The sequence below is a fragment of the Geotrypetes seraphini genome, chromosome 5 (genome assembly GCF_902459505.1).
Source record: "Geotrypetes seraphini chromosome 5, aGeoSer1.1, whole genome shotgun sequence".
Lineage (NCBI taxonomy): Eukaryota > Metazoa > Chordata > Amphibia > Gymnophiona > Dermophiidae > Geotrypetes > Geotrypetes seraphini.
The window spans coordinates 51,783,874-51,899,479 of NC_047088.1; the positions used below are offsets into that span (position 1 = coordinate 51,783,874).

At 45.3% G+C, this 115,606-nt stretch overlaps 1 protein-coding gene across 1 annotated transcript; it reads left to right on the forward strand.

Annotated features, from left to right (window-relative positions):
* Positions 1–25,118: 25,118 nt before the first annotated feature.
* Positions 25,119–95,147, forward strand: SH3BGRL (SH3 domain binding glutamate rich protein like). Its single transcript, XM_033946464.1, has 4 exons — positions 25,119–25,455; positions 78,749–78,934; positions 88,568–88,648; positions 92,716–95,147. Exons 1-4 carry the CDS (start codon positions 25,411–25,413, stop codon positions 92,740–92,742), a joined length of 339 nt encoding a protein of 112 aa, XP_033802355.1. The 5' UTR covers positions 25,119–25,410; the 3' UTR covers positions 92,743–95,147.
* Positions 95,148–115,606: the final 20,459 nt, after the last annotated feature.

Sequence of the window (115,606 nt, forward strand, 5' to 3'; positions counted from 1 at the left end):
AACAGAAGTAGTTAAATAAGAACATAAGAAGTTACCTCCGCTGGATCAGACCAGAGGTCCATCGTGCCCAGCAGTCCGCACCCGCGGCGGCCCATCAGGTCCATGACCTGTTAGGTGGTCCCTTGCTTTTCCTATAACCTATCTCTACTTCTATCTGTACCCCTCAATCCCCTTATCCTTCAGGAATTTATCTAATCCTTCCTTGAACCTCCGTAGCGTGCTCTGCCCTATCACAACCTCCGGGAGCATGTTCCATGTGTCTACCACCCTCTGAGTAAAGAAGAACTTCCTAGCATTTGTTCTAAACCTGTCCCCTTTCAATTTCTCCGAGTGCCCCCTTGTACTTATGGTTCCCCTGAAGAATCTGTCCCTGTCTACCTTCTCTATGCCTTTCAGGATTTTGAAGGTTTCTATCATGTCTCCTCTAAGTCTCCGCTTTTCCAGGGAGAATAGCCCCAGCTTTTCCAACCTGTCAGCGTACAAAAAGTTTTCCATACCTCTTACTAATTTTAGTTGCTCTTCTCTGGACTCCCTCAAGTATCTCCATGTCCTTTATGAGGTACGGCGACCAGTACTGGATGCAGTACTCCAGATGCGGGCGCACCATTGTACGATACAGCAGCATGATGACTTCCTTCGTCCTGGTCGTGATACCCTTTTTGATGATACCCAATCTTCTAGCTTACTACTTTGGAAATATCTTCTGCTGATTTAGTGGTAGCAGCTTCAAGTCTCTAGTCTTGAATATATTCTCCAATACTGCCGCTGAGGAATCGAATGCATGGTTCCTCCTAGAGATATCAACTCAACAGCCCAGTCAGCGTGTTGACCCCCCTCCATGTTGGGACGCCATGCTGATCAAGCTTTCGGCGCTCCCACGTCGTGCGCTGTCCTGCGTTGGATTCCGCAATAATTGAGCTGTTGGGGGGATAATGATGTCTCAAGGCCCAAGGCTCCGGTGGCTCCTTCCAGCAGTGCAACAGTAGGTGAAACTCCCCCTCCTTCAATAACCTGGGAACTTGTTAGAAACCGGTCCATCAGCGATTGTCCGGGGGTGGAGAGGTCCCCCCGAATAATGCCTTTGCATTTCATGTGGGGCATGATCAAAATCACGCCTAAGAAAAACTTCCAGCCCGAAGGTAAGACGGACTCCGGCTCTAACAACTCTCACGCTGCCGCCATCTTGTCTTTGAAAGTTCCTCCTAAGCTCAACAACAGGGTCTCAAACACTGGCCCGTTGGAGAGAAACATGCTGGTTTTTCCTTCTATAGCAGGGGGAGGGGGAGAAAATCACCAGACAACAAAGGTAAGAATGATTTTATTTTAAACAATTGAATAGAAGTTCTGAGAGGCTTGGTTTGGTCCAGGTAATAAGCAAGAGGATCTTTTACAAAGCCATGGTAGCAATTCCTATTATGGCAAATGTGACAAAACGCATAAAAATTGAATGGGCTTTACATTTGCTGCATGGGAATTGCTACTGCAGTTTTGTAAAAGGAGCCCTAAATGTCTTAGCCTGAAATCTTTTAGTGGCTCTCGGAGCTTTCTTTGTGATCACTGTGGCTGTTTATGTGAAAAAGGTTGAAGAACATGGCCTATTTTTATACTCTGGGTTGTTGTATCTAGTTTTTATTTGTTGCTTTTGTGAGGGGCAGAAGGTTCTGTCCACCTATGTTACAGGTAAAAGGGCATGAAACTAAAATAAACCAAGAAATAAATAGCAAGGAAAACATAATGTAATACTTCATTACTTTACTATTTTGTAGTCCAAATGAAAATTAAGTTAATGCATTTGGTTTATTCAGTCAGAAATGAGAACCCATCTTTAGCTCTGAAAAGTATGACATCCTTTATTATTCAATAGGAAATAAAATAATATATTTTCACTGTGCCACTAGAAGGAGCTATTGTTGCAAACAAATTGCCCAAAGCTTCAATCCCTTCATGAGCAAAGCAAATGTGCTGAGAAAATGTTACTTGGTTTATATAATTATTAAAAAATAATGCAATAATATTCAGGGGAGCAAACCTCGCATATATAAACTACTGTACAAAAAATAGCTTGCTGACTTTAGGAAAGAATGCTAATGCAACCACTACTTAATTTATAATTTAAACAACTAAAACCTCATAGGTATGCCATTAAATCACATTAATCCTATATATATATATATATATGGAGACACAATTATTATCCCAGGACAAACAGGCAGTATATTCTCACATGTGGGTGACGTCATCCATGGACCCTGGTATGAACAGTGTAAAAGTGTACTGTCACTTTAAACTCTTCAAAGTCTCAAGACTGCTCATACCACACATGCACCAGTACCTTCATGCCCAACGTTGGCTTGTGGGACTATAAGTTCTTAGTCTTCCACAGAGCTAAGAAGCTGTGTTATTTGAAATAGAGAATGACATGGGGACTGTTTACTGTGGTCACTGCAGTAAATCCTCAGGAATGGAGACATTTGCAACTGGTTTACCGCAGAAATGGGGACAAGACCTTTCACCACCCCGTGGGAGCGGTGAAGTCTTGCTCCTGTGGTAAAAAAATTGCGCCTGTTTCACTCGGCATCTCCCCAGCTCCTCATGCGCCTATTTTATCTTCAGGAGCCAGCCATGCCACAATGAGGACAGAAGGAACCCAAAACCAAAGCCTGAGACCAATGTGATTTGAAGAATAAAATTACCAGACAACAAAAGGTAGAAAAAAAATAAATTTATTTTATATTTTGTGATTAGAATATTTCAGATTTGAAATATGTATCCTACTAGAGCTGGTATTAGACATAATTGGAGATCACAAAGCCCAGGCTGTGCTTCTTTAGCTTCTAGATGGCTTAGGGCTCTTTCTCTGACCAGGGGGCAGTTGCCCTAGTTGCACTCCCCTAACACTATTCCTGCCATGTGTGACTAAAGTATTCTGTTAGCTTGATTTTTCTATATAGCATTCTGTAGTAATTTGGTTTGTTCAGTTTTCACAATAGTGGAGGGGATATCTGTGAAAGGGTGAGGAGACAGAGGTTTTTTGTTGATCCTTGCTTTGTATTATTTGTGGTTATAAAATGACAATTGTACAGAATATTTTTTATTTTTATACTTTAATTAAATAAGTTCAGTATAAAATAACTATTCAAGGCTTGTGCAGATGGGATCTGACAGTTTGCAGGGCAGGGATGGGGACTGAGCTCGCGAGGATGGAGCAGGGACGGGGACTGAGCTTTCAGGGACGGTGATGAGCTCATGGGGACGGGGCGGGAACGGTGATAATTTTTTTCCCCGTGTCATTCTCGAATTTAAAGTTCTTCCAAAGCACCTCAAACTTATATTTATCCCAGGACAAGCAGGCAGGTATTCTCACTAGTGGGTGATGTCATCCGACAGAGCCCCGATACGGACATCTTGCAAGCATGTCTTGCTTGAAGAAACTCAGAAGTTTCGAGATGCCTGCACCGCGCATGCGCCAGTGCCTTCCCGCCCGATGGTCCAGGCGTGTCTCCTCAGTTCATTTTCTTCCGCGGAGCTGAGAAGTCTATCTTCAATTTCGCGCCCATTGAATCTCGTTTTTTGCCTTCTGTTTTGCCGCGGGTTGAGTTCTTTTGGCTCTCCTGTGCATTTGTTTCTTTCTTTGTTTTCATTAAAAAAAAAAAAATAATAAATTTTTTTCTTCCGACACCAGGTCGGCCGCGTGGCTGAGGCCCCACGCCTTCGACCTTGTGGTGGAACTTTTCAGCCTATGTCCCGGCCGATTACCGGTTTTAAAAAGTGTAGCAAGTGCCAGCGCGCGATTTCGCTCACGGACCCTCATCGACGCTGCTTACAGTGTCTGGGACCGGATCACTTCCCGAAATCGTGCCGGTCTTGCTCCACTTTGATGGCGAGAGCGTTTAAGCGCCGCTGTCTGCTGTGGGAGTCCATGTTCAAGATGGAAGCTTCGTTGGATCCTTCGACATCGACATCGACTGGTGCTTCGACTCCATCGGCGAAGCCCGCTGCCTCCCCGGCTGCTTCGGGCCTCCTGAAACCGGCATCGTTCACACCGGTTTCGGCCTCGACTTCGGCGCCGGTGCCTTCCTCCGTCTCCTCGGAGCAGGTATCGACCCCTACAGTTCCACCGGTGGTGCTTAAAGTGCCGAAGGCTGGCAAGCAGAAGCATGCGACACCGAAAGAGCGCGGAGACCATGCGGAAGGGCCCCCTTTTGGTGCGGATCCCTCCATATCGGCTTCGTTGAAGTCCCTTCTGGAGGCACAGTTTGTGGAACTCATGCACACCATGGGACCCCGGCTGATTGCCTCGATCCAGGGTGACCTCCCGGTTCCGGTTCCGAGGGGCGGACCGCCCCCTCCTCCTCCGCCGCGCCGCACGACCTCGTTGCTCGGCGAGGAGGAGCGGCGTGCGGTGTCCGGGTCCTCGAGGAGGTCCTCGGTTGGTGCTATGCCTCCTTTGGAACCGATTCCCTCGAGGAAGGCCTCCCTTAGTGATATGCCTCCTTTGGAGCCTATTCCCTCGAGGAAAGCTTCGCTTAGCGACTTGCCTCCCTTGGAACCTATTACCCCGCCCCATGACACAGTGTGGCGTCCACCTTCGAGGCCTCCCAGTCCTGGAGGAAGCAGGACGAGTTCTTCCGAACCCCCTATCAAGCTTGGGGCGGCGTCGGGGGAGGCTTCGACTCTTCCGCCTCTGCGATCGACGGCATCGAGTCCGATCTGCTCCTTGGAGGCGTCTGACCAGGTTTCTCACAGATGGGCTCGATCCCCTTCCAGGCATCGAGAGGGGCATCGATCCAGACACTCTTCGAGGCATTCCTCTCGACACTCGACTGTCTCTCCTCAGAAGAAGTTGCCTCGGATGGGGTATGCTGCTTCGGCTGGGTCTCCGCCTCCGGATCCGGAGCTCAAGGACCCCGAGGTTTTCTACTCGCCCTGTTGCTCATAAGCCTCTGTGGAGCCCGAAGCCTCGTCTTCTTCCAGTCCTTCTCGTAAAGCGGCGACGGCGGACCAACTGTCTTTTTCCTCATTCCTCAGACAGATGGCGGATGACATGGACATTACCCTCGATGCTGGGTCTCGATACTCCAAGAAGTACCTCGATACCATGCACTTGCCTCATCCTCCGGCCGAGTCCTTGCGCCTTCCTCTGCACAAGCTCCTCGACCAAACTTTCATGAGGTGCTTCGAGTCTCCTTACTCTATCCCTGCGGTCCCTGGAAAATTGGATGCTCGGTACCGCACAGTGCATCATAAGGGCTTCGAGGGTCCTCAGCTTTCTCACCAGTCCCTCCTGGTCGAATCCTCGCTCAAGCGGTCTCATCCTGGCCAGGTCTATGCTTCAGTGCCTCCGGGCCGCGAGGGCAGAACCATGGATAAGTTTGGTCGACGCATCTATCAGAATTCTATGATGACGTCCCGAGTCCTGAATTACAATTTCCACTTTGCAGCCTACTTGGAATTTTTTCTGCCTGTGCTTTGGAAATTCACACCATACATCGAGACCCAGGCTCGGTTTGAGTTTGAGGAAGTGGTTGCTTCGCTGTCCCAACTTCGACATCAGTTGATGCAATCTGCCTATGATGCGTTCGAGCTCTCTGCCCGAGCGGCGGCCTGCTCGGTGGCGATGCGTCGGTTGGCCTGGTTGCGGACCATTGACATGGACCCCAATCTTCAGGACCGCCTGGCGAACGTCCCGTGTGCTGGGGCGGATCTTTTTGACCAATCCATCGAGACTGTCACGAAGAAATTGTCTGATCATGAAAAGTCCTTCCAGTCTATTCTTAGGCCGAAGCCGAAGCCTCAACAGTCTCGACCCTCTCGTCCACCGTTGATTTATCAGCGGCGTTATCAACCGAGGCAAACTCCACCTGCGAGGCAACCGGCGAAGCGACAGCCTCCTCAGAAGGGTCAGCCGAAGTCTCAGTCGCCTGCTGTCCCTAAGGCCACTCAGCCTTTTTGACTGTTTCGTCGAGGGCATAACCAACCTCGTTCTGCCTCCCCCTGTTTTTCCCATCGGAGGGCGCCTCCATCATTTTTATCATCGCTGGGAGGCCATAACATCCGACCTTTGGGTCCTTACTATCGTCAGGGAAGGATACTCTCTCCATTTCCATCGGGTCCCTCTGGACCACCCTCCAAGAGAGTATCCTTCCAACTTGACTCAGACAGCCCTTCTTCTTCAGGAAGCTCAGGCTTTGCTCCGGCTTCGTGCCGTAGAGCCGATCCCGACGGACCAATTGAACCAGGGGTTTTACTCCTGGTACTTCCTTGTTCCGAAGAAGACGGGCGACCTGCGACCCATTTTGGACCTCAGGGTCCTCAACAAATTCCTAGTCAAAGAGAGGTTTCGCATGCTGACACTTGCTTCTCTCTACCCCCTCCTCGAGCAGAACGACTGGTTATGCTCTCTGGATCTCAAGGAGGCCTACACTCACATTCCCATTCATCCGGCCTCTCGCAAGTTCCTCAGATTTCGGGTGGGACATCTCCATCTACAGTATCGAGTGCTTCCATTCGGCCTGTCTTCATCCCCCAGAGTCTTCACGAAGTGTCTGGTGGTGGTGGCCGCAGCACTCAGCTGATCAAGGCTCCCTCGGCCTCAGGGGTCATCTCGGCGACCCTGTCCACAATTCTGTTCCTGCAGAGTTTGGGATTCGAGATCAACTTTCCCAAATCTCATCAACCTACCCAGTCTCTCCCCTTCATCGGGGCGGTCCTGGATACCGTTCGCCTCAGAGCGTTCCTTCCTCCTCAGCGCATGGATGCTCTTCTTTGTCTCTGCCAGTCTGTGTCTTCTCGCCAGTCCATCTCAGCGAGACACATGATGATCCTCCTGGGCCACATGGCCTCTACAGTTCATGTGACGCCGTTTGCCAGACTCCATCTCAGAATTCCTCAGTGGACCCTGGTATCTCAGTGGACTCAGGTGTCGGATCCGTTGACTCGACACATTATCGTCACTCCTGCTCTTCGGCAGTCTCTACGTTGGTGGATGACCTCTTCGAATCTATCCAGAGGTTTGCTGTTTCACTCTCTTCCCCACCAGAAGGTCCTCACAACCGATTCCTCGACCTATGCCTGGGGAAGCGCATCTGGATGGGCTTCGCACTCAGGGATTCTGGACCAGTGCGGACCGACTCCATCAAATCAATCTTCCGGAGCTCAGAGCCATCTTCAATGCTCTTCAGGCATTTCAACATCTGCTTCACGACATGGTGGTCCTGATTCGCACAGACAATCAGGTGGCCATGTATTATGTCAACAAGCAGGGGGGCACGGGATCGGCCTCCCTCTGCCAGGAAGCTCTCAGAGTCTGGGATTGGGCGGTTCGCCACAACGCCTTCCTCAAAGCTGTCTACATTCAGGGGAAGGACAATGTCTTGGCGGACAACTTGAGTCGTCTACTCCAGCCTCACGAATGGACGCTCCATTCCACGCCCCTTCATCAGATCTTTGCTCAGTGGGGGATGCCTCAGATAGACCTCTTTGCGGCTCCCCACAATTTCAAGCTGCCTCAATTTTGTTCCAGGATCTACACTCCTCATCGCCTCGAGGCAGATGCTTTCCTGCTGGATTGGGGGAATCGCTTTCTGTATGCGTTTCCTCCTTTTCCTCTCATTCAAAAGACTCTGGTCAAGCTGAAGTCCGACCGTGCCACCATGATTCTGATAGCCCCTCGGTGGCCCAGACAACCTTGGTTCTCCCTTCTACTTCAACTCAGCAACAGGGAGCCCTTTCTCCTTCCGGTGTTTCCTTCACTGCTTACTCAGCATCAGGGATCGCTACTTCATCCCAACCTGCAGTCTCTCCACCTGACAGCTTGGTTCCTCTCAACGTAACTCCTCACCAGTTTTCCCAGGCGGTGAGGGATGTCTTGGAGGCTTCCAGGAAGCTTGCTACTCGTCAATGCTACTCCCAAAAATGGACTAGATTTACTTCCTGGTGTATATCCAATTCTAAGGAGCCTCAGCGAGCCTCCCTCTCCTCTGTGTTGGACTATCTTCTACACCTGTCTCAGTCTGGTCTCAAGTCGACCTCTATTCGAGTCCACCTGAGCGCTATTGCGGCTTTCCATCAGCCTCTGCAAGGGAAACCTCTCTCTGCTCATCCTATGGTTTCCAGATTTATGAAAGGACTTTTTCATGTCAATCCTCCTCTCAAACCGCCTCCAGTGGTTTAGGATCTCAATGTTGTCCTTTCTCAGCTTATGAAACCTCCTTTTGAGCCTCTGAGAAAGGCTCCACTAAAGTTTCTCACTTGAAAAGTGGTTTTTCTAGTGGCCCTCACATCTGCTCGCAGGGTCAGTGAGCTTCAGGCCTTGGTGGCGGACCCACCTTTCACAGTATTCCATCATGACAAGGTGGTCCTCCGCACTCATCCAAAATTCCTACCTAAAGTAGTCTCTGAATTTCATCTCAACCAATCCATTGTGCTTCCAGTGTTTTTTCCAAAGCCTCATTCTCATCCTGGAGAATCAGCTCTACACACTCTGGACTGTAAACGTGCTTTGGCTTTCTACTTGGATCGCAACAAACCACACAGACCGGTGAGTCTGACCTCAGTTCCGGGGAAAATGGTGGAAGCGCTGATAAAAGACAGCATTGATGAGCATTGATGCTCCTCAACTTTTTGTCTCCTTTGATCCAAACAAGTTGGGACGACCTGTATCGAAGCGCACCATCTCCAACTGGATGGCAGCTTGTATCTCTTTCTGCTATGCCCAGGCTGGATTACCCCTTCCCTGTAGGGTCACAGCCCATAGGGTCAGAGCAATGGCAGCCTCTGTAGCCTTCCTCAGATCGACACCGATTGAGGAGATTTGTAAGGCTGCCATTTGGTCCTCGGTTCATACATTCACCTCTCATTATTGTCTGGATACTTTCTCCAGAAGGGATGGACAGTTTGGCCAAACAGTGTTACAAAATTTATTCTCCTAAGTTGCCAACTCTCCCACCATCCCATTGAGGTTAGCTTGGAGGTCACCCACTAGTGAGAATACCTGCCTGCTTGTCCTGGGATAAAGCAATGTTACTTACCGTAACAGTTGTTATCCAGGGACAGTAGGCAGCTATTCTCACGTCCCACCCACCTCCCCTGGGTTGGCTTCTCTGCTAGCTACCTGAACTGAGGAGACACGCCCGGACCATCGGGCGGGAAGGCACTGGCGCATGCGCGGTGCGGGCATCTCGAAACTTCTGAGTTTCTTCAAGCAAGACATGCTTGCAAGATGTCCGTATCGGGGCTCTGTCGGACTGACATCACCCACTAGTGAGAATAGCTGCCTGCTGTCCCTGGATAACAACTGTTATGGTAAGTAACATTGCTTTTTCTGCCTTCCCAATTTATTTTTTGTCCTAGTTTACCCTTTTATTTCATTTCTAATCTTTTTTTATTTAAAAAATTTCATTTTTTTGATCTGTTTTTCAATCCCATAACCCCAGCTTTGCCCCTTTTTGTCTAGTAATGTGGAGGGGCATAATAAAAAAAATACGTCTGTCTGTTTTGGGCCTAAGTTGCTAGTTGTCCAAAGATGGACATGTCCAAAGTCGATTCTCAAAAAATACGTCCAAAATATTTTCTTTTATCGAGAATCGTCTACTTGTATGTCCAGCCGTTTGATTGTCCAAACCGCTAAGTCTATCTTTATACCCCATTCTCGTCCAAAAATTAGTCCAAGTCAGAAACGTCTAGAACAAGACCTTTTGGGCGTGAGAGGGGCCAGTATAGTGATGGACTGGCCACCCAGACATGGCAACAGAGTAGTTGGGCACCTTACAGGGCACTGCTGTGAACTTCACAAAAAGGGTGCCACATAAATATCTCACCACAACTCCCTTATAGGTCATGGTGAGCCCTCCAAAACACACCCAAAATGTACTAGACCTACCTGCCTACCACCCTAGTAGCCCTTATGACTATAGGTGCCACCTATATAGCAGTAGAATAGGGTTTTGGGGGGTTTGGGTGGGTGCACATGTTTCACCATGAATGCAGTGGTTAGAGTGGCTTATAGGCCTGGGTCCTCCTCTCTATGGTTCACTAGCCCCCTCCCCCCCCGAATACTTAAGTCACCTCTGTGCAGCTCTACTGGGCTTTCCTATGCCAGGTGCTAATGTTCTGGAGGCAGGTATGTATGTTTTTATTCCAATTTTTATGGCAGTGGGTGGGGGAGGGGTCAGTGATCACTGGGGGAGTATGTGGGGGTTTGTACTTTGTGTATGCAGTGGTTATCTGATCACTTTGGATACCTGGGCATTTAGACCTGATTTTAGATCGCCTAAGTCACTGCGTATAAATTCTGTCTAGGCAGTCTTGTTAAATGTTCGGTTATACTTGCAGTATGACTAAGTCTAGGTCAGCCAAAATCCCGCCCTCAGCATTCCTCCTAAAACACCCCTTTCAGCTCTAGACGCACAGCAGCACTGAAAAGGCATAAGCTGTTTTTAGATACGTCTAAAACCTGTTTCAATTACTGGCACTTGGACAGCCTGTCTTTAAGGTCATCCAAGTGCTGAGATTTTAGACGTATTTCTGTTTCGATTATGAGCCCTATAAGCTCTGTATAGGATTTTATATTGGAGTTCTTGGAAGTCAACAGATTTAGAGAAGGTGTAAGAACATAAGAAGTGCCTCTGCGGGGTCAGACCAGAGGTCCATTGTGCCCAGCAGTCCGCTCTTGCGGCGACCCAACAGGTCCAGGACCTATGTAGTAGTCCTCTATCTGTACCCCTCTATCCCCTTTTCCTTCAGAAAATTGTCCAATCCCTTCTTAAACCCTAATACCGTACTCTGTCCTATCATGCCCTCTGGAAGTGCATTCCAGGTGTCCACCACCCGTTGGGTGAAGAAAAACTTCCTAGCATTGGTTTTAAATCTGTCCCCTTTCAACTTTTCCGAATGCCCTCTCATTCTTGTAGTTTTCGAAAGTTTGAAGAATCTGTCCCTCTCCACTTTCTCTATGCCCTTCATGATCTTGTAAGTCTCTATCATATCTCCTCTAATTCTCCTCTTCTCCAGGGAAAAGAGCCCCAGTTTCTCCAGTCTCTTAGTGTATGAAAGGTTTTCCATACCTTTTATCAAACGTGTCGTTCTCCTCTGAACCCTCTCGAATATCGCCATATCCATCTTCAGGTACGGTGACCAATATTGGACGCAGTACTCCAGATGCGGATGCACCATCGCCCGATACAACGGCAGGATAATTTCTTTCGTTCTGGTTGTAATACTCTTCTTGATTATACCTAGCATTCTATTTGCTCTCTTAGCGGCCGCTGCACATTGTGCCAACGGCTTCATTGTCTTATCCACTATTACCCCCAAGTCCCTTTCTTGGGTACTTTCACTCAATAACATCCCTCCCATTGTAACTATTCAATGTACCTCGGGTTTTTGCTTCCTACATGTGATACTTTACATTTCTCTACATTGAACTTCATCTGCCATCTCGTCGCCTACGTCCCTAGCTTGTTCAGGTCCCTTTGTAATTCTTTGCAGTCCTCTTTAGTCCGAGCACCACTAAATAGTTTGGTGTCGTCTGCAAATTTTATTATTTTGCACTTCATCCCTGTTTCTATATCATTTCATCCGTTTGTTAATTCCTTCGAAGAAGTGTAGTAAGTTCGTTAGGCATGATCTCCCCTTGCAGCAGCCATGTTGGCTTGTGATTAGAAGTTTATTTCTTTCAAAATGCTCATCAATGCTGTCTTTTATCAGCGCTTCCACCATTTTCCCCGGAACTGAGGTCAGACTCACCGGTCTGTAATTCCCCGGGTCACCTCTTGATCCCTTTTTAAAGATAGGCTTAACATTGGCTATCTTCCAATCCTCTGGGATCAATCCTGTTTTCAGGGATAGATTGCAAACTTGCTGTAGTAGTTCCGCTATTTCCTCCTTTAATTCTTTCAGTACCCTAGTGTGAATTCCGTTCGGGTCCGGCGATTTGTCGGTTTTTAATTTTTCTAATTTCCTACGTACGTCTTCAAGGCTTACTTCCATGGATGTTAATTTATTTGTTTGGTCTCCTTTGAAGATTTGCTCAGGTTCCGGTATATTGGATGTGTCCTCTTTTGTAAATACAGACGAAAAGAACATGTTTAGTCTTTCCGCCACTTCTCTCTCCTCCTTCACAACTCCCTTCCTGTCTCTGTCATCCAGCGGTCCCACCTCCTCCCTAGCCGGTTTGAAAGAACGGTTTGAAATTTCGTGCTTCCTTGGCTAGCCTTTCTTCATATTCTTTTTTGGCTTTTCTAACCACACTGTGACGTTCTTTTTGATACTTCCTGTGCTCTTTCCAGTTCTCCTCAGTTTTGCCTTTTTTCCATTTCCTGAATGAATTCTTCTTATCACCTATCGCTTTCTTCACTTCTTTGGTTATCCACGCCGGGTCTTTTGTTCGATTCTTTTTGCACCCTTTTCTGAATCTTGGGATATGCAGATTTTGCGCCTTGATCACCGTGTCCTTGAATAAAAACCAGGCTTGCTCTACAGACTGCCATTTCTTTGAGGTGTTCCTAAGTTTCTTCCTTACCATTACTCTCATCGCTTTGTAGTCTTCTTTCTTGAAGTTAAAAGTTGTCGCTTTGGTTCTTTTTCCCTTCAGTATTCCTACTTCAACTTTGAACTTGATCATATTATGATCACTGTTTCCCAACGGTCCCACTACTTCCACTTCCTTCTCAGGTCCTCCTAGCCCATTTAGGATTAGGTCCAGAGTACCATTCCGTCTCGTTGGTTCTCTAACAAGTTGATCCATGAAGCAATCCTGTATAGTCTCCAGGAATTAGGTCTCTCTGGCGCATTTTGAGCTTCCAAGACTCCAATCTATCCCGGGATAGTTGAAGTCTCCCATAATAATCGTGTTACCGCTTTTGCATTCTCGCTTCATCTCGGCTTCCATTTCTTCATCGATAGCTTCGGTTTGCCAAGGTGATCCTAAAACACTCCAAAAACTGTTGTTCCGAGAAACTTTGACCAAGTTCTCCCTGCCATGCTCTCTCAATTTGCTAATTCCTAGAGGGTTGGATATTTTCAGTGCTTTATACCAATGGGACAATTTGTTAAGGGAAACAGGGGTAGCTGAGAAAATCTTATCCAACGTCCCTTTGACCCACTCCCAATAATGTTGGATTTGGAAATAGGAAAACAGATACCGATGTGGAATGTCCCACTTTCTTTGCACCTGTTGGAAGGAGGGGAAAGAGTCAGTGGAAAGCTCCATCAGTTGTTCCATAGATTTGCAGCCACAAGCTTCCCAGTCCTAAAATACTGAATGACCCCAGCCTAGTACAAAATGAGTTACCCTCAAATCTCAAATATGGGGAAACCTCGGGGCTTAGTCCCTGTCTACGCCAGTGGCGTACCAAGAGGGGGGTGGTAGGGGCAAACCACCCCAAGTGCACAGCCAGCACACCAGATCCAGGACCATCCACCTTAATCTGCCACTGCTGTTTTCCTGAACCAGCAGCAGCAAAAGTAAATTTTAAATGCAGTCATCACGGGACCTTCATGCACATCCCCAAGGCTGCCGGTCCACCCCCTCTGACCTCACTTCCTTGGTCGGAGCAGCAGCTGTGGAGAGGTGACGGTAGGTCCCGCGATGACTGAATTTAAGTTTACAGCCACTGCTACTGGGGTGCACAGCCAGCATACCGGATCCGGAACCTCCCACCGAGCTCTGCCGCTGCTGCTTTCCTGAACCAACAGCAGTAAACTTTAAATTCAGTCATCACGGGACCTTCCTGCACCACTCTGTTGCTGCTGGTCCACCCCTTCCGACATCACTTCCTTGTTCCAGAGCAGAACCAGCAGCCACGGGGAGGTGCAGCAAGGTCTCGCAATGATTTCATTTAAGTTTACAGCCACTGCTTCTGGTTTGAGAAGCATACAGTAGCAGTGGGGAGGTGAGAGGGGGCAAGATACTGGATCACATTGGAGTGGAGGGAGAGAAGGGCAGATGCTGATGGAACTGGTGTGCAGGGAGAGAGAGAAAAGAGGGAAGGATACTGGATGGAATTGGGTTAGAGGGAGAGAAAGGGGGAAGATGCTGATAGAAGTGGCATGAATGGAGAGAGAAGGGGCAGTTGCTGATGGAAGAGGGGTGGATAAAGAGAAAGGGCAGACATTGGATGTTAGTGGGGAGGAGAGAGGGAGAGCCTATGCTGGATGGAAGAGAGATCCTATTTTGAAGCCCTAATAGTCAGATCTCTGGTTCAGTCTTTAATTTTGAGTCAACTCAATTACTGCAACATAGTATATATTGCAGGAACTAAGAAAAACATCCTAAGAATGCGAATTATTCAGAACATGGCAATTAAACTTATATACAGTAAAACTTTGGATTGCAAGTAACTTGGTTTGCAAGTGTTTTGCAAGACAAGCAAAACATTTTATTAAATTTTAACTTGATATACAAGCAATATCTTGCAATACAAGTACATACAGTATACACACATCACAACTGAACTGATGGTTCTTCTCTTTCTGACACGGCAAGAATGTAGTGACTGTTCTAAACAAGCAAAGTCTTGAAATACAAGTACATACAGTATACACGCGTCACATTATCACAACTGAGCCGATAGTTCTCTCTCCGACGCTGCAGGATTGTAGTGACTGTTTTAAATGAGCGAGGTCTTGCAATACAAGTACGTATAGTATTTTGTATTAAAGTTTTTGGGTTGTAGAACGAATCGTCTGAGTTTCCATTATTTCCTATGGGGCAATTTGCTTTGATATACGAGTGCTTTGGATTACAAGCATGCTTCTGGAATGAATTATGCTTGCAAACCAAGGTTTTACTGTATAATCAAAGGAAGTTGGACTATGTTACTCCACTGTAGCGAGAGCTGCATTGGCTTCCAGTGGAGGTGAGTATTGTATTTAAGCTGAGCTGTTTCTATTATAAAGTTGCTATTGGTCAAGCCCTACAATATTTGACCAATTCATTTGTCTGTTCAACTCAGAAAAATCCAAGAAAAACTCAATCTTTATTTGTTTTCCCTTCAGTTAGTGGATGCAAGTACAAAAATTTCATGAGCGACAACTTTCTTTTCAAGGTGCATTGCATGATAGTGACTTTAAATATCTGTTCCTAAGTTACCTCCTACTGTTATCTTCAATTTAGAAAACAGTTGAATACTCATCTTTTCAAAAAATTTATAGGCAACTAATTCTTTAACTATTTCATCCTGTACATATTACTAATCTTTTGTAAACCGCATTGAAGTACCTGATTATGCGGTCTAGAAATTGATTTATTGTATTGTATTGGGAGCAGATGCAGGTAGAAAGTGGAGAGAAGAGGGGAGCAGACCTAGGATGGAAGTGGACAGAAGGGGCAGACTAGGATGGAAATGAAAGGACAGAGAGAGGAGAAGATGCTGGATGGAAGGGGAAGAGAAAGAGGGCACATGATGGAAGGAAGGGATAAAAGGGCACATACTGGATGGGGGGAAGAGGATAGAGTAAGTGAAATACTGGAGGGGTGAGGGAAAGAGGAGGCAAGCTGTAGGTAGACACAGTGAAAAGGGAAATTGAGGACTGGATAGTAAGAATTTAATCTAAATAGATGCAGAAAATAATTTGAGAAGGGAGAGGAAAGAGAAATGCCAGATGATGGGGGTGGGGTGTGAAGAGGAAAGGAAAGAGTGAAATGCCAGACCATGGGGGTGTGGGAAAGAGAGGAGAGAGATGCCAGACCATTGGTGGAGGGAAGGGAAGAAGATGGATGCCAGACCAAAGGGGGAGGAAGGAGGGAGAGATGGAATGGGGAGGCAGTCAGTTTCTGGAAGGGGCATAGGAGAGAAGATGCCATATAAAAGGGGCAGAGAGAGAGGGCAGACAGTGGATGAAAGGAAGAGAGTGATGAGAAGATGAGGAAAGCAGAAACCAGAAAAGACAAAAGTAGAAAAAAAATTATATTTTTTTGCTTTAGGATAAAGTAGTATTGTAACTGTGTTGATAAATAGAAAATGGAAATAAGGTGATCCTTTTATTGGATTAATTGTAATACATTTTTGACTAATTCAGAGACCAAAACCCCCTTCCTTAGGTTAGGACAATAGCAGTATACTTTACTGACCTGGGAAAAGAGAGTCTTGGCCTTTAAAAGCTCATTGAAAAAATGCATTAGTCCAATAAAATGGTATTATCTTATTTTCCATTTTTCTTTTATTCCCCCCTTTTTTTGGCCCCCTTTTATAAAGCAACATTAGGCTTTTTATCTCCAGCCATGTCGATATTAGCTCCGACACTCATAGGAATTATATGAGTGCTGGAGCTTTTACTGCTATGGCTGGTGATAAAAAAGCCTAATGCAGCTTCATAAAAGGAGAAATTTATGAAGCCATTAGGGTTTTTTTATCGCCGGCCACAGTGCTAAAAGCTCTGATGCTCAAAGAATTCGCATGAGTGTTGGAGCTTTTATTGCCACAGCCTCCAATAAAAAAACCCTAACACAGCTTCATAAAAAGGGGGGAGATGGGGGATATTTAGCCATGCCAATTCTGGGGGCCTTTAATTTCCATATAAACCATGATAAAATAGTTTTAAACTGAAGCTCACCCTTACAAAAGAGCCATATTGGCATAGTTTGTAGGGGATATAGCAGTTTGGGTACCAGAACCATTTTAACAAGAGCTACTTGCCCCAACAGGCCCAGAAGGAGCTCCTGCCATGCTTGGCACAATTTTCCAATGGCTTCAATGGGACGGAGGATGTTAGAAGCCTAAAGTGTGGTTTTATTCATGCTCAGGTATATTCCCAAATATCTAATTAGCTTAATTGAGGGAGGGATGGGCAAAAGGGCATTCCACAGCTCCGCTGGGCCTCTTGAAAGTAACAAAGTTCTGATTTGCTACAATTAACCTGTAAGCCCAATAGGGCCCCAAAGTCCTGTATGACTACCAGCTCTCTCCAAGTGGATAGGGGCTTGATCCAGATAAAGCAGAATACCATCAGCAAATAGACTAATTTTGCACTCCTGACTCCCTACCAGCATCCCCCCCCCCAATAGAATCTGTATGCCTAATTTTAAGAGTTAGAGGCTCTATGGCGAGAAGGAAGAGCAGGAGTGATAATGGACATCCATACATAGTTCCCCTCTGTAGCTCAAAGACTTCTGTAAGACCCCCATTAATCATCAGGCAAGCCCTGGGGTTAGTATATAAAGCTTTCACCCACTCCAGGAAGAAACCCCATAACTCATAACACTCCAGTGCCCAAAATAAGTATTCCCAGGAAATACTGTTGAACGCCTTTTCCATGTCCAACCCTGCTATGGCAGACTGGCCACCACTACCTACATGTTCATGAAGTGCCCCCAGGACTTTCATCAAGTTCCTTGAGGGATATCTTCCAGATACGAAACCCACTTCATTGGGGTGTACAATGCCAGGTAAAAAACAAGGTGGTGGACTAAAGCTGTAGTCAGCAATTTAATATCCTGATCCAGTAGGGAAATAGATTTAAAGGAGCTTACTAACTCAGGATCCATTCCTGGTTTAAGTATCAACACTATATAGGCCAAATTGTACGGAAAAGTACCCTCAGCATTGCACATAACACTCGGTGGTGAGGCTACCAAGTCCTGAAGAATCCTATAGTATTCCAGGCTGAAACCGTCAGGGCCAGGTGCCTTTGCCAAAGTGGGTGATTTAATAATACCCAGCATTTCTGCTGCTGTAATTGGGGCATTCAAAAAAGCAACTTGGTCCTCAGTTAAGTTGGGTAAGCCGAGCCCCTGGAAGAAACTGGCTAGGTCATCCCTATTTAAAGATTTTTTTTCCCCCCAGAGTCTTATAGTAGTGAACAAACTGTTTAGCTATCTGCTGCTCTCGATCATATTTTATCCCTCGGGCATCTCTAATAATGTTTATGCCTTATCTCTTTTTTGATGGGTGAACTAGATTGACCAGGAGTTTCCCAGTCTTACTCCCCCAGCGGTAAAACTTAAAACGTTAGTAGTACAAAGACTGCTCTATTCGCTTGTTAAGCAGCTCTTCTATTTTATGTCTAATGGCCTTATATTCTAGTCTGTCAGTCTCCAACAGGATATGAATATGAGCTTGTCCAAGTGTATGGAATCTCTGAGTCAATTGCAGCAACTCCTGATCCCTCTTTTTGCAGGCAGTATACACAATGATGTGGCTTCTCAGCACCACCTTCGATGCATACCAAAAGGTCATAGGCCCCACCTCAGGTGTATCATTAGTAACCTGATAGTTTACCCACTTCACCCTTAGGAAGACCCGAAAGGCAGATGAGGGCACAGTTTCCAAGATGGAGTTTTCCACATAGGCGCTGCAGTTAGAGAAAGCCCCACTGGAGCATGATCGGAAACTAGCTTCATAGATCTTCGATTTAGTGGCCATGGAGAACAGTCACTTATCAATAAGAATATAATCCAGCCTAGCATACACCTGGTGTGAGTGCGAGTAAAATGTAAAGTCATTATCAAAGGGGTGCAAAGTACGCCATACATCTAACTCTAGGTACTGAGAGAGAAAGCCCACCCCTCTTGCATCATGGTCTCTAGTTTTGGCCCTGGATGGTTTGCAGTCCACATCCGGATCCGAAGGATATTAAAAATCACTCCCCTTGACCTGTTGATACTCTGGGAATCCAGAAAGATGCAAGAGAATAGAGGAGAAAAATTTGTGACAATAGACATTCGGGCATAAAGATTACAGATCATTAGTTTCAACCCCCATAGCTCTCTCAATACTATAACAAACCATTCTTCCCTATCTTGAATTTGTTTGTATAAGTGGAAAGGCAGATTTCTGTTCAGCACTATTGCTCCTTCCCTTTACCTCCCTTTGAATGTAGATGAAAACACCTCCCCCACCCAACTTCATTTAAGCTTAGAATGTTTAATCCAAAATTAAAGTATCATGGGATAGGTGGCAAAGTTCAGTTGTGGATTAGGAATTGGTTATCGGATAGAAAACAGGGGTAGAGTTAAATGGTCATTTTTCTCAATGGAGGAGAGTAAACAGTGGAGTGCCGCAGGGATTTGTATTGGGAGTGGTGCTATTTAACTTATTTATAAATGATCTGGAAATTGGAATGATGAGTGAGGTGATTAAATTTGCAGATGACACTGTTCAAAGTTGTTGAAACGCATGTGGCTTGTGAAAAATTGCAGGCAGACCTATGGAAATTGGAAGACTGGGCGTTCAAGTGGCAGATGAAATTTAATATGGACAAATGCAAAGTGATGCACATTGGGAAGAATAACCTGAATCACAGTTACCATATGCTAGGGTCCACCTTGGGGGTTAGTGCCCAAGAAAAGGATCTGGTTGTCATCGTAGACAATACAATGAAATCTTCCACCCAATGTGCACTGGCGGCCAAAAAAAGCAAACAGGCTACTAGGAATTATTAAAAAAGGAATGGTTAACAAGACTAAAGATATTATAATGCCCCTGTATCGCTCCATGGTGTGACCTCATCTAGAGTATTGCGTTCAATTCTGGTCTTATCTTAAGAAAGATATAACGGCACTAGAAAAGGTTCAAAGAAGAGCGACCAAGATGATATGGGGATGAAACTCTTCTCGAATGAGGAAAGACTAAAAGGGTTAGGGCTCTTCAGCTTGGAAAAGAGACAGCTGAGGGGAGATATGATTGAAGTCTACAAAATCCTGAGTGGAGTAGAATGGATACAAGTGGATCAATTTTTCACTTCGTCAAAAATTACAAAGACTAGGGGACATTCGATGAAGTTACAGGGAAATACTTTTAAAACCAATAAGAGGACATTTTTTCACTCAGAGAATAGTTAAGCTCTGAAATGCATTGCCAGAGGTTGTGGTAAGAGCAGATAGCATAGCTGGTTTTAATTAAGGTTTGGACAATTTTCTGGAGGAAAAGTCCATAATCTGTTATTGAGAAAGACAAGGGGGAAGCCACTGCTCGCTGTGGATTGGTAGTATAGAATGTTGCTACTCCTTGGGTTTTGGCCATGTACTGGGAACCTGGATTGGCCACCTTGAAAACAGGCTACTGGGCTTGATGGACCATTGGTCTGACTCAGTAAGGCTATTCTTATGTTCTTATGTTTTTGCAGCTTTTATGTTCATGCCAATAGCTTGTCTGAGCCCCAAACTATGCTTATCAAGTCAGGGGTCCCTTTCACTTTGTGTATTTAGAAGTGCTAGATGGAGTTCATTACATTACATTAGTGATTTCTATTCCGCCATTACCTTGCGGTTCAAGGCGGATTACATCCAAACTAAAACAAAAATTACATTCAAAATTTGAAGGAATAGAATAAGCGATGAGAAAAAATTTTAAGGTAATAACAATGTCGGGTAAAAATAGTTATCAACGGGAAGTAGAAATTTATAGGAGATAGGAATAGGGTGAATTAAGGGTTTTAGTTCAGAGGGAATAAAGTAAATTTTGCAGATTTTTCTGGGGTGAGGATAGAGCTCCTCCCACGTCTACTCAGGTAGGCTGCATCACCCCCCCCCCCCAGCTCCTTTCTAATCCCCTTCTGCTCTTCCTCCATTGTCCACTATTTCTCTCTACTCCTATAGTCCTCCTGCTGCTGGACCTTGGGGGAAGGACAGGTGGAAGATACCAAATCACATACCCAGTGAAATTGCAGTGGCAAAGGGGTGACAAGCCATATTTTGGAGTGACACTCACTACTCTGTAACTGTCAGAGAGGGTTATCATGCCGCTGTACTGGGCCATGGTGCGCCCTCACCTGGAGTATTGCATCCAGCACTGGTCGCCGTACACGAAGAAGGACACGGTACTACTCAAAAGGGTCCAGAGAAGAGCGACTAAAATGTTTAAGGGGCTGGAGGAGTTGCCATACAGTAAGAGATTGGAGAAACTGGGCCTCTTCTCCCTTGAAAAGAGGAGACTGAGAGGGGACTTGAAACGTTCAAAATACTGAACGGAATAGACTTAGTAGATAAAAACAGACTGTTCACCTTCTCCAAGGTAGGGAGAATGAGAGGGCACTCTCTAAAGTTGAAAGGGGATAGATTCCGTACAAATGTAAGGAAATTCTTCTTCACCTAGAGAACTGAAATGCTCTTCCGGAGTCTGTTATAGGGGAAAACATGAGGAAGGACGCTGTAAATTAGCGCCTCCATGAACCCTTGAGAAAGCCTTTTGGGCCAAACGGGTCCCGTCGGGGCATGCTAGAGACACTGCATTAAAATGATAAGTAAAATTTATTTTCTGTTTACTAGTCTTTATTTTTGGATGAAATGATACAGAAGTATTCTGACAAGTTACATCATATTAGGAGACAATGAGAAGAACTTTATCCCGACTTTTTATGTTGGGTGTATGAACTTTGTTGATTCTGGAAACCTACATTGCTATCCTGCCATTGAATCCAAAGTGAGGATATTGGTTGCTGTGGCTGTTCCCATAGAGGCCTCACCTTTACATCTTCCATACTGGTTTAAGGAACGGGATCCTCTTTGTCAGGAAGCTCAAAAGGTGTGGAACTGGGCGATCCATCACAACACCTTCCTGAAAACAGTCTACATTCAAGGAGAGAAAAATTGTCTGGCGGACAATTGTGTCGTCTAATGCAACCTCACGAATAGACACTCAATTCCTCACCTCTACATCACATTTTTTCTTAGTGGGGAACTCCTCAAATAGATCTCTTTGCGTCTTCCCACAACCACAAACTGCTTCCAGGATATACTTTCCTCATCACCTCGAGGCAGATGCTTTCCTTCTGGAATGGACAAATCTCTTCCTCTATGCGTTCCTTCCATTCCCTCTCATTCTCAAGACTCTTGTCAAGCTCAAGAACGATCATGCCACCACGATTCTAATAGCTCCTCGGCAACACTGGTTCTCCCTTCTACTTCAGCTCAGCAGCAGGGAGTCATACCTTCTACCAGTTTTTCCATCTCTGCTTACACAGAGTCAAGAATCTCTTCTTCATCCCAACCTGCAGTCTCTACACCTGACAGCTTGGTACCTCTCAACATAATTCCTCTTCAGTTTTCGCAACTTGTTTGGGACATTTGAGAGGCTTCCAGAAAGCCTGCCAATAGACCAGGGCTGCCCAAGTCCAGTCCTTGAGATCTACTGACAGACCAGGTTTTCAGGATATCTACAATGAATATGCATATGAGAGATTTGCATACCAAGAAGGCAGTGCAGGCAAATCTCTCTCATGCATATTCATTGTGGATATCCTGAAAACTTGGCCTGCCAGTATATCTCGAGGACTGGACTTGGGCAGCCCTGCACTAGACAATGCTATCACCAAAAATGGACTAGATTTTCTACGTGGTGCAACTCTCATGACAAGGAGCTTTGAGATACCTCCTTGTCTTCAGTCTTGGATTATCTTCTGCACTTATCTACTTCTGGCCTCAAGTCTGCATCCATTCGAGTCCATCTTAGTGCAATTGCTGCTTTCCATCAGCCTATCGAAGAGAAACCCCTTTCTGCTCATCCTGTGGTTTCCAGATTTATGAAAGGACTTTTCAATGTCACCTCCTCTCAAACCGCTTCCAGTGGTTTGGGATCTTACTGTTGTTCTTGCTCAATTGATGAAGCCTCCTTTTGAACCAATGGATACGGTTCATCTGAAATATCTCACTTGGAAAGTGGTGTTTCTCATTGCCCTCACATCTGCTCGAAGAGTCAGTGAGCTGCAAACTTTAGTTGCTGATCCACCTTTCACAGTTTTCCATCATGACAAGGTGGTCCTCGGTACTCATCCTAAATTCTTACCTAAAGTGGTTTCAGAATTTCATCTCAATCAATCCATTGTACTTTCAGTGTTTTTTCCAAGGCCTCATTCTGATCCTGGAGAATCAGCTCTTCATACCCTGGACTGTAAACGTGCTTTGGCCTTCTACTTAGAACACACCGATCTGCTCATCAACTTTTTGTCTCCTTCGATCCGAACAAGCTGGGACATCCGATTTCTAAGTGAACCATCTCCAACTGGATGGCTGCTTGTATATCTTTCTGCTATGCTCAGGCTGGACTGCATCTACAGAGTTGAGTTATAGCCCACAAAGTAAGAGCCATGGCAGCTTCAGTAGCTTTCCTCAAATCCACTCCTATTGAGGAAATTTGCAAAGCTGCCACCTGGTCCTCGGTTCACACTTTCACCTCTCATTATTGTCTGGATGTTTTCTCCAGACGGGATGGCCATTTTGGCCAGAGAGTATTACAAAATTTATTCTCCTAAATTGCCAACACTCCCACTATCCCATTCTGGTTAGCTTGGAGATCACCCACATATGAGAATAGGCTTCCTGCTTGTCCTGGGATAAACACAGTTACTTACCATAACAGGTGTTATCCAGGAACAGTAGGCAGCTATTCTCACAACACACCCACCTCCCCTGGTTGGCTTCTCTGCTAGCTATCTGAACTGAGGAGATGTGCCCTGTGCTGGGCGGGAAGGCACTCGCACATGCGCGGTGCGGCAGATTCGAAACTTCTGATTTTCTTCAAGAAAGTCTGCTTGCGAGGCTGTCTGCATCCGGGCTCTGTGGATGATGTCACCCACATGTGAGAATAGCTGCCTGCTGTCCCTGGATAACACCTGTTACAGTAAGTAACTGCTTTCTAGTTAATGAGGGGGTTAAATTAATTTTTGCTTCTATGCTACTACTACAGAAGAAGCAAAATAAGTTAGCAGTAACTAAGGGCCCCATGTATAAGACGGATCGCTGGGGTCCCCCTGAAGTGCTTTTTAAAAATGTCCTGGTTTGTAGTGCGGGTTGGTTGACTAGCTGCGGCACTGCATTGTACAGGAATATCCAAGCACTCTTCCTCAGTATTAGGCTGATTCGTATAAACCTGCCAAACATCTGGTAATGACAATAATAAGAGACTGACTAATGGTGATAAATACCAGTGAGGAGAAAGTGGCTGACACTGAAAAAAATGCTCAGAAAAGTAAAACTCTGAAGAGGGGGTGAAAACCTCCTCTTAAGGAAAGAGTTTACCGTCCAGTCATTGCATTGATACATGAAAATTCACTTTCTGACCACTGGTAAAAATGTTGAATTGTTTTTGCAAGCTCAACACGAAATGTTCAAAAATCTCTTATGCAAAAATATCTCTCAATGGAAGAATAATGCAATGCACACCTATCTCAAAAATCTTAAAGCTCTCAGGGGTCCCAACGCGGCCCCGTTTCGAGATCTGCTTCAGGAGACCCAAACTCTCATTTTAAACCCTCTGTGCAGTCATGGTGCTTTTCCAAGAGAAAATCTGAAAAATAATAATTTGATATCAGAAACCACACACTGTGGCAGGCTGCTCTAACATGCTACGATGAGGGAAATTATACCATCTTATGGGCAAGGATAAGAGGGAAGGAAGCACTGAATACTCACATACCGTACACTGAATTCGAACATTCCAAACCACGGGGACCACTACCCTCCTCACCCGATTTATACCTTCAGGTGAGGAGGGTAGCGGTCCCCGTGGTTTGGAATGTACGAATTCAGTGTACGGTATGTGAGTATTCAGTGCTTCCTTCCCTCTTATCCTTGCCCATAAGATGGTATAATTTCCCTCATCGTAGCATGTTAGAGCAGCCTGCCACGGTGTGTGGTTTCTGATATCAAATTATTATTTTTCAGATTTTCTCTTGGAAAAGCACCATGACTGCACAGAGGGTTTAAAATGAGAGTTTGGGTCTCCTGAAGCAGATCTCGAAACGGGGCTGCGTTGGGACCCCTGAGAGCTTTAAGATTTTTGAGATAGGTGTGCATTGCATTATTCTTCCATTGAGAGATATTTTTGCATAAGAGATTTTTGAACATTTCGTGTTGAGCTTGCAAAAACAATTCAACATTTTTACCAGTGGTCAGAAAGTGAATTTTCACGTATCAATGCAATGACTGGACGGTAAACTCTTTCCTTAAGAGGAGGTTTTCACCCCCTCTTCAGAGTTTCACTTTTCTGAGCATTTTTTTCAGAGTGTCAGCCACTTTCTCCTCACTGGTATTTATCACCATTAGTCAGTCTCTTATTATTGTCATAGCCATTTTTCTGACTAGTATTGATACATTAGTCCCTGTAATTTCTTAAACATCTGGTGATGGGCAGGAAATATTCGGCGGGTGGGAACGTAGGAAGCTAAGTTTTCCTTATCTGCAATTTTGCATGTGGGGAAGCTGAACGAGCCTCGCCTTTGCAGCTCGCAAGCGATTTTCAGTGGGGATTCTCTTTTGTTCAGGGCAGTGCTTGTCTCTTGAGCACTTTCAAACTGACTGCATTACAGTATTTGTACTGAACCTAGCAAGAGAGGGAGTACGGAGACGAGGCGGAGGCTGGACAGGCTTTTGTTTGATCCTCCCCGTTGCCTGCAAGTCTTGGCTGTGCCCCCTTTCAGAAGCAATCCCCCAGAAAGAGAAAGCGGAGAAGAGACGCTCCTTCCGAGTCGATCAACATGGTGATCAACGTGTACATCGCCACCTCCTCAGGCTCCACTTCGGTAAGGGAAGCATTCTTTGAAACTGTTGCAGAGGAGACTTTCGTATCGGTGTGTGCAAGCTGAGAAGGCTGGCGCTGAGCTGCTGCACAATAGTTAGGGTGTACGCGACGTTGAATTTTTTTTTTTTTTTTTTTGGGGGGGGGGGGTTAGTTGTGCTCTGTTAAGAGTCGTTCATACTCGCTGAACGGATGACGCTAAGGAATCGCGGGGGGTGAAAATGTTAAGTTCTAAACTGCAACAGCTTTTCCTGTATTTGCTCTTGCTACAAGAGATTGTAATGCTTGCTAGTCGGATAAGGTAGTTTGTTAAGGATAAAGGGCTGTTACTGATACATATAAGCTTGTAATGCATTCCTTTGGTTTATACTGCATTAGATGGAATTACAAGTCCGGATCTAGAGGTGGAACGAATCATAGCAATATTTTCAAGGCAGCATTATTAACCTTTTGGGTGTGTCCTAGGCATAAAATTGTTTTGTTCCCTCTGCCCATTGTTAAAAAAAAAATATATATATATATATAACTCACGAATGGGATTCATGTGGTTTTGAGGAGGAAGCAAGTTAAGAGAGGAGGACTGACTCTGTGTATTTCGCCCCCGACTGACGGATAAAAAAAAGTCTGTGCCTAGAGAGCAAAACCAGTGTAAGGGAGTAGATGTGTTCTAGGCAAACCTTCAGCTTTATCCCTCTTCTCCTCCTCTTAACTTTCAGGCTTCCCCAAGATTTTGATAAGTAAACAATCAGGATCACCAGGTAAAGCTTCCTCTAAAAATGTAGATTAAAGTGTATATTGCTAGATTTTGAGTTTGTTTGTGGCTTTTGGGACCTATTGTTTTGTTTTGACTGCAGGTGCTCCCTGCTGCTCTAGGTGACTGCCTAATCAGGCTTAAAGTTGGGCCAGGCCCACTTTGGGAGCCATTGAAGCAGTACATCTGAGAGGACCCTAGGCATGTACTTAATTTGCCTATACTTTTTAATCCTCAGAAGTTTTAGGATAGTGGAGATCTATATGGTTCCCATATGTGGTGCAGTTCAATATACTAAATGCCTCTCCCCCATACATCTCTGGTAGATTTGCTGATTCAGAAAAGTATAAATGCAAGCCTTTGTAACAGAAATCTTTCATATGTGTTCATAGTTCAATAGCCTGTGTGCAACTAGGTTTGTAATCTTGTAGGATAAGCTGTTAGAAATTTTCTCTTGTTCACTTCTGGGCCAGTGCACTTTTTTTTCCATCTGGCTTATAACTGTAGTGTTGTCTTTTAGCTGCTGTTGGCAGTGTAGAAATACTTGTCCACATCTGAGCTCCTATATATTGAGTGTCTACCAGCAATAAATGATCATTTAAACAGCTTAACTATGCTGAAAGTTGCATTGATTATTAATACATAAGGGAGGTAGCAAAGCAACAGAGAAGTTGACATACAGTTTGCTAAAAGACATTCAATAATAAAACTGCTTATGTAGAAAAACTGAAAGTTTGTGTTCTTAAGTAATTTCAATTTCCTTTACTTTCTTAGGTTTCTTTGGGGTTTTTTTGGGGAGAATTGCTACAGCGGCTTTGCAAAAGGGGCCTTGGGTGTGCTTGTGTGCAATTATAGAATACTAGAACATAAGAGTTGCCGCTGCTGGGTCAGACCAGTGGTCCATCGTGTTCAACAGTCCGCTCACTCGGCGGCCCTTAGGTCAAAGACTAGTGCTCTAAATGAGTCCAGCCTCACCTGCGTACGTTCCAGTTTAGCAGGAACTTGTCCAACTTTGTCTTGAATCCCTGAAGGTATGCAGGTTTAACAAAAGTGTCTTTCAATCCTTATAGTAGGATTGAAAGACTTGCTAGATCAGCATACCTTTTTTATATGTTGCATATGCATTATTTTATTCATGTACAGTCAAACCTTGGTTTGCGAGTAATGCAATTTGCGAGTATTTTGCAAGACGAGCAAAACACTTGAGCAAACTTTAAGTCGTAAAACGAGTGTTGACTCGATAACGAGCGTGGCCCACCCCCAAACCCTTACCTCCAGTGGACACCACCACCTTGCCCATGCCGCACCCAGCGCCCTTTTATTGATGACCCCTATGGGTAATTTTGTAGTCATTTTTGCATATATGTGACTTCTTATCAATTTTGCCTGGAATAAAAGCATGCACATTTGATGAGATTGTATGTACCTTACCACTAGGTATGTGCAGGGGTGGAGGTTGGGTGGAGCATGAGCGGCATTCAGAAATGCACGTGTAGATTACAAATTACATAATATGCGCTTGAACTGTTAACACCTGTTCTTGAGTAGATGAGCCGTTTGTTCCTGTTGATGGCAATTTCTTCAAGTAGGTTAATTTTGCACATGCCATGAATGGGAATGAACCTCACTCCTAAGCCAGGGCCTCTGGGCTATCATCTAGGACTCTCAAATTTACTGCTTATGCACAGTGGCCTAGTAAGGGAGTGCGCGGACCGCTCCACCCCTTCCTCTTCCCACTCCTCCCCTCACCCTTCCCTGTACCTCTAGTTGTTCACCGAGCAAGAACTTTTAACATGCTCCTCACGACCATGTCATCTCTCCTGCTGATGTCACTTCCGGGCGCTGTGCATAAGAAGTGATGTCATTGGGAGAGACGATGGGGTCGCAAGGAGCACTTTGAAGTTCTTATTGCTTGTGGTGGTGAACAACTAGAGGTACAGGGGTAGGGAAGGGGGCATGCTTTTAGCAGAGGGGTGGAGATGAGGGGCGCCACTGTCCTGGATGCCTCTCACCCTCACTACGCCACTGCTTATGCACGCTGTATTACTTCCATTGTGCCAAAGGAGCTTTGAAACGAACAAGATTGTTTCTTGGTCCCGAAATCGTCCTGCAAACATTATATAATCTATTTCAGATGTCTGGAGGCAATTTCCTTAGGCAAGAAGGATTCACAGAAGGCCCAAAGAAATTACCTGTTTTATTTTCAGAATACCTTCAGTTATATATCCTTTCACATGGGTCAGTGGTAACCATCACAGGAAAAGGGGGATGGACAAGAGAGGGGAGGGGGTGCGTGAGCAGGATATGTACATGGCAGGGGGTTTGAGCCTGTATTGTCTTAACGACGAAACTTCATTAACATGATTAAATGACTTCTTCCCAAACCATCGAGAAAGTAAATACGAACATTCTACATTTGATTACCTCCAGCACAGGCAGGAACAAAAGACATCCTTTTAGACAGAGACAGAAAACTTATCCATTAAAATGTGTCCTTTCAATCCCCTCTTACGTCATGAAAATGACGTCATAAATGCACAGCATAAGCGTGGAGGGAGAGATATTCTAGATATGTCTCTTGAGGAGGGGTTTTAGGGGCTGTAATATGAGTCAAACAGCGCAGGAACAGTCTAAAAATTACATAAGCAACAAGAGTGCAGATAATAATAAAGATTATAACAATAAGAAGGTCTTTCACCCACCCCTGCATTCAATTAAAATACAGATCCCAAGGATTAGATAAACCAGAATTACGTTTAAGTTCAGCAGAGAGGTCTTCTAATTTTTTAATGGCCATAGTAACCTTACCCGTGGGACCTGCATTGTCAGGAATAAAGGTGCAACAGGATAAAGTATTGGGGAGAATTTTACAGACACCCAACAAAGCGTTGCTGATTATAATAAATGTAATTAATCCAATCAACATTCTTATTGATAGTAATAAGGGACTCAAACCTAGCCTTAACCTGGTCTCGGGCCTTGAATTCATCTGGGACCCCTCTTGGGACCCCTATCTCATAGCTAAAGGGCACTGGCCTATCTACTGGCTGGGTAGTTTAACACGGAGCCGGAGGTCTCCACAGAGCCAGTAAATATCACCTAAAGCAAAATCTAATGCGGCAACAGTGAAGCATACCTATAATTTCCAAAAAAGAATACTAGGCTGTAGTTAAATTTCCAGTATGTCTCGGACAATAGTTTCTGATTAATACATTAACACATTTTAGCTAATCATGATTTAATCAGGACTACTTGAAACCGTCTTCTTGCCCTCAGGGTCTATCTGCATCCCCATGCCAGAGTCAGATTGATACAATTTCCCATAGGCCTTGGCTGGCACCAGCTATGCCAACCAAAATGCTGAACGCCTGCAACAGCTATGCTGACATCTTCCATATTCTTTGAAATGAAAGCAAACTTGTGGTACCCTTAGCCAGCTTGCCTCGCTTATGTCTTGCCAATCTCTAACAGTATATCAGCACGTCCCCTGTCCTCCAAGCTATGAAGATGAACAGTTCCCATTATGAGTTCAAACCTCTGTCTTAGGTTGCATAGGTCGTATCTATATCTTACCCGTCGTTGAGCGAATGAACGGTGCATAAGGGATGCAGGAAACTTTCTCAGGAGGCCCAGGCAAAAAGGCACAAAGATGTCATAAGAGAGTATGTAAGTATGGGATATGGGATAATATTATCTCTGACCCTGGTAATGGTAATGCAATAGGCCATACCAAATTAGAACCAAATTAGCAAGTGTCAGAGAAGATACTGGAAATTCATGTATAACTGCCTTAAAAGCTAGAAGGAACCTTGTGAGAAAAGAAATGTACACGTGTTTCACTCTACAGCAAAGGAGAATCATAACAATACATAGCAAAATTTGTAGAATAGTTAAGATAGGGTGAATTAAAACATTAAATACATGGTTTGCAGTGGGCGAATACTCAAAGAAAAGTTCCCAAGCTTGAGACATGAGCATCTCGGAGCAAATTTTGTGCAATCTGTCCATTTTCAAAAGTGATAGTATGATTCACTTCTTTGGAGGTTTTCTTAAGTTGTTCAATAAAGTTCAGTAGCTTATGAAATGTCTCATTGCCCATACCAAGAGGTAGTAGATGTACAGCATATGAAATAAAGTCTGGAATGTCCGTAGAATAGGTTAAATAGGTGGAATTGTACAGCAAAGCGTTCTTAGGAAGGTGGCTATATCCGATGAACAGGAAACATTGTGTAAAAGTCTTTGCAGTCAGGGTACAGGAAGATGAATTACAGTCTCTTTAAGCTGGTGAGATGCACGCTTGGGATGAAATGTGCACAGGATCTGTGTTCACCCTTGAGATGAAATGATGTCTGTGCATACAGGGAGGGATTTGAAAAGAGTCCCGATATCATTCAGCAGCTGTACTTCAGTGTGATCCAAATAAGAGATAGAAAACGGTAGAGAAACCATGTTGCCTGTACTGAATGGAGAGAGAGAGAGAGACCAGGTTGCCTGTACTGAATGTGGCAACATGTGACAATATTAATACATTTACTTGTTATAGTTATGGCAAAAGAGAGACAATATTCAAGTACTTAAGGTTCTTAATCAGACATTCCAAAAAGATATGTTTTTGTGTGCTGCATATAACTATTATGGTAATTCAGAGAGACCATAATTCTGTACTGAATGTATTTAAAAAATTATGTCAGAAATGTGTACTGAATGGTTCATATCTAGTGAGCACCATAGAATAAACACTGTATAGATATAGAATAAAACCTTTTCTTAAAAATATAACCCCTAACTAAGCTACATTTAGCATATGCAAATTATAAGGAAAAAAGAACATTGCGCATTTGGGCTAGTAAAAAGTGGGAAAAGAGCTAGCTCTAGAAACGGCCAATATTATGTATCCTGGGGTACCCCTCAAACCAAAACAAGTAGAAAAAACACAGACCACATGGCACAGACAAAACACAAAACACATAACTCTAGGCTTCAAACTATTCTTCCATCGGTCAAGTGTTCAGAGCTGAACTTATCTCTGGAAATAAACACATTGTTATAGAAAAACAAAACAGAGATGAACACATGAGTAAAGTATATGGACAAATAATGCATAGCATAACCATCTCATATTTAGAAAAGTGAATGTCTCTTTGGATCGTCTTTATCTCTGCAGTGACAAAGAGGATCCCTGGAAAACACCAGAAATATCCTAGTGCCAAAACTGGGATGGGCATGCATATATCTAAGAAAAAGGGCTGCTAAGAAAAAGAAAAGAAAAACACATTTTAATTTTGCAACATCCTAATTTCAGCTAAAACAATAGGAAGGAATTTTTTTCCATTCACAAATGTGCCAGCTGTGGCTTTCCAGATTTTATCTTTAATAGTCCTGTTCATGCGTTCGACAATACCGGAACTCTGTGGGTGATATGGGAGATGAAATTTCCACTCAGTGTGGAGTGCGATAGCTAAATCTTTGCATACTCTGGCAGTGAAAGCAGGACCATTATCTGAGTTGATGTGTGTGGGACATCCCCACCTAGGGATGATTTTCGCGAAGTAAAATGTTCACCATAGTCTGAGCAGTTTCATTTGTAGTGGGAAAAAACTTCAGGTTATCGGAAGAACATGTCAACAATAACAAGGGCAGCTGGTATACAGGGTTTCCCCTCTTTGCACCAAAGTCCGTCCGAAGGGCGGCTTTGGGCACCGGCCAGATGGGCATTGATTAAACCAGTGACCAGGGTCTCCGTAATTAAAACATCCAGTACTTCTGGATGGATTATTACCACCTTGATCGGAGGCAGGGGCCTGCCCCCTACGAAACCCGTGACCCCCTCTTCCGCGAGGAGCGGACAGGCGCGGTCCCCAGGTAGGTAGCTGGCCCTGATAATGCAGGATTTCCCGAGGCTTAGAGATCTCAAAGCGTAGGAGAGGAGTGGTGGTTAGCGCTACAGCCTAAGGAACCTGAGGTTTGGGGGTTCAAACCCCGCACTGCTCCTTTTTCCAATCTGAAATTATGCACGAGAACTAGTGGGCCATTCTGAAATCATTTGTTTGACCAGAATCTGCAAAGGAGAACGGAGGTTAGAAAGGAAAGTCTGAATAAGTAGGGAATCCATATTTGCATGGGCACTAAGACCTGCCTCTTGGGTCCAGGTTTCATTAAACCTCTTCCACACCTATCAAGCTCTGTCTGCAATCCTGATCGAATCACATTGGATTCCTGTTATTCATCGCATTACCTTTAAAATCCTACTTTTAGTTTTTTAAAACACTGTCTTTGAACGAACCCCAATTCATTAATAACTATTTATTCCCCATAGTATATCACGTTCTTTAAGATCCATTAATCAAAAACTCTTAACAATTCCATCACTGAAAGTTATCGGAACTCGTCATCATGATATCTTCTCTGTAATGGCCCCACAATTATGGAACACCTTACCTCAGCATTTAAGAGAAGAAAATGACCTAAACCATTTTAAAGGCAATCTGAAGAGCTTCCTTTTTAAAGACGCCTTTAATTTATTTATTCCCTATTCCTATTGTTTTCACCATTCATGTCTTCTTTTGTGCTTTATTAATACAATTGTAGTTCTGCCCTTTCTTCCTTATGTATCTGTTAGTTTGTATGTCAATATGTCAAACTCATGTAATTTACTATAAATAAGCTTATGTGTACACCTTGTTTTTTATTTGTAAATCGCTTAGCAAATTAAATTAAGCTATTCAATAAGTTAAAAATAAACTTGAATCTCACAAATTTCCATATTTTTCTTGCTCTATCTGTAAAACTAATTCTGGCCCCTGTATTAATTAAAGTTAATTTATCCTGACCCTCTTTGGTAGTATTAACATTGGGGCGGCCGCAAGTGCCCAAAATCAAAGGTGCCACATACCTCAAGCTGAATTCAGAGTCTGACTTCTTTCCCTTATCCTGCGTCTCCAAAATTGAGTCCACAGGAAAGTGATAGGAGTCCGGCAGGGCTGTGAAGGTTTGAGTGACCTTGGTATTTAGATACAGAAAGTCAGGACATCCCTATGCACTAACACTGTTTTTTTTTCTCCTGGCTGTCAAATCACTTTTTACTCTTTCCAATTCTATCTGCATTGTATCTCGATCCTGTTGCAATGCATTATATAAAGGCATCACTAAGAAAGAAAGATAATGCCTCCAAATTATTCAAAATACTGCCATTAAAATCATTTCAACTTAAAAGCTCAAAAATTTGATCATGTCACACCACTTTTGATTAACTCCCATTGGCTTCCTATAGATCATCGATTTACTTATAAAATAATGTTACTGATACATAAAACCATAGCTTCCGGTCTACCTGATTTCATCAACAGGTTATTAATCCCCCACAACCTCCATCGCACATTACATTCTTCTTATCAAAACCTGTTATCCATTCCCTCTTTAAGACACATTGGCACCATGCATACTAATATCTTTTCTGTGACGGCCCCTACCGTCTGGAACTCAGCACCAAATTATATAAGAGAAACTTCATCACTTGATAAATTTAAAACTAGCTTGAAGGCCTTTCTTTTTAAAGACGCATTTGAAGTATAATAGTCCTTTTAAGGACTGTAATGGGACTTTGCTCCTTGCTTTTCTTATTCATTTTAATCTTTTCTACAAAGTGCTAGATTATTTATTTTTTGTTTCCTCCCTTTTGTTTTGATCCTTCTCTCTTTCTTTTTCATTATAATTTGTTTTGTTTTTAAATATATGCCTTTCTGACTGTCTGTTTTAATAATTACACAAATGTATTTCTACCCTTTTTCATTTTGTTTCGGTAAGTTCCCCAAACAAACCTGAAACCTTATTCTATGTATCAAACAAGCTGCTGAAAAGTTCTCAGCCGGCCTACAAACAGTGCTGAAAACTAGTCAGCCTGCTTGTCACTACAACAAAGGAGAAGGAGGACGAGAAGGAAGGGCTGCCACAGAATCAGATCTCCGACTCCAACTCAACCACTTCACCCATACCACACATCCACAACCTGGTTCACTCACATTCAATTCATATTAAGCCCTACAGGGTTCACCACTTTCACCTACCCTATTCAACATTTACATATCCTCTCTAGGACACCCACTGCAAAAACCAAACCTGATCTATTACATATATGCAGACGACATCTCCATCCTAATCCCAGTGAATAGCATAACAAATGAAACCTCAAAATACATTACTCATATAATAACCGAAATAGAACATTGGACAAGCAACTTCAAACTGAAACTTAACACAGAAAAAAAAACAAAAATCTTCCTTGCAAGCCCAACGGATAAAATTACCAGTTCAACGCTACATATAAAAGACCATGATTACCCAATTACCAACACAATAAAAATATTGGGAGTCACATTGGACACATACACCTCACTATGATTGAACACACGAATATAGTGGCAACAAAATGTTTCACGATGCTATGGAGATTAAAGACCATCAAAAAAATACTTCGACCCACTATCGTTTAGATTACTAGTGCAATCACTAGTGCTTTCTGCCCTGGACTATTGTAATATCGTTTATTTGGGTATCATTCAGAACCCCCACCACAAACCACTGCACTGGCTGTCAGTCGAGGCAAGAATATTATTCAGGTTCTCCTGCATATGTTTCAAGCTAGTTTGGGGACTAGCACCTATGTATCTACAAACCCACTTTGCACTCCACAACCCAACAAGACAAACCAGAAACAGCTATCTTTTTTGCATACCCAAGCATAACCAATTGTAAATACAAAACCTTTCTGGACAGAACCTTCATGCTCCAAGCAAATAAACAACAACATTGGCTAGACAGTCACATTAATAAAGCCGAACTGACCTACAATGCCTTTAGAAAACTCATAAAAACTACCCTATTGGACAGATACATCACCTAAACAGAACCTCACCAAGCACTCTTTCTTTTCACAATGCTCTCTGAAATCCTAATTCTTGCTGTTTCTGAATCTCTAAACAAATTGTACATTGTAATTTTTTCCCTTTTTTTTTTTTTCAGGAAAGCTGCGATTTTTCTTTACAGGTCCGCTCCGAAATTCTTAGCAAACATTATATTTTGTAATTTTGATTCCTAATAGTCTCTGTACTCTGTACTCCCTCTACATATTGTAAATCGCTGAATGTTCAGCTCTCTTAAATGTAAACTGCCTAGAAGTCGCAAGATTGTGGCGGTATAGAAGAATAAAGTTATTACCATTATTATTATTATTACTGAAGCGAACAAAGTCTCATCTGTCTAGGAGGTGGAGAATCCTAAGTGCCTTTATGACCCATTAGAAAAACAATATCACAATGCAGGAATTTTTTCAATAAAAAAAAACAATATAACAATGCAGAAATTTTTGCTTACCTTACCTTATAAGCGAGGTACATTAATAATATACAATATAATCTTATACTCTATAAAATCTTATCTAAGCGATAGAAGAGAAAAGCGCATGCAAAGAATGGCACAGATGACAGAATGCGCAGATGTTTCTCCACAATAGAGACTTTCCAAAAGTCTTCACTTAATTTCATTCTTCCCGAAAGAATGGCAGCTGCTTATTATCGCGGCGGGAATTTACCGAAAACTCCACATTAATATTTTTCCTTGCCAAAAGAACAGTAACCGCGGCGGGTTTACCAAAAACCCTACAATTTAAATAAAGGGTTGGAACATGATGCCAATACCTGTGAGTATTAAAGAACAGAATTCAAAATTCAGAAATACTCACAAAATATTGGTAATGTCAAGTCCATCACGGACGTAGCCCCCAAATTGAAACGAACAAGATTGTTTCTTGGTCCCGAAATCGTCCTGCAAACATTCTATAATCTATTTCAGACGTCTGGAGGCAATTTCCTTAGGCAAGAAGGATTCACAGAAGGCCCAAAGAAATTACCTGTTTTATTTTCAGAATACCTTCAGTTATATATCCTTTCACATGGGTCAGTGGTAACCATCACAGGAAAAGGGGGATGGACAAGAGAGGGGAGGGGGTGCGTGAGCAGGATATGTACATGGCAGGGGGTTTGAGCCTGTATTGTCTTAAAGACGAAACTTCATTAACATGATTAAATGACTTCTTCCGAAACCATCGAGAGAGTAAATACGAACATTCTACATTTGATTACCTCCAGCACAGGCAGGAACAAAAGACATCCTTTTAGACAGAGACAGAAAACTTATCCATTAAAATGTGTCCTTTCAAGCTTCTTTGTAGAATTCATAGGATGCACCTTATCCAGGTATGCTTGGAAGATCTCTTTAATCAAGACTATGGCATCCAAAATAATGGGAAATATTTGTGTCTATCTGCCACATTTTCTTATTCTCAATGACACGGTGACAAAATTAATCACCATTCCTGTTCCTGCAGATAACTGCGGGAAACCATCCCCATGTCATTCTTTAAGGAGAGAGGGAAGAATCAGAATATGAATGGGCACAACCACTGACCCTCAGAATGCTGGTGTAGAAGGAGGTTAAGATAGATCTAAAGAATGAGACATGATTGTTTCCCACGGTTATCTGCGGGGACAGGAACAGTAATAAATTTTGTCACCTTGTCATTCTCTATCTCAGACTGCATTTCTTGGTACTTGAGGATCTTCCTTCTCTCCACGCGATTCACCGAGTAATGGCTTGGGATTGAAAAATCCATAATGAAAACCATCCTGGTTTTATCTCTATATCCGGTTTTATCTTACCACTATATCCGGTTTCCTGGCATTCAGCTTTTTATCAGCTGGGATGGAGATGTCACAGGTGATCATAACCTCTACTTTTTCCACAATTCTGATAGGGTCTTCTTGATCCCAATGTCTTTTGGTACACTGATGTTGTAATCTTTAGAGTTTTCCAGTGAATGAGACATGCCACCTTGTGTCTTTCTGTATGAAAATTATCTGCTATCAGCACTTTGCAGCCAGCCACAAGATAAGTAACTGTTTCTAGCTCTTTCTTACAGAATCTACCAATGTCTGCAATGTAGGTGTCTTTATAAAACAGTGCTTATGTAGGCAACTACTTTCATCTTTACAAAATTGCCATTTGTCTAAAGAGTTGGATTCAACACTTTCAACTCTGTTTTATAGTCCTCTTTCCTCTTCCTCAGAACAATAGCACCAGATGCAAAGGGGGTCTTCTCACAAATTTCAAATCTTGGTTTGTTTAATTATGTGCATGTGTATTTTTGTGTGCTGAATCTTTTGCAGTCCCGAGATGGACAGTGGTAAATAGTAAGGTTCCCTAGGGGTCTGACTGGGACCGTTGCTTTTTAACATATTTTTCAGTGATCTAGAGATGGAAATAAGCTAGTGAGATAATTTAAATTAGATTATAAGCTCTTCATAGCAAGTCAAATGTACAGTGCTGTGTACATCTTTCAGTGCTATAGAAATTATAAATAGTAGTAGTATAATTAAATATGCTAATGACACAAAGTTGTAAAATTGCAAGGAGTCTTTGGGAGATGGCGTCAAAATGGCAGATGACGTTTAATGTGAGCAAGTACAAAATGATGCATGTGGGAAAGAGGAACCCAAGCTATAGTTACATGATGCAAAGTTCCACATTAGGACTGACTGCCTAGGAAAAGAATCTAGGTGTCATCATTGAAGATGCATTGAAAAACTCAGCTCAGTGTGCAGGGGTGTCTAAAAAAAGCAAATAATATGTTAGGAATGATCAGAAAGGGAATGGTAAACAATGATGAGAATGTTATAATGCCCTTGTTTTGTCCCATGGTGCGGCCACACCTCGAATACTGTGTACAATTCTGGTTGATGCATCTCAGATATATCGGAATTAGAAAAGGTACAAACAAGGGCAATGAAAATGATAAAGGGGATGTAATGTGAGGAAAGACTAAGGCAACTAGGGCTCTTCAGCCTGGAGAAGAGAGTCTTAGGGGAGATATGACAGAGGTCTATATAATACTGAGGACCAGATTCTCAAAACTTTGTGGTCAAATTTTATCATAAATCACAGCTAGAAACACATAAGACACGCCTACAATACACATGCTCAAGGAGTGTACTTTTGTCCACTCCCCTTAAAAAAAGACTATAATTAATGTGAATCATGTGATTTTTATTTTGTATCATTAGCCATAGTCAAAACACACACCAGATATGTGCTTTTCATAGTGCTTGCACAGTACTGGCACCCCCGCTGATTTTTGCGTGCCAAAAGCTGATGCTGTGCTGGGAGAATCACTCGGCGATGATGAAAATATTCAAGAGCCCATTTGCATGGCAGAATTGGAGATTGCTAGGAAGCTCGGAAAAAACCACGGTAAACCGTTTTGAGAATCCGCCGCTAAAATACATGAATGGTAAACCAGCTGGAACTGGTTTAGTGACTGTGTTAAAGGCAACGTTAAGTTTTGAGAAACTGGGCCTGAGTGGAGTGGAACAGGTAGATATGAATTACTTGTTTAATGTTTCCAAAAAAAACCCCACTAAGTTGCAATGAAACCACTAAGTTGTAGATTTAAAACAGACCAAAGAAAATATTTCTTCACTCATTACGGTAATTAAATTCTGGAATTTGTTGCCAGAGAATGTGGTGAAAGCATTTAGTTTAGCAGAATGTAAAGATAAGGGTTGGATAACTTCCTAAAAGTCCATAATCCATTATTAAGATGGACTTGGGGAAATCCACTGCTTATTCCTAGAATAAGCAACATAAAATCTGTCATACTCTTTAAGATCATGCCAGTACTTGTGACCTGGGTTAGGATACTAAGCTTGAAGGACCTTTGTTCTTTTCCAATATGGCAACTTTTTTTGTTTTAAGCTCATGGCTAAGAGATTAGCACTTCTTGCCAGTTAGAGGTGATTTATTTTTCTTGTGCCTTCAGAGATTAAAACTAGGTAAAATAATGTGACAGTCATGTCAATCCACTTGAAATCACAGAAATAAAGGTCAACAAAAACAAAAATATAGTGATTAAGTTCTTATTGGACCAACTTAATATATTATTTTTTGGCTGGAGCCTGAAGAAAGAGAGGCTGCCCTTGCTGTAAGAGATATCTGGTGTTTCTGAAGGTCCTAGAGAATGAAAGGAATTTTAACTGGCAGTATGAAGCAAGCAAAGGTCACTTTGGACTGTGGAGTGTGGTGGCAGATTGACACCCCTGATTTAAACAGAGGATTTAAAGTCCCTCCTCGCGGGCCGCAATCCAGTCGGGTTTTTAGGATTTTCCCAATGAATATGTATGAGATCTATTTGCATGAACCTCTTTCATTGTATGCTAATAGATCTCATAAATATTTATTGGGGAAATCTTGAAAACCCGACTGGATTGCGGCCCTCGAGGAGGGACATTGACACCCCTGGTTTTGCGGCGATGAAAGGGGCAAACAGAATGCTAGGAATGATTAAGAAGGGGATCACAAACAGATCTGAAAAGGTTATCATGCCATTATACTGGGCCATGGTACACCCTCCACCTGGAATACTGTGTCCAAGACTGGTCGCCATACATGAAAAAGGACATAGTACTACTCGACAATGTCCAGAGAAGAGCGACAAAAATGGTTAAGGGTCTGGGGGAGTTGACATACAACGAGAAGCTAGAGAAACTGGGCCTCTTCTCTCTTGAGAAGAGAAGACATGATCAAAACATTCAAGATATTGAAGGGAATTGACTTAGTAGAGAAAAAGAGACTGTTCACCCTCTCCAAGGTGAGAGAACGAGAGGGCACTTGCTAAAGTTAGAAGGGAAAAGATTCCGTACAAACGTAAGGAAGTTCTTCTTCACCCAGAGAGTGGTAGAAATCTGGAACGCTCTTCCGGAGGCTGTTATAGAGGAAAGCACCCTTCATAGATTCAAGACAAGGTTGTATAAGTTCCTACTGGAACAGAACATACGCAAGTAAAGCTGGACTCAAATAGGGCACTGATCTTTGACCTAAGGGCCGCCGCATAAGTGAACTGCTGGGCACGATGGACCACTGGTCTGACCCAGCAGTGGCAATTCTTATGTTCTGGAAGTTATTGAAAAGTGTGAGCGCAGTGTTCGTGTTACCGATCTGTGGAGTACAAGAAGTCCGAGTCTACGATCTCGACTATCCTAAAGCAGAAAGAGGTTATTAAAGCAGCAAGTGTTGCAAAGGGAATTACGATGTTAACCAAACAGAGGCCTCAAGTGCTGGAAGAGGTGGAGAAACTGTTGCTAGTGTGGTTGAACGAGAAGCAACTTGCTGGGGGATAGCGTAAGCGAGGTGATGATTTGTGAGAAAGCCAGGAAGACACACAGTGATTTGGAGCAGAAATACTGTTCTTCTAGTGGAGAAAGTGATTAATTTAAAGCCAGTAGAGGATGGTTTGAAAAGTTTCGTAAGAGAAGTGGCATTCATAGTGTGGTAAGGCATGGAGAGGCTGCTATTTCTGACGCTGCAGCAGCTGCGGAAGTGTTCATGAAGAATACATCCCGCAACAAATGTTTAACAGTGACGAGACCGAATTGTTCTGGAAGAAGATGCCGAAGAGGACCTACATCACCCAGGAGGAGAAGGCGATGCCCGGCTATAAACCAATGAAGGAGAGATTTACCCTTTTGCTGTGTGCGAACGCAAGTGGTGATCTAAAAATTAAACCACTAGTCATCTACCAATTCAAAATCCCTCGTGCGTTCAAGCAGCACAATGTTAATAAGGCCAGACTACTTGTGATGTGGAGGGTGAATATGAAGGAGTTGTTCTTGGAATAGCTGCACGAGGCTTTCGGTCCCTCTGCTAAGAGGAAAATCATCTGCCTGAAAAGTGCCGCTTTTTGGTGGACAATGCACCGGCACATCCTCCAAGTTTGATAATATGGACGCTGAGTATGACTTCATTAAGGTTTTGTTCTACCCCCCAGCACCCAACACGACTCCTGTTCTGCAGCCCATGGACCAGCAAGTGATCTCAAACTTAAGAAGCTGTACATTAAAGGACTATTCACCAGGTGTTTTAATGTAACCGAGGAGACATCTTTGACCCTGAAGGAGTTCTGGAAGAACCATTTCAACATTGTTCATTGCATCAACCTTATCGACAAAGCCTGGGAAGATGTCGCATTCTGGACCTTGAACTCAGCTTGGAAGAAACTTTGGGCTCAATGCATTGTTGAACGAGATTTGGAAGGATTTGAGCCCCCTGTTATAGAGGAGATCGTGTCCATGGCAAGCCCATGGGTCTTGAAGTCGATAGTGAGGACATCGAGGAACTGGTCGAGGATCATGAGGAAGAGCTGACAATGGACAAATTCGCTGAACTCCAGTATGAGCAGCATAAGGTGCTTACTGAGGAGCAGTCATCGGCGGAAGAAGGTGAAAAGGAGGAGATTAGAAGTGATGTGTTAAAAGCCATCATAGAAAAATGGAATGAGTGCCAGGAATTCTTTGAGAAGAACCACCCCGACAAAGCTGTCACGAACAGAGTGATGAACATGATGAACGATCACTTCATCTCTCATTTCCGTAAAGTTTTGATGTGCAGAAAAAGACAAGTCACATTAGATCGGTTTTTGGTGAAGTCTGGTTCACCAGCTAAATGGATGAAAAAAGAAGAAACCAACAAAAGAAAGTGTTTTTGTGGGAGATCAATTAAAGATGGCGTCGGAATCAGACGCCTGAGAGGAGGTTCTGCTATTGAGCCACGACGATCTTGCTGTGCGATCTTCCCCCTATTTTGGAGTGGGGAAGAGAAAGGGCGTGACCCGCATTAACGCTCCGGCGGTGACAGGGACCCAGCAGCAGAAGGTCCAGGCAACTTTGGCGGAGGCGTTCTCCCGCTCAGGCGCGACTGTGCGACCTACCTTGGGAAGAAACCTGGAAATCTCGGGCGACCCCGTGCAGGGAGAAGGGGCGTCTTTGAGCCCTGAACAGCGGACGGTGCTGCTTCAACCCGGAAGTGCACCGGTAGTGGGAGATCTGGAGAAGTCGTTCCTGAGGATGGAGGCGTCTTTTTCCGGCTTGGGAGGGAGTACAGCTTGAGCCTTGGTGGAAGAGGGTGAGTCTGGAAAAGAATATCTTCCCCCACACCGGATTGCAGGTGGAAGGTGCTTCGGGAGGAGTCTCTTGCAGTTTGGAGCGTTGGAGAGACCCGCAAAGATAGATATGGATGCATTATGGCAAGCTATATCGGTCTCACTTCCGGCTCACCACACAATTGTTTCCCACGTACTCACTTTTATAGGACCCCAGGGACCTCTGAAGAAGACTTTTTGTCGAAACACAGACCGTGTTGGATCCTGTATCCCTAGCGGACTAGGTCCTTTAAGGCTCTTATGTGGATGATTTATTTTTATGTGGATGGAATTATTTTATGTGGATGATTTCAGTGTACCTTTGGAACTTTAACACTTTCAAATAAAGTCCATTTAGGAACATCGTCACTCCACAGAGTTTTTTTGGTTTTAACATACGTAGTATGACATGACTAGCAAAAATGATGAGGCAAGCATGACTCAAAACATAGCATGGAAGACTTGAAATGGAAAAACATCGTATGGCAAAATGGCATGAAAGGGAAAGCCTGCAATAGCTGAGATTTGTGGTTTTGCACAAGGAAATTATATGGATGGACCTTAGAATCATTATCTGTGGTTGTATTCAGGATTCTTGTAATATTCAAATTGTGTTTTGATCTCTTTGAGAAGTGCCTATTGAATATTGTATGATGTATCAATTTGTAATAACTTGCCTACTATACATCTAGAAAGAGCTTGGTTGGTGGCTGGCTTTGACACTCACTCCACTTAGGAAGGATCATAGTGGGGGTCGGGGATCTATGGATAGGTTAGTAATTATTTACTGGTTTGGGGATGTGTGTGTGTGTTAGGCTGCGGCTTAATTCGAGAATACTGATCCCAATGACTGTCTCATGTTGCAATATTGTGTGTGTGTGTGTGTGGCAGGGAGGGGGGTGTATCACAGAGCGATAGAAAAGGGAGTGAACTCAGCTGAGGCATGTTGCAAAACTAATTTTCAGACATAGGATTTATGACAGAGTCAGTCACATGAAGCAAAGATAAGCCGCTCTTGGTAGTGTCATTTGTTATATTGTCTTGTTCATACTGTTTCCCTGGCATAAGGGAAACTTTCAAGGGAGTGTTGTACAAGAATTTCAATTTTACTAACATCAGACTAAATTTTGGACCCTGTAGATGTGAAAGGAAGGAAAACTAATAGGTAGGCTCCTTTTTCTTCGGCAGAGAGGGTATTATTGACCCATTTACATGCAGTGTGTGAATTTCAATACTGCAAAACGTGAGTACAATTTCTTTCAGTTAGAGTTAACAATACACTCCACCCTCCTTATTTGCGGTTTTGGCACCCGCGGTTTCGACTATTCATGAGTTTTTGTGCCAGGACACCCTCCATTCCCCAACTGAATTGACCTTACCTGGTGGTCTAGTGGTGATGTGAGGCAGGAACGATCTTCCTACACTCCTGCCCCGTGAAGAGCCGTCATCAAAAATGGCTGCTGTGAATTCCCATGGTCTCACGAGACTACAATGGGAACTCACGGCAGCCATTTTCGATAACAGCTCTGGGAGTGTAGGAAGATCATTCTTGCCCCGTGTCACCACTAGACCACTAGGTAAGGTCCGGGATGCAGGAGGGAGGCAAGGGTGGGCCAGAGTGGGCCCAAAATTTATTCGTGAATTTTCAATATTCCCAGGCCGGCTCTGCTCCTAATCACCACGAATATGGAGGGGAGAGTGTGCTGTGTTTTGGAGGCTGATTTTGAAAATTTTATATAGTGTGTGTTTTCATGTTTTTAGTCAAAACAGAATTCTTTAAAACTACATTCCTTAGGATAGCCAAGCCAGGACATAATTTTCAGCTGAAGTTCAAGAACCAAAAAGTAAACAGTACTGTCATGCTCTGACATAGTGCAGCTGTGTCACTTGGGTTTTTGCTGGCAAATCCTTTCAGTATGGTTCTTGTTGTTTGAGTGCACCTACTACAAGGGCCATGCTAAATTTGAATGCTTTTTTCAATCTGAGATTTTTCTTCCAAGAGTATACGCCCATAATTTTATGAGGAGCATGACACAGATTAATGACATAAGGCAAGTCAGTGAAAGAGTTCAGAAATCTGAATATGGCACCTTGAAAAGTCGAGCTTTAAATCCAATTCAGAATTAATGTGGAAACATCTTAAAACACAGGTACCTGTATTCCATTCAAAGGGTACTAGAGGGAAGAGCTCCCTAAATCAGGATTAGACAACTTGCAGCCTGCAATTGAATTTTATGGGGCCTGCAAGACCAAGTATACACAGAAAACATCATTAATCAAAGTTCTGGCAATTCTAAATACTGTTTTTTGCAAATATTTTTAGAATAGCCACTCTGGCAGTTGGTGTCCATCGTTTTTAGTTAAATGTTTACTTTATCAGAGAAGGCCTGTAGAGCTGTGTGCATTTCCGGTTCTGACATTATGTAATTTTGCAGTCTGCCAGAAATAGTACTGGCATTCATGTGGCTCTCAGTGTATAAAGGTTGCCCACCTCAGCCCTAAAGCAAAGGGGTTTGTGTGAAGAATCAGAGAGGAGGTGGAGTACAGTTCTGTTGAATAAGATGAGAGCTAAAGGCAACATCATAGATGCATTTATAGGTTATAAATAGAAGCTTGAATATTGTGCATGAGTAACGTGACCATACGTCATGTTTTGAATGGGACCATCCTGTTTTTAGGTTGCCTGTCCCGTTGTCCACAAGCTCAGCTTCGGAGCAACCGAAATGGCCCATTTTCAGAAAGAGAGCAACCCACCTACTGTGTTTCCCCAAAAATAAGACCTACCCCAAAAATAAGCCCTAGCATGATTTTCACGGTAGGTCTTAATATAGGCCCTACCCCCGAAAATAAGCCCTAGGCAGCAGCACTTCCCCCCCACCCCTCCCCCCCAACTGACCCTTCCATCTCTCCCCTGCAAACCTCGAGATCAAAATACCTTGTAGCAAACAGCTATGTAAGTAGCAATCTAGACAGGCATGCTGCCTTCTCTCGCTGGGGCGTTCTGTGTGCTTTGTTGCTGATTACATCATCAGTGATGAGGCAGAGGAATGCTCGGGCGGGAGAAGTAAAGCATCCTGTCCAGATTGCTGTCGACGTTGCCGTTTGTTACAAGGTATTTCGGTCTCACGGTTGGTGAGGGAGAAATGGAAGGGTCAACAGGGGGATATTCTGTTTTGAGGAAAAAAATAAATGGTCACATTATGCATGAGTGAACTAAAAACTAGTGAGGTGGAGAAGTAGTAACGGAGAAATGAGTTGGGGTGTCTATCAAGAAGTCTATTGAAATAGTCAAGGTATGATAGAAAGACAGCATGAAAGAGATTGGGCATCAAATGTGTAAAGAGTGGATTTCTAAATATTTGAGAGCATATTTTTACAATATAATACAATGCAATAAATTGATTTATAGACCGCATAACCAAATAGTTCTATGTAGTTAACAAAAGAATTATAAAATTACAAACGGATCTGAGAGAGAAGAGTCTAGTTACCTATAAATTTATCAAAAAGATGTCTTCAGTTGCCTTCTAAAGTAAGAATGGGAAGTCGAGCACAAGTGCCTAAAATTGTCATCGTGCAGAGCAACTTGAAAGGAATGTGGACGCTCATGGAATCTTTTAAACTTGCAGCCATTGGCTGGTGGAAAGACAAGAAGAGCATGGGTTTTTCTTGAATGTTTCTGAGATGATCTATCAGAGTTTATAGCAGAAATGTGAGATGAAAGAGGAGGATGCAGAATTAACTTTGGGTTCCTAACTGAATCAAAGAAAGTGAAAGAGGTTAAGTTGATGGCCAAAAATGTGGAAGTTGGGAAAGAAGTGCCAGCACAGACAGAAGAGGAGGATCTCTGGTCTTATATAGATTTGGCATTTTAATTTTTTTTTTCTGCAAAAAATAATGTAGAATATGGACACATCACTGTTGAAAATACTACATACCCTGACTTTTGGAAAATTGTCTTTTTAGTACTAAGTGTGAAATTTTGTGACCTCTTTTGTGACATTTGAATTGAGGAAACGCTTGGGGCACACATTTTACCTGTTTTTGCTGTTCTGCCATAGCTAAGGAACATTATTTGCTTTTACTGGCGCTAGAATGTTCAGTGAGGGCTAAACAGTGGTTCTGTTCCTGACGAGGAATTCATTTGTCTTGGCAGTAGCATGGCATTCTTAATTACCTCATGTCCCAGAATAGATTTTTCTTTTCTTCAAGTCCTCTCACCTTCGTGGCACTAGTCAAAAGGGTACTGTCCCCTGCAGCTTGCCATTCTAGATTCACAGGGATTTTTTTTTTTTTAATTCCTATTGCACAGTCTCCATTGTGTTTCCTGTTTTAAATTTTAGATTTAAGATTTGAACTGAGTGACTTCAACTGTCCAGTCTAACTTCAATATCAAGTGTAGCAAAACAGTGCTGCTTTATGTTAAAATAAATATAGCAAATACAATAAATTGCAAGATTGTTGTCTAATCAAAAGAAGTTGTTTTATAAAGAAGTTGGTGATGAAGGGGCTGATATTTCAAATGTAAACTGGACTTGACCTTATCAACTTGTCAGATGAAGGGTATGTTATGGTATCAACAGTGAGGGCAAGAATGAGCATGGTTTATACGTAAAAGAAGAACATAGGGCAGACATTGATCCAGTTAATTATAGCTTTGAACAAGTTATGTTGTGGTGAGAGTAAATGATGCAAAACAAGGTGCAGTATAGGATTAAAAACACAAATTGCTAGTGAACCTTTAGAATAAATTGTAGATAAGCCTTGAATCTGTCTCTTTTTTGCAGATATTAAAAGATACACACCTACATATTGTCTTGTAGTTTGTCAGGCTCCAGGTGTCTGATGGCAAAAACTTTATTAAATGGCTTGATATACCACCATTTGTGAAAGTTGGATATTACGGAAGCAAGATAGAAGATTGACTCATTTGAACTTTGGTGCTGTGTGTCATGGACTGCCAGAACTAACAAATCAATTTTGGAAGAGATCGAATTGGCTACGTCACTCGAAGCCCACATGATGAAGTTATAATTGTCTTATTTTGGTCATAACGTGAGAAGAGAAAGATCATTGGAAAAGGACATCATGTTTGGGAATATTGAAGGAACTAGACAAAGAAGGTGACCTGCAACTAGGTGGCCGGACATGTTGACAACAACCATGGGAATGATGCTGGAAGACTATTGAGCTAGTACTACACAACCGCTTTTTGGATTTTTAAGTCATCTAGTTGCTAGGACTCGAACCCGAGTCAATGGCACCTAACATACACACCTAGCAAAGAGTTATAGAATAAAAGAAAATAGAGGGAGTGAAGATCAGAGAGTTCAGTTTAATTTACGAAAACAGGAGAGTTGAGAACTAGGAAGCAAAACTGAATGCGACAGAGGAGAAGCAATGAAGAATGGGACATGGGAAGGAACTAAGCAAGAACAAGCAAAGGAAATGAGTAAAAGGAACAGGGATAGCTCAAGTGCTTTCAGAAAAGGCAGAAAACCTGGTCAGGAGAAACTAGTCAGCAATATTAAAAACTTGCCATATAAAACTCATGTCTCAGTCGCTTGCATAAACTTAGGAAATGAGGGGGAGAGAATTCCAAAGGAAGGGGCCGATGTTAGTAAACTGCAGCATCTCTAATTTTAAATACGTGAGAAAGAGGCAGGAGTGTGAGAAGAGTGGATTGTGATTAAAAGAGAGAGTACTGCTCGGTATGTAACGTAACAAGAGAGCAGATAGGTAGCTTCTGCTCCTTTTTAGGATTCCAGTTCAGTCATAAACAGCTATTACAAATTAAGATTCATGGTATTATAACTCAGTAACTACCTGGGTTTTCTTCAGTTTTTATGTCGGACACCTGACAAGGAAGCCGCCTCAGATCCCCAGTATCACTGCTTTAGTCAGCAAAATAAAATCTCTTATTTGACCTCAGTAATGGATAGAGTATAGTATGTCCAGTGAACCTTCTGACCTTTTCAAGAAAGCAGGGTGTAGCCAGACCTGCTATTTTAGGTAGAACCAGAGTTAACCTGGGTGGGCCCTTCCCACTTACATCCTACATCAGGGGTGTCCAATGTCGGTCCTCGAGGGCCGCAATCCAGTCGGGTTTTCAGGATTTCCCCAATGAATATACATGAGATCTATTTGCATGCACTGCTTTCAATGCATATTCATTGGGGAAATCCTGAAAACCCGACTGGATTGCGGCCCTCGAGGACTGACATTGGACACCCCTGTCCTACATAAAAACATAAGAGTTACCATACTGGGACAGACTGAAGGTCCATCAAGCCCAGCATTCTGTTTCCAGCAGTGGCCAGCCCAGGTTACAAGTGCAATACTTTTTTTTTTTTTTTTTTTTTAACCTTCCTCTCCACCCCAGCCTCCATCTCTCCCTCTCTTTTCTTCAGTCCCCTCTGCCCCTAGTCACATGTCTTCATCTTCCTCCCTTCTCTGCGCCCCAGATCTGGCATTTGCTCCCCCCCAACTCCCTGCTCACGGTTCGGCATCTACTTGATTTTCTCTGAACCCCCCTCTGCAATCTACCTTAGAGCCATCGCTGGTGGCGATTCCTGTAGGCAACCTGAGCCAACTCTGCAGGCTTTCCTCTACTGCATCCTTGCCAGTGAAGAAACAAGAAATGGCATCAAGGGTGGGAAATAGTAGAGGGAAGCCTGCAGGGCCAGTGCAGTTTATCGATAAGCATTGTTGCTTGTGGTGGCTCTGAGGTAAACGGGGGTGGAGGATTTCAGAGAGAGCTGTGCAGATGCTGAGCTGGGAGCAGAGAAGAGGGAGAGAGGGGAGTGAGACATTGCCACAGAGGCATTTTAGTGGGCCCATCCAGACCCACCTGTAGCTGCGCCACTGCCAGAAAGGGGAAGAAGCTGAGAGAAACCAGGACAATATAGGAGTGTAACTTAGTCAGCTGAAGGAATTGGTGGCTGTAGGCCCCCCCCCCAACTATAAAATAACCTCAGTACTGAAACCAGGGTAGATAAAAATCAATGATTAAAAACAATCAACAAATTTTTTTTATTTATATCACATTTTTTTAATTTAAATTGTGGCTTTGGTTTTGTTTTGTTTTTTTAAACTCTATCTAAAGGTAGTTTTTATTTAAAATACATTATAGTCCAAAAGTTATTCATCATGAAATAAGGATTTAGTTAATTATGTAGCAGTGGCATATGTGATACCCAGCATATGTGATACCCAGGGCCCATCATTTTTTGATACTCCCCCCCCATCTGTACGAAAAACATGATTTTTAGTAACAAGCCACACGTCACACATGAGTACCTAGGAAAAGGCAGCATCTTACATACTGCAGTGAGCAATACAACATCAATACACCCATTGTAAAACTAAACAAGCCAGACTAGTACAGATCAATCCTACACCGTCAATCCTAACAGAAAACCATGTCTTTCGAACACACACAACACAGAAAACATCTTCTCATAGTATGGAATATGTCATCACAAACTAGCCCCTCCCCCTTTTACAAAAGTGTGGATTTTAGCCACGGTGGTAACAGCTCTGACGTTCATAGAATTCTGAGCATCTGAGCAGCTACCACCACGGCTGGCGCTAAAAAAAGCTCCACAGTTTTATAAAAGGGGGGGATAAAATAGAAATACATAGACAAAGGTTAAATTGAACCAACAAGAACCTGGACTCTGCTTACAATGCAACACCACAGAAACAGTGACACATGTCTCCTAAAGCAATAAATAAATATACATTTTTTCTTCTACCTTTTGTCTTCTCTGGTTTCTGCTTTCCCATTCTTCTTGTTACTCTCTTCCTTCCATCCAGTCTGCCATCTCTATGCTCCTATATGACATCTTCTCTCCTTCTATGCCCCTTCCAGAAACTGTATGCCTCCCCCTTCCATCTCTCCTTTCTGCATCCATCTAGATTACATTCTTACTACCCTCTCATCAATTTCCTTTTTTACTGTCTACCTACAGCTTGCCACTTCTTTCCCTCACCCCCTCCAGTATTTCCCTAACTCAATCTTTTTCCCCCCCCCATCATGTGCCCTCCTTTTATTTATCCCCTCCTTCCATCATGTGCCCTCTTTCTCTACCCCTTCCATCTAGCTAAAGAAGCACTGCCAGGGCTTTGCAGTCCCCAGTTATGTCTCTAGCAAGATATATATGTTTAAAATCTGATATATTCTTTTCTTTTTTTAATCTTTATTTATCAAATTTCAAATTTTACATTCAAGTATCCACTTGTACAGAAAGTTGAAGAAAGCAAGCAAACTAAAGACGCGACTAGGAACACCTAGCGTACTATTACCATACAAAATTATATAGGAAACATAAAACTCATAGCTTAACTTCAGCTCAAGTCCTCAATCTGGGTCCAAGATTGAATTAGCGAGTATAAACCAAAATAATATAAAACATAAGGAAAATAAGATCCCTCAACTGAAAGGAGATATCCTTTAATATTCAAACTGTACTCAAAACTTTCCCTTCGTCCATTCGAGCTCCAGCTAAGAAGGCTGTCAGCTGGGGAGGTTCAAAGAAAACATATTTTTTCATACGATAATGTATTATACATTTACATGGATGACGAAGAAAAAATGACCCTCCAAGAGAGATAACCCCTGGCTTTAACATAAGAAATCCTTTTCTGTGTATCCCGTGCCAAATCTGGAAACATTAATACTTTGTGACCAAGAAAGTCTTTCTGTTCTTAAAGAAGAGTCTAAGCAACCAGTTTATCTGGTGCAAGGACTACCGTAACAAGTAATGTAGCCGTCACAGCAGACTCTCGATCAGAAAGTTCCAGCATTGCTGATACATTAAGCGGCTGAATATCATCCTGCCGTTGCAATTGCTGTTCCTTAATTTTTGATGGCAAGTAGTAGACGTGGGTAAATGGTGGAATCATATCTTCTGAAATTTCCCAAATCTCTGTTATATAACGTTTTAACATATCCCTAGGCGGCACTGCTGCAATCCTAGGGAAGTTAATCAATCGCAAGTTATTATTTCGTGAAGAGTTTTCTAAGAATTCCAATTTTCTACGTAGATTTGAATTGTCTCTTACTAATGTTTCACTGAGTTGTTTAGAAACTTTTAATTCTTGCTGAATATTCTCAATAGAGTTCTTTGAGTCTTTCATTTCAACTTTCAAATTCTTAATATCAGTATCCTGATTTTTCAATTTATCTTCTAGCAATGCCAGCTGAGGTTTTAAAAATGTAGCCAGATTAGCCACAAGATCCCAGATAGAGTCTAGGGTTACTTCTCTGGGTTTTTCAATAGTGTAAATATCTTTAATAGTTTTGATTTTCTCACCAGCTGAGAGCAGGTCCTGGTTGTCCCTCTCCTGGGCTCGGTTCCCCACCGAAGTTGTGGAATCCTCGGCCTGTCCTGGGCTCACCTGAAAAGACAGGGAGTCCATCTCTTTGCTACCCTCTGTGCTTTTCCTGGCCTCTAAGGGGAGGTGCAAACCGTCCTCTGGTAGCTCCTCCACTCGCGGGGAGCTGGTAATCCGAGGAGGTGGGGGAGGTGCCCTCGTGTCGGGGCTTAATGTTGTTTCCCAAGAAGCCGCCTCAGTCCCGCCTCTCCGAGGCGCCTCTACTGGGCATACCGACGCTGCCGTTGCCGGGATATCTTGCATACGGTGCAGTAGATCTCCAATGTCGCCGAAGGGAGATGCACCCGAGTGCCGCGAGGCTCCAGCGGTGCTACGGCCTCTTCTCTTTGGCATACTTAAGATGAAGAAAACCTTCCCAAAAGGGTAAGATTATTTATTAAGCAAACTCCCGCGGCGTGCAGTTCAGCTCAGGGAACCTTCGGCCATCTTGGTTCGCTTCCCAAATCTGATATATTCTAATGACAAAATAAAAATAAAATGATTTTTTTCTATCTTTTGTTGTCTCTGGTTTCTGCTTTTATCTTCTTTTCACTCTTTTCCTTCCAGCATCTGCCCTATCTCTTCAATCTAGCATCTGCCCGTTCCATCCACTGTCTGCCCCTTCTAGAAACTGTCTGTCTCCCCCTGCCATCTCTCCTCTAGACCCCCCCCCCCCTTTTGTCTGGCATCCATCATCTTCCCTCTGTTCCCTCATGGTCTGGCATCTTTCTCCTTTCATCTCTCTTTCCCTCCCCCATGTGGTTTTTAGCATCTATCTCTTCTCATTTCCTCCGCCCAGATCTGACATCTCTGTCTCCTTCCCCGTTCTCTGGCATCTCTCTCTCCTCTCTCGCATCCCTTTCCTTTTCTGGTCTTCCTTCTTTATTTTCTGCCTCCGTCTAAATAAAATTCTTTCTTACTATGCAGTCCTCAGTTTCCCTCTTTTCACTGTGTCTACCTACAGCATGCCACCCCTTTCCTTCACCCCTCTACTATCTCACTAACTCTATCTTCTTACCCCATCCAGCATATGTCCTTTTTCTTTATCCCTCCTTCCATCCAGTATGTGTTCTCTTTCTCCACTTCCATCATCTGCCCTCTTCTCTCTCCTCACTTCCATCATCTGCCCTCTTCTCTCTCCCCACTTCCATCATCTGCCCTCTTCTCTCAGTCTCTCCATCCACCACAGGCCCATCTTTCTCCTTTCCTCTCACCTTTCCGATTTTGGCAACAAGATCGGCAATGCCCCCCCCACCCAGCGATGACACTTAAGATCGGCAATGGGCCTCCTTCTATCCCTGGCATCAACAGAACTTCAGATCAGCAATGCGGTGCTCAGTCCAAAGCCTCCCTCTGATTCAGCTTCCTGTTTCCGCCCAGGCAGTTCAGTCAGAGGGAAGCTTTAGACTGAGCACCGCATTGCTGATCTGAAGTTCTGTTGATGCCGGGGGTAGAAGGAGGCCCGTTGCCAATCTTAAATGTCATCACGGGGGGGTGGGAGGGGACGCCGATGCCGCTCATCGTCGTTGCAGCCCAGACGCTGCCGATGGCCCTAATACGATCTTGCCAGCCCTGCGCGGACTAGTACCGGACGACCCGGACCTGGCCAGCTGTGCACCCCCCCCCCCCCCCAAGGTGTGCACCCGGGGTGGACCGCCCCTCCCCCCTTGGTACGCCACTGTTATGTAGCATGAGGTTGTATATTTATGCAATGTTTAAATTATTTTGGTAAGTCAATTCCATTAATCTGTTTATAATGTCTTTCTGACTAGTGATTTAAATTTATTTGGTTTAAATCATATCCACCCTGACTGAAATTCTGTCTACCTTTTTATATCCTCCCTGGCCACTGATCCTAGTTACTAGGGGATAGAGAATGACAAGAGAACAAATTTTTCCCTGTCCCCATGGGAACTCATTTTCCCTTCCCCACAAGTTATTTTCCTGTTTTTGCCCCATTCCTGCAAGCTCCATCCTCATTTGCACAAGGCTCAAACACTTTAAAATCATGTGTTTGAGATTTGTGCAGTTAAGGCTGAGCTTACAGGAATGGGACTGGAACAGTGGCAAAACTTGCGGGGAAGGGACGGGGAACAATTTGTCCCTGTATCATTCTCTACTAGTGGAGAGCCTTCAAACCAACGCCTTAACAATATAAATCCCATCAATTGAAAACTACATGCTATGCAACCCAGACTAGCATAACTATGGCATGAGGATTGAGACTGAAGTACACAAGAACCAGATCTGCTTATGTTGCTGGCCTGTTGGGTGCCAGAGTTTGGGGACCTCTTAGTATCCCTTCTGTTTTCACAGAGGAAAATGAGAGACTGGTATATAATTGTGTATTTTAGAAAAGCACCCTGACTATAAATTCTATGGAACATCTCAAAGCTGGATAACACGATTTGTGTAGGATTCCTGAGGATTTGATCCAAAGCAGAGTCTGTGTTTGAACTCAGTATTCCTGAGACTCACAGCTACAGTCTTTTGAACTGTAAGTAGAACTCTAGCAGTGAAGGAGTTATGCTGTCTCCCCTTAGCAGCAGGAACTAAAGATAAGGACAGCTGAGCTGTGTTAATTCCTGCTACTCCCAGTGGTAGGATTTAAAAAGTTATAAGGTCAAAGCATCTGAAGATTTAAGAAAAAGAAATGCCTCAGAGATTTTGTGAAAACATACTGTTGCCTCTGCCAGCTTGGATGCTGAGATTTGAATTAAGTACGAAAATAGCTGTGTCAGAACAAACCTCTTTGGATTGTTGCAGTTGTTCGGGTCTTGCCACATCTGAGTAGATGGAACCAACGTTTCAGCCATCATACTGTGACTTTCTTCAGAGTGTGCTGTGAGGTCGGCAATTTGTCCTTAAACCTAATTGGCTGGGTCTTGAGGTGATTGAGGCAGGAAAGGTCATTGGTCACAGATTTGAATTTTGGCGTAAAAAACTAATTTGAATATTGGTGAGAAAGTTCATTGGACATAAGGTTACCAGATTTTATTTTAGTGCCGGGTTTTGAAAAGCCGTCCAGACCTCCGGACATGTCCTTAAAAAGGAGGACATGTCCGGGGAAATTTGGACATCTGGTAACCCTAATTGGGCACAAATTTGAATTCTGGCAGGAAAGAGGCTGGAAACTTTGAGAGGGAGGGAGAAGGTGTTCGTCCTGTGCTCTTAATTCCTTTTACACTAAGGGCCTCTTTTCCAAAGCCGCGCTAGCGGCTATGCTGCACTAATGGCCCCGATGCCCGTAGAGATTTAAAGGGCTTCGGGGCCATTGCCGCACGGATTTGTAAAAGAGGTAGTAAATTTCTTTGGAGTCAGCTGAGTTATTGAGTGGATTTTCTTAAAAATCTGAAAACTACTTATTTAGCCTTCTGAATATCAGCCGCAGTCCTAGTCCAGTAATAAAGAACTTTGGTTTCAGGTACTGGCTTCCCACCATTCAGGGCAAACACTAGGATTTGTGCTGAGTCAAGTTACTACTGAATCAAGTCACTGGTTCACAAAAAAGTATCCAGGGCATCTCTCCAGTTATGGGGTGAGGGAGTGAGTAATAGTGTTGGGGGATTGTGCGACGCAGTGGGAGAGAGTGGGCATCTCTCCCGCTGCAGGGTGGGGTTGGTAGTAGTGTTGGTGGATTGTGCAACATGGCGGGAGAGAGTGGGCATCCCTCCCTCTGCCAGAGGTGGATGTCTGGAGTTTGTACAAGTGTGGCGGAAGAGAGTGGGTATCTCTCCTACCGATCTTCAATTTGGTGGGGTGGGGATTTTTTTGTTTTATTTTTTTTAATATGTGGGTGTATTCTGTGCATGTGCTAATTGCTACCACCTGCAATTCATCTCAAGCAAATTTAGCGAGTCTACGTGAAGATCTGCGAACCTCATTTGTATGCGGGGTCTTTTTAGAATGACTCGCCTTATTGAAATTGTTACAATAGCAACTCCGGTAGTAGTCCATTGGATTTTATCGTGAAGTTTTGAGAATCTTCCTCTCTGACAGATCCATGTGTGTATACTCTCCAGTCAAAGAGCAGTTTCTCCTGTCACACACTAAACATCATGCCACCCTCCCACAAAACAAACACAAATCTGGAAATAAAGTGCAGGATAAATAACTGAACAGCATTACAACATAGGCATAGGCATTTAGCTCACTCCTTTCCAGTATTAGTTCAAAGCTAGAAAGATAGCTAAGAATATGAAAATAGAATAAACATCCAGAGGGTAAAGAATTTCAGAGGTACCTGTAGTTGCAAAACTAACAGAAGCAAGGTAGTACCTTTGTAGACTAAGAAACTTAATTGAAGCATGATCTTTCAAGGACAAGAGTCCATGTTAGATGTAGAGCAAATTGTGTAACAAACAGCCTGCCTAATATGTGAGTAAGTTGCACCCAGTTTTCAAAGGGGAGAATTTGTGTTTACTCACAGATTTAAATCTGCTGTTTTAGAATGCACAATATTTTTTCAATATTTTTATTTATTTAATCAATCAATCCATTTTTTTTACCCGTCCTCCCAAAAGAGCCCAGAATGAGTTACATACAGGGGTCTCAAAGTCCCTCCTTGAGGGCCACAATCCAGTCGGGTTTTCAGGATTTCCCCAATGAATATGAATGAGATCTATGTGCATGCACTGCTTTCAATGCATATTCATTGGGGAAATCCTGAAAACCCGACTGGATTGTGGCCCTCAAGGAAGGACTTTGAGATCCCTGAATATTACACATACAGTATAGGACAGTGGTTCCCAACCCTGTCCTGGAGGACCACTAGGCCAGTCGGGTTTTTGGGATAGCTCTAATGAATATGCATGAAGCAGATTTGCATGCCTGTCACCTCCATTATATGCAAATCTCTCTCATGCATATTCATCAGGGCTGTCCCAAAAACCCGTCTGGCCTGGTGGTCCTCCAGGACAGGATTGGGAACCACTGGTATAGGACATACCAGATAGAGATAGACATATACTATTGTACAGGACAGGGAGAAGTAGGAATTAATTTACATGCCCATTTTTATGCACCTAAAGTTCAAACCATTTCTGCACATAAACCAGTTTCTTAGATGTGTAAATAATTTTTGAACTTATCACTAAAGGGCTGAATGTGGATGTTGTATTATGTGGTGAATTTCTTGTGCACTATAATAGATTTATGGGAAAAAGTGAATTGATCCATAGAGATAGCATGGGATCTATTATGAGAATCTCCAAAGCTGCTATTTCTGTGGGCAGCATGGGGAAGAGGAAGTGTAAAATAAGATGATACAGTAGTCTCTCATTGATCTGAACTTTTCCTTACCCAATATTCTGAATTATCCATCATACTTAGGTGTCATCACAGCATTATCATTTAGATGCACACTGCTTTCTCTTCCTCTTTTCTGGTGTTACTTTTAATTAGGGCTGTACATCGACTACATTTTTTTTAATCACATGATTAATCACGATTGAAATTTTTAATTGTGTGATTAATTGCATAAAGTGCCTCCTCACATTTCCTCCTGTATAGTGCAATATGAGGGGGTGCTGAAAAGTTCTCAGCCCAACCAATTTCCTAAATTCTGAGTGTTATTTTGCCACTGTAGCTGAAGAGTGTTATTTTATTTTCTAAAGTGCCAATTTGTGGAATTGTAATGCTATGTTTTGACATTATTTCAGATCATTGATTGAATCATGTCAATGAAAAGTGTGGAACACAGAAGAAAACTCCAAAGGAAATCCATGAATGTGTGATGCAAAAATTGAGTGACAAATGTCCATCATACACCACTGTGAAGAAGTGGTATGCAAACTTTCAGCATGGAGATTTCAAGAAAAAGATGCCGCAAGGTATGGGAGGCCTCAAACTGTGTCAGCTCCTGAAATTGTTGACCATGTCCATGACCTGATTTTAGCAGATCAGCAAATATCGGCTAAAACAATTGCTGAGACTACAGATATCTAGGGAATGTGTTGGGTATATAAATCACAAGCAGGTGTCAGCCAAGTGGGTGCCCAAATGTTTGAATGCTGATGAGAAATGATGTCGAGTGGACACTTCCAATCTGATTTTTCAGCGAGCTGGTGCCAACTTTTTGGAACAACTGATTGCTGTTGATGAAACATGGTTACACCATTATGATCCTGAGACAAAACAGTCCATGCAATTGCTGCACTCAAGTTCTCTAAAGCCAAAGAAATGTAAGACCCAAAAGTAAGCAGGAAAGGTCATGGCCAAAGTGTTTTGGAATCAGGAAGGTAGGTATTGCAATGACTGACTATCTTCCAAGAGGCCAAACAGTTAATGAAGACTACTACTGTAACTTTGCTGTGCTGATTAAAGGAGGCATTGAAAGAAAAAAAGGAGAGGGAAGCTGTGGAAAGGAGTTCTTTTTTTGCAAGACAATGCACCTGTTCACAAGTCTGGCATAGAGGTCTGCACGGGAACGGGGATCGCGGGGATCCCGCGGGTCCCGCGGGGATCCCGCGGGTTCCCCCCCTGGCCCACGGGACTCCCACGGGGACGCCCCCTGGCCCACGGGACTCCCACGGGGATGCCCCCCTGACCCACGGGACTCCCACGGGGACGCCCCCTTGCCCACGGGACTCCCACGGGGATGAAAACAACCTACCTAAATTCTGGCGATGCAAGCATGCAGCTTACAAGTCTGGCGTCGCGTCGGGAAATAGCCATGTTGAGCAGTGAGCTCAGCACGTACACAGATGAAAGCCTTGCTTGCTGATTGGTCCGGCGGCCCCGCCCCACCGTGCCGCCGGACCAATCAGCAAGCAAGGCTTTCATCTGTGTACGTGCTGAGCTCACTGCTCAGCATGGCTATTTCCCGACGCGGGCATTAGGCTGTTTTTTGTCATTTCGGGTGGGGGATGGCAGCGGCAGCAGCAGCCTGAAAAAGAAATCATCCTGGCCGGGTTCGGTGTCATGCTCCGAAGCTTCTACAGCCTTCCTATCTCCCTCTCCCTTCTACCTGCGGCTCTCTTCGGCAACTCAGCAGCAACGATCGACACAAGCTTCTGGCGTCGGGGCCTACCCTCTGCGAGTCCCGCTTGTTTCAACTTCCTTTTTCCACAAAGGTGGGACTCGTAGAGGGAAGGCCTCGATGTCGGCAGCTTGTCTTGATCACCGCTGCTGACGAGTTGCTTAAGAGAGCCGCGGAGCAGGGGGGTGTTGCCAGGTGCAGGTAGAAGGGAGAGGGCCAGATGCAGGACTCGTGGGTGAGGGAGGAGAAGAGAGAGGGGAGAGAAACAAAAGGAAATATTTCATACTGGGCTGGGCCGGAGTGGAGAGAGGGTGGAAAGATTCTGGCTACAGGGTGCAGTAACAAAGGAAAAGGGGGGAAAGCTGAAAATGGAGATAGTGACACAAAGAAAAGAAAGGGTAAGCAGGACCTTCTGAATAAGGATAGAGATACAGAGGGGACATGAAGAGGAGGTGAAATAGAGACATAGAAGTAATGCTGAAAAAGTGTGTGTGGGGGGGGGAGATAAAGACATTGAAAGGGCAAATGGTGAATATGGGGTAAAGACAAGGACAGAGACAAATGAAGATTCTGAAAAAGTGGTGAGATAGGGATATAGGTGAGATGGACACAAAGAAGGGTGATGCTGGAAAATAGGTGGAATGGTAATTCTGACAGACACAGAAGGGAAATGCTGGATCAAGGAGAGATGGGGCTCAGGCTGGATGGAATGAGGAGAAATGCCTTGTTGGCCCGGAACTTCCTCTCCTACGTCAGAATTGACGTCAGAGAGCGGAATGCTGGTCAGCGCGACGCTTCTGCAGGGAAAGCTTGGGACAGCGGTGGCTTGGGGACTATTCCCCGATGGCGGTGGCAGCAAACCGAGTGGCTTGGGGGAGGGCACGGAGAAAGAAAGAAAGGGGGCAAACAGAGAGACAGAAAGAAGGGGGAACAGGGAGACAGAAAGAAAAAGTTGGGGGAGAGAATGAGGTCTGGAGGAGAGGAAACATACAGGAGGCTGAAAGAAAGGAAGAAAGATTGGATGCACAGTCAGAAGAAGAAAGTGCAACCAGAGACTCATGAAATCACCAAACAGCAAAGATAGGAAAAATGATTTTATTTTCAATTTAGTGATCAAAATGTGTCTGTTTTGAGAATTTATATCTGCTGTCTATATTTTGCACTATGGCTCCCTTTTACTAAACCGCAATATTGTTTTTTAGCGCAGGGAGCCTATGAGCATTGAGAGCAGCGCGAGGCATTCAGCGTAACTCCCTGTGCTAAAACCTACTATTGTGGTTTAGTAAAAAGGGAGGGGGTGTATTTGTCTATTTTTGTATTTTGTTACCGAGGTGACATTGCATAGAGTCATCTGCCTTGGGAAATGTATATGGCAGATATCTTTGTTTTGTGTTCAAAAGAAAAGGAAATGCATTTCTGGTTTTATTTCTACAGTGTTGAAGTACTTGTTGGCCCTTGCTGTGACTGGTGGGGATCCCCAAGCACCGCCAGCAGAGGACCTCCTCTAGAGATGGTCAGAACTCCCCTCCACCAAGCGCAGCAGTCGCTGGCAGCATCCATGAGCCACTGAGGTGCCAGCATCTGTGACTCAGGGACGCTACTGCTGCCTGCCAAGCTTGGCAAAAGGGACCCCAGGCCAACTGCAAAGGAAGTCCTCAGCTGACAGTTTGTGGGTTCTCATCAGCTGAGTATTTATATTTTATATTTATATTAGAGGTTCTGGTAGAAACCCATTTACAAAGTATGTATTCTTCCCAATTAATATTTCCAAATTAATAGTCTCTTTGCTTATTTGTAAATGGGTCTCTACCAGAGCCTTTAATTCAGTAGCATAATTAAATAAAATAACTATTTCTGAAGTTTATAGGGAAGGATGGTGACGGAGGGGATTCCTCGCGGGGACGGGTGGGGACGGAGGGGATTCCTCGCGGGGGCGGGTGGGGACGGAGGGGATTCCTCGCGGGGACGGGTGGGGACGGAGGGATTCCTCACGGGGACGGGTGGGGACGGAGGGATTCCTCACGGGGACGGGTGGGGATGGGTGGGATTTTGGCGGGGACGGGTGGGGACGGGTGGGATTTCTGTCCCCGCGCAACTCTCTAGTCTGGCAAAAGGATAGATGTTTTGATGCAGTTGGGATTTCAGTGCATAGACCACCCACCCTACTCACCAGATCTTGCTCCATCTGACTGTTTTCTGTTTCCAAAGCTTAAAAAGAGTTTGAAATGACAACAGTTTTTGAGTGGTATGTGGTCTTTATTATAAGGCGTAAGGGGACAGACTTAAAGATCTCAATCTGTATACTTTGGAGGAAAGGCAGGAGAGGGGAGATATAATAGACGTTTAAATACCTACGTAATATAAATTTGCATGAGTCGAGTCTCTTTAATTTGAAAGGAAATTGGAATGAGAGGGCATAGGATGAAGTTAAGAGGTAACAGGCTCCGGAGTAATCTAAGGAAATACTTTTTTACAGAAAGGGTGGTGGATGCATAGAACAGTCTCCCAGAAGAGGTGGTGGAGACAAAGACTGTGTCTCAATTCAAAAGGGCTTGGGATAGGTACGTATGATCTCTCGGAGAGAGAAAGAGATAATGGTTACTGCAGATGGGAAGATTAGATGGGCCATTTGGCCTTTATCTGCCATCATGTTTCTATGAGTGATTCAGAGGTGATTGCAGCAACAGAGCAGTATTTCAGTGACCAGACATCACAGCATTTTTTTGGGAAGGGTTACAAAAACTTCAGACATGATGTATTAAGTGTGGTGAACTTAGAAGTGAATATGTGGAATAACTTGCAAGTTTCATGGCTCCACATCATTCCCTTCTTGTTTGGGCTGAGAACTTTTCAGCAGCCCCTCATCTATATGTAGCAGATGTAAATTTGCAAAACTGACACATTTCAATTCAGTTGTTCCATAGAAAGGCATCCCAAGTTGTCCCATTACACCTTTACTAAACTAAAAATGAACTCATTTATCTTAACTTTGTTTGGTGATTTTATCTTTCTAATAATCTCATTCCGCATCTCTGGTTCTGCTTCCTTGTGCTCTGTCTATTCACTCTTTATCTTTATTTCGCTTCTTTATTTCCTGCCCTATATCTTTCACTTTCAATGTTTCTTTCATTTTTCTTCCTCCTTTCAAGTCTGTCTAGTTTGTCTCTTCCCTGCCAGTCATGCATTCCTTTCCTTATCCTTCCCTTACATGGGTATCCTCTCTTCCCTTCTCTCTTACTTCCTCTCCCTCTCCCCATCACTTCATACTCACCATTTCTCTCCTTCCCCCCTCTCTGTCATCATCCCTATTTCCAGAATCTGGCCCTCTCAAACATCACTCTATCGTCCCGTCTTCACCTGTTTCTTTCAGGAAATCTTCCCATGCTCCTGCCCTCTCCCTCCCCAAGTCAGGTCTCTCTCTCTCTTCCTCCCTTGGTAAGGTATCTGTCTTTCTCTCTTCTCCCTCCCTCCTCTGGTCAGTTGTCTCTTCCCTCCCTCTCCTGGCCAGGTGTCTCTATCTCAATCTCCATCTCTCATTCTCCCTCCCCCACCCCCAGTCAGGTAACTTTATCTCTTCTCTCCTTCCCTCACTACCCCCCCCTCCCTTGGTCAGGTCTTGCTCTTCTCTTTCTCTCCTTCTAACCTTTCATAGGCTGCTGGCAGTGCTAGTAATCAAAGCAGAGCACTGCTGGCAGGCTAGCTGGCTCCAGTCTTTTGTGGTCTCTTCAATCCCTGTTATATTGGAACAGCTGATGCAACTTCCTGTTCTGGTGTAGCAGGGACTGAACAGACAGTGAGAGGCTGGAGCTGACTAGCCTCACAGCAGTGCTCTACTTTAATCGCTAGCACTGCAGGCAGGCTATGAAAGGTTAGAGGAAGGGAGGATATAATGGACCATGGCCACATCAGGTGGCGGGCACTGGTGGCCAAAGGTGCAGGCAAATGGCAGGTGGCAGCAAGGCTGCTCTTCTGGGACTGCAGTGACAGCAAGGGTGGCTCTCTGGGGTGGGGGCAGTGGCAATTCAGCTCTCCAGGGAAGAGGGCAGTGGAAGCAAAGGCAGCTCTCTGGGGTAGGGGTAGCAGCGGCAGAGGGGCAACTTGTAAGCCAACATTCCTCCAATATCGTCTTCTGCCTGACTTCACTTCCGGTGGAACACACCGGAAATGATATCGGTCAGATGAAGAATGCCGCAACTTTGAAGGAAGGTAGGCCTGACTGTGTTAATCTCACTAAATTTTTAAAACATCATTAAACAGCACGTTAATTGCATTATTAAAGTGTTAATTGTTCAGCCCTACTTTTAATTAAAAGGCAACTGTGCTAAGTAATATTCTTGGGCACAATAAGTTTGTAAACTTAAATCTGCTAAGCCTTCTCCTGACGAGATGCTTGCCTTGCTGCCTCCCTCAGGTCAGGTATCAGCAGTAGTTATCAAGCTACCCAAGAAGCATGTCTTCAAGATGAAGAGTCATTCTTCCTCCTCTTCCTCGGAGACTATAGCCACACCAAATGTACCAGATCCTCAAGTCTTGGTGTCACATTTGGAGGCTATGATCCAGGCCATCTTGGATCGTCAGTTTGGTAATATGCTTGCCAAACATACTCCTGCCTCGACTCTGCTTCCTGCAGTCCAGCCTGAGCACTTAGCAGTATCACAAGGAGTCGAGTCCTTGGCTGTGCCTTGAGCTGATCCTCCTCACTCTATACAAGGAGTCGAGTCCTTGGGAGTGCCTCGAGAGGACTCTACACACTCTGTGCAAGGAGTCGAGTCTTTGCGAATGTCTCGTCTGGAGCATAAGCATGCTACTCAAGGAGTCGAGTCCTTGTCAGTACCTCAAGATACCTCGACACCAGGTGTTCAATCCCTTTTGGTGCCTCAATTTCGATCTCCAGCTTCCAGCCCTTCCTCCTCGTATAAGGCATCGCCCTTCCTGAGGCATAGGGCAAAGACTCCTCGACTTTCTTCTCAGCAAGACTTGCCTAGTTCGAGGTACAGTTCTCCACATCAGTTGAGGCATTCATCGAGGCATAGATCCTCTTCTCGAGATAAGACTCGTCTCTCCAGGCCTTGAGACTCTTTGAGGCCTCCAACTCCGAAGTCGAGGACACCACCTCCAGATACCGCTGCTTCTTATCCTGCAAGGAGTTCTATCCATTCTCTCAGTGAGTCGTCTATACCTGCATATTCAGGCCTCAGATATCAGTACTCCAAAGAAGCTTCACCTTCGTTCTCTGCATTGCGAGGCACGTCGAGGTCACCTTCTTCTCCTCGAGGTCAACCTTCCTTGGAGTAGATATCTTTTTTTTCTCTCCTAAGTCAAATGAGTAAGGAACTCAATATTACTTTGAACTCTGATTCCAAATACAGTGGTGCCTCACACAACGAACTTAATTGGTTCCAGGAGCAAGTTTGTTATGCGAAACGTTCGTTATGTGAAACGCGTTTTCCCATAAGAATACATGTAAAAAAAAATAATTCGTTCTGCAGCATAAAATATGCTAAGATGACATAAAAAAAGATAAATTTTTGGTTATTATTTTTATTTAGATACATCTAAAAACATAATTGTTTTTTAAAACAACACACATTTTTTAAATTTAAAGACAGACTAAGTAGAGTCTAATTTTACAGTGAGAAAGGGCAGAGTCTCAGCGGCAAAAACTGGGACTTAACTGTTCATTTTTTTTTTTTTCTACCGTGTTTCCCCGATGATAAGGCAGGGCCATCAAATAAGACAGCCCCCCCTTTTTAGAAAAAAATGTAAAATAAGGCACCCCCCCGCAAATAAGCCACCCACCGATACCTGCGCTTACCCGAATCGGGTGGTACGGTGGGTGACTCCGTGTGGTCCCTGGCACCCCCGACACGATCGGGGCAAGAGGGAGCTCAAGCCCTCTTGCCCCCCCGACTCCCCGACACGATCGGGGCAAGAGGGAGCCCAAGCCCTCTTGCCCCCCGACTCCCCGACACGATCGGGGCAAGAGGGAGCCCAAGCCCTCTTGCCCCCCCCCCGACTCCCCGACACGATCGGGGCAAGAGGGAGCCCAAGCCCTCTTGCCCCCCCGACTCCCCGACACGATCGGGCCAAGAGGGAGCCCAAGCCCTCTTGCCCCCCCGACTCCCCGACACGATCGGGGCAAGAGGGAGCCCAAGCCCTCTTGCCCCCCCGACTCCCCGACACGATCGGGGCAAGAGGGAGCCCAAGCCCTCTTGCCCCGCCGATTCCCCAACTCCCCGACAATATCGGGCCAGGAGGGAGCCCAAGTCCTCCTGGCCACGGCGACCCCCTAACCCCACCCTGCACTACATTACGGGCAGGAGGGATCCCAGGCCCTCCTGCCCTCGACGCAAACCCCCCCTCCCCCCAACGACCGCCCCCCCCAAGAACCTCCGACCGCCCCCCCAGCCGACCCGCGACCCCCCTGGCCGACCCCCACGACACCCCCAACCCCCTTCCCCGTACCTTTCTGTAGTTGGCCGGACAGACGGGAGCCAAACCCGCCTGTCCGGCAGGCAGCCAACGACGGAATGAGGCCGGATTGGCCCATCCGTCCCAAAGCTCCGCCTACTGGTGGGGCCTAAGGCGCCTGGGCCAATCAGAATAGGCCCGGGAGCCTTAGGTCCCTCCTGGGGGCAGGGCCTGAGGCACATGGTCGGGTTGGGCCCATGTGCCTCAGGCCCCGCACCCAGGAGGGACCTAAGGCTCCCGGGCCTATTCTGATTGGCCCAGGCGCCTTAGGCCCCACCAGTAGGCGGAGCTTTGGGACGGATGGGCCAATCCGGCCTCATTCCGTCGTTGGCTGCCTGCCGGACAGGCGGGTTTGGCTCCCGTCTGTCCGGCCAACTACAGAAAGGTACGGGGAAGGGGGTTGGGGGTGTCGTGGGGGTCGGCCAGGGGGGTCGCGGGTCGGCTGGGGGGCGGTCGGAGGTTCTTGGGGGGGGCGGTCGTTGGGGGGAGGGGGGGTTTGCGTCGAGGGCAGGAGGGCCTGGGATCCCTCCTGCCCGTAATGTAGTGCAGGGTGGGGTTAGGGGGTCGCCGTGGCCAGGAGGACTTGGGCTCCCTCCTGGCCCGATCGTGTCGGGGAGTCGGGGGGGCAAGAGGGCTTGGGCTCCCTCTTGCCCCGATCGTGTCGGGGAGTCGGGGGGGCAAGAGGGCTTGAGCTCCCTCTTGCCCCGATCGTGTCGGGGAGTCGGGGGGGCAAGAGGGCTTGGGCTCCCTCTTGCCCCGATCGTGTCGGGGGGGCAAGAGGGCTTGGGCTCCCTCTTGCCCCGATCGTGTCGGGGAGTCGGGGGGGCAAGAGCGCTTGAGCTCCCTCTTGCCCCGATCGTGTCGGGGAGTCGGGGGGGCAAGAGGGCTTGGGCTCCCTCTTGCCCCGATCGTGTCGGGGAGTCGGGGGGGCAAGAGGGCTTGAGCTCCCTCTTGCCCCGATCGTGTCGGGGAGTCGGGGGGGCAAGAGGGCTTGGGCTCCCTCTTGCCCCGATCGTGTCGGGGAGTCGGGGGGGCAAGAGGGCTTGAGCTCCCTCTTGCCCCGATCGTGTCGGGGAGTCGGGGGGGCAAGAGGGCTTGAGCTCCCTCTTGCCCCGATCGTGTCGGGGAGTCGGGGGGGCAAGAGGGCTTGGGCTCCCTCTTGCCCCGATCGTGTCGGGGAGTCGGGGGGGGGCAAGAGGGAGCCAGGCGGAGAGAGGGCAGTTAAGCGCAGTGCCTGCGCGGAAGGATTCAGCTCGGGCGACTTCGTTGTGTGAAACGAAGTTCGTTGTACGAATCAAGACATAAAGTTCGTTGTGCGCAGCGTTCGCTGTGCGAGGCGTCCGTTATGCGAGGCACCACTGTACTCTCAGGAGTATTTGGAAGAAATGGGTATGTCTCGTCCTCCAGCGGAGTCTCTCAAATTACCCATTAATAGACTTCTTTCTCAAACCTTCAGGAGAAATCTTGAGACACCTTATTCCATTCCTGCTGTCCCAGGAATGCTGGAGTCTCGTTACAGGATGGTCCACTGCAATGGCTTTGAGAAATCTCAGTTATCCCATCAGTCCCTTCTTGTGGAGTCTTCTCTGAAAAAGACCAATCCTGCCAAAGTTTATGCTACTGTCCCTCCTGGAAGAGAGGGCAGGACCATGGACAAATTTGGTCACCGTTTGTATCAAAATTCTCTCAAGGCAACTAGAGTTTTGAATTACAATTTTGTTTTCACTTCTTATTTCAAACATTTGGTTGACACACTGCCTGAATATTTCAAATATATTCCTCAACACTCTGCATGCATCTCCTTCAGTCTTCCTATGATGCATTTGAGCTTTCCTCAAGGGTCGCTGCCTTTTCAGTGGCGATGCGCAGGCTTGCCTAGCTCCGCACTATAAACATGGACCCTAATCTTCAAGATCGTCTGGCCAACATTCCTTGTCAAGGCGATGAATTGTTTGATGACTCCATCGAGGCAGCTACTAAATGATTTTCTGAACATGAGACATCGTTTGCTTCCATCACTCGTCCTAAGCCTAAGCCTTCTACTTCTAAAGGCTTCAGACCTCTTCCATCTTACCAGAGGCGTTTTCCACAGAGAGCAGCTCCTTATACAAGAGTGCCTCCTAAGAAACATAGTAACATAGTAGATGACAACAGATAAAGACCCGAATAGACAATCCAGTCTGCCCAACCTGATTCAATTTAAATTTTTTCTTCTTAGCTATTTCTGGGCAAGAATCCAAAGCTCTACCCAGTACTGTGCTTGGGTTCCGACTGCCGAAATGGCAGTAGAAGGGAAGGTACAGAGATGGAACATGGATGGTGAGCATGGAGAAAGAAGAAAACATCAATTGGGCAGGAGACCCTGGTGAGCAAGTTAACAGACAGACAACAAAAGGTAGAAAAAATAATTTTATTTGCTGTTTTGTGATTACAGTATGTCAGATTTGAAATATGTATCCTGCCAGAGCTAGTATTAGACAACAGGAATGAGCAAGGACATAATAGAGAGAGGAAAAGTCTTTTATTTATTTTGTTTACATCACAAAGCCGGGGTGGGTTTGGAGAGGTTGTAACCCTATACTTCTACTAAGACTAAGGGGTCCTTTTATTAAGGTGCGCATTTAGCGCGCACTAAATTGGTTAGCATACCTTAATAAAAGGACTCCTAAGTATCTTACTAAAAAATTTGGCCCGTGACTTAGCATATGTTTTAGATTTTGGCCCCTTATGTGATTGAGTTTTACACCCCTGGTGTAAGCGAAGGGGAGAGAATGATATGCTATCATTAAGGAATTGGATTCAGCAGAAGAGAGAAGTGTGCTGTGGACAGGGAGGAGGATTAAGAGAATATGAATGCAGGTTACAGGGAGGGTGTTGAGGTTAATGAACAAGCCACCCTGCTGAGGTTCAACAGGTCAGTGCCAGTAGTATCAGTTAAAAAAAAAAAAAAATCTTTCCACACTCAAAAAAGCCATTTAGGGTTGATAGAATAAAAATATTGTACTTGGGCCTATTAAGTTATGATTTGTCTTTATGGTTATAAATCACATACTGGACTCTATTATTATTATTTTTTTTTGGGGGGGGGGTTGTCCTTTACTACCGTTAGTTCAGTGGTCTCAAACTTGCGGCCTGCCAGGTACTATTTTGAGGCCCTCGGTATGTTTATCATAATCACAAAAGTAAAATAAAACAGTTTCTTGATCATATGTCTCTTTAGCTATAAATTACAATATTATTATTAAGCCTTAGCCAAAATGAAAGATTTATAAACTATAGAGAGTTTTACCTCATGCAAAATTGTCATTTCTTTAATAAGACATTAACTATTTTTGTGAGGCCCTGCAAGTACCTAAAAATCAAAAATGTGGCCCTGCAAAGGATTTGAGTTTGAGACCACTGCTTTAGTTCTAATGCATCTGATTAAGTGCTTTATTTAGTGCATGGAGATTTGAATAGTCACTTGAGGCTTGGGACTGGGTGACGAGCAGGCCAAGAATTTCCATATATGGTGTTTCTGTGCCTGGCTGGTGGAAGAGTGTGTGAGCATGTTTAACTTGGCCATATATGGAGCGACTGCTGTCAGTCTTTGCTGCCTGCTGTACAAATGCTGCTTTTTCACTGAATGAGCTGATTAGGTTAAAGCAGCATTCATTCTAAAAAGGCAACTTACCTTACTGTTAGATTCCTCTCTCTGTAACACATGACCTTGGAAGATATTGTATATATATTCTGCTAGAATGGAGTGAAGAGTTTTATAAGATGCATTCATTTTTATTAAGGTTTACAAGACAGCCATCTTCAGATTTCTCCCATGGCAATTCCTGCAAATATTAAATATAGGCATCCTACCAGCTTTTCATACTCTCTTTGATTTCCTAAAAAACCGAACAAACAAACCCAGCAACCTGTTAGAATGGTGGCTCATAGTGAATCTGTGCAGGAGAGCTAAACTAGTTAATTTCATTTCCAAACCAGTCAGCTTGCACCCCCCCCCCCCCACTGTACTTTTCATAGAGCAGTGATGGAGTGTTCCCATCGGCCAAGTGTTTGTTGGCTGCTGTGTGCTGCCAAAAATAAGACGACAAACTGCAAAAATGTTATCTAGTTGCAATTCTTTGCTAAGTCAACATGAGAATGCAGCACATTTGGTTTCTCTTGAGCAGAGCTTGTCCAGTTTGGTGCTGAATAAAACAGTCAGTGTGCAGGGACAAAACCACAAGATCTTTTGTGCCAAGTATCTAAAAAAATCCTTTAAGAATTTGGCACTGTGGCCTGTATTTACCAAGGCTATGAACAATCTTTCCTTTCAACTGCATGTTGCCTGCACAGTACAGATTTATGTTGGAAAAGTTACCTTTAACTGATTTAGCTAACTCTCTTTCCTGTTTTTCCAGATTGTTAAACTCCAGCATATGAATGATGTGTTTAAATGGGAGATTTTAATCCAGCTCTAAAGACTAATTTTATTTATTTTACAGTTTAGTAAACTGATGGTAAGGATAGATATTAGCAAGCTAATGCAGGTTCACATTTTGTTTGCCAGCTTCCTGCTTGCTAATTTTGCTTCTGATTTTAAAGTAAATTATAAGGCCAAATTAAGGCCCCAGAAAGTCCACTGTTTATAGCTCCTAACACTTTCTCCTCTGTGTGACCTCCTTCTACACCCAGTTCAAGTGTTTTGTATTAACAGTGCAGGCAGATACTGAGGGCCAGATGCACTAAACAGGATTGGTAAGAATATGTGGGTCCGCTCTGATCTGATTTTTGGTCAATTCCAAAAGAGCTGTTGATGCACAAAAAATTTGGCATGCAAATGATTTGCAAGGAGGTTTGTCTTAATCCCTGTCTCTCCCGTCCAATTGATCGCTGTGAGAAAGACACTCACACATGTGCAGAGCCGGCAAGGGAAGCCCTGAAGCAGCCTCCTGCCACTCAGGTGTTCAGGGCAGGAAATCTTTCTCTTTTTTTTCTTTTTTTATGGGCACAGATGCTGTGTGTGTGCGTTACACATGCACAATATCTGCCCCATTAAACCCCCCCCCCCCACCAATGACAGCCCTCCCTGACAAACCAGCATCAGGGACCGACCCCACGCTAGCAAAAACTGGCAGGAGGGATGCCTACTCCCTCCTGCCTTGTTGCACCCCCTCTCTGCATGAGAAAAAATTGGCAGGAGGGATGCCCACGACAGGAGGGAGTGGGCATACTTCCTGCCTTTTTTTTTTTTTTTTGTGGAATGATAGGAGGGTAGGGGATGGTTGAGGGAGTGCTGCTTGGCACCGGGGGGGGGGGCTCCATTGGCAGGAATAAGTGGGCATCCCTCACCACTTTTCTTTGTGCAGAAGGTGGGGTGGGCATCCCTAATGCTGTTTTCGCTGCTGCAGGGATGGGGGGTGGGGTCAATTCTCAGTGCCAGTTCATTAGGGGAATGTCAGGGAGAGGGGGGCTTTTTTATGAGACAGATATTGTGTGTATATGTAACACACACACAGACTCTTTGCCCATTAAAAAAAAAAAGAAAGGGCTGAACTATCGGTGACAGGTAAGCGACTGGTCTTGACCAGTTGCTTTTTTTTTTTTTTTTTTGGATTGCTAAAACCACTGGGGGGGAGGGGGGTTGTGCATAGCCAAGCGATGTTAGTGCATCAATTGCTTGACTAGTTTGCATGAGGTTTTAGCTAATTTTCATGGCTGGATCGGAAAATGGGCGCTCAAGGGGGAAAAACATGCGGTGAGGCATTTTGTGCATTGGGTCAGCAAATATGATCATTGCTAAAGCAGTCAAAACTGGTTTAGCGACATTCACTGACTTTACTGCATCTGGGCCTGAGACATGCATTGGAGCCTAAAGAACACAGCTTTCTAAACCTGTCTTGGGGGACCCATAAGAACATAAGAATTTCCGCTGCCAATCAGTTTTTCAGAATATCCAAATGAATATACATGAGATCAAATTGTATATATTGAGTCTCTGTATGCATATTAATCTGATGCAGTAGGAATTGTAGATGCAATAGGGCTAGGGTTGCCAATTAGCTGGTTTTTGAATGGCCAGGTCAGCTGCCGGCAGAGCCTTAAACGGCAACAGAAAAGTCCTATTTTTGTGCCTCAAGCTCCCTGCCCCTGTGATCTGGTGAATCCCACTCCTTTCCTACTCTCCCAAAGGTCCAGCCTCTCAACACCTACCTTTCCTCCCACGTCCATACTCTTGTGGATCCAGCAGCATCTCTTCCTCACCGCAGCAGTCCTCTAATAGCATGCACTACTTCCAACTGTCCTGGGGCTTTTGCTCTGCTGCCTGCCTCCCTCCTCTTATGCAACTTCCTGTGAGCAGAATGCAGCAGAGAGAAGGCTCTGAGGGTAGTAGAAGCGTGTCCTTCTTGCTGCTGGAAATTTTTGTGTTTGAGGGACCATGGGCAGGAGGATGAGAGGAATTGATCCCAGACTTGCAAAGAGGAGAGGGAGGGATTAATGCCAGATCTGTGTTGAGAGAGAGAGATGTTGGAACTGTGGAAGAGGACAGAGAGAGATGCTGGTCCTGTGCTGAGGGGAAGGAAAGGAGATGAGCTGGACAAGGGATGATTGATACAGGAATAGAGAAAAGATGGAGGGTATGGGGGAGTATAGGAATACTGAAAAATTTGTATGTTATAATCCAAGACAAAGTTTGGATTATAGTTCTTCAGCAGGAAAGAGCTTCTGGTAGATAATATTTGGCCAACTGCTTGACTCCAAGGTTTTCATTATAATGTTAAGAGAAAATATTTCTTGTGTGTTTATTTATTTAGATATTATTGGTTAAAAACGGGCAAACATTTTTGCATCAAACTTTGTTTTACTTTCAGGTGAAAAATCTCAATAGGTATTGGACCAATATTTTTTTTAGCACAATCGAAAAGAGAAATATTTTTCTGGCCAGAATTTTTTCACTTTTGGACCAAGGTATTTCACTTTTGGACCAAAACATGCATTGAAATCCATGATATCTGGTGTTTTTATACAACATTTTACAATGTGCAGCATAATTATTGCTAAATAGAAGAAAAATGAGATGCCAAATTTTTCATTTCTGTTGCAAGCATGTGGGATGAATCAGCTCAGCTGAGTAGTAATTCTAACCCATATGTTGAATTATAGTTATAGAATCTTGAAGCTGCTGATCAGCTGTTTGATGATGCTGGGTCACTGGAGTACTGATGCGATATATTTTAAATATGATACCTAAATAATCTGCTTCTTTATACATTAACAAAATAAAGAGATAATTTTCAAAAACCAAAAACGTCCAAAAGACAGCATAAACTGGCACTTGGACGTCTTACTAGTCAAAATGTTCAAGTGGGCATTTTTGAAACTGACTTTTCAGACATCTTTCTGGTTGTTTTGTCTCCAGTGTATCTAAATGTTAAGGCATATTAGAAGCATGTTTTGGGCAGGTTTAGCACTTCAAGTTTCAAGTTTGTTAGGTTTTTATATACCGCCTATCATCTTCCCTCTGTTCCCTCATGGTCTGGCATCTTTCTCCTTTCATCTCTCTTTCCTTCCCCCCTGTGGTTTTTAGCATCTCTCTCTTCTTATTTCCTCCACTCAGATCTGATATCTCTGTCTCCTTCCCTGTTCTCTGGCATCTCTCTCTCTTCCCTTTCCTTCTCTGGTCTTCCTTCTTTATTTTCTGCCTCCGTCTAAATTAAATTCTTTCTTACTATGCAGTCCTCAGTTTCCCTCTTTTCACTATGTCTACCCACAACATGCCACCCCTTTCCTTCACCCCTCCACTATCTCACTAACTCTATCTTCTTCCCCCATCCAGCATATGTCCTTTTTCTTTATCCTTCCTTCCATCCAATATGTGTTCTCTTTCTCCACTTCCATTCAGCATTTGCTCTCCCTTCTCCCCACTGCCATCATCTGCTCTCTTCTCTCTCCCCACTTCCATCATCTTCCCCCTTCTCGCTCCCCCTTCTCTCCACTTCCATCATCTGCCCCCTCTCTCTCTTTCCCCCCACTTCCATCATCTGCCCTCTTCTCTCTCCCCACTTCCATCATCTGCCCTCTTCTCTCTCCCCACTTCCATCATCTGTCCTCAATCTCTCAATCCACCACAGGCCCATCTTTCTCCCTTCCTCACCTTTCTGATTTTGACAACAAGATCTGCAACGCCCCCCCCCCCCCACCCCCTTGCGATGACACTTAAGATCAGCAACGGGCCTCCTTCTACCCCTGGCATCAACAGAACTTCAGATCAGCAACGCGGTGCTCAGTCAAAAGCGGAAACAGGAAGCTGAGTCAGAGGGATGCTTGTGACGTGAGCACTAGAGAATGACATGGGGAAAAAATCTGTCCCCGTCACTGCACCGTCCCCTTCACCCCCCCATCACTGCCATTCCCTTCACCGCCATCCCATTCACCGCCCCGTCACCATCCCCGTAGCATCCATACAAGCCTCAGTACTGCAATATTTAGCTTATTCCTTCCTTATCTAATCTAATCTAATCTAAACCTTAAGTTTATATACCGCATCATCTCCATGAGAATGGAGCTCGACACGGTTTACAAGAACTTAAAATAGTGGGTAGAGAAGAAGAAAAAGGATTACATGAACTTATGTGTAGAAGGGTGGAGAGAAAGTTCTGGCTGCTGAACTGGAGAAAGAGATGTTCAACTGGCAGGGCTTTGTTTATACATTTTTATCAACACAACTAATATACTACTTTATCTCGAAGGAAAAAAAAAAAAAGAAATAGAATTTTTTTTCTACCTTTGTTGTCTGGTTTCTGCTTTCCTTATCTTCTCATTCAATTCCTTCCATCCACTGTCTCTCTTCTCTCTGTATCTTCCATTTGCTCTGTTACTGTGCCTCTCCCTTTCTCCCCCCTTCCAAATTGGTCTGGCACCCATCTTCTTCCCTCCGCTCCCCCCATAATCTGGCATCTCTGTCTTCTTCCCTTCCAGCGTCTTCTCCCCACTCTCTCTTCCCCATTTCCCTTCAGCATCTTCTCCCCCCTCTGTCTTCCCCATGTGTTTTCAGCATCCTTCTCCCCCTCTGGTTTACCCATTTCCCTTCAGCGTCTTTTCCTCTCCACCCCACCTTTCCTCCCTTTCTCCCTCCCTGCCCCTTACCTTCGTGGCACTTTCTCCCCCCCCCCTGGACAACAGGCCCGGTCTGATAATCCTCCCTGCCCTGTGGCCGGCGATGTCTAAGCTGCCTTCTTACAGCAGCTGGAGCGTTGTAGTTGCATATGGCTGCTGTAAAGGACGTCTCTGATGCAATGTCTGGTTGTGTCAGAGATGACCTTTACGGCAGCCACATGCAGTTTCAACGCTCCAGCTGTTATAAGAAGGTAATTTAGACTCGTGGCCACGAAGGTAAGGGGCAGGGAGGGAGAAAGGGAGCTGTTTCAAATTCACCACTGAATTTTCTGGACCTGTCCGGCTGTGCACACCCCTAAGGCTGCACCCGGGGCGGACCTCCCCGACCGCCCCCCCTTGGTATGCCATTGAGTACACTTGTGGTGGAAAGTGTGAGCCCACAAAAAGCCCACTGTACTACGTCGTTTTCATGTCGCTCCCTGGTTTTCTGATGATATTCAGAATTCCAAGCAAGAGCTGCACAAATTGGAACGCAAATGGAGTAAAAAATTCTTGATATGCCAGTTCTTACTGGCATATCAAGAATCACTTGCGGCTTACAAGGGTATGACTTATAAAGCGAGAAAGGAGTTCTTGAACTGTAAAATTTAGGGTGCTACTAATTCATAGCGAGAGTTGTTCAAAACAGTAAAGAGGCTCACCGTTGTTATGTCATGCATTGATGAATGTTCCTTTTCTAGTCATAACTTTTTACGGTTCTTTATTTCCAAGGTTCAGAAGATCTTGTGGTAGGTTAGTAATACACAGTTCGTCCATTACTAAAAAATTGTATGAATGAGGCAATGTTAGAGCATTTTCATCCCATCATGTCATTAAATGTTTTGGCCAAAATGCTGGAAAAGGTAGTTTTAAGTCAGATGCAGGATTTTTTTGAAAAATATAAGATCTTAGATGACTTTGGTTTTCAGCTGAAGCACTCGACGGAATTACTTTTGCTTTCCGTCCTCAATACTGTACATACTGGGCTAGACCATGGGATAGCTTATTTCATGATCATGCTGGATGTGTCGGCAGCATTCGATACTGTTAATCATTGTATTTTGTTGGCAAGGTTGCGGGCCTTGGGCATTGGTGGGATAGTACTGGATTGGTTTCGGTCATTCTTGGAAAATGGAATGTTTTGTGTGGAGATGGGTCAAGAGAAATCATGTTGGATTATTGTAAATTGTGGGGTTCCCCAAGGGTCAGTGCTGTCTGCTCTGTTGTTTAACATCTATTCAGTGGCATACCAAAGGGGGGGGTCTGCCCCAGGTGCAGCCTTAGGGGGGGTGCACAGCCGGATAGGTCCTGAAAATTCTTGGGCTGCGACGGCACTCAGCGGCATCGGCGCCCCCCCTGCCCTGCGACAGCACTCAAGTTCGGCCTCCTTCTCCCGGCTTCAGCAGAACTTCAGATCAGCAACAGGTGCTCAGTCAAAAGCGTCCCCTGACTCAGCTTCCTGTTTCTGCCCAGGCAGTTCAGTCAGGGGAAGCTTTTGACTGAGCACCTGTTGCCGATCTGAAGTTCTGCTGATGCCGGGAGAAGGAGGCCAAATTTGAGTGCTGTCGCGGGGCAGGGGGGGGGGGGCACCGATGCCACTGAGTGCCGTCACGGGGGGGGGGGCGCTGATGCCGCTGAGTGCTGTCACAGCCCAGGAATTTTCCGGACCTGTCCGGCTGTGCACCCCCCTAAGGTTGCACCCGGGGTGGATCTTCCCCCCCCTTGGTACACCACTGCATCTATTTGTTATTGTTATGTAAGGAGTTGCGGGAATTTGATATTAATTTTCATCTGTTCCAGTTCCTGATTCCTGTGGAGAAATCTATGGTTGAGGCGATGAGATATTTGCATATTTGTTTTCAAGTCATTCAGGACTGGATGCGTAAGATTCAGCTAAAACTGAATGTGGCAAAAACAGAAGTGTTGTGTGTTGACTGAGAAAAGCAGTTATCTATGTTCCCTTCTGAGGTGCTATTGGATGAGATGGCGGTTCCAGTGCTTCAGAAGTATAGATATTTAGGAGTAATTTTAGATTTAACTTTGTCATTTAAGCCACAAGTGAAGTCTCCACATGCCTGTCTTCGACAGAAAACCAAGACCAGTAGATCTTAAAACCTACAGAAAACCAAGACCAGTAGATCTGTTTAAATTTTGTGATCTTGAATGTAAGTGGAATCAAATATTTCTTTGACTCATGAGAAGAAACTGAAAAGCCAAGACCAGCTCAGATTCAGCTGAGGACAAACATTAGCTAGCACAAGAGAATTTAAAGGTTGTATTAGAAGGTTTTCAAATAATACATTTGTGACCACTGTTCCACCAGGCTGCTGAGGCATTTTATCAAAGAAATACAGTTAATCTTAAACCTGGCCAGTATGTTACTTGCATATACAGTAAGATAATCACTGGTGGTTTGGAAATGTGTGTAAAATTTAAAAGGAAAAATGCAATGCTTTAATCTAGTACATCGCAAACTGTGTACCACAAGACGCTGGGGAGGAGGAGAGGTGCCAGTGCTGGCTGACTTCCTACAGGACATGCCTCTCCATGTCTCTTCTCTTCCAGCACCTCACCCCCCCCCCCCCCCCCCCCCCCCCCCCCGCTGGCGTCTCAGGGCCCTGTCTGGAGGGCCTTCACGCATGCAGGGACATTGACGTGATGATGTCACGCATGCGCTTAATATAATCGAATCAACGTCTGTGCACTTCTGGATGCCCGTGAGCCGCGGCAGTTTAGTGTGCTGCAGCTTTGCAAAGTTTGTGAGATCCTGCCTTAATCAATTTCATGCATCCACATGGGATTGCATATTTCTTCCATTGGCCAAGACAGAAAAATATATGTTGGGTTCCTGAATAGCACGTTATTGGAATCCTTCCTGCTCCAACAGCAACTACACTTGGAAGACATGGTAGAGGTTTCTACCACAGCTCAGAGTGCTAAATGCTCCGATGCTCATAGGAATTCTATGGAAGTCTGGTTTTCAGGATATCCACAGTGAATATGCTTGAGAGATTTGCATGCACTATCTCTACTGCGTGCAACTCTTTCATTAATATTCATCATGGATGTTCTGAAAATCCAATTGGCTCTTTGTATCCTGTGGACTGGGTTAAACATTTTGTTAGAACATTTTGTTAGTAATGTTTTAGTCTAATATTTATACCCCCTCTTTTACAAAAGCTGGTAGTGTGGGCCGGCATGGTAAATGCTCTGACACCCATAGGAATTGAATGGGTGTCGGAGCATTTGCTCTATGGCACTTGGCTGCATGGCTTTGTAAAAGGGGCATCAAAACAAAACTGCTACTTCAGTTGTACCATTGATATCATCAGCAAACAGTGGTTGTCTCAATTATTCAATATATAGGCTTACATATGGTATAATATAACCAGAATATTCATATTTCTTGTATGGACCTTCAGACTACCTAATGGGTACACACCCCAGGCTGTTATACTCTTTATTCAAATTTTATTTGTTTTTATTTTAATTTTAAATTATGGTCATTTGTAAAAGGGGGCCATAATAACAGTTATATGATTCATTATGTAATATAAGTAGATTTCTTAACTAAAAGAAACTTTTGACCTGTTTTCCCTTGTTCATAAAGGCATAAATTGTACCATACTTGAAACCAAGTCTTCAGTGAGCATATAGCTCTCTGTCCTAGGAGATGGGCTGAGTACTGATTGTTCCTCATTACATGGATGAAGATGTAGTTTTGCTTTTCTCAGGGGACTCCATAACGAAATCAAAACTATATCTCAATTCATATGAAGTGAAACCAGGACCAGCTCAGTTATACCCCTGTAGATGGAGCTGTGCAGTCTCCTTAAATCTAAGGGGAGAAACTGGGTTGAGAAAAAAAAAAAATGAACTAATATATTTCAGAAACAAAATATTGAATAATGAAGGGTGATGTACTTTACAGTCCCAGGTAGTGCTCATATTTTATAACACTTCCAATTGTGCGCTTAGTGCTGTAATTTTACCTGTATGTTGTCTGTTACTGAGGAAGACTTACAACACTAATTTTTATGAATTGCATCTAGTTTGTCAGAGTAATTAAGGAAGTAAAATGTTCTCATCTTACATTTAACATTTAATACATCCCCCCCCCCCCACACACACGCCTTTTATGAAGCTGTGTTAGGGTTTTTTATTACAGGCTGTGGTGGTAAAAGCTCTGAAGTTCATAGGAATTCTATGAGTGTTGAGGCTTTTACCACCAGGGCCGGCGATAAAAAACCCTCTAATTTGGCTTCATAAAATGGGGGTGGGGTTATTTTTTACAGAGATGACATGGGCTGTACGTGAAGCTAAATTCATTCAGCGAAGACTAGAGATGATTTTTCTAAGACTGAACCCTTGTGATGGGGAATTCAGCAGTTACTGGACTGATTCCACTGTTATTTTTCCCTCATAACCAGCAAACATCCAGGAAAACTTTGCATCTTTACTGCCTATATTTCATTACAACTGTGTTTCACCCCTGCCCAATAAAGCTTGAACCCTTCAGTTTGAGAATCTAGTGACACTCATTTCCTTACTTGTATTTTTCTCAGATTAAAAAGAGACAACAAGATATTTTGAGCTTTTTGAATGCCATTAGTATTGAATATGAAGAGAAAGATATTGCAGCGAACGAAGAGAACCGAAAATGGATGAGAGAGAATGTTCCAGAGAACTGCAGGCCCACCAGTGGAAACCCCTTGCCCCCTCAGATCTTCAATGATGGTCATTACTGTGGGGTAAGCTCTGAAGGTCTCACCATTTTTAATTTATAGTGAATTGCTGCATAACTGCCATTTATGTTAATAGTGGATGGAATTTAGAAAGGAGCATAGTTTTTGTGTGCGTTTATAGCATAGTAAATGACGGCAGATAAAAACCTGAACGGTCCGTCCAGTCTGCCCATTAGTTATGCCCATTATAAATACATGATTAAATTGTCTCTTCTTTGATATTTCATGGTCATAGACTATAAAGTCCACCTAGTATCATCTTAGGTTCCAAATACTGAAGTTGCCGTCCAAGCTCACTCCAGCCTATCCAACCATCCTCATGTTCCAAGTTAGTGGAGTTCTCATTGATACCCTCCTCAGCCCATCCTATACCAAATCATCACATATGGGACACAGACCGTGCAAGTCTGTCCAGTACCAGCCTTAGCTCTTTAATTTGCATTCTTTGTTTTCTAATTAGAGATCCTCTATGTTTATCCCATGCTTCCACCCTCTCCGTGAAAAATAATTTCCTAACATTGCTCCTGAGTCTTCCTCCCCACAACCTCAAATTATGCCCTCTAGTTTTACCATTTTCTCTTCTCTGGAAAAGATTTGGTTTGTGCTCTGAAAATGGAATTTTAATTAGTTTAACACAGACTTTGTAACTTTGGATTTGATTTTATGTACAGCAAGTTACTGTAGCATTGTCCCTAATGTTTCAGAGATGCTGTAAGTTGCCAGTTTTGTTTGTAAATTGCTCTTGGCGAGAAGGTAGTCTTAGCAGCATGCATGTATAGTTGTATGTTAAAAGCTTTCCTTGAAGGTCTCAAAACCAGTTCAACTTGCAGCATAAATAACATTTGTTGTGTTGGGGTGAAATTATGGAATTCACTGGTAGGGCAGTTGAGAAAATGTGCTGACAGAGGAACTTTTAGAAAGCTCCTCAAAATGTAATTGTTTGTTAATGCTTTTTTAAAGGGTCTGACTTGTCCTGTTGGCGGAATTATTATGAATTTAAATTTTGATGATTTCTGTCTTTTGTATTGTTTTTTAGGCATTATGTATGTGAATATATTGTAAACCGCCTAGGACCTAGACAGGATAGAAATTAAATAAATAAATTGTGCAGATAAACCACTATGGCCACCATCTTCAAGTATAAATCACAAATATTTAATACAGATTTTGTAAAATCCAGACGTTTGTTCCCCTCTGGGACTGGAATTTGATATCCCGAGAAGAGAATGACAAGGGGCCAAATTTTTCCCCATTCCTGCGGGAACTCATTTTCCTGACCCATCCCCGTGAGTTCTTTTTCTGTCCCATTCTTTGCAAGCTCTGCCCTGATTTCCACAAGTCTCAAACACTTTAAAATCATAAGTGTTTGAGGCTTGTGCGGTTAAGGCAGAGCTTACAGGAGTGGGACAGGGACAAAACTTGTGGGGACGGGGAAATTTGGTTCCTGTGGGGATGGGGACAAATGTGTCATTCTCTAATCCCAAGTAATATTCTATACCAAAAAATGTTGAGCAGATTTTATGCAAAACCTATTTTTGTATTTATTTTACATACTAAAACAGGCATACAGATAGGATGACAGTGAGGTTATATATATTTAATTTTGCCCTATGACTGGTAGTTTATAGATGAGTCTCACAATGTAAAATGGCTAAGACTAACGTGTAGTTTAAACATGTGGTTTTGAACTATGAGTTTGGACTGTTCCATTTCAAGCTTTTTATCAGAGATTGAACGTTGATGAATAGGAATGGAGGAGTAGCCTAATGGTTAGAGCAGCACACTGAGACCTTTAAAGGTGGGGTTCAAATCCCACTTCTGTCCTTGTGATCTTGGGCAATTCACTCAGCCCTTCATTGCCTCAAGTACAAACTTACATTCAGGTAGAGATGGTACTTTCCTGTAACTTGCCATGATTTAATCCTGGAAAATATAGGCACACTGGTTACCATGCCACACCTGACCCCCACTGGGGACACATTAATGTAACACCATTGCTTTGCTCTTATACAGGGTGGGCAAAAAGTAGATTACAGGTTTATTACATTTGATATGCTGCTAATTTACAAAAGCAATCAAAGCAATTTACAATTACAAAATTTGGATAAAGACTACAGACAGGAAATACAGAATTTAATAAGAAAGGCCCCCCCCAAAAAAAATCTCTTTTAAAAAAAACCCCACACATAAATTTTATGAACTAAAAAAGTAGGTACACTGTATTTGTTCATTATTTCTTTTTATTTTACAGGTGTCATGAATAACATTTGTGTGAAGTTTTTGTATCGGTTATCATTTCGCTTTTTCTTGATTATCATTCAGTACTGTATTATATTTATTCAGTACCTGTAAAATAAAAAGACATAATGAATAAATACTGTATACCCACATTTGGCCCACCCTATAGATCAGCATCTGTTCTGCATAAATAGAACTTTTTAAAAAAAAAATTCCACTTCAGTGTGTGATCCATTGGCTTCAGAGTCGGATTCTGTTTAGATGGTGGGATTATCACTGCTCTAGTCATGTCTCCAGTCAAAAGCTATAAAGTGAAAAAATGAAGCTAAATAAATTTTGATGTTCTGATTATATTAATTCACAATCTGCCAGTACTTTTGTGTTGAGTTTTGAAGGAGGCATTCTTTTGACTAGCCTAGTGCTATCTGATCTTTTTAGGGTACTATTCCTGTTTCAGTGTTTATACCAGGCCTTCCCAAACTTATCCACCTATCCTATGTCTCTTGGTGTTTTCAGGATACCTGTAATGAACATGCATGTTTATCATAATCACAAAAGTAAAATAAAACAGTTTCTTGATCATATGTCTCTTTAGCTATAATTACAATATTATTATTAAGACTTAACTGAAAGGAAAGATTTATAAACTATAAAGAGTTTTACCTCATGCTAAATTGTCATTTCTTTAATAAGACATTAACTATTTTTTTCTGAGGTCCTCAAAGTACCTACAAATCCAAAATGTGGCCCTGCAAAGGGTTTGAGTTTGAGACCACTGGGATAGTGGTTAGAGCTACAGCCTCAGCACCCTGAGGTTGTGGGTTCAAATCCTATACTGTTCCTTGTGACTCTGGGCAAGTCACTCAATCCTCCATTGCTCCAGGTACATTGCTCGGTCCAGCGGATGGCCACTAGGATGGTCGCCGGACTCAAGGGTCTCTCATACGAAGAAAGACTGGGCAAACTGCAGCTCTATACCCTGGAGGAGCGCAGAGAACGGGGTGACATGATTGAGACATTTAAGTACGTCACTGGTCGCGTCGAGATGGAAAACGATATATTCTTTAGCACTCTCCAGACCAGTAGAGGTTAACTTTACGAGTGGGTATATATCTAATCATGACCAGCAGGTGGAGACTGAAAACAAAACTTTGGGACAGTATATCCTAGCCCCTCCTCTCTATTTCCCTCAGTCTTCTTTCAGTCTCCAGCAGGTGTTGATGTGATCTGTACCCATCTCCCTTGGTAGGGCTGTTGGAATTTGTTTATGGGGTTTATTGTCCCTGTTTTTGGCCGGACGGAGCTTGGGCGGACTCTGTTTGGGGGTTCGTCCGACCTCGGGGGTGTCAAACCCGGCGGGTCACGAGCGGGGTCCCTCCCCCCACTTCCTCCACCTCCCCACATTTTTTTAGAGGAGCCTCAGCAGTAAGCCTTGCCCCCTAAATCAAGCAAGGCATATTGCTTCGAGAGCCTGTGGAGCCTGTTCTGTAAAAAAAAAAAAAAATCCTGAGGTAGTGCTGGTCTGAAGGGTTGTTTCCCTTTAAGAAAACTGTATTTTACTGTATTTTTTCATGTAACCGGCACTTTTTTCTAGCTAGGTCGCGTATGGAGCATTTGTGCCCTTCTCCGGGGGAGTAGGACACAAATTTAGTCCAGCCGCGAGGCACTCGCGGCCGGCCTGAACTCGGCGGTTTGGGTCGGTGAGGTGGTGGAGCTCCGTCGGCAGCGGCTGCAGGCGCCCAGAGCTCCCCGCCGATGGTGCCTCGCGAGTCGGCAGGGAACGGTGGGGAAGCCCGGTCTTCTCCGTCCGCCCACGGAGGGAATCCCCGAGCCGCCGACGGTCGGGTTTTAGAGGATTCCCTCTCAGCTGATTTTTTGACAGCTGATGCCGGCTTGCCTGCTTTAGCGGCTGAGACTATTCAGGTTTCTCAGCCGCTTCAGGCTATGGAGGGAGCTTTTTTGGCGGGAAAACCGCCATCTTCTCTGTCTGGCCCCTCCATTTTGTCTTCCACCTCAGGTGACCTTCCCCCTGTTTTGACTATGCAGGGGCAAGGTTCTGCTGGGTCCCCTGCTGTGGCAGGGAGTCCCTTGGGACCCTCGGGGGGTTTTCCCCTGAATTTTTTCTTTTCTTTATGCAGAGCCTATTTTCAGGCGGCTGGGGGTCCCGGTTGCGCCCAGGGGGTTTCGGGGGGTGGGGTTTCCTCCGCGCTCCCTGCGGCTTTGCCTCTCTCGTCTGACGTGACGTCCCCTCCGCCGCCTCCCTTGTCCAAGCGTCCGCGGGTGTCGTGGGACGAGAATTTGTGGTCGGAGGAACGTGTCGGTCTGGAGGAGGACCTGGACCCTTCGGAGGAATTCCAGGACCCTCTGGAGGGGACGGAAGCTGGCGGCGGGTTGTCGGATTTCCCGTTCTCTAGTGACGAGGCGTCCGTTGTGCGCCTTTTTCAGAAAGATGAGCTGCCTGACCTTATTCAGCAGGTTTCTTCGGTTTGGCGTTTTGAGGACGCGCCGCCGGGGACTCCGCGTGTGGGGGACCCCCTGTTACGGGGGATCCGTTCCGTTTCCCGCTCTTTTCCTATGCATCAGGATATTCGGGATATTATTCTGGAGCAGTGGAAAACGCCGGAGACGCCGTTTCGGCTGGCGCGCAGCATGGCTCGCCTGTATCCCATTCCTGAAGGGGATCGGGCTACGTTAGCTTCGCCAGTCGTGGATGCGGTGGTCTCGGCAATTTCCAAGCGGCATACCGTGCCTGTTGAGGGCGGTTCTGCCTTGCGGGACTCTGAGGAGCGCAATTTGGAGAACATCCTTAAGCAAAATTTTCAGGTCACTGCCTTTGGGGTCCAGGCGGCTATTTGTGGGGGACTGGTCGCTCGCGCCGTGTTTCGGTGGGCGGAGCGGGTCTTGGATCGAGAGTCTGACGACTGGTCTCTGGTGGATCAGGAGGTAGCGAAGATTGAGATGGCGGCCTCATTCCTCTCAGATGCTCTCTATGACTTGGTGCGGATCTCGGCTAAGTCTATGGCTTTTGGCGTGGCCGCAAGGCGTGTGTTGTGGCTGCGCGCTTGGGCGGCGGATGCTGCGTCCAAAGCTAAGCTTACTAAATTTCCCTTTCGGGGGTCGTTTTTATTTGGAGAGGACTTGGATAAGTTGATTCAGACTCTGTCGGACTCGAAAGTTCCCCGTCTGCCGGAGGACCGTGCCCGCCCGGCGTCTCGAGGGGGTGCGGCCCGGGGGCGTTTGCGGGAATTTCGCAAGTATCGCCCTGGGCGTGGGGCTGCTTCTTTCCAGTCTCCGGGGTTTTCCCGGGGTCGGTTCTTCCAGCGCATGCAGCCCTTTCGGGGGGCCCGTCGGGGGGCAGGGAATCCCTCCGCCGGTTCCCCCGCTTCCCGTCCTGCGCAATGACTCCTTGCCGGCGCCCCCTTTGGTTCCGGTGGGGGGCCCGGCTGCGCAAATTTTTCCCCAAATGGGCCGAGATCACGTCCGATCAGTGGGTCCTTGAGGTGGTGCGGGACGGTTACGCTCTGGAGTTCACCCGCTCTCTGCCGGACCTTTTTCTCGCTTCTCCATGTCAGACTCCATGGAAGACGCAGGCTTTTCGTCAGACCCTTTGTGGTGGCCATAAAGGAGGGGACCTTTCGGCCCATCCTGGATTTGAATGGGGTCAACAGAGCTCTCAAGATTCCGTCTTTCCGCATGGAAACGCTGCGGTCGGTCATTCTGGCGGTTCAGCCGGGGGAGTTTCTTACGTCTCTCGAGCTGACGGAGGCCTACTTGCAGGTTCCAATTCGGGCCTCTCATCAGCGCTTCCTTCGCTTTGCGATCTTGGGGCGGCACTTTCAGTTCTGTGCGCTTCCCTTTGGTCTGGCCACGGCTCCTCGGACGTTCACCAAGGTAATGGTGGTCGTCGCGGCAGCCTTGCGGTCGGTGGGCATCCTGGTTCACCCCTACCTGGACGACTGGTTGATTCGGGCAAAGTCGTTGCAGGAGAGCTCCCGGGTTACGGCTCGGGTGGTGGAGTTTCTCCGGTCGCTGGGCTGGGTGGTCAACCTTTCCAAGAGTCGGTTGGTCCCGGCTCAGCGTCTGGAGTGCCTTGGGGTTATGTTCGACACCTCCTTGGGGAAGGTCTTCCTTCCAGAGGCCCGGGTGAGCAAATTGCAATCTCAGATTCGCCTGCTTTTGGCGTCCCGGGGTCCTCGGGCGCAGGATTTCCTCCAAGTCCTGGGGTCAATGGCGGCGTCCCTGGACGTGGTGAGGTGGGCGCGGGCCCACATGCGTCCTCTTCAGTATGCTCTGCTCCGGAGGTGGTCTCCCCGGAGGCAAGATTTGGATGTTCCGGTTCCCCTGCGAGGCTTGGCGCGCTGCAGTCTGCGCTGGTGGCTTCGGACCCCTCACCTGGTTCAGGGGGTGGGTCTGGATCTCCCGCAGTGGACGGTGCTCCTTACGGATGCGAGTCTCCTCGGTTGGGGGGCTCAGTTTATGGGCCACTCAGCTCGGGGCACCTGGTCCGCGGAGGAGGCCTCCTGGTCGATCAACGTGTTGGAGACCAGAGCGGTCAGGCTGGCGCTGTTAGCTTTCCACTCCCTTTTGCTGGGCAAGTCGGTCAGAGTCCTGTCGGACAATGCCACGGCGGTGGCTTATGTCAATCGTCAGGGGGGCACCAAGAGCACTCCTGTGGCGCAGGAGGCGGCTCGGCTCATGGTTTGGGCGGAGTCCCATCTTATGGACCTCTCGGCTTCTCATATAGCCGGGGTAGAAAATGTTCAGGCAGACTTCCTCAGTCGTCACTTCCTGGATCCAGGAGAGTGGTTTCTCGGCGCTGGAGCGTTTCGGTTGATAGTGCAGGCTTGGGGGCAGCCCCTGATGGACCTGATGGCCACGAGTGGCAACGCCAAAGTGCCCCACTTCTTCAGTCGGCGCAGGGACAGTCTGGCCGAGGGTCTGGATGCTCTGGTCCAGCCGTGGCCAATGGAGGGGCTCCTGTATGTGTTCCCTCCGTGGCCGCTGGTGGGCAGAGTACTTCTTCGCATTGTTCGCCATCCGGAACTGGTGGTTCTGGTGGCTCCGGATTGGCCTCGGCGTCCGTGGTATGCGGATTTGGTGAGGCATCTGGTGGCGGATCCTCTTCCTCTGCCTCTCTTGGACGACCTTCTGACGCAGGGTCCCATGTTCGACCCGTCTCCCTTCTGTCTTACGGCGTGGCTCTTGAAAGGGGTCGCCTGAGCAGGAAGGGTTATTCAGGCAAGGTAATTTCTACACTCTTGGGGTCCCGTAGGTTTTCTACCTCTCGGGCTTATGTGCGGGTTTGGCGTCTCTTTGAGGGATGGTGCCGGGCGCGGGGAGTGGTCTCTTTTCGCGCTTCCCTGCCTCACATTCTAGAATTCTTGCAGAATGGCCTGGATAGAGGCTTGGCTTGGTCTTCTCTCCGGGTGCATCTTGCGGCCCTGTCGGCTTTTCGAGGGTTGGTGTCAGGTCAGCTTTTGTCGGCCCTTCCTGATGTGATTCGGGTTTTGCGGGTGGCCAAGTTGCTTCGGCCTCCCATTCGGCCCTCGGTTCCCTCTTGGGATCTCAATCTGGTTCTCTCGGTTCTGGTGCGTCCGCCTTTTGAGCCTTTGGATGGCTGTTCTTTGAAGGACCTTACTTTGAAGGCGGTCTTTTTGGTGGCCATTACGTCTGCTAGGCGTGTTTCTGAGCTGCAGGCGTTCTCTTGTAGGGCTCCCTTCTTGGAGTTTTCTAGGGAGCGGGTCGTCTTGCGGCCTGTTCCTTCCTTTCTGCCGAAAGTAGTGTCTTCTTTTCAGGTCAATCAATCGGTGGTCCTCCCGGTCTTGGGAAATCGGGAGGGCTCGTCTGAGCAACAGCAGCTGCGCAAGTTGGATGTCGGTCGGGTTCTCCGCTCTTATGTGCAGCGGACTCGGGAATTCCGGAAATCCGATCATCTCTTTGTCCTCCTGGCGGGTCCTCGTCGGGGTGCTGGCGCTTCTAAGGCTATTATTGCGCGCTGGATCAAGGAGGCGATTGCTTCCGCTTATCTTCTGAAACAGAAGCCTGTTCCGGAGTTTCTCAAGGCTCATTCCACTCGGGGTCAGGCGGCTTCTTGGGCTGAGTCGTCGCTCGTGCCTCCAGTGGATATTTGTAAGGCTGCGGTTTGGTCCTCCTTGCATTCCTTTGTTCGACATTATCGGGTAGATGTTCAGGCGCGTCTGGACGCGGTGTTCGGTGAGCGTGTTCTGGTTTCGGCCCTTCGGGGGTCCCGCCCGTAAGAGGGACTGCTTTGGTACGTCCCACTCGTAAAGTTAACCTCTACTGGTCTGGAGAGTGCTAAAGAAGGAGAAATTAGGTTCTTACCTGCTAATTTACTTTCTTTTAGCTTCTCCAGACCAGTAGAGGTCCCCACCCTGTCTGTTGTTGTTGTTGTTGGGGCTGTTGCGCGGGCAGTTTTTGGTTTTTGCTGCGGGTTCTAGTATTTTTCTAGGGCCGGGGAGAATTGAAGAACAGCGGCTGTGGCTCGGCTGGCTTAGCTGGCGAGCTGTGGGGACATTCTTCCTTCGGGAATTTCTCCTCTGCATTTTCCAACAGCATTTTGGGTATGTTATTTGTTACTCCTTTCGGAGTATTGTTTTTTTCTCTCTGTTTTTTTTCCAGTTCTTGGTTCTGCTTGGCTATTCGGCAGACTGAGGGAAATAGAGAGGAGGGGCTAGGATATACTGTCCCAAAGTTTTGTTTTCAGTCTCCACCTGCTGGTCATGATTAGATATATACCCACTCGTAAAGTTAACCTCTACTGGTCTGGAGAAGCTAAAAGAAAGTAAATTAGCAGGTAAGAACCTAATTTCTCCTTCTTTCCCAAGGGACCCTCGATCACAAGGGGGCACCCCCTCAAACTCAGAGGGGGGAAATTTAGTGGTGACACGAGGAAGTATTTCTTCACGGAAAGGGTGGTAGATCACTGGAACAAACTTCCGGTGCAGGTGATCAAGGCCACCAGCGTGCTCGATTTTAAGAATAAATGGGACATCCAGTGGGATCCCTACGAGGGTCAAGTTAAGGAACTAGGTCACTAGCACTCAATGGGGTGGGTCAATAGAGTGGGCAGACTTGATGGGCTGTGGCCCTTTTCTGCCGTCGTCTTTCTATGTTTCTATGTTCTATTAGATAGGGACAGTTGGGGAAAATTCTTGAATATCTGATTGTAAACGGCTAAGATAACTTTGATAGGCGGTATATAAATACCTAAAATAAATAAATAAATAAAGATTCTGAGACACATTACTGTGCATGAAATATGACTAGGAACCTTTTCAGTCCACCAGAAAAAGGGGCAAATTTCTAGTAAAGATTTCTAACTTTTTGTTTTGTTTTTGTGTGGTTTATAATTCTTTCTTTCTTGTCCCTTTTCTTTTCCAGGATTATGATGCTTTCTTTGAGGCCAGAGAAAACAATGCAGTTTATGCATTTTTAGGAATGACAGCTCCACCTGGTTCAAAGGTATTTTTCCAGATACCCTGTAAATACACTTTTTTGTGTGTGTTGATTTATAATGAACAAGATTGCCCTAAATTTTGAAAACTATTGAAAATTATTTTCATTAGATGTATCTTGTTTATATATTTTTATTCTATCACTAGAATGAGTGGGATATATGTGTATTTTGTAATTTGCTTAGCTACTCCTTTTTGTTGTGAACCATATGGAGCTCATAGCTTTGACCAGTTAATAAAATAGCTGTTTATTATTATTAATCATATTACTAGTAATATTTGGATTCTCTCTCATAAGTAGTGTGCAAAAGCATCTATTATGTGTCACACTTAGACTTCCTTTCTTGGATCAAAAACAACCCAAAGCAGTTTGCAAAAATGAAAAATATGATTTATCACATAATTTGCAGCAGTTAAATTGTAGTGAATGACAAATATTGTGTCCAATAGATACACTAAATATAATGAAGACATATGCTGGAGGGCTTTCCTTGTCTTCCCTGAGCCTCCCTCTTCTGTCTGGGCACCATGCACTCCCTCCTCTGCTTACCTGGGCCACATTCTTTTTAAGGTAGCTCTGTAAAGGAGTATTATTAAGGGGAACCAGTAACCTCCTGTGCATCCCCTCACATGTGGCATGTATTTGAGTACACTGAGAACTGGTCTTATTTGATACCAAGCACTAAAATCACAATTTCCTCTAAGCTGAACAAGAATCCTCCACCTACAGTTTTGACAGCAGGGGATACTGTTTCACTTCAATTGTAAGGGATAGGCAAGCTCTGTAGGACTCAAGGGGACTTGCCTGCCCTTTTATCAACTGAAAACATAATATTTAAGAACCACCCCTACTTGCAGCAATGCAGTTGGAGGACTCCCACTCAGCTTAGACCAAGGGTGTCAAAGTCCCTCCTTGAGGGCCACAATCCAGTCGGGTTTTCAGGATTTCCCCAATGAATATGCATGAGATCTATTTGCATGCACTGCTTTCATTGTATGCTGATAGATCTCATGCATATTCATTGGGGAAATCCTGAAAACCTGACTGGATTGCGGCCCTAGAGGAGGGACTTTGACACCCCTGGCTTAGAGGGAACACTGATTGCAAACTTTCACTCATTGGCCACTATTGACCACTGTAACACCATTTCTCGCACTCTAGCTCCATTAACTAGCAACAGTAATTCTTGACTGTCTAAATCAAAGGCTAAGAAGAGATCTAATGTCACCATCATTATAATTTGGACCCTGTCTAGGAATCCATTGACTTCACTCAAAATCCCCACTAGGCGTGTTATGATACTGTGCTTTTCCTGAAATCCTGATTGGCGCAAGGGGAGACTTTTATTCAGAAAATCTCTTAATTGGATAAAACCTGCCCTTTCCACCACTTTAGTGACAAATGCAATGTTTGAAACAGCGTTATAATTATTTGGAAGTGTGAGATTGAAAAAAAAAAAAAGAGAGAGAATTTCAATAAAGGACTAGCAATAATACACTGTTTGCAAGCCTTAGGCAGTTCTCCAGACTCAAGCCTATTATTTACCATAGACAAAATTTATGGATGTAAACCCTTTCAATGAATCTTGAGATCAACGGTGGATGTAGCTGAGCGAAGAGAAGACAAAATCATAGTTAATGCCAATACAGAAATTTGCCTTTCAGTCTGGGGCTCTAACTTAACAGACTGAATATTTCACAGATTGCTGCCATGTCTATAGGTGAATCAGAGAGACACGGAAGGTGATTGCACAGGTGTATCAGAGAGATAAAAAGGAAGGTTGGTGTGCACATTAGGAGTCCCGTTGGTGCCAGTAAGTGAATTCTAAAAGAGCAGTGTCGCTGACATAGTGAGGGAGGTTAGCACCCGGCATCGCCAAACTGTTGTGTCCCCACTACTCTTCCCCACCTCTTGAGCACCCCCTCATGTACCTCTTGAAATGTTCACTGGTGTGAGCAGCATCTTCCACCTGCTGCTTGTGCCGGCCTTTGCTCCCTTCTGACATCTCGTCCTGGCCCAACGAAGGAAGGCTGCTCCTGCCTGTGAAGAGCTGCTAGCTGATTGGCTGCTTCAAATTCATGGCAGCCAATCAGTGAGTGGCTCTGCATGGGCAGGAGTGAAGGAAGGTTGCTCCTGCCCATGCAGAGCTGCTTACTGATTGGTTGCTGCAAGTTCATGGCAGCCGAGTAGGAGCGATCTTTCTTCACTCCTGCCTGTGCAGAGCCACTAGCTGATTGGATGATGCTAACATGATTGAGTCCTCCTTTCCCAGGTAACTGGTATTGAAAAACTGCCTCATGGAAAACAAAACCAAATAAACAGTAAAAAGCAGAAAAATATCCAGAAAATTGCATAAATATTCCGGGGAAGGGGGAATTACTGCTATTTTAGTTCCAATAGAAATGAGGCCTTTAAACTGTTTAGAAGTCACCCCTCAGAGGTGACCCAAGAAACACATCCTGCTCCTTGAATTTGCTCCTTCAGTGCACACCTGAGGTGCAATACCACTATTACAGTCTTCTAAAATAGTAGTGCACAGGATGGAGCTGCATATTTCCTCCTGTTACATGAATGGAGCTTAAGAAAAGATTGGCTTTTTGGAATCATGGGGAGGCTGCAAATAATAGAGACAGAATTCAGCTTACAGACATTAACACCCCCCCCCCTTTTTTTTTTTTTACAAAAACATGCATGAGGTTTTTAGCGCTGGCCGGCATGCTTGAACATTCTGCACTGCTCTGACGATCATAGAGTTCCTATGAGCGTCGGAGCAGAGCATTCAGTGCACTGGTCGGTGCTAAAAATCTCTTGTGTGGTTTTGTAAAAGGGGGGGTGGGGGTTTAAGTTAGTAATGGTAAAGGTTACAGACCAAGTCATCACTTTACTGATTTATTTTAACAATACTGCAGGGAAAAAGAATACTGAGTATATACTTTATTAGCTGAAATTTTCTCCTCTGCTGTTTGTGTTGTTCTTTTGTCCAGATGAAATGAAATGCTGCAAAGACTAAGCTTTTATGACTTGGCCCAAAGTTAGATTCTTTCCCTTCTGCTGTGATCTTAGACTCAGGAGAATCTTTGAAATTGAGTTTTCCTCGTTAATGCTAGGTATTGTTATCGATTCTTCACTTACATTTAAGGACCGACTAAACTCGCTTTTTAAAAAGTGCTTTTTCAGCCTCTGTGCTCTGAGAAGAGTGAGGGCACTTTTTCACCAACAACACTTCTCTGTATTGGTTCAATCAATCATTTTGTCAAGGCTAGAGACTTCAATTAATACAGAACACTGCAGCTAAACTTATTTTCAGTAAGAGTAAATTTGATCACATAACCCCTCTGCTCAAGGAATTACATTGACTTCCAGTGTATCTCAGAATTCAGTTTAAGTGCATTTGTATTGCATTTACAATCCTATTTGGCATTTTTGCCACTTTGATTCCTTTAGACTGGAATGTTCATAGATCTCATCTTGCCAGAAGTTCTCAAAAATTAAAACTTACATTTCCCTCTCTCAGTGGTAAAAACAGAGCCTTTAAGAGATTTAGTTATTCTTTTGATTTTAAATTAACTGAATTCTGGAATGCTTTACCGCTTACATTAAGAAGTTTAGGGTTCTTTTGCTTTATTCCGGAAAGTTCTGAAAACTTTTTTGTTTGCTAAACATTTTGGAAATTAACTATTTCAGTCTACTTTTTCTTGTCAAATGTATGTATTATGTTTTACATTATTGTAAACCGAGTCGAGCTCCTCTTGGGTGATGACTCGGTCTATAAAACTAAGGGCTCCTTTTACTAAGCTGCATTAGGGCTTTAACGTGCGGAATAGCACGTGCTACATTGCCCCGCGCGCTAGATCTTAACACCAGCATTGAGCTAGCATTAGTTCTAGCTGCGTAGTGTGCGGTAATTTCCTGCGTGCGCTAAAAACGCTAGCGCACCTTAGTAAAAGGAGCCCTACATTTGAGTTTAGTTTAGTTTGATCTGTGGTAGATTAATTTTCTATCTTTTGTTTTCATTTTGGCAAGGGGTTACACTTGGAACTTACTCTTATTTTACTTTTTATTCTATGTTGCAGGAAGCATTGGCAAAGGAGACTGCGTGAACCTCAACTGCCTGCTATGTAAAGGGAATTGCCATAGCTTATAGGAATAGCAAATATGCCTTTTGCTTTAAGGAAAACAATAATTTAACCAAATTTTTGATCTAGCTGCGATTGATTATTGCGTTCACAGCCCACAAAGTGAGAAGAATCGGACCTGCAGTTGAACTGTGAGCATTCGGATTTGGCGAGAATAAGCACAATCATGGGAAAAACAATATTCTTCTGAAAGTACTTGCCAAGAGGAGATTGGCTATGGTTTTGCACCTGCTCTGTGTACTACTATATATGCATCATAAAAATGAAACATACTTTAATGCTAATAACCAGACAATAATAATCCAAATGGTAACCATACATGGGAAGGGTAGTAAGATTAATTAGGGCTAGTGCCTCAGTTGCCTTAGCATTTATTGAACTGTACAGACATTTCCTGGTCTTTCAACAAAAATGTTGGCATCTATGTATTGTTGATTTGATATATCACTAATCATATATATCACTATATATCATGTTACTATGCTCCAAAGATTGAGCTTCTAGTACTGTGACACAGGTTGCATTGTGCAATTATATACAGTAGCTACAACAGCTGTTGCTATGTGATTTCATATTTTCATGACCAAAGGGCACCTTTTCACAAAAAAGGCGTTAGCCACTGTGCACTTGCTTCACGCTTGTGTGCTAAATTGCAGTTTGGGCCTTATTAGACGTATTAACCCATTAAAAAAAAAAAAATACTTTTAACTTTCCCCCTCTTTTACTAACACACAGCGTGGGTTTTAGTGCCAGCAGCGGCGGTAACTGCTCCTACGCGGATAGAATTCCTATGAGCATCGGAGAAGTTACAGCTGCTGCTGGCGCTAAAACCCACGCTATGCGTTAGTAAAGGAGGGGGTTTATTATTTGGAGCAGGGGTTCTGGACCTAGTCCTCAGGCTACGGCCAGCCAGTCCAGGTTTTCAATATATCCATAATGAATATACATGAGATAAATTTTGAATGTGTTGCCTCAATTGTATGCGAATTTATCTCATGTATATTCATTATAAGTGTATTGAAAACTAGTCTGGGTGTATTTTGAGTACTGGTTTGTGAGAACCCCTGGTTTAGAGAGATGTGCCAGTGTACTATAGTCACTTCTTCTTTCAAAGGAGTAGTGTTACATTTTTAGCAAATGAGCTTGTATCTTTCTAACTTTTAGGTGTCTGGTTGTAGTAATAGATTACAGCATCAGCTTGTCACATTTTCATAATTGGGATTTAGCTCACACTTTCTCATCGATAGGTCAAGGTGAGTCACACCCAGATACAGCAGGTAGTTCCTTCTACCTGGGAGAATTACGTAGTGTCAACACCTTATTTGCTAAACTTATTTTCCCCTGATAGTCACAGAATGAGGAAAAAGTCTTAGTGCATCAGGTACAAACAGGATCTGATTTACAGAGGGTGAAACACCTAAGGTGAAATAGGATTTGAACCTTGTTTTTGCTGGTTCTTCGGCCTGCCTCTCTACTTAGGCTACTCATTACTTTGTTTAATCTCTATTTCTTCTTCTTCTGTTGCTACTACTCATTTAAAGCACTGCTAGACTACACAAGCATGTAAGATATGATCTCTGCTTGACAGAGCTTACAATCTATTCAGGACAGCCAAACAGAGCAAATGAAGATATTAGGGTCTTTTTCTTTAGTGACTAAAGCTAATAAGCTTTTGAACATGGTGTCAATGTATTTCAGACGTGCGACCAACAGCAGGGAGAGGGGACCAAAAAAAACCCATTTTTCATGATACGAGGGAGCTTATATTTAAAAGTACATCAGCATTTATAACTTCAAGCACTGATGTGCATTCCTTAATTAATTTTGACATGCCAGTTTTCTTTTCTTTTTATAGTTCCAGCTCGGTCAGAAGCAGGGTTGGAAACAGGCACCATGGGTCTTCGTTCCCAATAGGTATTTTGTCCATAGTTTTGGGGGGTTTTCCCCATACACACACCTCTCTCTCTTTTCTTTAAAGTGGAGGAGTAGCCTTAAAATTAGCACAATGGGCTGAGAGCCAAGGAAACCAGGTTCAAATCCCACTGCAGCACCTTGTGATCAAGGGCAGCTCACTTAACCTCCCATTGCCTCAGGTACAAAGTTAGATTGCAGATGTCTGAGTGAAACATGGGTATGCATTTGAGTATAATCTGCTTTGTTGTCTGTCTTTTAACCTAGTTTCCTGCTTTTGTTTCTGATAATGGAGTTCCATTTCCTTAAATATTATCACGCTTTTCATTTCGTAAACTTCTTTGACATGACTTGCAAAAGGCAGTATAAAAAATACCTATTAACCAATAAATCAAAAATACCTCCTGTACCTAAATGCAATTCACCTTAATCGAACTGGAAAAGGAGCGAGATAAATCCCAAATCCCTTCCCTTTAAAGCATAATTCACATTCAGGGTCACATAACCATGGAGCATGCATAAGTCTGGCTGCTAGAGATGACAGAGCCCTCCTTGATGGTGACTGTGAACACTTCCTCCCCAACTGACCAGGGAAAAATGTCAAAGTCCATGAATCAAACTCTGGTCCTTCTGCAGGCAATGTATATAGCACTGCTGCTGAGCCATCAGACAGGCCCAGGTACATTCCTAAGCGTAAGGATTTTACAGGGAAAGCAGAGCTTAGTAATACGTATTTCATTACTATTCATTCACTGTGAGCAGCTGTTGGCTGAGAAGTCTGTCACATAATTCCCTTAATTTTTGTTGTTCTATAAGGCTTTGTAAGGGCATAAAAGCCCAGGTCAAATGTAAAGCACTTTGCAACATTTATTTTAGGATTGCAGAACTAATTACCGCAATATGTGAAGCCAGATATGCTAAATTTTTTTCTTTCCATATATACTAATTTAGAAACATCCCTAACACACTTGAATACAGTGCTCTCCTCAGTGATACGTTTGGTGTACTTTGTCATTTATAATTTTAATAACGTTTTTGTCTTTATTGCCAATTCTCAAGATTAGACTTCAGGAACGGGGGGAGGGGAGGGGTGTTTGATTATATTTTTCTAAGGATTTTACTTATACATGGGCTGCCATTGTCTCTTACCTGCATTTCCCTAAGGAAAGACCCCTTATTCATTTGATTAGAATATGAGAATGCATCCTTGAGAAATCTACAGGGAGATATCTGCTTTCACATTTTCAGATTGGTTCATTCTACTGAAAGCGTATCGTCTGTCTCCTCTTTGATTTTGTTTGTTGTTTGAAGCTTCTGTTTAGCAGCTGAATAATGATTTCATTTGCTGGTATAAGTGCACTCACTTAATGTGGATGCATTATATTGCTGCATGATAGAATGTCTTGTGACTCAACCTGAAATGCAAACTTCTACAATTGTGGTCTTTTCTGAATCTAATTAATTCAGTAGCTTTGTGGTGTGCTTATCAGATACTTCTCATTTTTGCTTAGAGTGAGAGGAACTACTTGATTAATCAGACCCCTCTGCCTTTCAATCTTTGACTTCTGTAGCAAAATACTTAGCAAATTGAACATGCAAGCAAAATTCAGTATATGAAAATAGCCCTTTGTGCATAAGAAAAAAAAATCCTGCATGCTTTTTATATGATTTTTTTTTTTACCTGTAGGGTCACCACTGACTCCATTTGCTCTTGGAGGACAGGTTCATTAGTCCTGGTTTTATCCCATTTCACGGTGTGGATTTATAGTTCTGTTTTAAAACAGGATTAGATGTTCATATATCTAGTGAGGTAAAACCATGGAGTGGTTCAACCTGTTCTGAAAAGTTCAGCCATCTTGGCAACCCAAGTTGCCCCCTTTTTGCAAAAGAGTAATACAAATTGAGGAGGAAGAAGAGAAGTTGGAATCTGGAAAGCATTGAATTCTTATATTTCATGTTCTTAATGTTGCGCAGCACTGCTCAACATCTCATAAGAATAGGCTTACTGGTTCGGACCAATGGTCCATCTAGCCCAGTAGCCTGTTCTCACGGTGACCAATCCAGGTCACTAGTACCTGGCAACAAACCAAATGGTAGCAACATTCCATTACCAATCCCAGGGCAAGCAGTGGCTTCCCCCATGTCTGTCTCAATAATAGAGTTTGGACTTTTCCTTCAGGAAATTGTCCGAACTTTTCTTAAAACTAGCTACGTTAACTGCTCTTACCACAACCTTGGGCAACACGTTCAGAGCTTAACTATTCTCTGAGTGAAAAAGTATTTCCTCATATTGGTTTTAAAGGTATTTCCCTGTAACTTCGAGTGTCCCCTAGTCTTTGCAATTAATGATGGAATAAAAAAATTGATCCACTTATACCCATTCTACACCACTTAGGATTTTGTAGACTTCAATCATATCTCCCTTCAGCCGTCTCTTTTCCAAGCTGAAGAGCCTTAAACTTTTTAGTCTTTCCTCATACGAGAGGAGTTCCATCCCCTTTATCATCTTGGCCACTCTTCTTTGTATCTTTTCTAGTTTCAATATCTTTCTTGAGATAAGGCGACCAGAATTGAACACATTACTCCAGGTGAGTTTGTACCATGGAGCAATACAGAGGCATTATAACATACTTAGTCTTGTTAACCATTCCTTTTTTAATAATTCCTAGCATTAGGTTAGTATTCAGCCTGCAGCAACATTGAGGGATGTATGGGATAGAGAATGACATGGGACAAAATTTGTCCCCATCCCTGCGGTTAAGCACAGGAAACCATCCCCGTGTCATTCTTTAAGGAGAGAGGGAAGAATCAGAGTATGAATGGGCACAGCCACTGACCCTCAAGCCTTGCACTGAGGAATGCTGGTGTAGAAGGATTGAGGGTGAGATAGAAACTAAAAAGTGACATGGGATGGTTTCCTGCAGTTATCTGCGGGGACAGATTCTGTCCTGTGTCATTTTCTATGGGAGACTTTCAGACACATAGGGATATGCATTTTTTAAAATCATTTAATTTTGTACTAGGACACATTACTTCATTTAAAGAGTCATTTATTAGCAACACATGCACTAATGCTAGTAACAGTAACACACGCTATTTATCACAGGACCCTGTTGTAAACATGCATTAATGGTATGTCAGTGCACAGTAAAAGGGACATTTACTGTGTAGTTAGAGCTATTACCCAAAGATAGGAAAATTATACAAGTGAAAAACAAAATGAAATGAGAATTTTTTACCTGAACACCCATGAAGAAAAATGGTCCACTTTAAAAATAAAATTTTTTAAAGTGGCTTCCAGTCTTATTTGTTTCTTCAGGAGGAAATGAGGCTAAAGTAGAAAGTCTTTAACTAACAAAAGAAACAGGTGGTCCTTCACTTTTGTGCTGGCTGGTTTAAAATCATTTCAAGACTTTTATGCCTGTGCAAGTGCCTATCAGTAATAAATTTTTTCACTTTCTATAGGTTGTGATCAAACAGGTGAGGTTCATAGTTTTTTCTTACTTTAAACAGAGCACAGTTGTTAACTACATTCTTTTTCACTTCCTAATTTACACTGGTTTTTACAAGCTGCAGTAGAGGTTTCTACTGCGGGCCGGCAAGCTAAATGCTCCGACGCTCATAAAATTCCTGTGAGCATCGGAGCATTACGTCATTCCCCCAGGTTCCTTCTGATGTGCCTTTTCAATGTTCTTAAATATTTGTAACCAAATATATGTGGAAATTCAATCGTATAAGTCAGACTAAATATAAAAAACGTATTGAGGATACTGCTATGATAGCCTAGGACCATTCATACCACGTTAACATCAAACATTCATTAACATCACACCATCAATATATGAAATTATAAGACAACGGAGAAAAATAAACCTCAAGTGTGAGAGGCCGGGACTACACAAGTACCCGAGTCTATTCACATCATCACTGGTTTATAAAAAAAACTCCGTGTACATTTAAATCAATACTTCTTCATACACACTCAATAATTTAAATGTACACGGAGTTTTTTTTATAAACCAGTGATGATGTGAATAGACTCGGGTACTTGTGTAGTCCCGGCCTCTCACACTTGAGGTTTATTTTTCTCCGTTGTCTTATAATTTCATATATTGATGGTGTGATGTTAATGAATGTTTGATGTTAACGTGGTATGAATGGTCCTAGGCTATCATAGCAGTATCCTCAATACGTTTTTTATATTTAGTCTTAAATATTTGTATACATGCTTCTCTTGATTGATTTTTTTGTTGTTTTTTTACTGCTGTTGTTCAGATTTTCTGATTCCTGTTTTATGTATTTTTACATTTTAAATGTGATGTCTTAAAGAACATGGCTGTGGACTATCATAGAACTCTTTATGGAAATGAGCTCCTAAGGCTTATCTTATGATTAGCATGTCTGTATTTCATGTCTGTTTTCTATGCTCTTCCAGGTTACAGTGGTGGTCACTGTACAAATAAAGTTTCTATAGATTTGAAAGTGGATGTATTCATCTTATTTTGTGTCTCTTTTTAAAAGTGCAAATAGTATAACAATAGCACTTGCAGTTGACTGAATTCAAGTTGGAAATGCAATCAGTAGATTGAAATGAATAAATATGGTCTTTTTTTGGTTCATTAACACCTCCTGTGTTTTGGGGTTGTTGGGTTCTTTTTTTCTCTTAGCAGACTTCAAAGTAGAGAATGACATGGGGACAAATTTGTCCCTATCCCTGCAGGAACTCAATTTCCCCATCCTGTCCCTGGGAGTTTTGTCGCTGTCTCTGTCCCTGCCCCATTCCTGTTAGCTCTGCCTTAACTGCACAAGCCTTAAACACCTATGATTTTAAAGTGTTTGAGGCATGTGCAGATGAGGACAGAGTTTGCAGGGATGGGGCAGGGACAGGAAAAGAACTCACCGGGAAGGGACGGGAAAATGAGTTCCTACAGGGACAGGGAAAAATTTGTCCCTGTGTCATTCTCTATTTCAAAGCAAAACAACTTTAGATACATATTTAGCCATAAACAAGAGAGTATGTTTGGTTAAATTATTTGAATGGAATATATGATATTTTGAAATCATACAATCAATATACATTGCTTATTGATCTTTAATATCAATTATGTGTTTGTTTTTTTAAAAAAGAAAAGATCTCAGTCATCTACATCTAGCAAAAATTTGCTGAATCTTTTATTGGTCATAAAAGTTTCAAGTTTGGGAAGATTTTTATGACTGATGAAAGAGAAGTTTCAAAATCTTGAATAAACTTGAAATTTAAATAGACTTCACTGTAAATAATAGCATCCCCCTCAAAAAAAAACAACAACTCAAAAACCAAAAAACAACACAAAAAACTGCATGCTATGGAGTGACTTGCATTAGTATAGGAGTGAGCAATTTGTTGTCCACCATTGAATTTTATGCAGCCCATGAGAACATGGAAAGTATAGACAGAAAATGTCATTAATCAGGGTTTCCTTTAGAAAAGTCAGGGATAATAAATATCAAGGTGGAAGTCAGAAAGGAGTTTAAATACAACAAATTAAACTGACTTCTATGAAGAACAGTCTATAGAGAGTGATCAATTATGTATATAAAGTGCTCAGAGATATGAAACTCCGAAGGGAAGGCTGAAAAGCCACCCTGCAAAAGGAGTTCACCTTCCAGTCATTGCAACCTCTTATAACGTTGCTCACTCTCTGAGACTTGATGTTAAATTGTATTTGTCATATAGTTCTTTAGTCGTTCAAAAATGCTGAGAGTAATATCTTCTCTTCGTGTTTCAAAGTATAGTGTGCGACAATCACTGAGTTAATTTGATATGATACACTTTTCACTTAGCTTTTGAATGTAGAATTGCAACATCTGGTATGGGAAATCCTAGTAGAACAGCAAGCATATGTCTGGAGTAACCCGGTGGGTGGTGTAATAAATCCAAGAGAAGGGGACCCAGGCCCATATCCCATTCTACCTACTACATTTATGGTAAGCCCACCAAAACCCTACTGTAATACCATATAGGTGACACCTGCAGCCATAAGGGCTATTGGGTTGGTAGACAGTGGGGATAATGGGTTTGGGGGGATTTGGAGGGCTCACCCTACATTATGGTGATTTTTGTACCTGACATCCTTTATGTGAATTTCACAGCAGTGCCCTCTAAGGTGTCCCACTGCTCTACAGGCATGTATGTGTGGCTAGTGTAGTAAAAATGGTGGCCCCCCTCCTATGTCCAAATAGCTTGGGTTTGGACATTTTCAACTTGGACATTTTTGTGGTAGACAATGGTCAAAATGTTAGGCGTACTATCAGTCCTATCAGTCAAGATGTCTAAATAGCTGATTTTTTGGAAAAGAAAATGATGGATGTCTAAAAAATGGACAGTTTTTGCATCTGAATTTTGGGTGCACTTCTCAGGACATCCAAATCGGACTTGGACGCATTATAAAAATATATTACTTGCAAGTCATATTCTGTAAACTATTTGATTGAATCTTTTTTTTTTTTTTTATTTGCTGCCTTTGTTTTGTTGCTTTGGAAATGGATATTGTCTTTTTATGCTGTTTGGTTTGCTTTCACACTGAGAAAAGTCTAACACTGGGTTTTGCTAAATGTTGATAAGAATTTTCTACCCCAGGCCGGCAAGTTAAATGCTCTGACGCTCATAGAATTCCTCTCAGTGTCGGAACATTTACCTTGCCAGCCCATGGTAGAAACCTCTATCACTGTTAAGTAAAAGAAGACCTAAGCCATGTGCTATTGGTTTGCTTTTACACTGAAAAAAGCACTGTTATTTGTATTCAATATTCTGAGGGCTGTTCTTGATATGTTTGCAATTGTGTCTGTTTTCTTCATAATAATAAAAAAAATCACTTGCATTTGTTGCAATTTTATGAACTGAATAAGAACTACAGGTGTTTGGATAGGACTGAATAAAAACTAAAGTTTTCATCATTGACAGTACCAGAATTAAATAAGAATTAAAATTCTATGTTCTGTGCATGAATAATTAGAACTAAAATTATTGCCTGGCCTAAAATATCATTGGTATTGAGCTGATATTGGTGTTCTGTGTACAGTGCAGAACCTCGCATGCTTCATAAGTTGTACTTTTATTGATCTTTCAATCAATATAAAAGTTAGAAAAAAACACCCACTATAGGCTTAAAATGCTTATTTGCAATACCTTAGGCCAGTGTCTCTCAAACTTTCTCAAGCCGGGGCACACTAAAGGTAGTGGCCATGGCTTGAGGCACACAGAAGTATGCAGATGTCGCCGTGATGACATCATGCATATCTGTGACATCATCACGTTGACATCTGTGCATGTGCAGAGGCCCTCCAGATGGGCCCTGAGACACTAATAGGGAAGTGCCAGCAGGGAAGAGGGCCAGAGAGAATGAGAGGCACTGGCGCCAGCTGATTGCCTATAGCAGTGTTTCTCAACTACTTCAAGCTAAGTAATAATAATAATAATAACTTTATTTTATATACCGCCAACTATCTTGCGACTTCTAGGCGGTTTACAATAAAGTACCCCCTATGCCTACAGCAGTGTTTTTGTTTTGTTTTGGGGTTTTTTAAACATTCTTTTATACCGCCATTACCAAGAGTTCTAGGTGGTTTACAAAAAAAAAGAGCTGGACAATCAACGAAGTACAATCATTACCATAGAAATACAAATAGTAAAATTAATTATAAAATACAGTCAGTAAGAGAATCCCAATGTTAAGTAATAAGTTTCTCAAACAGAGTGGTCTTAACTAATTTACGGAAAGAACAGTAATTCGATGCTTGATGAATACATTCACCTAACCACGATTGTAATTTACTGGCCTGAAACGCTAAAGATCTATCAACTACTTCAAGCTAAGTACCCCCTAAGTCTAACAAATATCAACTGAGTACCCCAACCACAGACCTCTAGGCCCACCCAAGCTCTTTCCCAGATCCCATCCTCTTTACTAATTGTAATGCAATTTTATCCCAGGACAAGCAGGCAGCATATTCTCACATGTGGGTGACGTCATCTACGGAGCCCCAGCGCGGACAGCTTTTCAAGCAAACTTGATTGAAGTTTCAAGTTTGCTACACTGCACCACGCATGTGCATGCCTTCTTGCCCACTAGAGGGCGCATCCCATCTCGTGGTCCTCAGTTCAGTTTTTTCCGCGGAGCCAGAAGCCCTGTGGAAATTGTGCTCTGTTTTTTCAGCCTTCTGACACCGCGTCTGGGTTGTTTAGCTCGGTCGCTGTGCTTTCTTTATTGTTTTTTTCGATTTAGTTCGTCGTTTTCGTTTAAAAAAAAAAAAATTCCTCCGTTCGGCTCCGGGGGCTCCCGGGAGCCGCGGCCGCGGGACTTCGTTCATTCCCGGCCACTTTCTTTTCATGTCCCGTCCCTCGACGGGCTTTAAAAAATGCACCCGGTGTGAGCGGTTATTATCTATCACAGACCCCCACCGGTGGTGCTTGCTCTGCCTTGGACCCGAGCACCCGACTAGTTCCTGCGATCGGTGTGCCACTCTTCAGGCTAGAGCGCTTCGTCGACGCCGCGCCAGAATGGCGGAGCTTTTTCAAGTTGACTCCGCGCCTGGAAAGGCCTCGACGTCGGCCCCGGCCTTGACCTCGGCCTCGGCGCCTTCGGCGTCGCCGCGTGCCTCGACCTCGACTTCGAAGCCGACGGCCCCGACCAAACCTGCCTCGGGTAAGTCCTCTTTCTTTAGCACTCTCCAGACCAGTAGAGGTTAACTTTACGATTGGGTATATATCTAATCATGACCAGCAGGTGGAGACTGAAAACAAAACTTTGGGACAGTATATCCTAGCCCCTCCTCTCTATTTCCCTCAGTCTTCTTTCAGTCTCCAGCAGGTGTTGAGTGATCTGTACCCATCTCCCTTGGTAGGGCTGTTGGAATTTGTTTAGAGGTTTATTGTCCCTGTTTTTAGCCGGACGGAGCTTGGACGGACTCTGTTTGGGGGTTCGTCCGACCTCGGGGGTGTCAAACCCGGCGGGTCACGAGCGGGGTCCCTCCCCCCACTTCCTCCACCTCCCCATATTTTTTTAGAGGAGCCTCAGCAGTAAGCCTTGCCCCCTAAATCAAGCAAGGCATATTGCTTCGAGAGCCTGTGGAGTCTGTTCTGTAAAAAAAAAAAAAAAAAAAAAATCCTGAGGTAGTGCTGGTCTGGAGGGTTGTATCCCTTTAAGAAAACTGTATTTTACTGTATTTTTTCAACTAACCGGCACTTTTTTACAGCTAGGTCGCGTATGGAGCAATGAGCACTTCTAAAGGGAAAAAAGTGCTCATTGTGCTCCAGACGCGAGGCACTCGCGGCCGGCCTGTGCAAGCGGTGTTCAGGCCGGTGCGGTGGAGGAGCTCCGTCGGCAGCGGCTGCAGGCGCCCAGAGCTCCCCGCCGATGGTGCCTCGCGAGTCGGCAGGGAACGGTGGAGAAGCCCGGTCTTCTCCGTCCGCCCACGGAGGGATTCCCCGAGCCGCCGACGGTCGGGTTTTAGAGGATTCCCTCTCAGCTGATATTTTGACAGCTGATGCCGGCTTGCCTGTTTTAGCGGCTGAGACTATTCAGGTCTCTCAGCCGCTTCAGGCTGTGGAGGGAGCTGTTTTGGCGGGAAAGACGCCATCTTCTCTGTCTGGCCCCTCCATTTTGTCTTCCACCTCAGGTGACCTTCCCCCTGTTTTGTCTAAGCAGGGGCAGGTTTCTGCTGGGTCCCCTGCTGTGGCAGGGAGTCCCTTGGGACCCTCGGGGGGTTTTTCCCCTGATTTTTTCTTTTCATTATGCAAAGCCTATTTTCAGGCGGCTGGGGGTCCCGGTTGCGCCCAGGGGGTCTCGGGGGGTGGGGTTTCCTCCGCGCTCCCTGCGGCTTTGCCTCTCTCGTCTGACGTGACGTCCCCTCCGCCGCCTCTCTTGTCCAAGCGTCCGCGGGTGTCGTGGGACGAGGATTTGTGGTCGGAGGAACGTGTCGGTATGGAGGAGGACCTGGACCCTTCTGAGGAATTCCAGGACCCTCTGGAGGGGACGGAAGCTGGCGGCGGGTTGTCGGGTTTCCCGTTCTCCAGTGACGAGGCGTCCGTGGTGCGCCTTTTTCAGAGAGATGAGCTGCCTGACCTTATTCAACAGGTTTCTTCGGCTTTGCGTTTTGAGGACGCGCCGCCGGAGACTCCGCGTGTGGGGGACCCTCTGTTACGAGGGATCCGTTCCGTTTCCCGCTCTTTTCCTATGCATCAGGATATTCGGGATATTATTCTTGAGCAGTGGAAAACGCCGGAGACGCCGTTTCGGCTGGCGCGCAGCATGGCTCGCCTGTATCCCATTCCTGAAGGGGATCGGGCTACGTTAGCTTCGCCAGTCGTGGATGCGGTGGTCTCGGCTATTTCCAAGCGGCATACCGTGCCTGTTGAGGGCGGTTCTGCCTTGCGGGACTCTGAGGAGCGCAAATTGGAGAACATCCTTAAGCAAAATTTTCAAGTCTCTGCTTTTGGGGTCCAGGCGGCTATTTGTGGGGGACTGGTCGCTCGCGCCGTGTTTCGGTGGGCGGAGCGGGTCTTGGATCGAGAGTCTGACGACTGGTCTCTGGTGGATCAGGAGGTAGCAAAGATTGAGATGGCTGCCTCATTCCTCTCGGATGCTCTGTATGACTTGGTGCGGATCTCGGCTAAGTCCATGGCTTTTGGCGTGGCCGCAAGGCGTGTGTTGTGGCTGCGCGCTTGGGCGGCGGATGCTGCGTCCAAAGCTAAGCTTACTAAATTTCCCTTTCGGGGGTCGTTTTTATTTGGAGAGGACTTGGATAAGTTAATTCAGACTCTGTCGGGCTCGAAAGTTCCCCGTTTGCCGGAGGACCGTGCCCGCCCGGCGTCTCGGGGGGGTGCGGCCCGGGGGCGTTTGCGGGAATTTCGCAAGTATCGCCCTGGGCGTGGGGCTGCTTCTTTCCAGTCTCCGGGGTTTTCCCGGGGTCGGTTCTTCCAGCGCATGCAGCCCTTTCGGGGGGCCCGTCGGGGGGCAGGGAACCCCTCCGCCGGTTCCCCCGCTTCCCGTCCTGCACAATGACGCCTTGCCGGCGCCCCCCTTGGTTCCGGTGGGGGCCCGGCTGCGCGACTTTTTTCCCAAATGGGCCGAGATCACGTCCGATCAGTGGGTCCTGGAGGTGGTGCGGGACGGTTATGCCCTGGAGTTCGCCCGCTCTCTGCCGGATTTTTTCCTCGCTTCTCCGTGTCAGACTCCGGGGAAGAAGCAGGCTTTTCGCCAGACCCTTCAGCGCTTGCTAGATCTCAGGGCAGTAGTTCCGGTGCCCCCCCCGGAGTGGGGCACGGGCAGGTACTCCATTTACTTTGTGGTGCCCAAGAAGGAGGGGACTTTTCGGCCCATCCTCGATTTGAAAGGGGTCAACAGGGCTCTCAAGGTTCCCTCTTTCCGTATGGAAACGCTGCGGTCGGTCATTCTGGCGGTTCAGCCGGGGGAGTTTCTCACTTCTCTCGATCTGACGGAGGCCTACTTGCATGTTCCTATTCGGACCTCTCATCAGCGTTTCCTGCGCTTTGCGATCTTGGGTCGGCACTATCAGTTCTGTGCGCTTCCCTTTGGGCTGGCCACGGCTCCCCGGACGTTCACCAAGGTGATGGTGGTCGTCGCGGCAGCCTTGCGGTCGGAGGGCATTCTGGTACACCCCTACCTGGACGACTGGTTAATTCGGGCCAAGTCGTTGCAGGAAAGCTACCGGGTTACGGCTCGGGTGGTGGAGTTTCTCCGGTCGCTGGGCTGGGTGGTCAACCTTTCCAAGAGTCGGTTGGTTCCGGCTCAGCGTCTGGAGTACCTCGGGGTGCTGTTCGACACCTCCTTGGGGAAGGTCTTCCTCCCAGAGGCCCGGGTGAGCAAATTGCAGTCTCAGATTCGCCTGCTTTTGGCGTCCCGGTGTCCTCGGGCGCGAGATTTCCTCCAGGTCCTGGGGTCGATGGCGGCGTCCCTGGACGTGGTGAGGTGGGCGCGGGCCCACATGCGTCCTCTTCAGTATGCTCTGCTCCGGAGGTGGTCTCCCCAGAGGCACGGGATGGATGTTCCGGTTCCCCTGCGAGGCTTGGCGCGCTGCAGTCTGCGTTGGTGGCTCCGGACCCCTCACCTAGTTCAGGGGGTGGGTCTGGATCTTCCGCAGTGGACGGTGCTCCTTACGGATGCGAGTCTCCTGGGTTGGGGGGCCCAGTGTCTGGGTCACTCTGCTCAGGGAACCTGGTCCACGGAGGAGGCCTCCTGGTCGATCAACGTGTTGGAGACCAGGGCGGTCCGGCTGGCGCTGTTGGCTTTCCACTCCCTTTTGTTGGGCAAGTCGGTCAGAGTCCTGTCGGACAATGCCACGGCAGTGGCTTATGTCAATCGTCAGGGGGGCACCAAGAGCACTCTGGTGGCGCAGGAGGCGGCTCGGCTCATGGTTTGGGCGGAGTCGCATCTTCTGGACCTCTCGGCCTCTCACATTGCCGGGGTAGAAAACGTTCAGGCGGACTTCCTCAGTCGTCACTTCTTGGATCCGGGAGAGTGGTGTCTCGGCGCCGAGGCGTTTCAGTTGCTAGTGCGTGCTTGGGGGCAGCCCCTGATGGATCTGATGGCTACAAGTGGCAACGCCAAAGTACCCCGCTTCTTCAGTCGTCGCAGGGACGGTCTGGCCGAGGGTCTGGATGCTCTGGTCCAACCGTGGCCAACGGAGGGGCTGTTGTATGTGTTCCCTCCTTGGCCATTAGTAGGCAGAGTACTGCTTCGCATTGTTCGCCATCCGGGGCTGGTGGTCTTGGTGGCTCCGGATTGGCCTCGTCGTCCGTGGTATGCGGATCTGGTGAGGCATCTGGTGGCGGATCCTCTTCCTCTGCCTCTCGAGTGCGATCTTCTGACGCAGGGTCCCATTCCCATGTTCGACCCGTCTCCCTTTTGTCTTACGGCTTGGCTCTTGAAAGGGGCCGCCTGAGTAAGAAGGGATATTCCGACAAGGTGATCTCTACACTTTTGGGGTCCCGGAGGCTTTCTACCTCTCGGGCTTATGTACGGGTTTGGCGTCTGTTTGAGGAATGGTGCCGAGCGCGGGGAGTGGTCTCCTTTCGCGCTTCTCTGCCTAACATTCTGGAGTTTTTGCAGGATGGCCTGGATAGGGGCCTGGCCTGGTCTTCTCTTCGGGTTCATCTGGCGGCCCTGTCGGCTTTTCGGGGGCTGGTGACAGGTCAGCGTTTGTCAGCCATTCCTGATGTGATTCGCTTTCTTAGGGCGGCCAAGTTGCTCAGGCCTCCCATAAGGCCCTCGATTCCCTCTTGGGATCTCAATCTGGTTCTCTCTGTTCTAGTGCGCCCTCCTTTCGAGCCGTTGGATGGCTGTTCGTTGAAGGACCTTACGCTGAAGTCGGTCTTTTTGGTGGCCATTACTTCCGCTAGACGGGTGTCGGAGCTACAGGCTTTCTCTTGTAGGGCTCCCTTCCTGGAGTTTTCAAAGGAGCGGGTTGTTTTGCGGCCTGTTCCTTCCTTTCTGCCGAAGGTAGTTTCTCCTTTTCATGTCAATCAATCGGTGGTCCTCCCGGTCTTGGGTAGTCGGGAGGGTTCTTCTGAGCAACGACAGCTGCGCAAGTTGGATGTCGGTCGGGTCCTCCATGCTTATGTGCAGCGGACCCGGGATTTTCGGAGCTCCGATCATCTCTTTGTGCTTCTGGCGGGTCCTCGTCGGGGGGCTGGCGCTTCTAAGGCTACTATTGCGCGCTGGATCAAGGAGACGATCGCTTCCGCTTATCTTCTGAGTCAGAAGCCGGTTCCGGAGTTTCTCAAGGCTCATTCCACTAGGGGTCAGGCGGCTTCTTGGGCTGAGTCGTCGCTCGTGCCTCCGGTGGATATTTGTAAGGCTGCGGTTTGGTCCTCCTTGCATTCATTTGTTCGGCATTATCGGGTAGATGTTCAGGCGCGTCGGGACGCGGTGTTCGGTGAGCGTGTTCTGGTATCGGCCCTTCGGGGGTCCCGCCCGTGAGAGGGACTGCTTTGGTACGTCCCAATCGTAAAGTTAACCTCTACTGGTCTGGAGAGTGCTAAAGAAGGAGAAATTAGGTTCTTACCTGCTAATTTACTTTCTTTTAGCTTCTCCAGACCAGTAGAGGTCCCCACCCTGTCTGTTGTTGTTGTTGTTGGGGCTGTTGCGCGGGCAGTTTTTGGTTTTTGCTGCGGGTTCTAGTATTTTTCTAGGGCCGGGGAGAATTGAAGAACAGCGGCTGTGGCTCGGCTGGCTTAGCTGGCGAGCTGTGGGGACCTTCTTCCTTCGGGAATTTCTCCTCTGCATTTTCCAACAGCATTTTTTGGGTATGTTATTGGTTACTCCTTTCGGAGTATTGTTTTTTTCTCTCTGTTGTTTCCAGTTCTTGGTTCTGCTTGGCTATTCGGCAGACTGAGGGAAATAGAGAGGAGGGGCTAGGATATACTGTCCCAAAGTTTTGTTTTCAGTCTCCACCTGCTGGTCATGATTAGATATATACCCAATCGTAAAGTTAACCTCTACTGGTCTGGAGAAGCTAAAAGAAAGTAAATTAGCAGGTAAGAACCTAATTTCTCCTTTCCATCCCCGACTCCAGGGTCGTCGAAGAAGCCATCCTCGAGTTCCTCTGCGGCGGGTGGGTCGTCCTCGGCCCCGCCCAGGACTCCGGCCACTAATGCCCCGAGGGAATACTCGAGACCGAGGTCGCCCTCCAGGGAGCATCCCCCGGCCTCGGACCTGCCTACCATGGTTGGGATCCCGGCGTTCCAGGACCTGCTCCGAGCATTGATTTCCTCGGAGCTGTCTGGCGCCCTCGAACAACTGCAGTGGGCTGCGACCTCGACTGCTTTGGCCTCGGGGGCTCCGACCTCGGCGACCTCGGTCTCGACTCCCTCGGTCTCGGCTACCGGGGCTCCGCCGACCTCGACCTTGCCCTCGACCTTGACCTCGGGGGCCCCGCCTGAGAGCAGCGTTCGACCCCGGGACAAGGTGCGCAGGGTGAGACGGATTTCCTCCTCGAGGTCCTCCCGAGGTTCCTCACCCTCGGGCCGGCTTCGGGCGAGGCGTCGCCCGAGGAAGCCGAAGCGTTCGCGAGGCTCTCCTCGGCGACGTGGTCGCTCCTCGCCGCTCGGGGGCGAGGCCTTGAGGGTTTCGGAGCTTCGTCTCGACAACCCGAGGCTTCTCCGTACTCCTGCGAGAGGGGGTTCTCGTGACTCTTCGCCGAGGAAAAGGGGGCGTACCTCGGTCCCTCGGACGCCTGGGACGTCTCCTAGGGGCTCTTCGAGGCGGAGGCGTTCCCCGACCCCCTCGAGACCCTTAGATTTGGCCTCATGGGGCTCGGGGTCCGGTAGGGAGCCCCGGTATTCTCACGAGCCCTCCCCCTTTTGTTCGGCGGAGAGGTCGAGAACCCCCTCCCCGCCGGCCAGACAGTCCTCCTTCTCTGGCTTTGTGCAGGACATGGCGCGTGCCTTGGGACTAGACCTCATGGCTGGGTCGCAATATACCAAGGAGTTCCTCGAGGAGCAGGACCTTCCTGCCCCCCCAAGGGAATCCCCTCGGCTACCCCTCAACAAGGTCCTTCATCAGACCTTGCTTAAGAACCTGTCCTCGCCTCTTACAGTCGCAGCGGTGCCGTCTAAAATGGAGTCCAAGTATAGGACGATACCGCCCAAGGGGTTTGAGAAGGCTCAAATCTCCCACCAATCTCTCCTGGTTGAGTCTGCGCTCAAAAAGACGCAACCCTCCCGGGTTTCTGCGGCGGTTCCGCCAGGCAGGGAGGGTCGGACCCTTGACAAGTTTGGTCGTCGCCTCTATGCCAATTCCTTCATGGCAACCAGGGCGTTAAATTATGCCTTTACCTTTTCCTCCTATCTACGTGGCATGGTAAAGGATCTCCCCCAATATCGTGAGGCCTTGCCGGACTCCCGCAAGGAGGGGTTCGACAGGTTTGTGTCCAACCTGTCTCAATTGCGGTTGTACCTTTTTCATGCAGTGTATGATACGTTTGAGCTGGTATCGAGGGTGTCGGCCTTTGCGGTTGCTATGCGCCGGCTGGCGTGGCTACGCACCCTCGATATGGACCCAAACCTGCAGGAACGCCTTGCGGACTTGCCTTGCGTGGGGTCCGAATTATTCGATGAGTCCCTGGAGGCGGCGACCAAACGGCTCTCGGAACAGGAGCGCTCGTTAGCCTCCTTGGTCCGTCCGAAACCTCGAGCCACGCCGCAGAAACCCTTCCGGCCTCCCCCGAGGAGGTATCCTCAAAAGTCGACCCCGGCTTTTTCAAGGCCACCACCTCGGCGCCCCCCTCGACAGGGCAGAGGGGGACAAACCAAATCTCCAGCGCAGGGCCCTGCCAAGCCAGCACCGTCCTTTTGACGGGATGGGCGGATGGGGCCGGCCCCCCTCCGCCATCGCGCCGGACCCCCTTCCCATTGGGGGTCGACTCCGGTCCTTTTACACGGCCTGGACCGAGATAACATCAGACGCTTGGGTGCTCCGGACCGTCTCAGAGGGCTACTCGCTCACCTTTTGCGCTGCACCGCCGGACCATTCACCGGGGGCTTGCCCATACAACCGGACCCAGCTCCCCGTGCTCTTGGCCGAGGCCAGGGCCTTGTTGAGGCTTCGGGCGGTGGAACCTGTACCCTCCGACCAGCGGGGGCGGGGGTTTTACTCCCGTTACTTTCTGGTCCCAAAGAAAACTGGGGACTTGCGCCCCATTCTAGACCTCAGGAAGCTCAACAAATTCCTGGTACGGGAGAAGTTCCGGATGTTGTCACTTCCGGTATTATATCCTCTCTTGGAGGAAGGGGACTGGATGTGCTCCCTGGACCTGAAGGAAGCGTACACCCATGTTCCGGTGCATCCCACTTCCCGCAAATTCTTACGGTTCCAGGTGGGCGAGCTGCACCTGCAGTACAGAGTCCTCCCCTTCGGCCTGGCCTCGTCCCCTCGAGTCTTCACGAAGTGTATGGTGGTAGTTGCTGCCGCACTAAGGTCTCGGGGGTTTCAGGTCTTCCCTTACCTGGACGACTGGCTGATCAAGGCCCCGACCAGGGAAGGTGTTATCTCAGCGACCCTACAGTCTATCGCCTTCCTTCAACGACTGGGGTTCGAAGTGAACTTTCCCAAGTCTCAATTATGTCCGACCCAATCGCTTCAGTTTATATGTGCAGTGCTGGACACTGTTCACCTCCGTTCATTCCTCCCTCCTCCGCGGTTGGAGGCTTTGGTTCGGTTGGGTCGTCTGATCCTCCAGTTGCCGATGGTGTCGGCTCAGCGCATGATGATGCTTCTGGGCCACATGGCTTCTACGGTCCACGTCACGCCGTTCGCCAGACTGCACATGAGAATTCCTCAGTGGACTCTGGCCTCTCAGTGGCGCCAGGAGTGCGATCCGGTCTCTTCTCGCATAACGGTGACTCCTTCTTTGAGACGCTCGCTCCGTTGGTGGACCGTCTCTTCGAATCTTTCAGGGGGTTTGCTCTTTCTCATCCCTCCGCATCGCAAGGTTCTGACCACGGACTCCTCGAAGTACGCGTGGGGGGCCCATCTCGACGGTCTGCGGACCCAGGGCCTGTGGTCGGTGGAGGACCGACGCTGTCACATCAATGTGTTGGAGCTTCGCGCCATTTTTCTGGCGGCTCGAGCTTTCTGCCACCTGCTCCGCGATCAGGTAGTCCTCGTTCGAACGGACAACCAAGTGGCCATGTATTATGTGAACAAGCAGGGTGGGACAGGCTCTTGGTCCCTTTGCCGGGAAGCTCTTCGCCTTTGGGAATGGGCGATCTCCCAGAACATCTTCCTACAGGCGGTCTATATCCAGGGGGAACAGAACTGCTTGGCAGACAAACTCAGTCGGCTTCTCCAGCCGCACGAGTGGTCACTCAACTCCAGAGTCCTGCGCGAGGTCTTCGACCGCTGGGGGACTCCACAAGTGGATTTGTTTGCCTCCCCGGAGACCCGCAAACTACCCCTGTATTGTTCCAGGATGTACTCCCCGGATCGTTTGGAAGCGGACGCCTTTCTTCTCGACTGGGGAGGGAGGTTCCTTTATGCGTTTCCTCCTTTTCCACTGATCTTGAGGACGTTGGTTCGTCTCAAATCCTCCAGGGCCACTATGATTCTCATTGCGCCTCGGTGGCCTCGTCAACACTGGTTCTCCCTGCTTCTTCAACTAAGTGTCAGGGAGCCTCTGCTTCTGCCTGTGTTTCCCTCTCTGCTATCTCAGAGTCGGGGATCGCTGTTGCATCCCAATCTTCAGTCGTTACACCTGACCGCTTGGTTCCTTTCCCCTTGACTTCGGTTCCGATTTCTCAGTCGGTGCGGGAAGTTTTGGAAGCCTCGCGCAAGGTCTCGACCAGGCTTTGTTATTCCCAGAAGTGGACCAGGTTTTCCTCCTGGTGTTCCTCGCGTCATCTGGAGCCGGATTCGGTCCCTGTGTCTTCGGTTCTGGACTATTTGTTACATTTGTCTAATTCCGGCCTGAAGACGACGTCTGTCCGGGTACATCTCAGTGCCATTTCGGCTTTCCATCGGCACTTGAATGGACGTTCTCTTTCGCTTCATCCTCTGGTGACGCGTTTTATGAAGGGTCTACTCAATGTTTGTCCCCCTCTGAAGCCCCCTCCTGTCGTTTGGGATTTGAATGTTGTCTTGGCTCAACTAATGAAACCTCCCTTTGAGCCTATCGACAAGTCTCTCCTGAAATTTCTTACTTGGAAGGTGGTTTTTCTGATTGCCCTCACATCTGCTCGACGGATTAGTGAGTTGCAAGCTTTGGTGGCGGACCCGCCTTTCACTGTGTTTCATCATGACAAGGTGGTTCTCCGCACCCATCCTAAATTTTTACCTAAAGTTGTGTCTGATTTCCACCTCAATCAGTCCATTGTCCTTCCTGTGTTCTTTCCTAAGCCCCACTCCCATCCGGGCGAGACGGCGCTCCACACGCTTGACTGTAAGAGGGCGTTGGCTTTTTATCTCCAACGTACCAGGTCTCATCGGAAGGTTCCTCAATTGTTTTTGTCCTTTGATCCTAATCGTTTAGGACACCCTGTTTCCAAGCGCACCTTGTCCAACTGGTTGGCTGCTTGTATTTCTTTTTGCTACGCTCAGGCTGGTCTTACGCTCCCAGGTCGAGTCACAGGGCATAAGGTCCGGGCGATGGCAGCTTCGGTTGCTTTCCTCCTATCTACTCCTATGGAGGACATATGTAAAGCTGCCACTTGGTCTTCGGTTCATACGTTCATCTCCCATTATTGTTTGGATACTTTGTCCAGAAGCGACGGCCGGTTTGGCCAGTCGGTGTTACGTAATCTGTTTTCCTAAATTGCCATCCTCCCACCTGCCCTTTTTTGGTTGGCTTGGAGGTCACCCACATGTGAGAATATGCTGCCTGCTTGTCCTGGGTAAAGCACAGTTACTTACCGTAACAGGTGTTATCCAGGGACAGCAGGCAGATATTCTCACAACCCGCCCGCCTCCCCGGGGATGGCTTCTTTGCTAGTTATGGAACTGAGGACCACGAGGTGGGATGCGCCCTCTAGTGGGCAAGAAGGCATGCACATGCGTGGTGCAGTGTAGCAAACTTGAAACTTCAAGTTTCAAGTTTATTAGGATTTTATATACCGCCTATCAAGGTTATCTAAGCGGTTTTTACAATCAGGTACTCAAGCATTTTCCCTCTCTGTCCTGGTGGGCTCACAATCTATCTAACGTACCTGGGGCTATGGAGGATTAAGTGACTTGCCCAGGGTCACAAGGAGCAGCACAGGGTTTGAACCCACAACCCCAGGGTGCTGAGGCTGTAGATCCAACCACTGCGCCACACACTCCTCAATCAAGTTTGCTTGAAAAGCTGTCCGCGCTGGGGCTCCGTAGATGACGTCACCCACATGTGAGAATATCTGCCTGCTGTCCCTGGATAACACCTGTTACGGTAAGTAACTGTGCTTTTTCCATTCATTTTTCATATACAAACAATATACGCAGCAGATATAAATTCTCAAAACTGACACATTTCAATTACTATATTGAAAATAAATAATTTTACCTACCGGCGATCCTCTGCAGCTTCTGTAATTAGCTTTAAAGGTGACACCGGGAGGCCAGGGGGGAAGTTGGAGGATGCTAGTGAGAAGGGGGAAACATGCAGGTCTTTTCTGAATCGGACAGCGCTGGCGCCGTACCTCATAGAGAAGTCAGTGTTTCTTCCTCCTCAGTATGTCATGGCACACTAGGAATCTCGGGAGGCACACTAGTGTGTCCTGGCACACAGTTTGAGATACACTGCCATAGGCCCATAAAATTGCATTAAACCATCTTTCTGCTTTGAGCGGGAGATGTGGGAAGACATTGCAGGGGTGGGGATGAAAAATGCACTACCCAATGAGGACAGTGAAGGGATGGGGATGAAAATGTGGAGATGGGGATGAAACTGTCGCCACATCACTCTAGTGCTAAGGCCAATTTTTGGCACAACTTGTTAAAAGGACGCCTAAGGGATACTTTTACCAAGCTACATTATAAAATGGCCTTAGCGTACCCTTACATGGGTTTTTCCCATGTGCTAAAGCCATTTTATCGCAGTCATAAAATAGCTGGTTTTCCATTTCTTCAATTAATAGACATGCACTAATGTCACCATTAGCACATGACCATTAACAAAAACTAGCACATGGGCCCTTACTGACACCCATTTTATAGGTGGTACACACTCACATACTAATCCTGCACTAATCAGTGTGTGGTTATGTGGACACTGAGTAGCACAGAAACACCCACTCTCTGTCTTCAACTTATTTTTAGTGCATTGTTACCATGAGCACATTTGGAAATTACCACAGGACACTTGAGTGCTTATTGTGGTATGCATGTGCTCATACAAACCGCAGCTTAGTAAAAGGACAAACTGTCCCTAATATTTCTTGCCCATCTCT

What these genes read in the sequence shown, in the direction of transcription:
- SH3BGRL (XM_033946464.1), top strand. Translation starts at nt 25,411, where the DNA reads ATGGTGATCAACGTGTACATCGCCACCTCCTCAGGCTCCACTTCG. An exon ending in CCTCCTCAGGCTCCACTTCG is followed by an intron (nt 25,456 to 78,748) that starts GTAAGGGAAGCA and finishes TATTTTTCTCAG; the next exon opens with ATTAAAAAGAGACAACAAGA. An exon ending in ATGATGGTCATTACTGTGGG is followed by an intron (nt 78,935 to 88,567) that starts GTAAGCTCTGAA and finishes TTTCTTTTCCAG; the next exon opens with GATTATGATGCTTTCTTTGA.